This window comes from Tinamus guttatus, unplaced genomic scaffold (assembly GCF_059628265.1).
Source record: "Tinamus guttatus ecotype Peru unplaced genomic scaffold, ASM5962826v1 Tinamus_guttatus_pri_ptg000048l, whole genome shotgun sequence".
In the NCBI taxonomy this organism is placed as follows: Eukaryota; Metazoa; Chordata; class Aves; order Tinamiformes; family Tinamidae; genus Tinamus; species Tinamus guttatus.
The window spans coordinates 2970111-3112363 of NW_028288582.1; the positions used below are offsets into that span (position 1 = coordinate 2970111).

At 47.4% G+C, this 142253-nt stretch overlaps 1 protein-coding gene across 1 annotated transcript; it reads left to right on the top strand.

Annotated features, from left to right (window-relative positions):
- Positions 1–13642: 13642 nt before the first annotated feature.
- PRKCH (protein kinase C eta) lies at positions 13643–117061 on the top strand. Its single transcript, XM_088539532.1, has 14 exons — positions 13643–14090; positions 34685–34748; positions 53249–53399; positions 54143–54177; positions 55514–55602; positions 57191–57320; positions 58211–58338; positions 59737–59880; positions 60564–60737; positions 74184–74338; positions 98877–99015; positions 99926–100114; positions 114757–114900; positions 116341–117061. Exons 1-14 carry the CDS (start codon positions 13731–13733, stop codon positions 116485–116487), a joined length of 2049 nt encoding a protein of 682 aa, XP_088395658.1. The 5' UTR covers positions 13643–13730; the 3' UTR covers positions 116488–117061.
- The last annotated feature ends 25192 nt before the right edge of the window (positions 117062–142253 follow it).

The window sequence follows — 142253 nt, forward strand, 5'->3', positions numbered from 1 at the left end:
AAGTGGGTTTGTACAGGTTCTATGGAAAAAGGCATAAAAGAGAAAGATCCAGGTGAATGAGAGAAAGGCTGCGGCCTCTGCTGTATTAATAGAAAGGTGAAATACTTGAGAAACGGGCATTTTGAAGACGCCAAGAACAGGAGAACTTTCTCTTGAAGTCTCTCATGCTATATTAGAAACAGGACGATCCAAGTACGAGACAGCCGCAGGAAACCAGGTTTCACAAGATATGCAATTCCCAGATTCCCCTGTGTTTAGATCCCCAAGCCTAGAAATTACAGTCCAATTTGAATTCAGTAACATGAGAAAACAGCTATGAATTGGCATGCTTGCTCTACGTTGAAGAAACTTGTTTATTTTGTCTTGAAGAGCTGTTTTTACGAGTTCCACAAAGTGGAACTTTAAAGGGAATGCAGAGAAGAAATTGCTTGTCCTTAAATTTCTTAAAGAAGTCAAGAATCGCTCGAAATCAAATTAGATTCAATATTGCAATCACTCAAATTATTTTTTTTTCTTTTTCACGGTTAATAAATTTCAAAATAATATTCAGTGACATTTTTGCAAGGCAAATGTACCAGTTAGGCATGCAGCTTCTGCTGTCTTTCAATGGAAACTCCACAATCTACTGTCATATTTTTACCTTCAATGGAAACCCCACAATTCACTGTCGTATTTCTCCTTGGAAGATCTCCCCCACCGGTATGCAAGTATTCTTTTAGGCCAGACTAATTGCCTGTCAAAGAAAGGGCCAGCACATGAGCACAACTTGTGAGTAGCAGAAGGCTCAGCTGGGAGGTTTGTTCCACAGAAACGAATCCAGGATCAACCCTAGGAACATAAAGTTGAGAGAGGCAGATAGTGACTCTTTTTTTGCTTTATTTTTACTTATGTGTTCTTCTTAAAAGTCTTCAAGCTGGCTAGAATTTCATAGCAAGGCTCCCTGGAGTCTGTGCGAGCAAAACAGTTGGTTGGAGTCAGAAAATTTTGGAGAACCGGAATGATCCGCTGTTCTTCGTGACTGCTCCTCTTGGTCCCTACTTCATTTCTGTCTGGGAAGCTGTCACCACCTCCGCAAGGCGTCCCTTAAAGGTCACCCATGACACTTTTCAGATTCCGGAGAGCCCTCAGCTTTTCCCAGCCCATCCGGTTGCAGAAGGGTGGGGACAAGAGAGGCCCCCGGGAAGGGAAGCGGGATTTGGCCTCCTGCGTGAGCCGGTGCCGAGGCTGCTCCCGCTGTCCTGCTTGGCTCTTCCGGCCCCATTTGCCACGTTAGGAGGCAGCAGTGACTGTGTCCTGGGCAAAATCTCAGGCCTGCTTCCTCAGAAGCCCTCAGGATCAGGGTCTGCCTTGCTCTTCCTAATGTCACCCTTTCCTATTGCTCTAACCTTGTGTTTTGCCATGGTGGGGACAAGAGGTGGGGGACGCACAAAGAAACTCAGTGTTCACAGCAAGTTTCAAATGCACATATTGCTTTAAAGTTATTACATTTATCAACACCAAAAATACACAGACTCAGGTGCACTTTCCTGCTTTTCCCTCTTTTGCTTGCTCTCTGAGATCAAGCTGGAGTTTTTGCTCCCTCTGCCTCTTGCTGCTCTCAGCTCTGCCTCAGCCTGTCCCCGACTCCTGTTTTCCTGCACAAAGTGTCTTTCTCAGACCACACAGTCCCCTTGATCTCCTCAGTTTTAATTCACTGCAGCTGAAAACTGCTTTCTGCTCTGCTGTCCCTTGTCAGGAGGCCAGAGCAGCCTCCAAAGTCCCCTGCATGATGCTCAGCAGTTAGTTCTCATCCCCTCCCTGCCCCTTACATGTTTATCAGAATCGCATTCAATGAGCGATGGAGTAGCCGCCTTTTTGTCCAGATCGAGCAGGCTCTCAGCAGAGTTTAGTGACCTCATTTTTATTAGCCCTGTGCAGAGGCGTGGAAGTTTCTCTCTTTATCTCCTGTGGATTCTGGGACACTGTATAAACCCTAAGGAAGCCAAGAAAGAAGGAAAAATGAGCTTGTTCAGAACAGAGTTTGCAGCCGCTCACCGACATAGTCCCCTGCACCGAGCAGAATTCACAAGCCGTACATAGGGAGATCATCCAACTTGTCACATCAGTTAACATGAATTTTTATAGTCTTTCCCTAGGAACATATATTACTTTAACAAAATAAAGAGACTTTCTCCTTATCAAGCATTATTCTTTAACATTTACAGTTTGCCTGACATACAGGAGTAATATTCCATGGTTTGCTACAACTTATAAGTTTATGACCCTTCTGTGGCAGATCAGACTAAACATAATTCATTCACAGCTACTTAGTGTTCTGGGAAATAAACCCCTGAACTTAAATAACTATAGTGTGACCTCTGTAAAATATTATTTATAGGTTAAGAACTATTATTATGTATATATCAAGATGTGCCAAAGGTTATAAAACAAACACTAGTCAGCAAACTGCACTGTTTACTGGCCTAGTCACTCGTGGCTTGCTTTCTGGTTATAGTCCTACAAATATCTGAAAATGGAGAAAACTGTTACTTGGCTGCCTTGGTAATTAGGATGAAGTTGATGCTCTGGACCACTAAGGACTCAGTAACAAATAAGTCTCTGTAATAAACGGAATGCCAAGCTGTAGCTAAGCAATCCAGTGGAAATACCTGGGGTTTTCCATTAAAAAGTTGATAGCCACAAGGGTGCAGCCACTGTCAAAACCGGCAGGGAAATGACAGGCACTCATCTGCTCTTCATTTGGTAAATCAGTGCACGAGTTGCAGGGTGAGAGCTCCAGGCGTGCGCGGAAGGCTTCCAAAAGGGTATTTCAGGCCCTATTTCTGATACCTATCAACCCACAGGGGCTTGGGGGAGTGTGTGTGTATACGTTCATTGTAGCGCCTGTTCGTGTATAACCCACCTATAGCAGAACCCGTCTAGTGCACTGGGCTCCTAAAATATTTTACGGGCGGACCTGTGTAGGCACATACATCAGAAATGCTCATATGGGTCAAAACCACATCATATAATTTTATGTGAGAAATCTGTCTGGGCTTATTTCTCCTGTTCTCTTCCCAGCCTCCGGAAAAAAAAAAAAAAAGAAAGAAAAAAAAAAGAAAAAAAGAAAACAAAAAGGAAAAAAAAAGAAAAAAAAAGAAAAATGAAATGAAGCACTGATTCTATTTGGACAAGTTTTATAACAGGCAAGTTTAGTGTTGCAGGACTGATCTTTATATCCTTTTCTCAAACAGGAAAGTTCCCCAGTGATGTCCATGGGCATTTCAGTAATTTCGTCAGTGAAGACAGATGTAGGTGCCTACATAGGGACTTTCTTGCCTCTCAGATCCCATCCACTAAGACTCAGCTCCCAAGAATCCCTTTCATCCCCATGGTTCTTTAGACATCAGGGAAGGTTTCATACATACAAGGTAGATGCTAACTAGTTAGTGGTGGGAAGCAAACCATTTTTCAGCCCTCTGAGGAAAACTATTTCAGTTGTTAACTGAAGGTTTTTTTTTCCTCTTCAGTATAAAAATGCTGAGTAAGAGAGCTTTTGCCAGAATAGTAAATAATCCTGTGGCTAGGATATTCCCTAGAGATTCTTAAGGCCCAAGGTCAAGTCCCTTTGCAAACCCGGGATTTACACCTTGGTGTGCCACATCCCAGGAGAGCCTAATCCGCTGGCCCATCTCTGATGCTGACCAAAACTCCATCCTGGACCAAAACAACTTTCCTGGTGGGAGCTATGCTGAAACCAGCACCTTTCTGATCCCAGTTTTTTCCTTTTGGTGGAAAGTTTCAATTAATTTTGCTGGAAAATTCCCTGCTGCCCTAACAGTTACTGATGCCGCTATAGCCTTGCTTTGTGGCTGTGAAGAACCCCATACTGTCACGTACCTTAAAATTTCCTTCGTAATTTTATCCTATTGCATCAGTGATAACCCTGGAGCAATTCCAAATATTCATAAAAGCCTTCATTTTCACAGGTTTAAGGCTGTTGAGGTTTGGGGGATGTACAAAGTCATTGGTAAGATAATTTTTCCCCTTGAAATAGTCTATCCTGGAGAAATATTCTCCTACCATTGAGCTTCCATATTCCACCTTCACTGGTCTCTAGAGCTGTGTGTGGGCAAGGAGCTATTGGAAACATGGGCCAAGGAAGTGGAGCCTGGCAGAGGAACCAGGTGCCTGGGGTCCTACCCTTGGCTCTGTGGTCTTGGGCCACCACTTTGTCCCTCCTTGGCCTGCTTCCCTTCCCTCCTTCGGCCCTGGGGACTGACTGTGTGTTCATCCAGCTCCCAGCACGGGCAAGTCCTGTGCTTATTTGATTCCCCTCAGGCACTGCTATAATGCAAATAGTAACAAGAGATCTGAGCATTTTTGCTCTTACTCCTTTAGTAAAATTAAATATGTATTTTAAAAGTGAGCTCCTGAAGGCCTCCTGGCTTTTCTTTTTTCATTTACTCCCCAGGCTCGTTTGCAGCTTTGATTGCACACGAGGCCCTAACATTTACGTCCTCGGAGGAGGCCGCAGCCGGTAGTTGAAAGCGCAGCCGTGTCCTGCACGGTGCAGCCCGGCCTGCCCGGGGGGCTGCTCTAACCAAGCAGAGCCAAATTAAAGTGTGCCATAAAATTACAGCCTGCTTTTCTGTAAAGCTGGGTTTGTGCTTTCCTGGGCCTGGCTTTCAGCGGAGTCTCTGTGGGCTGCGGGTACCCTCTAGCGGGGTGCAGGCTCCAGTACCTGCATGACAGCTCTTCTTATCCTCTGCGCTTATCCTGACATCTCTCCACCACGTAACATGGAAAGGAGAACACCTGGTAATCCTGCTCAGCCTCTGAAAGCCAAAACCTGTGGCTACTCCTGCCTATGGAGGGTGTAAGACCCCCAAAAAGGGAGTCCCCCATCTCGCCAGGGAAAGTGGCTCTTCAGCATCCCAGTTTTTGCAGCCTCTCTGTTCACCAAGGCCTAACCCAACGCTGAGCTCAGTGCCCAGGCTCCTGGAAACCAGGCCACGCCATGGAGGGGAAGCAGCCCCGTGGATTTTTATCCAGTTATTTACATTCAGATATCAGTCATTTGCAGTCCAGACTGGCTCTTTCTCACTCCCGAATGTTTTATAGCAGTCTGCTGGAAGGTGGCTCGATTTATTTTAAGCAAAGCAAAGGGGTGGCAACGCAGCTGGTTTCTTGAAGGATTAAAAGAAAAAAAAAAAAGAGAGCTCAGACTCTTTAATGACAGCAAAACATTCATGCAAAAAAGATGCCTCCACTCGCACTGCTGGAAATGCCAGTGCCCTCCCTTACAGAGCATCATTTTTCCCTCGCCTGCCTCAGAGACTAGCTGTTACTTGGCTTGAAAAGAAAAGGGGTAGCTCCATCTAGAGGTTTTTGAGCACAGATGAAGACCTGAGGTTCATCGTTCCTCACCTCATATTTTCTCTTTTCTGCAGCATGGTTCCACCTTCCAGTTTCTAAATGCTTTATGGGTTTTGTATGTGCACAGTTTGGGGCTTCCTGGCAGAAATGAGACGGGCAAGGAGGTCCTGTGCATTATCTCTCCCTTCATCTTCACAGACAACATGGGACTTCTCAGCGTGGTTTGCAGGAAGCTGATGCTCGTAGATAAGGGGCTGATCTCGACAGAAGGGAAAGTGTCACTGTGGTCATCACTACAGAGTGTGGATGGGGGCATCCAGGTAACTTATTCCTATGTGTGCCACCAACATAAGCATTACTGAAAATAGGAATCAAATGTTTTTTATCTTGGGATGGCATCTTGGTATCACTGGGGTCTTATATTCAGATTTTAAAGATCCCACTAAAAGTGGGACCAGCAATGAGGAAAGAAGAAACAGATCAATGTCTCATGCAGAGCGCTCAAATGGTATGTAAGGGGAATGGAGAAAAAAATCTGTATTGTATGGAGTTTAAAGGCTAATGATGCACAATACCATCTAAGTATTTCTTTTCTTTATAGTCACTTAGTCCAGGTAGTTGTTCCCTTCTCCTTTTGACCATGGTTCTTTACCATTATAGACTCCACAATTCACTCACCTCAGTATCCTTTTAAGTCCATTCATTCTTACTGCTGCTTTTTCAACCTCCGTTTTTCTATAGGTATGAAAGAGATGACAGCTCTAGATGCCTGCTAGAGAAAGCACAGCTAAATTGAGAATATTGGTGAACTCTTGCAATTCAGGGGAACAGAGTTCAGTGCTTGTGAGCTGAAGAAATGAATGTGCAGTTCCTGGTGGAAAGGCTTTTTTTGATGGAAAAAAAGCAGTTTAGTCAGAAACATGGCAGGAAACTGAAAGATCAGCCTTAGTCTTGACCAAAAGAAGAAACTTGAGGACCTACTCATCCTTTCTCAGTGTTAAAGGAGTCAACTCAGTGGCTGTTATTAGCTAATACAGTAGTTTCCGCCATGTTGTTCTAGTAGTCACACAGCTTCAACATGTTTTTCTTTCCTCCTTATTCTACTTTCTGTTAAAAAATAAGTAGAATAAGGAATAATATTCATACTAAAAAGCATTTCTAGGGAATATTTTCTATGCTTGGTTCTTAAAGCAGTTCTTTGGTAATCACTGCAGTGCTTTTGTGCAACAAGTTCCCTGTGAGTTGCTGTTTCACCTGCTTCGATTTCAGACTCTCCCATGGGAACCAAGCAATTTGTGCTGCTTTCTCACAGAGATTATTTTGCATTCAATGTGAGACAGAGCCAAAGAACAGCAGCTCTTGCAGGTGGGAGCCCCACTGCTCACAAAGCAGCCCCCAGGTCTCCGTGACCAGCAGAGCCCCTCTCCCAGGGACATCATGAAGGTGCCTGCACAACATCCTGCAGCAGATCTCTCCTTTTGATCCAGAGGGACACAGCTGAAGGTTCTTTATCTTTCTTGTTCCTCTGCATACAGGTTTTTCTCTAGGAAAGTCCAGTAAAATGGCAAAGCTGCCTAAGTTTTGCTGTGTAACCTTCTTCCAGGGTATGTGGGCATCTTTTCATGCACCTGTGCCTGATCAGGGCCTGCATTGCAAACACAAGGGCAACAGTTCTTCACAGAGCCAGCACAGGTTTGAAAGCTCTGGAGATCACTAGAAAAATTTGCTTCTCTGATTGGGAACAGCAGAGATCATTTTCCTTGATCTCAAACAAAGCTATTACTATCCTAGTGATAGGCTCTGGCTTGACTCTCCCTCCTGAATCTTAAAGTAAGTTTCTATAGTACTTTATTGTGCTCTTCAGTTGCTGTGGCAGGATCTTTTCACTGTTGAACTGACACATAGATCCTTGGAGGGAGAAAATGCCTGATGATCTGGGGCCATTCCTAGCAAGTCTCCCTAGACGTCAGCTTCTTAAGGGCATAACGTGCACGTCCTTGGGCTTAAATACTTAAATTTCTCATCCAATGGGTTATGTTGCACAATGCGTTGACATGTAGGAAAGAGGATAGGAAAGAGGCTGTTATCAGAAGCTCTGATACAGAGGAAGTTTTATCAGAAGTGTCTCATTTACAGGCAGGAGACAGAAGCTGACTCACATCTTTCAGTCCCCTGTGTCACAGCCCTATACTTCCCCCTGCAAATACATGAGACACTGGCATGGAAATACAGAGTAGAATTCAATCTCTGCCCTAGGGATAATAGAAGCACTTTCTAATTGTCTATGAGGGGGTCCTAAATAGAGCAGTGTTTTGAGCCTTTTGTTCTTGGCAAAATCTCTCTCCTTTTTCCTCTTAATGCTGCGTAGGACCCCTTACACCACCACAAGATGGTTGCCATTGGGTGCAAAAACACCCAGATGGTTTTGGAAATAGCACCCACCTGACTTCAGTTGGCCAAATTTACACTCTAAGACTTTTCTGATTTACTAAGGCCTGTAATGGATAGATTGGATCATTTATACCATGTACATCCTCATGCCTTTGTAGGAGGAGAGAAGAATCTATGGCTCCAAGCATCATGAGTAACTGCAGTGTAGTAGAAAAAGCCCAAATGCACAAAAATCAGTATTTGTTTTGTTCTCATTAAATATACCCTTCCCCGCAGAGGGTAAAGCACAGTCACTTCACGTATCTCCAGCCCTTCAGTGCTCATAGCTGTCTTGCAACACCAGTCTGGTCTGACACTGATTGCCAGGAGCCTGGAAGATCCTGTTTCCAAACAGCATCAACAACACATTCCGAGTAAGTGTCTCCTCCCTCATTTGGGTATCATGGCACTGAAGGTTGAGGAAAGCTCCTCACACTGCTTCACAGATGCTACCTTCATGACAGACCGTTGCGGGTCCTTCGTGACGTTTTGATCCTGCTGTTGTTTTTCCATTGCTTGGAATGGAATTGGGGTGAAGAAGCCAGAGCCAGTGAGGTGGGTGCATCACAGGGCTTCACAGTGAGGAATCTCTTCCAAAGTTCAGCTCGGTGATATTGGGTAATACTCTTCATGTAGAAATGTTTGCAGGATTGTGGCTTTAAGCTTATTCTTAAACCAGAAGACCAGAGGAGACTTTCACAGTCATCTGGTCTAAATACCTGTATAAGGTAGAAGGAGATAACCCATATTTGATGCATCAGTACTAAACAGGAAGAAATAAGAGATATTTTTAAACTTCGAGTTCAATAGAATAGAGCGAACCAAAAATGAAGCAGAAGATTTTACAGTCTGTTCCCATTAATGTATCTTTTGCTTAAATCCTTCATTTTATATGCATTTGGATGGAAACAGCTGCCCATGAGAAGGATATGGAAAAATACAAAAAAACCAAAGCTGCTCCAAATCAGAGCCCTCCAGTTTAGGGGAGAGGTTTTTTGGGGCTAGCTGCGATGGCAGGAGGGGCTGGCATGTGAACCGACTGTCTACATGGATGTCCTGAGTACATCAGTCACGTCTGGGAACAAGCAAGGAGCTATATTATAAATAATGGGGAAAGACTGCTGGGAAAGAAATAAACCCCAATAAACCAAAACAATCAGTTTGTTCTCCAGTGTTTCCTGTACAAGTAATAAAATCTAATAACTGAGTTGCTGTTAACAGTTAATGACCAGTGCATTTGTTAATGGACCCAGACAAATGAGAGCAGTTTAATACAACAAACAGGCCATTAGTTGTATTAATGATTGGCTTGTAGGAGTTAGTGCTCTTATAAACTATATTCTGCAGTTTATAATACCAGCACTTTATAAAATGAGCTGGTGTTTTCCAAAAAAAATAGAAAATAATAAGGATCAGGTGAGCTCCAGTTTGTTCATGGAAAACAAGTAACCATCCTAACTAAGAAAAGCTGCTAAACCTCTCTTTCTAGTTTGTACTGGCATAAATCAGGAGCAAGAGCAGGCAAACAAGCAAGGAGGGACTCTTGGGTAGCTTAAATCAGTGGCAGCTTTGCTTTGACTTCAGTGGGTTTTGGATTGATCCCATAATTATTATCATTAGAGAGGAACTTGATTTTTTTTTTATATATTTTTTGTTTGCTTCCAGACCACAAACGATTCCACACACGGGATATTCGGTTTTTAGCAGCTGTCATTATTTAGAGGTTTAACAAGCACTCTTATAGAAAGAACTATAAAAGAGAAGTTGTATAAATAGTCCAAAATTAATAGAGGAACTAAATAGAGTTACTTCCTGCTTCACTGGTCTCTACAACTATTTTGCTTTTTTGCATTTTCAAATATATTTAACTGCAGTTCCATTTACAATAAATGTCAGTAGGATTTTTGCAGCAGTAGTTGTGAAAGCCAAAGTTTTTCCATTGCTTTACAGACTGCCCTCTGAATGTAACCAGTATTTGGTAGAAATTTAAAATGGAGCAATTCAGGCATTTGCCCTTAACTTGCCAAATGGGGACAATACTAAATTATGAGAGATGTATAGGTTACTAGTGAAGGGAATAATGGACACTTTGGTAGGAAAAAGAAGTGGAAGTTTTTACGTGGTGCATGGATTTTCATAGAGCTGTAATGTGAAGTGAGGCCAGGCCTAAATCATCAAGTTCCAGCAGGGCTTAGCTGAGTGTTCTGACTTAGTTTGCAGAGCCAAATTACAGGTTTTCTAGCTAGACTACAAAAAAAAACCCCACAAAGTTATCCTTAAGATGACTGTGGCTTGAAGGAGGAATGCAGGAGCAGAGCCATAGATTTCTTCTTTCTTGGGTCATTCATTCATCTACAGGCAATAGTGGCCACGCCAGTTTCCAGAGGTGTCATTCCTGTCTTTTCTCACTTAGATATGACAAAATCCAGAGGGATTTGAGAAGAGCCATAGTAAATCCTTCCTGGACTCGCCATATCCCAGCCGTGCTGTTCCCAGGAGTGACCACTAACGGAGGCTTCAGAGTGAGAAACAAGATGCTGAAGCAGGAAAGGGTAAGCAGTAGATGAAATGCAAAGTGGTCCTTCCTCTAGCGTATCCCCCCAGCTGGCAGGGGCTTCAGGGCCAGGGTCGATAGCCACTACTGAGTCTGGCCTCCAGAAATATCTAAACCCTTCGCGAGGGTGTTTATGGCTTCTGTTTTTTGGCAATGGACTGAGTATTGTAACTGTGTGAAAAGGTGTTTGCTTCTCTGTGCTTTAAAGCTCCTACCTCAAAACTCCTTCGGGTGCTGCTTAAGTCTTGTGTGGGCAAGAGTGAATAAACCTTCCTCATGCGTCTTGCTCATACGGTTCATGATTGAACAACTTGCCCTCGAATTTTCCCCTACAGTCATTTCTTCCCAGGCTGAGAAATCCTAACCCAGGCAGTCTCTCTCCCTTCACAATACCCTCAATGATCTTTGCCATCTTTTTCAGTACCTTTTCTGGTTCTACTCTGTACTTTTTGAGATGGAGGGAGCACCAGTGTTGCACGCAATAAAAAACGGCACGGGTGCAGCAACTATACATGGGCTGAGCGCTGGTTTGGGGTTTGCTCTTGGATGTGTTTCAGCCTCTATGAACCCCTGAGGATCCAAAATGAATCCACCCGCTGTTTTTCGGAGCTCCTGCTGTGGAAGAGGAGGGAGAAGCCAAGATCCCGCGGACTCCTGGCGCTGCGAGCTGTGCAAGGAGGTTCAACGCAGCCATCACCAGATGGTGCTGCTGCATGCAGCCTTGCAAGGTCATCGTGTGCAAGGCCACCTTGATTCGTGGAAAAAAATATAAAATTCAGAATTATGGCTGTTTTTCTGCTGTTTGGACGCCTGCAGAGTAGGCAGGGTGAGTGTTCACTGACTTCGTGTCACTGGTCAGTCCTCCCTGGGAACAGGACTCCAGGCTTTGGCTTAGAGCTGAGCAAGGGGTGAGTTTGGATCTGGTGCAAGATGAGCTGTTCCAGGCTGTTTCAAGAGGGTAAACAAAATTAATTAGATTCTTATCATATAATCCCACAGGATTGATTTTTCCCCCAATGGAAAACTGAATAGCCATGTGCACTGCTGCTCAACAGGAATATTTATCAGTATAGCTCACCTGTTTTGTTTCTTTATTTCTTCCCTGTAAGTTTTACAATACCTTTTTTCTTTTTTTTTTTTCCCGATCAAAAAAGGGCCAGGAGTCAAGTTATGACATGACAATCTAATGAGCCATGATATAGAAAAAGATGTTTTCCTCTGCTATTATATATTAAATGTCATTGCAGCAGGTGTTTTAGTAGAACAAGAACCCCTTGTGTGATTAAGCAGAGGAAACAGCACAGCCAGAACCTTGAATGGGCAGATTTTGGTCTTTTTTCCTTTTGTGCTAGTATGTTTGAGCCAGTCATGACTTCTAACAAGTTTCAGGAGAAGGTTTTTATCTTTTCTTCCTTAGAAAATTGAGGAAAAAGTCAAGAGAAAGATTTTGATGGCACTACAGCAGTATTTGTGATATTATATTTTCTGTTGTAATTCATATTTACCTACCAGTTGCCCAAGTCTCCAACCCCCAAGAGCTTTTACATCTAACTTGATATTCAGACTTCTGAGAGGGTTTATCTGTGCTGCTGGGGGAACCTACCAAGGTTTTTGTTTCCATACGGCAAATAGATCCAATGGAAGAAACTTAGAGGCAACTGAGATGTGCTGTGATAAGCCAAGAAATGTTCTTTTTACTATCGCTATTACTATTGCATTGAGCTCTTTGAGGGCCTCTATGCAAGGCAAAATCCATGCTTGATTCTTTGCAATTTGGAGACACTGTTCCAGCTTTTACAAGGCCTTCAGCCGCATCCCGTGGACATTTGTACAGTGTTTGGGGTGTCTTAAGGTCCTGTCTGCAGCAATTACAGAGAGTCCTGGGGAAGTGCTGCAAGGACTGCGAGTCCCCATCGTCACTGTGGAATCTCCCGTGACTCCTGTGGCTTCCTATGGACAGCTTGTGAGCAGCAAAGGTGGAGGTGATGAAAGTGCTGAACGATACTCAAGAGCAGATGCCGAGGGGCTTTTTTATTTTATATTGTTGTGACAGAAAGAAGTGAAACAAGAAATTAAAGTGATAGTGGATATACAACTGATAATAAAGATAAATGTTTGTTTCTGACCAACCCTCTGATGTGCGATGGACAACTCCAGGAGCATATCAAGATTAAAACGGGTATCTCTAGAGAAAACCACCCAGACTGAGCATGGTTAATGTGAAAATATCTTGCAGAAGGAACATCAAACCAGAAGACATAAAAATCTTTAACAGATGACAACGGATTGTCCTGAGTTTGCTTGGCCATTCCTTCTTCTAAAGCACCTGGAGCTGCTCACTCCTGGAGGCAAGACCAGGGAACAGGATCCATGGCTGGATTTTGTTCAGTTTGCCAATTTCTAAGATTAAATCTTTGTTCCTTCCCAGGATGGTCTGTCCTAAGCAATCTCAAAGCCAATTCTCATCTCCAGCTAATAGTTATAGATCAAGGAACTTAAAAGCCCTGCAAGGATACTTGCCATAAGTCTGGTTTAAGGGTCTGCAAGTTTTTCTGCCAGGGCTGTTGCTTCCATGTGAAGACCGATGACGTTACCCAACCTGTTCCACTGCCCGAGAGGCTTCCTGGCTTGGTGATCCAGTGAGAGCTGGAGCATCCTGAAGGAGAACAGGCTGTGGGGAAGAGGGTAAGGAGGAGAGGGAGGAGGAAACCAGAGGCACCGCAGCCACCCCCAAGGACCTCTTCCCTTCTCGCAGAGGTCGCAGTGCAGCCACCACCAGCACCAGCAAGGCAGGACTTCCCTCTTTCCCGGCCTCATCTGCAGGAAGCTGTGGAACGGGACTAGAAGTATTTAAACCCTGTCTTTATTAAGCGCAATCAAAACCAAACATCTCCCCCCGCAAAAAAAAAAAGCCAAACCCAGCCCACCACAAGCCGCGCACGCTGAGTGCTGCAACCCCTCCCCACAGACAGGGCTGCCGTAACAGACTTCCCGGTGGCTGATGTGACGCACCCGTGTCCCCTGCGCACGTTTTTGCACCAAACGGGCAGTTTCGGTGTCCGGGTGCTGTAGAACAGGAGACGCGAAGGAGCGAGGCGGCTGCGGCGGCGGCCGGGACCTCGCTCCGTGCTCCGAGGGGTCCCGGTCCCGCCGCTGCCGCCGGGCGGAGCGTCCCGCCGTCCCGCCCGTCCCGTCCCGTCCCGCCCCCGCGGGTTCGCGGCTCCTCCCCGCCCCACGGCCCAGGTGTCCCCGGCGGCGGCGGCGCCGCGCGGAGCGGAGCGGGTGGCGGCGCGGAGCGAGGCGGTTCCGGGGCCGCCATGGGCCGGGCGCGCCGAGCGGGCCCCTGAGCAGCGGCGGGTCCCGGCTCCGGTGCCGGCTGCCCGCGGCCATGTCCGGAGCCATGAAGTTCAGCGGGTACCTCAAGGTGCGCATCGGGGAGGCCGTGGGGCTGCAGCCCACCCGCTGGTCGCTGCGCCACTCGCTCTTCCGCAAGGGCTACCAGCTGCTCGACCCCTACGTGACGGTGAGCGTGGACCAGGTGCGCGTGGGGCAGACGAGCACCAAGCAGAAGACCAACAAGCCCACGTACAACGAGGAGTTCTCCGCCACGGTCACCGAGGGCCAGCAGCTGGAGCTCTCCGTCTTCCACGACACTCCCATCGGCTACGATGACTTTGTGGCCAACTGCACCTTGCACTTCCAGGACCTGCTGCGCTCCGCGGGCCCCGGCGACGGCTTCGAGGGCTGGGTGAGTCGCAGCGCGGGGCAGAAGCCGGCCCTGGGTTTCGGCGCGGATGAATGGGGCGCCCGCGGAGCAGGGGCTTGTCCTCGCACGCCTGGCGCATCCGCTCGCGCCCTGGCGCGTAGCAGCAGCCCCACAGCGAGGGGCTGAAGGAGCTGCCGTAGCTCGAGGGTCAAACGTATCCCTTAGCAGCACGCTGCACCTGCGGGTTCGTCCGCCAGCTCCTTGTCCTCTTTCCCAGAGCACGCAGCTTGCAAGCAAGCAGGGGGGTGGATTGCTGCGCCGCTCCACACATGCTTGCACAATTGTTTGATGTGCGCGCGCAGATCGGGGAGACTTTGAAATGGAATGACGGGACCGGTCTTGTATAGAGCGTGTAGGGCCGTGTTGCTTAAACACGGTTTCAGTTGCAGCTGGTGCTGGGTTATTCCCATGGGGGTGTCACTCGCACCTGGCCCAGAGAGCTTCCTTGGTGGCTTGGTCCTAATAGTAAGTGAAGGGAACAGTGTAGGCTCTAAAGTCGTGCCCTCGCTTCCAGTGCTATAATGCAGGAGGTAGGGAGTGTGGTGATTCAGTGATATTGTAGTTGGCCTGGGTTTGATTTATTAAAAAAAAAGAAAAATCAAGCTCTGGGTAGAGAGAACTTGGGTAGAGGGAAGAATACCTTGTTCTGGGCAGAGAAGGTGTGAAAGAGCTTCCAAGGATATGATAGGTGTTAACTTTTTATTAACTTTTCTGAGACCAGGAAGTTCAGTCCGTATGGTCAAATAACCACCTTGGTAAAATGAGATGTGGAGGAAAGAGCTGACACGATAGCAGATAGGTATCTAGATTGCCTTGCTGCAGAAAATGCTCATGCTTTCTGTTCCCAGCCGGTGTCCGTGACTAAGACGCGATGTTACATCTCTGGTGTGACTACAGGGAAATACCAATCACGGGAGCACTTAATGCTTCTAATCTACACTAATCCTAATGCTATCTTTTCTTCTCTTATGATGTACTTAGCTACCCTGTGGTTGAAGCACTCCAGCTGGGGTGGATTTGGTGGGGAGGGCAAGCAGGTGTCTGTGTGCTCTGCCTGTTCTCCTGTCGCCTTCCCTTCTATCTTGCTCCATCTCGCATAGCGTGTGCTCAGAATCATGTGGTGACAGGGGAACAGCATCTTGCCCTGATAATTTAATATTTCTTGATAAATTCAGTAGGGCTGTTGCTGGATTTTGTGCAATCTGACGAGTAAAAAATGCTGCTCTGTATTAGCCCAAGGCCTGTGGACTGCTGGCATGCTACAAGATGCCAGAAGGGGGTTTATTTGCAACATTTCTACCCCAAAAGCCCTCTTATGACCCCCAGACAAGCACACATATGCAGATATAAGCAAGGAATGGAGTGAGGGGGGAAAATGAATGAAGCCTCAAAGTTTAACTTGGTTTCTATGTGCCTGTGCAGGAGAATCCCTGGGAAAGCAGTTAGGCTTTTTTTTGTAAAGGTGCGTACTCCTTCAACACAAAATGATTGAGAAACTGGGTTTTCTTCCATTGATAAAGATGATTGTTTAGGACACTTGTCACCACAGCTTGTGGGAAATGTAGGAAGTGACGGTGGGAAGCAGGTTGGGGCAGTCAGCAGGCAGGCGCTGGTCCTTCTCGGATGACTTGCAGATACATCACTGCAATTATGTCCCAAACTTTAATGCATGTGAGTGACTGTACGAACATGAATCGTCTCATCACTAGTGCTTATACCTATGAGTAATTCCCCAGGGTGCTGGGACAGAGTCCTGTGCTCATAGTTTGTATTAAAATCCATATTCCAGAGGCTCTTCAAAAACAACTATTTTTTTCTTCTATCCCCCCCCTTATTCCTTCCTGAAGTCCTTCTAATGAACGCATTACCGCAGCCTGAATATTTTTTTAGTTTGCATATTAGTTGTTAAACACATTTGATTAACTTTCCACAGATCAAATTTATAAGAGCATATTATCTTCAAGATCCTGCTCTGTTTCCCATTATTTACGTTTAATGGTCAGGCTGCAGAGGGGCAGCTTTTATTAATACCCTCAATTAAATGCCACCTTGCTTCAGTGTGCTGCAGTGCAGTTGAAACTGGCAGCGATCTCTCCAGCACCGTGTTTTTCTGGTAAGTATTTTCCTGTAGATCAAGTGGGTGTGAAATTCTGCAAACCTGAAAGGTAGCATTTTACACAGGTGCACATGACCCTGCCAGGTGCAAAGCAGTAGAGAATTAAGTCGGCTCTTACCAAAAGCTGCTATGATTTCCATGATGATTGAAACTTTTCCTTTAAAGCGTTTATTTAATTTTGCACTAGCATCTTTTTTTACTCTTTGTAGTGTGTCTTCTTTATCTCTGGTGTAGTATGGGCAGCTGAGCTTTAATTGACAGGAAAAAATTTACAATATATCAGAAATGAGTATCTTAGTATTACTCCTATGAGATCTGTGTAGCAACTGAAGTATTTTTTTTTTAAGCTTGGGGCTGCACTATTTGTAAAAGATACAGAATTGCATTGTTACTAGGGAATGATTTATTTATCATTACAGAACTTGTTAGTGTATGGATAGAGATGTCATGATTTCTAGCACTTTAATGAGTAGTTAAAATACAAACCTATTTCGCCGTGATCTTGAAATAGCAATTCACCTTAGTATACTGAAGGAAATTAGATAACAGATGGACCATTAGATTAATGAACCAATCACAACATCCTGCTGATTTTTGTTAGCAATTACTCATAGGAGAACTGTTAGGTTTGTTTGCAGGAAGAGATTAAAACAAATAATTCTCATGCAATCTGGAGCTTGTACTCTTTCACCTGTATCCCGTCCTATGATTGCTCCTTCCTAAGGTAAAAAAGTCCTTTATGTGCAATTGCATATATTTATTGAATGTTAAACTGAAGGGTTAAACACAGCTTCATCCCTAGAGCATTGGCAGAGAACCAGGATGCTGCAGGTCCAATATGACAGGGGTACTTACTGGTGCAACTACCCCTTGCACATCATGGCAAAGCGTTCTCCAGGTGGACAGAACTGGTGCATGGAAAATGAAAAATACTTGTAGCTGTTGAGAGAGTGTCTTGTGATGCAGACTGTCACAGAGGATTTTGTCAAGGCTTGTTTGGAGAAAAAAAAAAAAGAAAAAAAAAAAGAAAAAAAAAAAAAGAAGTTTGAAGAGGATGAGGTAGCTGCTTGTCAAAATAGAAAATAGGGCTGAGCTCAAAAAATGAGGCTGGCTGGGTTGTTTTCCACCTGTGCCGGGCTGTGAGCTGTGGCTGTCTGCAAAGACAGACTGAATCTTTCAGGGCTGCAGCAAGTGGTTTCTCCTTCTATAGGTCTTATCAATCCAAGATGAGCAACAATAGTATTCCATATGTAGGATTTCTGTTTCCAGGTACTTGGCAATAATGTATATAGTGCAGATCTCTGACCTATATTAAGGTCATCTTAATTGCTAACTATACCTAAGCTAAGCAATGTCACTATGTCTTGTTCAGTTTAAGTTGTTTCTGTAATTACTACTACTGATACACGGTTGTTATGCATTTGGCTTGAGAGCTTTTTTTTTCTTTTTCTCTCTTCAAGAAAATCCGAGATTGGGAAGTTTTGGTCCAAGTACGAGAAGAGCTGATTTTCAGTGATTAAAGCAACTGGGATGCTTACAGGGACCTGGGAGTCCTGGCTCTGACGTGGATGCAGCGGGATATGGATGTGCTGCCCTTTGCTCCTCAGCCAGGCGCCTGCTCCTGCCTTGGCACTGTGTTCCTTGGCCCGATTTTCTATGAATATGTGTCTTAAAAGCCCTTGTTTGGATCCTGTCGCGGATCCTGGGAGCTGGGGAGGGAGTGCAGGGCATGGGCCTGCTTTTGCTGCCGGGTGCACAGGCCTCCCTCTGCTCACTGCTGCTCTCTGTGAACAGGTACTTCGTCCAGGGCATCAGGGCTTTCTGCTTTGAATGTTTTCTGAGTAATGATTTGGTTTCAAGCCATCTTGAGCTTTTAGGCAATGAAATACCTGCAGAAAACCTTGTCAAGGGGGTAATTTGAGCTCTTGAAATGCCATTAGGAAGTCTATTGGTTTACAGCGTAATTCAATATGAAAGCATATCCCTTACTGGACTAAATAAGACTCATTTGTTTGCAAAAACTGTTGAAGTGCCTTTGATGTTTTGGGCTTGATTGTAGCTATTGTGCTTTGCTAATGCAATCAAGAAATTGGGGACCTTTTGTGTAACCTTGGCGTAAGAGACAAGCAGAAGAGATGCTGGGTGCAATGAGCTGCTAAACACTCTGTAAATAATTCTGGATCAGGCATCACAAGTTTCTCTCTCCAAAATCTCAGCCTTTTCAGGGTTGCAGCTAATATAGGTGAAACTGTGTTCTAGACTTAATTTCTTCTGGGACCAGTGAGCAATCAGGCTGCTTATTGCACCTCCACCCTGCTAGTGGGGCCGTGAACCAGAGGGAGGCCTGGATGACTAACCGGGCTGAGTTGGCTGGTGCTGTTCACTCTGCAGCTCTCCTGAGCCAACCCTTTGGTTGTGCTGCACACAAGAGGCTATGGCTGGTCATGAGCAGAAAAACTTATATTTATATTAAAGATGGCAAATGTATGTCTAAAATAAAGCACATCCTGAAGCGTCCAGTTAATGTCGTTAAATGACTTAAGGTAAATCAGGCAAATGATTTAAGTCTCTGCCATGACACTGACTTTGTTTTTTTCCTTTCATAACATGAAATATTCTCATCCCCCAGTCAAATCAATCCCTAAAGAAGCTCTCCTGCTTTCTTACTAATGCCACATTTGCCCAGGGAAATGGGAAGCTGGTCTAGCCGTGCTAGTAGATGCTCTTCAGTGGTGTCTGCAGCGGGTGACGGAGGGTTGTGCAGAGAACCACGGTGGAGTGTCAAGTGGCCCTGCAGGTCACAGGCATCGCCATGAGCAGATGTAGGTTGTGTTTAGTTGCTTTAGCGCAGGCTTGCATGAGCAAGTGTTCTCTGACTTGTTTTCGGCCACCAGCTTGCTCATGGGACCTATGTTTGATTGCCTCTCCAGAAAATCTCGTGTTTTTTAATCCGCCAGCAATCCCTGCCCCAATGGAGGGGTGCCCCCCTCCAGACTGAGGTGTCACAGTGGGAGACACCTGCCTACGTGACGTATGCATGTCCCATCCTGGCTTGGGAAAGGCTGTGTCCTCACAGTGCCACCTTCCAGCCTGACCAAGCTGAGCCCAGAGGGCAGGCTGGGGGCCCTGGCACTAGGCTAAGCAGACATGGAGGATGTTCAGGACCCTCCCTGGGACCTCAGGTCCAGGATAAAACTCAGGCTTTTGTGCTAGAACTGGCTGCAAATCCCTTCTGTCCTCCCCTGTACAGTGCAGACCTGCCCTGGGAGTAGATATGGCTCAAGTGGAGTGTGGGGTGCCTAAGGATACCAAGTTACCCCTGAGCTCTGCCAATAGTGAAGAGCGTTGGCAGGGCAAGGAGGAGGGGGAAGGGAACCTGTAGATGACACTTCATGAAAACTTTTTATTGGCATATGCTTGCCAAGTTTCAAAAATGCCAAGTTTCATTAGATAGTTGATGGTGTTTGAGTTGGTGGACATTGGCTGCTCTCCGGACCCTTTTCAGGAGAGGTTCTGCTGCCATTGGGTGCAGAAACAGTCAGCCAGCTTTTGCTAATCATCTATGGGAGACATATTCTTCATTCTGTCTTTTTCCTCATTGCAATGCTGATATGGATCTATAGATCTGGATGCCTTTTTTTTTTCTCTCCACCATTTGTTTACTTTCAATGGAACCGTATATTGCAATAAGAAAGAAGTAGGGGAGAGAAATAAATCTACAGAGACGTACTTTTTTTTTTTTATAAAAGTACAATTTTGTATATGAATTTTACATGTCCACTTTGGCTTAATAAAAAAGACAAAATTGCAGTGTGAAATCACTTGGTGGATACACTAAGATCAAGAGTGCCCAAGAAAGGGGAATGCCTAAGAGCTGAGGATGTCTGTGCTGAGTTAGGCCAAAGATCAGCAGAGAGCCAGAACCTCCCTGGTGAGGATGTGAGAAATGGGATGAGCATCTCTGCTGTCCCACAGCACTGTTCTTATTAGTAAAAATAATACTGACATGTGGTCTGAGAACTTGCATCTCGGGGGTTAGAAGATTGCGTATGAGCTGATGGCTCCCTAATTTGAAAACTGAGGTGGTTTTTGTGTCTTTGCCTCGTGTTTGGCAGCAGCCATGCTCAAAGGTGGTGTTTGAACTGTCTGCTGGTCTGGTTTGGTCTGGAAAAGCAATTCTAATGTTCCTACAGCACCTCTGATTTCTAGCCCTCCGTTTGGCCTGTTTTGTGGTTTCTGTTTCTTCTTTGCCTGTTTGTTGTCTGCTTCTTGCCTCTTTGTCATTAGTCTGCATTTTAGCGTAATGCTGTGCCTTGTGTGTGTGTCTCATAAATTTAATTTTAGTCTGTGAAGCCAGCAAGATGTCACTCATAAATGAAGCTATTTGTAGGTGTCTTCACCTGCCTTTGTGTCTTAAAGCTCTTACAGTAGCAGCGGGGTCTTAGTTTGCCAAACTTATTACTACTTTTGGATAGCAAATATTTACCATCATTCATACTTTAGAGAAGCTTTAGTAGCTTCTCCCAGAGGCCAGTCAACACGATGCTGAGTGCTGTGTGTGTGCACAGGAGAGAGGAACAGGCACTGTTGGAAAGGTCAAGGGTAGGATTACGTCAGTTTGCTAAAACTGGCTGACTCTACTGTCTGAATAGGAACAGATTTTTCACTTTTACAGTGAAAAATCGCATGACATGTCTGTACTTTAAAGTGGTTTATCAGATAAAAGTAGTCATAGCTAGCTATCATCTTAGGTAGTATCAGAGTTGGCTTGTCTACGTGTGGGTTGACCTCTAAGGTGATCTTTTTCTCCATCTAGAATGTCAATATGCTTATTCTTTATTAAATGTAGTCCAGACTAGATTAAACTGATTGGGAGGAAAAAGGTTGCTATTCCAGATCAAGAACAACTGATTTAAAAAAAAAAAAACAACTTGTCCTGTATGAATTCCTACTTTGTTCTGAATTGGTTTTCCTTTATAAACGAGAGCATTCAGTGCTTACTTATCAGCTTCTTGTGAGGCTTGAGGACAAGAAATTGGGGAGAAGCTTTTCATATGATAGGGACTGATCCTATGCTTCCCCCATGTGTAATCCCTGTCACGCTCCTTATGAAGCTGCTCTCAGTATTTCACTTTTCTGATATCTATTTTTAATAATATTGAAATGAAACTCATCTTCCTCCTTTCTCACTACTTGCAAAAGGTCACTCTGTAAAAAGTTTGCCTGTGTCTTTTGACATTTCAGCAGGGTGGGAGCCCAGTGCTCTCTGGAAAGCCACTGCTTCCACTCGGCGATTTTTACATCAGTGGATTCCCAGTGTCATCAGCAGAGTTACGCTGCCAGATTTGCAGTGTAATTGGGAGAACTGGACACATTTTTTCCCTTCACTTCACATACAGTAAGGTTTCTTAATGATAGCTGAGTTATACATTATTTATTGAGCACAGAGAGTGCTCATGGAGCTCTGAGAAAGAGGAAGAAATTGGCTTCAGCACAATGAGTTTATTATCTAGGTCATTCAGACTTTAGCATGTAACATTAAATATATTTGGGGATTTATTCTGCAAGGCAGTTTGCTCCTGAGCACTGAGAAAAATGTAATGGTGTGGGGAGAATTTTCCTGTGTCCTCCAAATCCATGGTGGGATTTCTTGTCAAGGCTACTAGTTGGAACATGCTGTTTAGTACAAAACCTGTGATGGCTGTGAATGTGTCGGGTGATTTCCTATCTCCCAATAGGGCTTTTTGGGAGTATTATCTATTTGCAAGACAGAGACCCAAACTTAGCACTTCATTATCTCTATATTTAATAACAGTGAAAAATCCAGTGTAGAAACTCTCAGTGCTCCCGCAAGAGTTGCTTACAAGACTGGCTCTTGAGAGGGGATGATTTATTAGAGTCTCTTCCAGCAGTTCCTTTCGTAGAGTTTTGGCCTCCCATTCCTGGAAGGGATTTCTATGTGGCAGCCAATTTATCTCGGTGCGGATCTGTGTGTTAAGTTTTCCTTAACTTACTGAGATTCAGTTGTGGTGGTTTAGTAGGTGCTGTGCACGCAGCTGAGCTGTTCTTGGTTTAGAGCAGAAGACAACTAGGTAGAAACCCAAGTGTGCCGGAATAAGCAGTCTTCATTCTTGAAAATGAGTCCTTACAAAATGCTACCATTACTTAATGATAGTATCACATTTTGGCTGGATTTTCAAACAGTTAGCTCAAGTAACATTTTACTTATCTTGTCAATAAAAATAACAGAAATTTTCCCTCATGATCCTGATTCTCCAAAGGAATATATTTCATCTTCCTTGCCAAACCTTTCAGAGTGGTTTTTGGAGTTCGCCCGGAGGGGCGTCAAGTTCTGTGTGATCATGTCCAAGAGAGGAGTGAGTTTTAATACCATGTATAGTAAGCGCAGTCAGCTGGGCTCTGTGCTTTTGTTTTGAAAGACAAAAAGGGTCTGAGGCAGAAAATAGAAACAGGCCGTGGTGCTGCAGAGGCAGATAGGTCTCTCATGTGCTAGACCCGTATGGATTGAGGCTAAGATCTAGAGGTCTAGAGACCTTCTTCTTTTGCATTTTGGGTGAATGCTTTCTAAGATCATCCAGACTAAGATCAGGTGTTATTTAAACATGCTGGTACCCTTCTGTCAAGCAGCTCTGTGACATGGGAGCACTGTCAGTTTGGCCAGGACACGCTGAAGAGGCAGTCAGCTGGTTTGCACCCCGGGCAGCTCTGCAGAACCTCTCGCTCAAATCTTGGTTTCCCTCCCACGCTATTTCACAGCCCGGCATGCTAAGGAAAACCTCAGTCAATGGCAGTGTGAATTCACGCAGTGGGTTGTGAGCTGTGGTTTGAGACGTGCCAATGCAGGGTCCCTTCTGCTGCCTTTGCAGCGTGCAGCAACATCTGGAAGAAAAAGGACAGTTTGGGCAGGGATCTGGGGACAAGATGCTCCTTGGTCAAAACCTGATAACACTAAGATGGTTCTCGCCTTGATTTTGTGTCTCCTGAAGACCCTGGTTAATCATTTATCAGCCCTGTGCTCTTTCGGGCAGTTACCTACAACCACCACTGGACATGTACAAAACCCCCCTCTGCTGTGTCCTTGTGAGATGTCATTTCCCTTTGTCACAGAAAAAGGAGTGTTTGTAATGCAAGGATCTATTTTAATCCAGAAGCAATATTTTTGCAGACTTGCCTGCGCAGTGGGTAGGCTGTACACGTCGCTCTTAAGCAACGACACTTCTCACTTTAGTAACAGGCTCTGAAGTGCGTGTTCCTCTTTTGAACATGAAAATAAAGTGTGAAAGGACCACAGATACTGAGCTTTCCTGTTTTTATACAACCTTTGGTTCTCTTGTGTTTGACTCCCAAGAGACTGATATGAGAGGCTCTCCTTGACCTCAGAAAGCTCTCCAGCGTTTCCTCGGTGAAAATTTTGTGGTTCACTTCTAAGTTGGTTTAAGCTGTCTGCTCATAGTAAAAGTCCTGCTCACGTGGAGTTGTATTTGCAGAGAATTTTTATTTCTTAAGTTAATTCAGCTGTACAGAATAACTACCTATGCCTACTAATTTTATTGATCATCACCAAGTAAGAGCAGTACCTGTGTTTTTTGACTATTTTTTTGTAGTCAGTAAATGAGTGCTTGCAAAATTTTAAACAACTGTAGTATTAATTCTTACTCCATCTCTAAGACTATTAAGCAACTGTTTCCACAGGAACAGCACCTTTTATAATAGACAGTGTTGTGGCTTGCTTCAAAGCCACAACCAGAACATATGTAGGTGTCTGAAAGGAACCACATCTTTCCATCTCTCACTGTGCATTTTCCAGTGGGTCGTTACTTGCTCAGACTTTATATCTCAACATTCAAAGCCACCCTCATGCTTAATATTAGGATGTGTGGTCCCATGTCCCAGAAGTCTTTGAAGCCAAGAAAAGTCTTTAAATTCAAAAAAGCTGAAGCTTTGCACTGCAGCTGTGGTAAGGTTCCAACTCAGCTAGTTTAGGATTTCTTAGCTAAGGATCTGGCTTTAATTGTGTGATCATATTTATGGCTCTTTTAGTGTAGCCCTGCTGCTTGGAGAGAGGAGAGGAGCCGTTTGACTGGCTTTGGGGCTTTATACCACAGAGCTTGATAAACCTTAGAGATGGGAAGTTACTGGATGTTATTAAAATTAAAATAAATATGAAGGTAGGGGGTAGGTAAATATGAAGGCAGGGGATTTCTGCTCTCTGCTGGTGAAAGTCCTCTGGTTAAACTTGAGACAGAAATTGCTCTGCCTTTTTCTTGTATGAGTAAAATCACACTTGGGGAATTAAGGCTGTGTGTGTCCCTTGTCAGGGGCTGCCTCGGTGGTAAGAAGAGCATCAGCGGTGCCACGCAGGAGGCGAAGGACTTCTCTTCAGAGAGAAATCCATAATTTTATCCACTTTAGCTGGCGGACTGGAGTTAAAAGCACATGTATCTATAAAAATAAGTATTCCCAATGCTGGCCATGGCACTGACATAATGCCAGGCCTTCCACACGCAGAGAGGCCGGGTACATATAAAGTAGGGCGTATGACAGCAGTTGTCCTAAAAAAGATGGCCTGGTTACAGAGACTGCCTGTCCCGTTCTTGGCTCACCTGGGAACTCCGTGTGCTTGGACCTGTGGTGAGCCCTGACTAAAGCTCTGTGTTAGAGGAGAAGGTTTCTCTGCAACTTGGCAATACTGAGCTTTGACTAGAAACAGGATGAGCATCGAGTCATGTTCCTGACTGACGTCCAAGTGAAAGCACCCGAACCACCCTCAAAGAAAACTTAGAGCATTTCTCCCCACCCCTCTTTTATTTTTCTCTTTTCCTTCAAGAATCATGTTGTTCACGTTGGCCGAGTAACATTTTCTTGTCTTGCAACCACACTTTGGAGATGAAAAAAGAAATATCAGAAAGGGGAAATACGTGACAACGTGCTGTTGGGAGATGCCAGCAGGCCCCCCGTTAGCGTGCAGTCGCACGCCGAAACCAGAAGTGCCTCTTTGGACGGAGGCAGATGGCTGGGTCAGTTGAACAGAGCGTTTCCTGCAGTGACACAGCCCTTGTCACCCACCCTGTGGCCTGTGGAGGGCCGAGGGCTGTGCTCGACGGCCCCTTGCCACCCTCGCCGCGCTGCTGCAGTCACAGCTGTGACCGCATGGTCACAAGCGCACGCTGAGATCATCTCTCTCGTGAGCTAGCCGAGAAGAGCAGTAATCGCAGCCTTGATTAAAACTAAACCAGGGACTAAAAACTGCCTGATCCTGGGCAGTCATTTTGCAGTGTTTAGTTTCAGGGTCTCATAACTGATCCTTTCCGTATGAGGATGTAACACACACTTATTAAAAGAGTTTATCACTGTGAAGAATCTCATCTATATCCCCCCCTTTAAAAAAATGTGCAAAAATATTTTTTATTTTTTTAAAATAACCCCCCCCGTACTCCTCACAAATTAAAAAAAAAAAAAAAAAACAAAAAAAAACAGCATGTAAATAGGGATGAGCTAACTTGGCAAAGCAATTGCTGGTGGTGGCGTGTTCTCTCTGGGTGTTGTCAGCAGAGCCCTGGATCCCAACCTACATTCTTTTTGCTGAATAAAGTCTCCAGGATGACTCCCAGAGCTGAACCTTGTGGGATGGGAGCAGAGCTGTGAGCAGGAACATCTGGACACCAGGAGCGAACATCATACCTTCAGGAATGCTGGGGGAGTGCATGCCTTGGCACTCCTTTTTTTTTACCTTTAGAAACATCTAATTGGTCAAAAATTGCTACTGCTTTTGCATGTGCGTACTAGTGATGTTAAACCAACGCACGGGCTGTGGTATGGAATGAGAGTGGGGTTTGTGCGGGGGCTAAAATACTTTTAACCCTTTCTTTCCTCTTTCCCAGGGCCCCAAGTCAATGATCGCAGTGCCATTTGAAACCATATGTTTTGTCAGAAATACTGCTAATAACTTGATTTTGCACACAAATCAGTTCATTGTGATAGTGACACTTTTTTTTTTTTTTTTTTTCCCCTCCATAAGGTGCTTGGAGCAGGTCTTTGTAGTTGCTGGGGAAGGGATGATGGTTGTGGCCCTATGGGGAAGGGCAGCTTCTCCTATGCAAAATGAGCAGTTGACTCTCCCGGGCATTGGACCTCTGCAGTTCAAACGTATGTTGCTGTCATGGATCTTTAGCCTCTCTGTTGTGTTTCTGTGAGCTAGTGTGGACATGGTGAACTAGGCAAGGTCAGGGTTTTGGAGACCACAAGCACCATTTCTAGCCTTGCTACTTTTGGTTTGCGCTTGCTGCCTGCCTTCAAGGTGCAGGGGTGTGTGGTGGCTGGCCTGCATGATCTCCAGAGGTCTCATCCAACCACTGTTCTGTGATTAAACACCCAAATCTTCCTCAAGGATTTTCTTTTATAGTTCACCTCAATTGTGATAGAGCACAATAGATACCTGGACTTCTCTTGATAGACTGGCTTTTGCCATACCACCATGGCTCAAGTGCCTAACTGTTGTTATCAAAGTGTTATCAAAGCTTGACTCTCCAAAAGTGAGGTTTCTTTTCAGAAATCGTTGGCCTGGAGGAAGGTTTTGGCCTATGTTCTTTCTGCTTGGAGTACTGATAAATTTAAAGGGCTATATCAAGAAACTAATAAGCTTTAGTGGTTCATGGTCTCATCAGCTATGTCCTTGTTTGAAAAGAAGAAGCTACCAGACCGAAAAGCAGCAACGCACTAAAATGCTCTAGAAATAGTGACATAGCTCGTGGAGACTTGAATGGGAAGAATTTCACAGAAAGTTGAGCTTATGCAATGACTCTAATTATGTAAATAAGCAAGTCACTCTCATGACAACTGAAAATGGGTTCTCTGTGGAGCATAAAAGCTGTTCTTTAGGAGCCCATAATTTCCTTGGGCTACATTTGTAGCAGGTAGTGACTTTTCTGTTTTACATTCTATGCTTCAATAGATTTCACTAAAGCTGCACAATTTTTTTCCAGGCGTAGTGTATGGATAACAATCTGTAGGTGACCAACAAGAGTTCTTTGAACAGAGAAACTCAGACCTTAATGCAGGCTTTGCTGATTAATGTAAAATCTTGAATGATTCATAAGTCTGCTTAGATTTGTTAATAAGGTTAATTAAAACTGCAGGTGAGTGCTGTGCCTTGGAAGATTTCCCCTCAAGGCCAAGAGCCTTGTTATTGCTTCTCTGTCCATTCCTTTGGTTTATCTCTGTCCTTCAGCTGCCCGTTGTGCTCCTTTCCAAGCAGATCCCAAGTCTGGTATGTGCTGGTTGGCTTATCGGCCTGAGCATCACCAGCTATTTCCTTGTCAAGGGACATTCCATAAATGATAAGCTCGGGTATGTCAATGTTTTATTTTGAGAAAAGTGCAGTCACCTACATATGTCTGTGGCCTCTGGACAGTTTCTAAACAGGAAGTGCCACCAACTTGCTTGCATTTCTCCAGTTAGTAAATTATTTCTTTTTTAATGGAAACAGCAAAACTGACACAGCTTACTGGGTTTTCTGCCAAATTTTATTGAGATAATGCATGTCATGGAAGATATGCTGGTTGATCATCTCCAGAGCTTTGAGATACAGTATTTCCTTCCTTGTAGATTTAGGAGGAGAGTTAAATTGTGACCTGCCATCATCATTTGGTCATCAAAGTTTCTAGAATGTCATAGCTAAAATAATATTAATATAGTTCAGTAGCTATTGAAGAATTTTCTGATGGCAATTTTTTATTCCTTTATTCAGCAACTAAACAACTGACTGTTGAGGTTATTGGTCTGTTTTTGCTGTTTATTGAATGGAAATGGGTGGATATTGTTTGTATTATTATTATTTTTTCTTTCTTCTGGTCAAAGCTCCTAACTCCTCTCAAGAGCAGATACCCTGTCCTACTTTCAGCCTCTTGTACCTAGAGCTGCATGTATAGGTGTTTGCCATCAGATTTCCATACATTGTACATGCAAAGCTGACAGCCTGATAACAGTTACCAAATGTGTGCATGGGCGTATTTGTTGTAGTCAAGAGCAGGAACAGCTGAAAATGAAACCCTCCATTTTTCCAACCTTTAATTCCATGTTCCTGAATTGGTCTCGATATCTGCCTTTTAGGAAATGGAAGAGATTTGTTTTGTGTATCTTTTTTTTTTTTTTTCCCTCCTTAAACAGTAGCTCTATTTAGGCAAGGAGAGCTGGAAGCAAGATCTGATGGATACAGTGACATTTGGTGTGTCCATGTTTAAAACTGTGTGTGCGGAAAAGCTAGAGCTCTGCTTGTAGACCGTGTTGGTAAGGAATGGTCTGTGTGATTTTTGGTTCACATGGGGTTATGGTCGTAAAACCTGTGTGGGGGAGCAGGAAGAAGGGAGCCTGGTGGCACAAGGACGTTCTGGCAGGTTCTTCCCAGGAAAGTGGTTTTCTGCCTCTGTTCTCTGAACTCCCCTGTGTTTCAAGGACTGTGTTTGCTGGTGGCACAAAGCAACCCACATCCACCTCTGCTGTCTGCCTGAGATCTCCCCTCGCAACAATTAGAGTCATTGGAGCAAATGAGTCAAGGCAATGCAGAGCAGAATTGCTTCTGACCTGGTGGTTCCCAGGTATTGTGTTGATTCAAAACGTGTCTTTACCTGCTCGTCTCCATCCTATCCCTCAAATTTTCCAGAAAAAGGGGGAATCTTGGTCTTCGGGGTTTGCTGCTGGCTTTGTTTGGAAGCAGTGACCAGCTGAACGCCTCTTGCTGCCCTTTCGCACGCGCGGTGGCCTGCAGAGCTGCCCGCAGCGGGTCTTGCTGTTCGTAGCTCGGCGCCGCGGCCGCGTAGCACAGGAAGCCTCGTGCTTTAGCGGAGCCCGCGATGGCAAAGCTGCCTGCAGTGAGCTCAGCCTGAGCACCCGGCTGCAAAACCTGCCCACAGCGGGACGCAAGCCGCGTATGGGACCACCTGCCTCTCCTCGCCGCAGCCCCGTCCGAAAAAGCAACACCCTCTTGAACTAAGAGTGTGAGCAAGTCGAGGGTGGGATTTTTGGCACCTTCTGGACTATACAAAGTTTTCTCACGGTTCTGTATGTTCTGCTCATGCAGAAATGTGACTCTTGTTGCTAGTTTCTGGTCATCTTTGATGTATTTTCTTTCTGGTTCACCTACCTTCCTAGTTACTTCAATCCCTGCCCTTATTTCTCAGGTGTAGATGAAGCCCCTTGTCTATAACAGACTGTGATATATATGTTCACGTGACTCTCTTCTGTGTTGCAGTGAGGCTTGTTTTTGCTGATTGGATTTAAATTTCTGAAGGAATGGTTTCTTGCTTGCAAGAAGTACTTTGAGGGTAAAAACTCAGTTTCTGTATAAATACTCTTATGCTGTGAAGCTGATAATAGTCAATGGGATTTTCTCTCCCTTCTCCCATGCTAACTTGGGAAAAAGAGATTGGAGATCCTGTCAGCGTGGCTTTTGGGCTTTCTTTTGAAGATTTATGGAGAACAAAATTAGCGAACCTGTCCCTGAGCCAATTCTCTTGCATTAAAAACAAAATAAAACCCATTATAAGTGCACATTTTTTAATAAACTGAAGAACAGCCACCTGCAACTATTACAGATGCATCATTCATCATTTTAGAGGTTGTTTTTTTCAAAAGCAATCTGAGTTGGCTTATCTCCAATTGGAGCAGGCTTTGCTTCATACTTCAAAAATCTTCACTTTTTGAAGACTTGAAACTTTTTTTTTCCCCTTGTATTTGTAAATCCTCAAGCAGGTTTTCTCAGCAGGAGTTTTATGAGAGAGGATAAATCTTGCTGCAGCCCTTACTCTTCTTACCTGAGCAAATCCCCTGTTGAGAGGAGTAATCTCTTGAATGAAAGCAGACTAAAATTGATTAAAGACTCCAAGATCTGTTAAGAGTTGTTAGTTTTGCCTGATCATTCATGACTGGCACACAGCTTGTAATTATGCAGCCTGACTGAAAACAAAAGTAATATTTTAAACAGTTGTCCTGGAACAAAAATTAAAATGACAATATTACAGTAATAGCTGGAATAACTGGTTATAGGCGTTACAAGAGGCTAGTTTTGCACCTATTTGTGGCTTTAGCTTCACAGTGCTAAATGTGTGGCAATAATAGTCATGGAAAGGGGTTGGATTCCAGTGAAACTTGGAGGTGTTAGATGATTTGGGCCTCTAATCCTGCGAGGGACTAGAAGTTGCTACTCTGGCACTCACCAGCCTTTGCAGACAGACTCGACTCCTAACAGTTGCATGTTGTGCATTTGCACGAGAAGCAACTCCATCTGCTGATGCTCTGAAATGTCAAATGTCCTTTCTATTAAGAGAGCCTTAAGGATCCCCCCTCAGGTGCTTCACCTTGTAGGCAGGTGACTGTCAGGCTCTGAAACGATGGATTAATTAAGCCAGCCAGTGTGTATCTGGCCGAGAAAGCTGCTACTTGACCTGTCTGACAAAGGCATGCTCGGATGGAGGTGCTATGTTATTAAAACGCAGAAAGATCTGGCATTCCAAAGGCATGATCTGTTAGCTTAAGAAAATAAAAATTAAAAGGAATAACTAGAGGCATGTGAAAAAACAGCTTGAGACTAACCCAGACTCTTCCAGACTTTCAGCTCGATGACTGAACAGAGCCTTGGGAATTGCCTCTACAAATGACTGATTACATATGCAGTTCAGTTAATTAAATTTAAAAATTGTGTAGGAAGTCAAAAGGTATAGCTACTTGTTTAATTAAGCTAATTAAGTCCCCAGGTAGCTTTTATATTTGATTTATTCACTGCAAGTGTCTGGCTTGTTCTGTTTTCGAAGCCACGTCAGCATTGACCTTCCTTTAAAAAAAAAAAAAAAAAAAAAAAAAAAAAAAAAGGCTGTCCTGGGATGCTTCCCAGTGTGCCTTGTAGGGAAGCAAGGGCAGTAAAGCAATGGGAGAAAGGATGTGCTGAGCTCCAGGGTAAGCGTGGTTGGCTTTTGTATCCGATCCAAAGGTAATAAAAAAAAGATTCATATTGATCTCGGCGTACTTCCAGATCTGGCTTCCCATCTTGGATCATCTCTGGATGGAGAAAAGGTCTTATGTAGTGAATCCGGCCTCCACAGGAATGTGTGCTCGTGCCAGGTGCCCTGCTAAGGCCGAGGTTTTGTCCCGGAGCTGCGCACAGCGCTCCGGTTTGGATGGGGAGCCTGGCGGGCAGGCAGGGTGAGCGGTGCCGCCCTGCAGCGCCGCCTCTTCCCGCTTGCCGGAGTTTTCCATCGCGCCACGCCAGCCGCTCCAGAGGCCGCCTGGCTCTACCTGCTCTTCGGGTTTAGCGGATGCTTCAGTTGGGTGTTGATACGTTGCCGGCGAGATTACCCTCCTCCAGAGATTTGTTTTCCGAACCTCTTCCAGGGATGAATCATGCGTGACCAGTTTCTATTCTATGTGTGGAGGCATGTGATTATAGAACAACGTTTCGGTCTCCCTGCATCCTGTTCCCTGGTTCGCCTCTGAACTGGCTTCGTTTTGTGTTGTCAACACGGTTGTGGGGAAGAGGAGTTGTTAACACCTGTCTGGCTGTCAGGAATGATGTTAATACCATTCTTGGCTGGGAAAGGTGCGTCAGATGACGGGCTGGGGCCTCTCCTGTGGGGGAAAAACCACTCGCAGCTCCCTTTGAAGTCTCGTGGAGCTGAGTGATCTTAGCAAGTTGGGGCACGGGGCCTGGTGCGAGCGGCTGGAAGCGCTGAACAAAACCCTCCTCTGCTCTGTGCCGAGCCATGCGGTTCGCGGCCTCCTTAGCGCCGAGCGCAGCTCCTCAGTCCTGACCTGCTCCCTTCCTCTCGGGGTGCCTCACAAGTTCAACACGAGTTAAAGTACACACTTAGCTCTGGAACCAAATCCTGTGTTGTCCTTGTAGCTGTAGAGAGGTTGAGTGAGCTGAATGGACAACCCTACCCATGGCGTAGAGAAACGAGCTGCTTCCATCACCTCAGACCAGAAGAGAGCAGCGGTTAAAGGTCTCCCCGCACACGTGGGCATGTGTTCCCCTCCTTAGATAGAGCTCCATGGCTTAGAGCTACCCCTAGAACACCCAACAGGTCAATGTTTGTCCTCCCAGTTATTTCCTGGGGGAGCAGTTGGGGATGGGAGCAGCGACATGCGGAGGGTGACGACTTTACTGACCGTTTACCTCATCTGACTGCACACCATGAGTTTAGTTGGGTTTCCTTGTAGCATCTTGTGGTGTTGTCCATATCATGCTAATGGAAAAAAGTCTGACTTTGTACTGATGCAGCAAGATATCTGCATGGTATCTTGGTGCGTGATATCTGCGTGGTAGCTGATAGAACAAGATTTCTTCAACTGTGGTGTATTTCGGGTTCTAACACTAAACTTTGCAGGACATATTTTACAATTTCCAAAGGGAAAAATTATTGTACTAGATAGATCATGCCATTGGGAAAATCTATAGATACACATTTTTAAAATGTCACTTACTACTTTGTGACTATTACTGCCAAATACAAGCAGACGGTCACGTTCCCCTTTAGCTTTGTCCTTGCAGCCTTCGGGCTGTTGAGTTTCTCTGGGTCTCTGGTTCTCTGATCTGCATCACCTTCATCTTTCACCCAAACCAACTGCCTGTTCTGTTTTTAGCTTTTAATAATTTTGGGGAGGAAAACATTGGTTTTCTGCAAGGACAGAGGTTTTTGGCTTTCAGTAGCCAATACTAACATTAGGGGTAGTATTGCAGGGAGCTGCTGCTTGATGGGGTTATCTGTGGCTGGAGGGCCGTTCGGTTGGCAGCTGCCTCCTTTGGAAGTGCTCTGCTCTTATTAAACATGGGCTGCTCCTGTGCTGTGGAGTGTGGAAGCAGCAATAAAGGCAGGATGTGTGGCCGGGAACACAGGGAACTGCGCAGCAAGGACTGCAGTTTACTCCAGAGAGACTGTCAAGACAGTCTGGTTCAACCTCTTGTATAACACAGGCAGTAGAAGTCACTAAATGGCTCTTGGTGCATCGATGTCTTTGGGGTGCCCAAGGCGTCTTCTACTTTCACAACATGTGCCGTCCTCAGGCTTCAGTCCGTGTTTCAGAGCTTTTCAGCTGTAACATCTTGTTAGATCCCACTAGCATGTGCCATGAGGAGGTCTTGAGAATGGTGAGGTTCATTTTATTCTTGAGCTGTGGGATAATCTGAGCAAGGCCACCTAAGGGGTGGTTGGATTTGAGTGGTTATTGGGGAATATCTTCTGTGTTAAGGGAGACAGAAGGGTCTTCGCACACAACCTCCTTATTGTCAGAGCAGCAAGCAGCCCAAGCAAACAGGAAAATTAAAATGAAAATCAATGTTGACTCAAAGCTGAGTATTTAAGTTTTACTTCTGAATTCCTCATCCTCCCATTGACCAGCACTGGGAAAACGCCTTCCTACTCCACACTTTGTGCGTGAGGGGTATTAAATTCTGCACAAGTTCATGGTGCAACTTTGTACTGCTAAAGTAGAAAGCTTGTTTTAATTTCTTTCTAACCAAGGAAAGGTGACTGTATACAAGCAAAAACAGTTGGAAATTATCACATTTAATCATTCCTTTGGAGAGCTCTGTTTTCTCAATTTCTGTTTTGCAGAGTCTATCAGTACCCATATGGTGTGAAACTTCTCTTTGCTATTTTTATCCTTGCAGTTTAGTGGGATATTTTGTTTTTCTTTCTTTTTTTTCCTAATGAAGGTTCTGTGTGACAGCCTGATTTGAACCACAGGGATCCTTAGTTGTGATTTTGCTGAAAGCTGGTGAACAAACGACAAAAGCATAATTTAATGTAAAGAAAAATGAAAAAGTTGCTAACCAAAAAAATAAGAACCTTCTTTCAAGGGCAAGCTGACTGACACATGGATTGAACCTCTGATCCCTCAAACTGTGTTCTGAATCCCTATCTAAGTTAGATTAAATGATAGGTACTTCAGTAACAGCACTAAGGGCTTCCTATTTTCTGTGGTTTAAGGACAAAAGGTGATTTATGTAAGGAATGGGAGTGCCGGTGGTATTTCCAGAGCTTGAAACCAATTTAATGGGATGAGGTATAATAGGGAGGAAATACACATACAATTCATCAAACAGATATTTTTTTCAGATAATTCTGTGTGTTTAATGTTACTTCTCTTTCCCTTATCTGAAAACCTGGAACACTATTAACAGTTTCTCTTGTTTTAATCTTTATTTCCTCCTGCAAGGTTCAGATTGTTCAACATTCAGGGCTCCTTAAAGAATAAGGAACTGGATTCTTCCTTGCTCCCAGCAGTACTGAGCAATTTGAGCTGCAGATGCTCAATTTCTTTGAAAATTTTGTGTTGTGTATGCAAATATTTGTAGATTCATAGTAGTTATCACATATTACCTTTATGATACAAAATCTTAAGAATAATCTTTGCCTTAAACAGCCTTCTAACATTTCATTTTCTTTTTCAGGTGGATTTGGAGCCAGAAGGCAAAGTATTTGTTGTCATAACTCTGACAGGCAGCTTCACAGAAGGTAAGAGAAGCACTTTGGCTTGTTTCCATTAAGAGCTCTGCTTTGGTGGATGTTATTGTGGTCCGTTAGTGTCGTGCAGGAGAACAGGGCGCTTCGTGCAGGTCACGCAGGGAAGGGACTGCTGTTAACCTCTTATTCCATAGGTTGTGTGGTCTGCTATCACTCTGATCTCGCACCCAGGGAGTTGATTCCTGCCTGATCTGGTTTACTTGTCTGAAGTTGTCCTTGAAGTGGATTTTGTCACATATATTTTTTACCGGGGTGCCTCTTGAAGTGTAAGATAAGGAGCACGTAGAACATATTTAAAACATCCGGATGGTTTTATTCCATAACGATTCCCACCTACTTTGTATGCATTTCTCTTTCTAGAGTTCCCCTTTCCCTGGAAGCTTATGTGCGTTGTCTTAGATGTGTCTAACTGGAGAGCTGTTGTGCAAAACCTGGCACATTGGAGGAAGTGCGGGATGTGCTGGCTAGGGGGAAAGGGGACATTGGCCACGCAGGGGAGGGGATGCCTAGAGCAGAGGTGGCTCAAAGCAACATGCCAAGTAGCAGCAGCGATGGCCAAACGTCCGCTGGCCTTGGCTGGAGGAGATGGGAAACTAGTGACAACCCATCTCCAAAAAGAGCCTCCCAGCAAGTGCGTTGGTGCTGGGGAACAGGGGAGCGTGAGCGAAGGCTGCGGTGAGCGGGGCTGCGCCTGGCTGCGCAGGGCTCTGTTCTCGGCCTACGGCTGATGCAGGAAATCAAGTGACAGGGTTTAACAGGCAGAGAAACCCTACAGCTTCTCACCACAGCAGCGGCGCCGTCCATCACCCTCACCTGCAAAAGGACAGGGGAAAAGGGTAGGGGAAAACAGCAGCTTTTCAGTAGGACGCAGCAGTGGAGCAGGGCTGAGAGGATCAGAGTTTGGTCTCCCAGTGGCAAAATTCACTTCCCAAGCAAACTTGGGCAGGCTGCATCATCTCACTGTGCTTTTCAGTTCTCTTATCTGTAAAATAGACAAGAATACATGTTTTTTCTTGCTTGGACATACACTCTTAGGGCTGGGAGATGCTCTTTTTTATCCTTATCTGCAATGTTAAAGGATCAGTTCTGTTTTTTGCTCTAGAAAGGCATTTGTGAGACGTGTGCTTTGACTGGTGGTTGTAGGGAGATGTGAAAATGGCTTTTTCAAGTTAATTTGGGAGATGTTCCTCCCAAAGTGTGGGGAGCTGTGACTTTGCAGGTTTGGAGGCAATGGCTCTTAGGCAGGGTATGGGTAAAAAGGAAGAACCAACTTAAAGTTGGTTTTAATTGCCAGTGCAAGGGCAGATGATGGAAAGGAGGAGACGCTGAGATCAAGAGACTATAGGGCTTTTTTAATTAATTCTAGTTCCATCCATGTAAAAAATTGCCATACTCCTCTTTTGAGAGGAGATAACCATTTAAAGCAGTGTTGATCAGATTGACCTGATCATAAATCCAAAAATGCACTCTTGTAAATCCAAAAATTCACTCTTGTGCTGGTGGCTAAGCTGTTACAGACATCTTGCTCACAGTGTGTCAGAGGCAAGAGACAGCAAACCCAAATGTGTGTATTGCTACTGCTTTCAGAGGAAAATGGGAAATGCTGAAATGGTTTATTTTTCATTCCTCTTATTTATTGAGGATGGGAGGGCTTGCAGAACAGGCTGAGTCAAAGGTGGTTCCTGGGACTTTGTGGCTTAGTCCCATGTATAGATGTGTTTCCAAGAAAGGGTACAATGCAGAGCAAATCTAAAGGTTGAGACTGATTTTTTGCAATCAATAGGAAACAGAGGCATCAGTCAGAGAGAGAGGTTTCCTTTGCAAAATGCTGTTTTTTTTTTTTTTGTTTTTTGTTTTTTTTTTTCCTGGAAATGTGGAGCCTCAGAGTTGTGCCTAACACTGAATTTCTTGGAAAGAAGACGGGGAATAACTCACAATCTTCAAGCACAAAAAGTGGCCTCCCACTTATTTGCCTTAATCTAGAGGGCAGCCACAACCACATCCTCACTACCAGCTGTGACGAACTTGGCAGCAACGTAAAACTCTGTGTATGCATCCACAGGTGCATATGTAAAACCCAAATGTCTGGGCCAGTAGTTTGTATTAGATCTTAGCGATGTAGCACGTAGACCCATGTGGAGTTTCAAGCTATGTGGTTTTTCAGACTTTTGCTCATTTTCTTGTGACTCGTGGCCTGATAAGCGTGTAGCTCATTGTATTTCCTGCTCTGAAACCTATCTATCAGCAGTGACTTGGTGCTGCAGGAAAAGGTCACTTAAAAAGTAGGTAAAAAAAGCAGCAAAGTGGTGTCTGTAGAGCAGCCACTTGTGTGTTTTTTTTAGCAGCTCTTTGCATTGCTTTCAGCAGGCAGCAGATAGAAAGATAGTGTAAGGGAGTTAGTGTAGCTATAGGGAGCATCTTCCTTTGAGAAAGCCTCTTTTTTTGGTCTAACTGGGATGAATTATTTTATTGTCCTAGAAAGCTTGCCCAAAATCGCCATTCCCAGTGGAATTGGCCACTGGTCCTTTCTTTAGCTGTCAGAGTGGTTGCTTTTGTTTGGCCAAAAGCTTATTTGCCCAAAAATGCAACTTGGTTCTACTTTAGCAAGAGAGGGATTGGAGGAAGAGAGGTGCTTGTGTGACTGCACGTAGTGTATCTGAAAGAAGTATTCATATACTGCGGGGATGAGTGCAGTGTGACAGATAGAAACTTGGAAGCACATGGAAAAGAAAAATACTCCTTTGTAGATTCTTCCATGGCCATCTATCCCTACCTTCCAAACTGTGCTTTTTTTATTCTTTTTGTGGCACAGAGAGGAGTAGCAGTGCTGTGTTTGGAAGCCCATGTGGAGGATTTCCAGGTGTCCATCTGGGCCTTCCTCTGTTCTGGCAAGCCAAGGGCTGTACCTGCAGGGTGTTAGGCTGTGCAAAACCTCGGTGTTCCCTTGCTTATTTTAAAGCCCACGCTGTGCTGATGGTTGTCTTCCAGCACTGGTCTTCCTGCTTCCCTCACGGACCTTTCCTCCTCTGGTGGGCATTCCAATGATAATACTTAGCAAAAAAGGTAGGATAGTTGCTCCTTTAGCAACTTCAAGTAGACAAACCTGAATTTTAAACAATTAAAATTATTTTTCTCTCAAAGCTCTTACTTCTATGAAGGGAAACTTCAGTGACAATATCTCTTCTGCCTTTTAGTCTTAATCTGCTGCTTTGAGACATGGAAATATGCTGTTTTTTGCTGGCTAAAAATACATGCAATTTTTCAGGGAGATGGAGGATTAGCTAAATTGTCCTTGCTCATCTCTATTTTCTATACTGGAAACATTTATTTCTATGTGAAGCTATATCTGATTCTATTACTCCTCTCATTCAGCTGACCTTTCCTGGATAAACTTACTGGTGAAAAAATAAAACAAAAATCTCCTTATCTCAGACCGGGGTTGCTTTTTGCCCATTTGACCAAATTTCTGCAGCTTTCTATGACGGAATTTCTGTGAGCTCCTTGCCCGGGGTCCCCGCTGCTCCCAGCGCCCTGTCGCCATGGAAGGGAACGTGTTGTCCTCTTGTGATCCTTTCCTGTTGGCCTAACACCAGCTCTGCTTCACAGTCTGCTTTATACAGAAAGTGCTGAGCAACGTTTCTGTGCCAAACTTGAGGCATTGCATAGGAATTGTTTCTGTGTTTTTTTTTTTTTCTTTTTTTCTCCTCTCCTTCTGTGAGAGGACTTTATTTAATTAACCCTTCCTGGGAAGCTCTTCCTGGGCCCTCGGGACCATAGGGAATGGGTTTTACTGAACTGTGGGTGTTCCCACTGTCTGCTGTGTAGTCACCTACATGTGCCAGGATCTCTGAAATAACCCTTGAGACACAGTTTTAAGCTGTAAACACAGTTTTAAGCTGTGTTTTAAGTCACCTTTAAAGGAAAATGTTAGCTTGAATGATCTCCAACACAGTTAGAGCTGCTGAGGATATAAAGTCCCCTGATGTTCCCCTTCTCCCACCTTTGCTGTCTCTGTTTCTCAGTTAACTTCTGATTAGGACCTTCTTCCTCACCACTGCTGGAAAGAAATACCCTTGGTATTAACGAGCCGTTGTCCAGGGCACTTCCCTGGTGTGGATGCTGCTGAGGACGGTACCTCCGCACTTCCTGCAGGAGCGGCTGGGCTGTGTGGCTTCCCTAGGGTGTCCCCCAGGTCCCCTGGCTCTGGGTAAAGGTGACCTGGCACCTCTGGGCGCTGCTGTCCTTGGGGCTTGTTCCCAGCTGGTGACACTGTGATGCTGTCGGGGTGTCCCCAGCAGGTTTTGCGTGGTTGGTGTTGGTGGCATGAATTCAGACCTGCTCTGCTTTGCCTCTTCACTACCAAATACCAGTTTGAGCTGGAAACAGCCAACCATTAATTATTTCCTTCTTGGGGAAGAATCAAATGATTTAGAACAAAATATTTGCCACGAATCAGGGTTAATTGCTCATTATTTTTGCTCCTTGGCATCTGTGAGAAGCTAGTGGAGCGACCCGGGAGCAGGAAATTCTGCATGGGCTGCTGTGTTTTGCTGCAGTCAGGTCAGAGTGGGTGCAGAGGCCCCAGGTTTATACCTGCAGCAAGGCATGAACCTTCTCTCCCTTGCAACACTGGAGTCCCAAAACAAGCCCAGTCTCCTGGTTGCTTTGTCTGCAAAGTGTAGCACAGTGCCTGATGTTGCCACCTCAGTTGCTATTTGCTCTTCTTCATTTTGAGCAAAGCTAATGAACTGTAGCACAAAGTAATTATTGGAATAAGTTAATGAATGAAGTGAGCTCTGGAGAAAATATAAGTGCTTCTATTTCAGTGCTTCAAATTCTTGCAATTTGCACTTTTTTTTTTGACGTTGCCACTCAAAAATGATAATTTTGGCTTGAAGTTCAATTTTAAATTTACCCTTGTGCGGTAAGTAAGGGTTGTTTCTTTTCTTTCAGTGTCAGGAAAGACAAAGACAAATTTGAGCTCTGGGTAAGAAATAGAACAATGAAAATATTGAAAAGCCAAGTGACTTGGTAGAGCAGATTTAGCACCCATTGCTAAATATTTAATGCAGGTAGGCTTTGCAGCAACGAGGAAGCCAGAACCTGCCTCTAAAGCAGGAAATAGTTCTTGACTTTGCATTTGTCATGAGTGTATGGGATGGTTTCTTCTCAAGCACGTTCTCTTGTTTTTCTCAGAATATCTTTCTCCCATGTGAGGTGGATTTTGTCTTAACCAGCCTGTCTGCAGTTAGGCACATGTGTAGATGTGCAGCCTGAACACCTTGAGCTGTGCAGCTGTTGTGCTAGGAAGGTGGGTGCTTGCTCAGTGCTGCAGTGTAGCTGCTCAGTTTACTTTGTAAACTGTAGTAATGATGTTTTTTAGACTGCTTTTTAAAGTTAAAAGAGTATTAGGAACCAGCAATGAAGAATGCCCTGTTCTTAGTGACTAGTTAGTCAGTTCACTTGGCCAGTAACTCCCTTTTGGGTTATTGGGCCAAACGGGAGAATTTTGGGGCATGTCATAAGGCAACAGGGAACCTCCTGTCCTAAACAACATTAATGCAGAATAGGATGAAAAAGTTCTGCTGTCTTTGGTTCACAGGCTCAGAACATGTAGAGCTTATGGCTAGCCCAAAGTCTTTCATGTCATAGAGTAACAGGGAAAGCGGTTTTCCAGATCACCTGTATTAGGTAAAATGAGTTCCCAAGGCCCTTTTCAATGCCTCATTGCTTTACGCTGGTCACACACTTGCTTGCTTCAAGCAAGGGGCTTGCAGAGGTCCCCCGTGATGGCCCAGCTCTGCTCTCCATGATGGTAGTGGGTAGGAACGCCGTTGCATCCATGGGGAAGAGTCCAACCTGATCACCCTCTTGAGGAGTGAGCCCTTACAGAGCCACAGGTGCCTTGTGTCTCCACATGGGAGCCAGATGCTCTTGGCTGGATCCTCAGCTGTGTTGGAAGGTGTCAGCCAGGTTAAAAGGAAGGATGCAAGGTCTAAAGGCTGATCTTGATGTCCCAAGCAGCTATTGCTCTCCTGGGATCAGACCCTGCACCCTCACACTTCAAGGGAACTGCATCAGCTGAGTGAGTGGGAGCAAGAGTGGCTCCACCAGTGCCACTAAGTCTCTAAGAGCTAAGTACAGGGATGTGACAGCTGCTCAGCAATGCTGAAGATCCCAGGAGAGAATTTCATAGTCAGGGAGTCCACACAAAGCTGCTTAGAGGCCTTTTCAGGTGAAGGTGCCTTCGGGTTTTTTGGGAAACCTCCTTTTGGCTGAGAAATCCCATGGGGAAAGGGGAGAGCACTGGATCTTCCTGAGCATTGCCTTTCACTTGCACCTTTGAATCCTATGGTGGCATGAGCAGGGGTCACTGTGCTGGGTGTTGTACAGGGAATCCACTGTCTAATGAGAAACGAGGACAAGTGAACAAGCTTGGGCATAATGAAGAATCATTACTGTCTACAGGGGGAGCATAGTGTGATCACTTTATTTTTAATAAAGCCTTCAGAATTTGAGCACTGAATTTTAAAGATGTCATGGAGAACCCCAAGTACTCTTTGGGCTCTGATATCCCACATACTCCTCTATTTAGAATAAATAAAAAGGTAAGTTCTGAATTTTATGCTGGAAAAAAGCATCAGGGGAAAACAATTGTGCTAGTTCTAGAGTGGTGGAAGGTCTAGGGCTGGGCAAAATGAGGTGGTTACTTAGTGCTCTGGTGGGACTCTACAGCAGAGGCAGGAACTGAGCAGCTCCCCATCCCATCGTATCAACCTCGAGGCTGCCTTTATTTTCTGAAGATGATCTGGTTGAGCTCCACACTCAAGTAAATTCAGCAATTCATGATTTGTCAAGACCTGCCAATAGCTTAGGTATCCGGATGTGGTAAAAATGCAATATCAGTGTTAACTTTTCTTTCTCAGGAGACTGTTGTGTCTAGGCTCTCAAGCCTAGATATAAATATACAAGCTTGCAGTCTGCTCTAGGATTGGGGTGTTTCCAGCTGTAATGAGGAGCAGAGATATTTCTTTTCTTGATTTTTAACATGATTCCTGGAAGAAGTGACGGTGATCACCTAAATCTTTCTGCTTGGCCCTGGAAGACAGCCCAGAGGTTGATGTTTCTGCCACAGCGAAGCAGATGGACAAGTGTGGGCTGGAAGGAGAAGAGCCCAAAGCTGTTGCAGGTTAGGACCCAGCTGCAGATGATGGTAGCAGCCCTCTTGCCCTGTCCCCTCCTGGGCAGGAGCACTCCATGCTCTCCCCTGCGGTGGAGGACCCCATTTCACAGCCATGTCCTTCACTGCCCATTATGGCCAAGGGCACCCAAGTCACACCGCGGGCTGGGATGAAGGCTGGTGCCCCACTACGGCAGCACAGTTCATGAACTCTGTAACTATGTTACAGCTCTTGAGCTTTGGGTCGGACATTCATCTGTTTGATCAGTCAGGTACCTCAAGTTGCTTACCCATGGTCACCCTGGAAATCTGTAGCGGAACTTGGAAGGGGAGAAAAGAAAAAGAAAGAAAAAGCAACAACACCCAAAAAGAAAAACAGATTTTTTAAATGTCTTTTCCACTCCATTCATTTAGACTGCGTCTCATTTAATATCCAGGTCTGCGCTGGGTTCTGGAGCAGGTCACTAATCCAGGTGGTCACACACCAGGCAAGGGTCTTCCTGGTGCTGGGGGACCTGCCAGCCCGCGCTCACACATCCCAAAGTCTGTCTCAACAGGCTGCTGTTCAGGGCCAGCGTTGGCTGCTGTGTGAGCATCGCCACCACTGCGCCTGTTGGCATCAGGTGATGTCCAAGGTAACAACATCCTGTTGTGCCACATGGTTACCTTGGCTGCTGTTTGTTTGTTTTCTGGAGTGCTTTAGCAGAGATGATTCAGTATCTTCCAGAATGAGATGCTGGACCAAAATCTGGCTTTGACAGAAAAGTTCCCAGTGGTGTTTTTCCGTGTGACTTCATACTTAAAGTCATACTTGAGGAGAGAAAAGATCCTGCAGAGTTTCAATATGCCTTCTGCTTTCTTTGGGAAAATCCACCTGTTTGCAAGCCTCTAGGAGAAAAAAAATATCGCTTGTGATCAGCCTGGCCTTGTTGGCCACGGACACCACCCGCCACTTGCCATGAGGTTGTTCTGGCAGTGCAGGCGCTGTGGGTAGTCACAGGAACCAGGGCTGAGACAGCAATTTCAATTCAGGGCAAATCTATCAGAGAGAGAGATACTCTTGGGATTCCCTTGGGCTGGCCCTCATGTCCCACTTCAGTTCTGCACCAAGTAGTTGGACTGGGGAACTGACCTGAAACATTGCAAACTTGGAGGTGTCTGGGGGTTGTTTTTAGCCAGATCCATCCTCTGGCTCAGCTCAAGGTGTTAGTGTGTGATACTAAGGCCAGGAGGAGGAGGAGCCCACAGGTGGTGCAGAGGAAGGCTCTGAGAAGCCCGCACACCTATGTAAGCAGCCCCTAGTTTCCTGCTCTCCTTCTCCATCTGCTGGGAGATAGAGCAAGGGCACTGAATGAGGTGCCACAGGTCACCACAAGAAATACAGCTGAGACTCAGAGTTTTCTTTTCAGTAGCAGATTTATTTGATTAGAAAGCTCGGGAAATAGTCTTAAAAATCTTTTCATTTGAAGGATGTCACTAAGGCTACAAAATCAAGCTCTTAGAAGGCAGCAAATGCTGATTTTTTTTGTGTTCAGAATGTGTCCCTCTTTTATGGTCAATGTAAAGACTGTGTTCATGCTTACAGAGCAGCCAAAGCCAAGGCAGAAAGGTGTTTCATCTCCAGCTTCACCCCTCGGAGCACTGCAGGGATAAGCAAGGACCTCGCTCTGCTCCTGTGTTCCTGTATCTCACGTGTGAACATGAGGCTAGGGGAAGACAAGTGCAACTTGCACGTCAGGGCTATGGCAGAGCTCTGTGTTGCTCCTTGTGTCCCGTGTCGTAGTGAATGCAGAGGTGCACTAGGTGTTTGGGCTCTGTGATACACAGCTGAGAATCCTGCACGTAGTCTGGACATCCTGCAAAAGGCACAACAGACTGGCTTCTTTTCCTTCCAGATTGTTTTCACTGCTCTTGTTTTGCCAACACAGCTCTTTGTGAGGTGTGCTTGATTTGGGAACAGATCCATCCGGAAAACAACTCTGTGGAGGGCAATGCTGGACCAAAGGCAAGGTGCTGTACGGGGCAGGACTGCTTAAATCAGGGTAATTTGTTGTATTGAACCACAGCCTGACTTTCATCCTCTGTCCTTTCAGCCTAAAGAAATTCCCCGCAATGTTCCCTCTCCAAAGAGACACTGGGAGAGCAAGGAGATGAAAGGAGGTGCAGGTCGAGGTGTCTATCACATGCTCTTGGAGAAAGTCACTTTCTGCTTATTCATGCACCTCTGAGTGCTCATTAGGCAGGAGGAGTGAGATGGGAGAGCCCTGGAGGAAGCAGAATAAGTGCTTATTGCTGCTCTTCTAACGCCTAGAGCAAAGACCACGAGTTTGCTTGTGCAAGGGAGGCAGCAGAATTGGTTGTTGGTCTTGGTGGCTGTCACAGAGCTGGTGAAATCAGCTGGGGACCTTCCTCTCTACATAGAACAGCATCTGAGCCAGGGCCAGCAACACCCTCTGCATGTGGCTCCTAGCATCTCTAAAACTGTATTTTTTATGGATTTGGGACATGTGCTTTTGAAAGCTGATTAAATATATCTCAGGAATCCAGAAACATCTATTTCAATGTGTAAACTGCATTGGGGAGGAGATGGGGAAGGGGCGGATCGCCTGGAGTTACATCAGCTGGATGGGAAGCTGCCTGGGACAGCTGTGTTCCCCAAACACAGCGCTGCTCCTGGCATGCAGCTCGTGGGGAAATCCCTTTGGGAAATGAGAATAATCTGTCGGCACAGCGTAATCTGTCGGCGCGTGGCGCGAGGCCGAGCAGGCATGGGCTGTGCCATTTGTGGAAGACGTCAAGGACTGGCTTTGAAATGAAGCCAGGTGCTACCGCTAGCCTTGGCGCTTGGTTATTTCCCCGTCGCGTAACCAAGGTGGGGACTGTGTCCTCGTGGGAAAAGGTGATGCCCTTTGGCAAATCTCTTCATCCGTAGTAAGAAGTCTGGAATACGAGAGGATTCCTCCTCCTGACAAATGTTCTGCTCAGCCCAGGGCGTGTGGGAACCTGCGTGGGAGAGCGACATGGAAAACAACCTGCTTTGTAAGGCTGTCGCAATGGGAGCACTTACTAGCAAGCTGCCCCGTGGAAATCTCAGAGTAGCAGGAAAGGGCTGTAATTAAAGCCGAGCATGTGGCTGGACCGCTTTGGGTTGGGTCTGCTCGGTGACCAGTTGACCAGGAGAATCCAGCTGTTGCAGGGAGGTTGTTGGTGATTCATCCTTCCAAGCGAACCCCGTGTGCTGGGGAAGACTTAGGGAAGGTTGAGGTGTTGGTGACAGCCATAGAAGAGGAGTCACAGGCTCTGGCAGCAGAAAAAAGGGAGGTTGTTTAAGCAACTTGTCTGAATTAATTAACGCTCCCAAGTAATTCCTTCCTCTCTGGATTCCAGTTGTGCTTCTGGCTGGGATTTACTTTCCCACTGAAAATGGTGTCCTGATGAGCAAGGTGAGAGACTATGGTGATGAGCGACGTGGTTGCAACCAATGCAAAACTTTGGGTCCTTCCTGGTAGAAGCTGCACATTTCATTGCGCTTTCTATGGTACCTCATTTTTCTTCTTTAGTTCGTTTTGTCTCGTGTCACACAAAGACTATTTTGCTGCTGCTGCCTCTGAGTCACATGCAGGCCTGTATCTGTGCTGAAAAGTTGCAATTGTCAAACACCAAGGTGTGGATTTTGAGCGGATTTATTAGAGCATAAAACCTTGTGTGGACTTTTCTGTTTTTATACCAAAGTGGCAGACTCCAATTCCTAAATGGACCACATAACCAAAAAAAAAAAAAAAAAAAAAAAAAAAAAAAGACATCCCCAAAGCATCCACTTAAAAACATCTTTAAATTGCTGATAGCTTTAAATTGCTTCTGGTTAAAAATAGATGTAACTTGGCAGTTTCCTATGTAGGCAGGGCTTGCTAACCGTGCTGCAACACCTACTGCAGAGCTACCTGCCCGAGCCGGGATTTGCCGATTGCGGCAACGCGCGAGCCCGGAGGTGCCGGGAGCAGGGGCAGGTTCGGGATCTCGCTGCTGCTTGGCCAACAGGCCGGTTAGCCCTTTCTCAAAGATTTCACATGGGTCCTGGTGACTTTGCCCTATAAGGGCTGTCATTCCCTGAGTACTTTTTATACCCTATACCTAGCACAGCATAGTTGGAAGTCTTCTAAACCTATGGTGCAAAGGGCTTCTGGCATGTGAATTAACTGGGAAAGAGATCAAAGTTGCTTTGTTAGTTTTATTTTCCTGTTTTTAATGAATAATACATTTAAATGGTTTCCTTCCCTAATAAATCACATCTCAACATTTTTTTTCTCTTCAGTTTAATAGGTGGGAAGGTCTAGCAGGAGGTTTTACAGTGGAAATTCACTTGCTGAAGCACAAGGAAATAATAATGATTATAACTGTGGAGGCAAGGAGGGAGAGGAATCAGTTTAAGTCTTTAATGACTAACGCAATAAGAAGTATGAGGCGCTAATATTACTATTTTGTATGTTGTAAAGAAGAGGACTGTCCATGTTTCATTTATGATAAATCAGAGACTATAGGCAGATGCGCCCTTCTCTGCATCTGCGGAGGGGTTGGTGTCCATGTTGCTGAGTATCACGTTCACCCACAGCCAGAGGGAAGCTCTTATCTGTGATCTTGCCCAATTGGGCTTGTTTTCCCTAACTTCCCTAGCTAACTTTCCCTAACCCTGTTTCACTAACAGGTACTGTGTGTCTCCTGCTGGGCATGGGCTCAGGTGTGAGCTGGCCCTTCAGCTGCAGCGCCTGCTGGGGTCTTCAACACTCAGGTTTCTGCTGTTGTCCCTGAAGTCTCTCCTCTAACCTAAAAGCAAATCCTTCTCTCCTGGCACCTCTGTGGAAGTTAGGGCAGTTCCTGCCAGCCGTTACCATCCCAGCCTTGCTCTGGCAAACAGAAAGCATCACGAGGTTGTCATCCCCAAGCTAACCCAAGAACTTGCGGAGACGGAATGACAAATTGGAGCAAAAATAGTTTCCTGCTGTTGAGAAAGAAGCTTAGGGTGAAACTTGGAGCTGTTCTTTTACTTCTGACAGCTTATGATGTTGTAACAGCAAAGAGAAGGGAGAGAGAGAGGGGAAATCAGGGAAGTGGCTGGCGTCCCGCAAACACGTCCTCCCTGGCAGCCAGCAATTTCTGTGCAACCTCACAAGCCTCGAAAGCATAACTTGCTGGCATGCAACAATTTGTGATTTAGGACTTGGTCTTTTATGGCAGAGGGTTGTGCATGTTCCCCGAAATCTTTTATTACCCTCAGTATTCAGTTTGCTGTGTTCACTGGTACAGAAGCAAATGAGAATGCCGTTCTGTTTGTGTTTTTCAGCCTTGCAGAACCTGCTGCAGTGCCTTGCGTCGTAACTATAAAAATAAGTGAAATTGTAAAAGAAAAAAAAATGCAGGAGTTTGTAACAGCATTTTGAACTACTCTGTGCACATTTGAAAACTGATGTGATGATTATGATTAAAACTCTCTGCAAAGAAGTGCTGTGGTTTTCATAACTGGTCTGTAGTCTCAGTGTGGCAGCAGAATACACCCTTGCTGGTTGTTTTAAAAGGTTTCTCAAGCCTCCTTGCTTCTCTCTTGTGTTCTCACAGTACTTATGCAAATGGCTGAAAGGCAGCTCTTCCTCTGTAGCTTCCAGCCTTGGCACCAGCTTCCACCATCCTCTTTCCTCCTACGTCTTTGTGGGTGGCTCCTCAGCAACCACATGATGCTCACGGCAGAGGTGTCCTGTTGTCCCTGCTGCATTCAAATCCAACAGATAGTGAACAACTGCCCAAAGAAGTTGTTGGCCCTGTTTTCCTACTAGTGAGGTGAACGGTGAGCTTGGAAGTGAAGCAGAGAGTGCATTGGAGCTGATGAGTCTGACAACTGTGGGGCTGACAGCTACTGAGCTTGAGATGTGTGCTCAGCACTGCTATATCTGCCTTGCCTATCACCTCAGATCCTTGGAGGCATTTATTTTGGCTTTGGAGGCATTGCACGAGTCTAGAAATAAACTTGTGATGGGCTTTGATAACAATAGCTGAACACTGTCAAACTCGCTAATAGTGTTGACTGAACGTCCCTGATCCTGTATCTCATGGGAAATATCCAGGACAAGAAACAAAAACCTTGCCTGGAGCGCAGAATTCTATGATTTGATGCTCTGCTTGGGGCAAGGATGATGATTATGTGTTTTGTAGGCTCCCAAGACTGCTGATAGTGCAGCTTCCCACATGGGAGTGGGAAAGCGCTTGTTTTTTGGAGTCTAAATACCGTTTTTCCTGTCTGTTCTCTTAGACGGTATTGACCTGTAGGCCCCTTCAAAGATGAACCACCCATAAAAAAGGGGTTTCCATAGAAGATGACAACATAGTCCTACCAGTACTAGATAGTTCTTTCCTTGCTCTTCATAGAAAAATTCTGCAAGTTTCAGAGAGGAGAAGAGCAGCTGGTTCAAACATAAGCCTCAACTTTTTGTTTGATGTGCCACATGTTTGCTTTGCAATAAGCCTCTGGCTGAGATTTGAACCAATCTGGTTGCATGTGCACACAGCCAGAAATAGCAAAAGGCTGGAAACCTCCAGGGATGTAAAGGGGAAGGGAAACCCCATGTAGATAACAAGCTCTCTGTGGCTCTAGCTGTTTTCCAGTTGGCCGACTCATGCTTCCAAATAACTTCTGAGGTGAACCGAAGAGAAACCTTTGCAGTAGTTAAGAAACCTTTTCCCTCTACAGCCCTAATGCTAAGAGAGCAGGACTGTCATCAATGGAAATGCCACATGAGGCCATAGCCTTTAAATCACCTTCCTGCTACAGAGTCAGGCTATTGGCTTCTACTTAAACACTGTGATGTGTTTGTATTGCTTTGATTAGTTAGACTTCCTGTGTTTTTTTGACCGTCCATAGGATTGTGATGATAAAACTCCTGATTAAAAGATGTCAAGTCTTTGTAAGGCATTTTTTTTTTTTGTCATCAGAGAGACGTGTTTTCCAGCCTGGAAAACAAACATCTTGCTTTAGCCTGTGTTTCTTTTCAGTAAACGTTAAGGAGGCTCAACAGGCTGCTGGTAGGTAATTCTGAGAGAACTCCTACACGCCTGTTTACTGGAAGATGTGTGCACATATGCAAACAGGCATATGCACATGTTTGTGTGTGTATATATATGTATATATATACATACACATAGTGCATAGGCACATTATTCACTCAATCTGCATTTAATATATGTGTATATATATATACACACACTCTTTTTTTAAAATCACCGACTACTATCCGTTGTTGGAATATGGGCTAGGTGGGTCCTTTGGCCGTATCTGAAGGAAGAGGTTGTTCTGATGCCCTCTCCTCCTTGGCCACAGTGTGCAGGAGAAGCAGGGAAGGCTGCTGCGGTGCTCGTGTTGCTGGTGTCCCTCTGCCCCCTCGCTCTTTCAAAGGAAAATTCTGTTGATGCGTACTGGAGTATAACACTAGAAAATGGGACGTATCAGAACGTACCCAAATGACCTTTGCAGTGCCAGCATTACAGCAGCAGGTGACAGAGCAGGGGGTGAGGTTGGTTCCTGATGGATGAGACTGACAGGCTTTAACTACTTGGGACTCCCTCCTCACTCCGAGGCAAACGGTTGTACCATGCAACACTATGTCCTGCAGCTTTCCCTTTTTATCCTCACCGTTGTAGGAGCTTAAATAAATGCTTGGCATGAGAAACAAATGCACTCCACAAAGATTTAGAAATAAAATCATTTATCTGCTTAGCAGAAAGAGTGTTGGATTTGGCCTTCCTATAGCAGGAAGGCAGCATTGGGTGGAAGGAGCACCGTGGGGTGGCGCTTTTGACAGTAGGAATAGATGATTTTTGTTACTCGTGTGTGTGCAGAAATGCATAAAAATGCACCCAGCTGCAGAACTTGGGCTCGTCCAAGTTTATTCATCTTTCAAGGTGCGCAGGGAAGGGAGGCAGCCATGGGGCTGGTGTGGACGTGTGTCCTTGCGTGACTTGCTGCTTTATTTAATTCCCCTTTCCCCCAGTGTGTGTAATTTCCAGGAGCGTAAACACGTGCTAGGCATGAGGGGAGAGGAGGAAAGGGGAAGGCTTCTCTGTGTTTAATTTTGTAGTTACTTTTATGCATAGTCAGACCCAGTAAACACCCTGTAGTTACAGAGGTCCAAATATAACCGTGTGGGTGGACAACTCCCTTCGCTGAGTAATTCCTTGCCTCTTTTTGCAGCAGTGTTTGGGCATTTGAACCATTCATGTTGGTGGTTGCTTTGCCAGGGGTTACAGAGGCCTTTAAAAGTCTGAAAGTCCTAAAGTGGTCTAGAGATGTTTTGGTTTGTAGAATGAAGTCCTTGCAGAGGAGAAAATATATAAATTTAGTAGGAAAGTGTCCAGAACATGAGGTTGTTCTGCCCACATACTGACCTTGAAGCTTGTGCCACTGAGAGCGCTGGACTTGAGGGGCTGCTCTGGTGGCCCACACGGTCAGAGAGCAGAGTTGAGGGCTGCCCCGCTCATTTCCGCAGCCCCTGGTGAGTGGTTTGGGAGCTGAGATGGGTTTGGGGAGTGGTTTGGTGCACGTGGAGGGAACTGCCATCCTGACGAAGACAGGTTGTAGGGGAGAAGCGGCGTTTGTTCAGAGAGGTGGTGTGTCCACACTTCAAGCTCCCTTGGGCCACCTCGAGGGTTGAATGCGCGTCACCACACGAGGTTGGTAAATGGAAGCTACCCCAAAGAGCGCAGTAACATTGGCCCTGCTGAAGTCCATCTCCTGGACTTGCCGGAGAACCCCACATTATGCTGTGCCGGAGCTGCCGTTGGAAACCAACCACAGCTGGGAGGAGCAGCTGTAGGTGTTGGCTGTGGAGGTGACCCAGCAAGCTGATTTCCTCTGAAAAACTGTTTTTTTCACTGAAAAAGCGAGAGCCTTTCTCCATTTGGCCTTCCTGGAGCATCTCGGAAGCACAGGCTCACTGAAACAGGCAAAGCCCATGGACAAAGTCCCCTGCGTCCCCCTGCGTGGGAGCCCTGCGGTCCCGGGGCTGCTCTGCTCTTGGCTGTGTGTGGGCTGCCCACCACGTGGGAGAGCACCGGGGGGTCATTTATTCCACACTGATCCCTGAAGGAAACCGTAACAAAAACAGGAACTACACAGGCTAAATTGAGAACATATTCACTTTAAACTCTGGTTGATGTGAGTGCATGAACTTAAAGGGCATCAGCTGTTGGGCTCCTAATGGCGCAGCTGATACAAAGGCAGCTGCTGACCCGTGTGCGACTCTGGGTGATTTAGTGGCCTCTCACCACCCGTTGCAACCCCCTTCCCTTCCTGCTCCTTGCACTCCTGCTGTACGTGCTGGTCCCGAGGAAGGAGGCTTTGGAAGTTTGGGATTTTGGCCCCAATCCAGAAAAACACTTCAGCATGTGCTTAAACCTGGATCAGGGAGATATTCACTTGAATTTGAGTGGGCAAGTTTCAGAATAACACAAGGAAGTCATGAGTCTCTGGTTGCACCCGGCAGAGATGGGGTGCTGCACTTGAAGGACCAATGCTCTGCATCAGCCTGCTGATGCCTGTGGTCCCTTAGGTCCTGTTGACTTCAGTGAGAAATCAAATGTATTTACGGATTCCCTACAGGAGCAGGCTTTACTAAGCAAGTCTCTTGGAGCTCAGCTTTCTTTCAGGACCAGCCATATCACATCTTTTTAATTTTAATGGGCAAATCCTAGGTTATACTGCGTTTACATTTTAAAAATGACTGCATGTTGTCCTAAAGTCACTGTTAACGCCATCAGGTTTCATGCTTGTGCTTGCGGAAAGGCCACGTGCACAAACAGCTGGAAGGATACGGCAGAAAGCGAGCGCGAGCCTTTCCTCCTAAACCCGTGTGGCAAGAGCACGGGGCAGAAGGTCTCATGTGGCTCGTGTCCCTTTGAAGTGGCTGGGTTGAGTACTGACGGGATGGCTTCCCTTATCTCCTCCCTTATCCCCGCTCCTTCAGAAAGGAGCAGGAAACATGCCTGTGATGTGGGACTCTTGCATTTCAAGCCTCGATTGGGTTGACAACGTTTTTTTTTTCCTCCCTTTCTAAAGCATTTAATCAACACTGCTAGTTGAAAGCAGGGAAACGCTCTACCCCGCTTTGATGGGTAGATGAAGCAGCTGTGTTTGGGCGCTGCGCCTGTGCAAGGGCACGGGGTGATCAGCTGCTCAGGAAGGTTACAGGCCGCCCGTCTTTTCCGGTGTGGTTATATCCACATGGAATGCTTCGGCAACACCGGGCTTGCTCCTGGCACCGGTCTGCACCCAAAACGCGGTACTGTGAATACAAACAGTGGTGGGTGCTTCCCTGTGGCAGTCGCCATTTTGTGCTCCCTCCTCATCCATATGTGAGGCCCGACGGTGCCCTTGGGAAGGCAATGGAGCTGAAAAGTGCACGTGTTGTGTCCTTCCTCTGAGGCAAGTGTGCCCCAGATGAGGCTTTGATCTGCCACACGTGGCCAACCCCACCTGAGCCGTGCAGGGGACCTGGGAACAGCTGGTGGTGATTTTTAGGTCGGACGCATGTGAATGGCGCTCTTGATCTAGAGCTCCGTGCGCTGCTTTAAGGTTGACTTGTTTTGGGCAAGCTATGCTTTGCTAGGAAGTTGTTGTTATGACTAACTGAAGCCCAGTTTAAAAAAAATATATATTTTTTGTTTTTGAGAAAATGTGGCTTCCGAACGCTGGAAGTTTCTAGAACCTCATTATAAAAGATGAAATATCTACTCTTGGGAAAATGAGCCCTTTGAAGAAAGCTGAGTATGGCACATACCAAACAGTGCTTTAGAAATCAGTCTGTATCCAGCACAGGAAGCAAAACTGCTCTAGGTGGCCATAGTGAAGTGCGGTGTGCGGGTGCCGAAGGAGGGGAAGCAGCATTTCCAGGGCGCGCGTTCGGCTTGGCCCCGTGAGCGGGATGACGGGCCGGGCCTCGGCCCCACGCGGGAGGCACCTCCCCCGGAGCTGAGGTGGGAAAACTCCTTGGGCTTGGGCTTCTGGTCTGTTCACCTTGAAGTCATGGGTTAGCGACATGTCCTGGCGTGGGAGAGGAGTGAGAGGAAGGTGGGAAGCGGCAGTTGTTTCTGGATAAGGAAAATCTATTTTCTGCATTTTAGACCTTGGTTGCTCCAGTTCTAAACCAGGGATGTAATCATGGCCTTGGAGAAAGCAATTTTACCACAGCAAAACCAGGGATAATGGTAATTATACCTCACAGGTATGTATAACAGTAACGTTTTGTTGCTTTCTCCTTTTCCCCCCGTGCAGGGACCCTGCAGCGGGATCGCATCTTCAAGAACCTCACGCGGAAGCGCCAGAGGGCCATGCGGAGACGCGTGCACCAGGTGAACGGGCACAAGTTCATGGCTACCTATCTGCGCCAGCCGACCTACTGCTCGCACTGCAGGGAGTTCATCTGGTAAGAGAGGCTCCACGGCAGCCCTGCTGTCCCTTGGCACCGGTGGGACCCTCACGCTGCCGCCCATCCTGAATCACCCTGCCCCATTGAAATGCCTCCCCCCGCCAAGACAGGATTAGCGGGGTATATTTGCAGGCTGCTGTGTGCTGAACTGATGCCAAAGCTTGAGTGAAGTAACTCAGATGCTGGAAGCAAAGTGGGAGAGCATGGGGATAGTGCAACAATCCTTGCTTTTAAGCACAGATGTTATTTGAGGAATCTGAAGAAAGACTCCAAACGTTCACATGAGTGGGACTGTGAGATGACAATGACAAAATGAGCTTCTTAAAAGATGCAAGAAAATGCCTGAGAACAGAAAAGCCATCAGGGGTGTAAGATGTGGGGACATGTATGCAGGGGAGTAGGCAGAGCATGGAGAAAACCTACATATGCCTCAAAAGAGGATCGAGTGGGGGAGGTAATAACAGGGCATGGGTAATTGGGATCAGTCTCTTAGTGGTGTGTGTTGTAAGAGAATGAAGTAGTTTAGGAACCAGGATGATGGGGAATATGGGGAATAACATGTATGTTGACAGCCTGCCCTGTGAGCTACAGCCTTTGCTGTGCTCTTTTTTCTGGGCAGTTTTTCCCCAGGGATCTGGTCAGTTGGGATCTTCTCACCTTGTGCTTCTTATTTTAGAAATGATCTGAAGATCATAAAGGCTGACTTTGTGATGTTAAATTATGTATTTTGTTTTGAACAGGGGCGTATTTGGGAAGCAGGGATATCAGTGCCAAGGTAAGGTGCTCCACTCCTGCTCAAATGTGCGTATAGGATGCACTGTTCTTGCAGGGCATCTCCATGCTGCTTGGATGTCCTGGGGTTACAAGCTTCTCCTTAGTTTCCATTCATCTTCCTCCCACAGCCAACCAAAATTGAGCTCTGTAGCAGCTGGCAGGCTGGTGGCTTGCATGCATGCAGGAGCAATCATCTACGTCATGACAACACCTAGGTCTGGTTGCAATGTTCCACCCACAGTTTTGCTTCTGTGTAGATCCAGTGGGTTGTTGAGTATGAACAACTCCCAGCAAGGCTTGAGCGATCACCACGACACTGCCCAGCTGGGACACTCTGTAGGCTACTTGAGCGGCCCTTCTTTCTCTTTCTATGTAGTTAAGCAAAGTCAAATTAAGGATGTGACTTCGAAAGACAGCTCAGCCTTTTAATACAGCCTGTTTCTTGTGCAATATAGTAGGGCACTAGTGCCTTCATATGCAAGGAGGCCTCAAAGGAGCAATTCAGATATATTGTAAAACATCTCTGGGGGAAAGTAAATGTTTTTGGTAGACCCTTATGAGCAGAAGCTTGAGTCTGCAAGGAACAGAATAACATAGGAATCCACAACACATCCGCAAGTTTTCAATCCAAAAATCTCCTTGCACAGGAAGTAGTGGTGGCCCTTGGTGATGTCTGTCCACTGGGAAGGAGAGTGGGGGAATCCAAGCTCGTTCCAGCCAAGGCAGCCGTAGAGCTGGAGACAGCACAGCTTTGCTATAGGGCTGATTAGTCTCCTGATGGAGACCAGCCGATCAGCCTCGACACGGTGCTGTTCTGCTGCCGTTATCCAACCTCCCAGATCCGAGCTTTGCGCTGAGCCGTAACGATAGACCAGCCTGGGCCAGGCTTGCTTGGGTGTCCCCAGCAAGACGTGAGACTCCACTGAGAGGAGTCGATGGCTTTTTATGTCCCAGACTTGTGTCCTCTAGTACTGCTTGTGTATAACGTGTGAAATACTCTCTGCTGCATAATTTCAAAAGCAATTTTCAGTTAACTTATGAAGTAAACATGCTGTTTTTGTGTGCATCCCCCATATTTTATATAGATAGCTATTTTCTAGGCAATATAAATGATCTGGTGCAGAATTTCAGTTGCAACGAGTGGAGATATGTCTTTAGATTTGTTAGGAGATTGGAAATCCAGCATTTGCTGTTGTGAAAGGATCAGGGTAGCTTTAGCATTTCCTATCTTTACTGTGCCCTGATGATGTAGCTGAGCCTTAAAGAACCCATCTGATGGTTTGATGTGTTTTGAGTCTTTCAACAGCTCTTTTCAGCATGCCTCTCTTATTTCCTAGTATGCACCTGTGTTGTACACAAGCGCTGCCATCATCTAATTGTTACAGCTTGCACATGCCAAAACAATACTAACAAGACAGACCTCAAGGTAAAGTCACATTAGTTATTTTAAATCATCCTAATTCATGAATCTTTAGGGTGGTATGGGTTCGCAGGGACTGTCTCATAATAAATTTACTCTTCTTTGTGTTAATCATCATTCATAGATTTAAAAGTGAGGGATAGGAACATGTGTCATACAGACCATGCAGTATCAATCTGGCTGCTCCTCTGTTAATTACACTCATTGGTTGGAATAGCCACATAGTTTATAAAGGCACAGTGTCTTCATCTGAAATAATCGAAAATAGCAAATCCACTGTTTTCTGTAGTAATTTGCTTTCATGGTTAACTGTGTCATTTTCAGACAAAAAAACATGGCACCTGATCATTAATTTGATTTTTTTTTCTGGTTTTAAAATCCAACTACTGGACCTTGTTATGCCCTTTTTTTTTTATTCTTGTGGGTTAAAGTGCCATTTTAGTCCTCTTTCACACCTTGACTCTATGAAATTACTTTGTATCAAAGAAACCTGTGGATAACTGGCGTTTCCAAAGGTTTTCTTTCCTGTTAGTTTTGGCTGTATTTGACACAAGTAACATCCTCATCAGAACCTAAAATCTGTGCTGTGCATTGCATGTCTCATTATCTCTTTTCAATAGCAGAAATAACTGAGCAAAATTCAAGCAAAGAATTCAGCTATGAGTAACTCTCTGTTGTATCCCATGCAAAAATCTTTCCAGTACATACGAGCAATTGCATTTGCTCATGCATTTGTTTTGCATTTTCCATGCAAAACTCTAGTTCTAGATCTCTTAAGGTATTATGAAGGGATTATAAAATGTCTAAGCTACTTAAAAGAAAAAAAAAAAAGAATAATAAAAAAGCATGAAGTTTCTCACTTTAAACTCATTGTTTAGCACCTCTGTCCTTTCTTTCAGCTATGGATTTGCCTGTCAGTTTTCTAGAATATGCATGTTGAGGCACAAAATAGAAAGCATTGAAGAGGTTAACTAGAACGGGTGCTTCAGCTGACGTAACATTTTCTAAAGTGTATTTGGGATCTGAATGATTCACAGTTGGAAAAGAACAAGGTTAAAAAGGGGATGAGAGCAAGTGATAAAGCTAAATGTGGACCTGAGATGAAAGGCTGTTTAATAACAAGGAGTGTGAAAAAAGGAATGAGAAATTTAGGAGGAGCTGGGAGAAAAGTATATATGTTAAATGCAATAAAATCAGAAATTTGTCATAAAAGCAATCTGGTTGCACATGGTATGTAAATAGTAATTTGAAAACTAGTTAGTTACAAAATTCTGTACGTAGCAGAATTTATATTTGGCACTTAAATGAGATAGGTCCATGATAAGGTAATCCATGCTGCATAAGTCAAAGTTTGTTTTCTAGAACCTGGAATTAGCTAAGTAGCCCTTTTTAAAAATCTGCTTGGTCAGGTTTTCCAGCCTGTCCAGCAAGTGAACCAGAGCAGACTTGCAGGAGGTGAGATTTGTCAGTGAACGGTCACCAGAAGGGAATAGCAGGGGATATTCCTTGCTTTGCAGTTAGATGTGTGTAAATGAATGGGAATTTCTGCATGCATTTCCTTGTGTAAATCGGTGCGTTTCTTCAGGTGCCTCAGGTGACTGAGCAGAGGTTTGGAATCAACATTCCTCACAAGTTCAGCGTGCACAACTACAAAGTCCCCACGTTCTGCGACCACTGCGGCTCCTTGCTCTGGGGGATCATGCGGCAGGGCCTGCAGTGCAAAAGTGAGCAGTTTCTTACTATAGCCTTTCAACAAAAGACATATATTTTTAGACTTTTGATGCACTGTGTGGGTTTGAGCCCTGTAACCACTAAGAGAAGGCCAAGTGATGAATATTCATCTTGCAAGAGTTGCAAAAAATGTTGATCTATTCTTTATCTCAGGCTTCAGAAGGGACTTTTGCTGCTATTTCCATCACAATTTTGCTTTGCTTGGTATTGCTGAAAATACACCTGGGTGTTGGGATTGTCTGCATTAATTTTTCTCTTAAGCTGAGGGCTTTTCCTCAGCTAATGAGATAAGGCAACAAAAAGTCATCCAAGGGGGTAAAATAAAAGGCATTGCTCTGGGGTGACTAACCTGCCTGCCATGCTGTTAATGATGACCAAGCATGTCGTGGTGCTCTGCTTTTGTCTCCGTGATGCAGATGGGAAATCACGTGGGTATCAAACTGTCTCCACTTGCTTTTGTCTCCCACAAGAGGGTGCGTGTGTGTCTGAGAGCAGCAGATCTTCTTTTCCCACCGAATCATGCGGGTCTAAAATTAGTAGCCGTGCATGCGAGGGGAGCGTGTTGCTAATTCTGCCGCATTATAAAGCCAAATGGTACCTGCAGGCCTAGCTGCAATGGTACTTGTGTACCTGGCAATGTGACTTGTGTGTGGGAATAGTCTCGAGTGACTCAGGCCACCTGTGGAGTTGGGATAAACCCACCTGATTTCCAGCAGTTTATTCTCATATAGGTGTCCCAGTCTTGTCTCTACTGAGGGCAATTATCCCTTTAGTTCAAAGACACAGGGTGGAGTCAGAGGGGTGAGAGTCAATAAATCCCTCCAAGTTGTTCAAAGTGTTCAACTGCTTTAATTTTCCACCCCTTGCCAACCACCCCCTCCAGTCTGCAAAATGAACGTCCACATCCGATGTCAAGCCAACGTTGCACCCAACTGCGGGGTGAACGCGGCAGAGCTTGCGAAAACCTTGGCGTGCATGGGCCTGCAGCCGGGGAGCATTTCCCCAAATTCGGTGAGTCATCTTTCCCCTTTAACCTTTTTTATTCTCGTCCTGTCTTTTGAAGCTTCTCCAGGGGAGTCCATTGACATGAGTGCAGTCAGGGTGGGAGGTGCTGGGCAGGAGGCTGCAGCAGCTGGCCCTGGCTGTCTGTGACTCCTGGCGAATCCCTCTCTTGGAGAACAAATATCTGGTATCCAGTTTGACGCTGGTGGAAGCCTCCGTCTCTACAGATTAACCTGTTTTCTGCCTATGTGTCGTAGTGGTGCAGCTCCGCTGACCCCTATCTGCTTGGCATAAATAAAAGGGGAATCAGACACCAAAATATTTAATGGTCAATATAGCTCAAGCCTCCATTCTTCCCTCAAAACAAATGCTCTTTCTGCATACATGGGCCAGGGCTCACAAATCTGTGCTTAGTCTTTAACAGCCTCTTAATATTTGTGAGCTTACGACTTTACTTACCTGATCAGAACGTGCCGTGAGCTTAAACTGGCCTTGAGTTTTGTCAGGTTTCTGGGTGTTTTTGGTTCTCCCCACCTGACTGTAAAAAGTCTTCCTGTGCAGGCGGGAATTTTGCTTTACACCAAAATGGTCACAAGGTGGAGCTCAAGAAATCTCTGTGGCTGTTCAGAGTAATAAACTGAACAAAAGTACTAGGCACACTCGTATGCTGACAGCTGGGCACAGAAAGGCCTGGAGATTGACTTAATCTTACTATTAATCTGTATAATCTTACTACTGCAAAAACAGGTACTCCAGAAATGCCTGTGTCTAATACTAGCAGAATTCCTGAAAACGCAGAGACATCTCATTGCAGGTGTGGGAATTAACAGCCCTCCTTCGCATTTGCAGTGGTGAAGGAAGTCCAGCTGTAGGAAGAGAAAAATGCCGTGTAGCTTGGATCCCACTGAGCTCTGTGGAGCTTGACCAAGAGTCTTAAAATCACATATAAACAGAATAAAGAGGATCAGATGATCCAGCCTGTTTGGAGTCTAGATCTCACCAGCACTTCTCACATTGCAGAAATGCTGTATTCCTCCTTGTTCTGAAATCACATGGAAAACTTGCTGATTTTCTTATTTATTGCCTTAATTTTCCAAGGAAGAAATGTGGGAAAGGGCAGTTTTGCTTCTTGGTCTGCTGGGCAGTGGGTGCACTTAACATGCTCGGGACAGGAGCTAGTGTTGGTATCTCAGCATGGTTCTGCATAGTGACGTGGTTTGCTGGTCACACACAGCAGCTACGGGGTCCTGGTTGTACCTGTGGTTTTTCTGTTCCTGTGGCCATACAGGACATCTTAACAGTGCCTAAATGCCCCAGCTGGTGGGCTGGCTCCTTGTGGCCACCTCTGCAAATCTGGGCATGGTGCAGTTTCAGTGCAGGCTGGTAGTTCTTTATTTTCCTCTGCAGAAACTGGTTTCAAGATCATCTTTGAGACATCAGGGCAAAGGCAGCCTAAAGGATGGCAACAACGTCAGTGAAAGTTCAGCGAGCAAACTTGGCATCAAAGACATGACCTTCCTCCGCGTGTTGGGAAAGGGCAGCTTTGGAAAGGTGAGCATTACATGCCCCTCTTAAGGGGAATACTCCATTAATTTAGAAGATACTAAGGTATGTGATGTTATTCCATAATGTGGTACACGAGCTATCCTGAGTGAGGGGATATCTTAGTATAGAGAGGCTTGTTAGTGAGAGGAGGGAAGGGAGGAGACAGAAAACTGACAGCAAAGCAAACTGGATATCACAAAAGTGCAGTAATCCAGAGAAGAGCTGCATGTCAGGGCCCATAGCATAACTTGCAAGTGTATGTGTTATCACCCGTTTGGGCAGCATTTCTTGGAAAATTTAGAAATGTTTCCTTTAAAGGAAACAAGACAGTGATTTCTCATTCAGGGAGGTGTGCGTGGGGGCTCATTTCTCTGCTTTGCTTCAAAGTTAGTGAGATGGTGCATTTACAATGGATAAGTGAAGAGAGAAGTAGAAAGAGTTGCGGGGCAGAATTTGTGCCAGCAGTGGATGAACTTTGCCCAGCTAGTCCTGCCGTGTGTGTGGGCACTGCTGGCTGCAGAAGCAGTGTGTGTGGCATGGACCACGCTCTGCTTCCCGTGCTGGAGGGCTGAGTCACTCTCAGACCTGCCCCTGAGGTCACTCTCTAGTGTGAGAAGGTGCAGGAAGCTCTGCTGCCTGTAGAGGCAGGAGGCTCAGCCCCTGCCATTTGTCACCCTCCTTTTGCGTAGGTGATGCTTGCCAAGATGAAAGAGAGCGGGCAGCTCTACGCGGTGAAGGTGCTCAAGAAGGACGTCATTCTTCAAGATGACGACGTCGAATGCACCATGACGGAGAAGCGCATCCTGTCCTTAGCGAGGAACCACCCGTTCCTTACCAAGCTCTACTGCTGCTTCCAGACTCCTGTAAGTACAGCAGGGTTGACTGGACACTGCACAGCCTGATGTGTTCAACACAGAGGCACTCGCCCGTGTACTTGTCCCCCTTCACAGAGACACCTCCGTAGACCTGGGAGACAGCTCTGCTCATGGGTGGGCAAACCCTCTGCTCGCATCTGCTGATGCACGGACATTTGTCAAACAAAATTCTGGCTTGTTCTAAGCTTCCAGACAAAATGGTAGTAAAAGGAAGACTTTCTTTTTTGTGTGGTCTTCCTTAGAAGCAGTCAGTGTTTCTGAAGGCATAGGTACAAATGCCTACAAACCTGCAGTGTCTTCCAGTTAAGGTGGTCCTGGGCCTCAGTGTCCTGCTGGATGAACTGCATTCATGTGTTATCTGCAAACTCCATGTGTTTAAGATGAGAAGCAGCCTCCTGTCCCTACCCAGTCTTTGGGTGCTGCTCGGGACACTAGGGATATGAATTAACATCTACCTGGGGATACTGAAAATGATTTTTCAGATATAAATGGACCCTGATTCAGACTGCTGAGGTACAAGAAATATATAATAATTCAAAAATATATATGCTGATATGTAAGAAATGCAGGTGGCATTATTATGTGAATAAGTGACATTGCTGCCACTTGTACAGTCAGGAACACATATCACACCCCCAGAGCCCAGCCTGGAGCCTGTCCTTGTGCGTGCACGTGGGTGTTGCTGGTGGGGATGGTGGAGGGTGGCTCTGATGGAGGCCACGGTAGTATCTGAGTGCGGTAAGTTTGGGTGTCCTTGAGCTGTTCTTAAGACCAAAGCACCTTCTGCAGTGTAGTGCTCCAATATTGTCCACGCTCCTGTTGCTTTTTATCCATTGCTGAATGCTAATAGAGCTTGCATATAGAGGAGGCTGGAGAAACTTGTCCTTTAATTGTGGCTTCTATCCTCCTTCATGAACCACAAGCCCTCAAAGAGCGGCAGCCAAATGCATCCTGCCACCCACTTGTTTCACTTCTCACTGGGGTGATGCAACATGAGCCACAGAGTTCAAGAATGATGCTCATCTAGGGCAGACTCACGTCACAGACATCAGTTTTTTGGGTTTTGTTTTTTGCTTTCTGCCTTTTTTTCTTTTTTGGTGTACAGCTTCTGTGGTTCGTAGAGCAGCAGTGCTGTAGGTCAGAAACAAAACTTAAATTTCGCTGTTGTCACTTGGAAAATCCCTTTGGTTTCGTAACATCAAGACACAAGGCTGAAATTTTAATAGACTTATTGAAGATTTAATGTAAAATTTCCGGACTGTCCAGTACTGTATGGTGTTTGAGCTTAAACCTAGGACAGCAACATTTTCTGCCTATTAATGCTCTGTTCATTACTATTGTTTTATTTATCAAACTGCAATGTAGATGTGAAAATAGCAAATGTGCTCCTGGGCTGTATAGAGTATTTTCAGGGTAGTTAGAGAAGACTTAAGGTCACTGTACCAGTGCTTTTGTGTTCAAAAATAAATGCAGTTTCCTAAGGGTGCAGAGAAGATTTTCTGGGCTGATGAGGTAATTGAGTCTTTTGCAAAAGAAAAAAAAAAAAAAAAGAACAGGAAGAACTTAGCCTGTTTAGACTGGCAAATCGAAAGCAAAAAAAGGATCTAATTGATGTCAAACACTGAGGAGGGAACACAGCTGTCAAGATGCTAGGTAAGATTAAATGAGTCTAGACTGGCTATGGATACAGTTCGACTGGAAATGAAAAGGAGGTTGTTAAGCAGTAAAACAGTCCAGGACAGGAATTTCTAGAACAGGTTCTCGTCAGAGGAGGCAAAAACCCCAGCCCGTGCGTGGCCAGTCTCCGGAGGGGAGCTGTGCTTGCAGTGACCAGACCCTGCTCAGGTACAGCCTTTTCCAGGTTCCTCTTATTCTCTGCATCTCACGTTGCTTCATTAGCTGGACTGTCAGCAGCTGAAAACATCTTCTGGCCAATAATAAAACCGAAAATGAGAGGCATTTGCAAAAGGAGGAATCAGTTTGAGACTAATGTGGTTCCTGGTGTCTTTTGTCCACCTTCTGCGTTCAGTGACACCACCTCAATCCAGAATAACCAGATTTCAGTTGCTTATAAAAGCATAATTAAATCCTTCTGCTATAAGAGAAGAATGATTGCAACAGTTGGATATTTGCTGGACAGAGCCCTCCTAGGAGGGTTTAATTGGTAGTACTGATAGAGTTAACCTAGGCTTTATGTTCTTTTTTTACATGACATTGGGTTGTCCCCTTTGTTAACACTGCTTTGGGAGAAAACAACAGATATGTATATATGGTACTTTATATATACACGTATATATTAGTTCTTTGTTAATAAAGGAGTAACTACTACTCAGAATGTCATCCTGCGGCCATATTTAAAATAGGAAAGCACTTTCTTCTTTGGGGTTGCGGGGAGGTTTATACAAAACAGTATCTAGTTTCACTTTCAATTGCATGGTCCTGACATCACCCACATCTCACAGCGCAAGCTCTGGAAATGTGACATGAGCAGCCCCATTATGAGTATGAGCGAGCAGCCCAGTCTCGTTGTGACTGAGGTTAACTACGTCCTGGGCTGTTTTAGAAGGTCAGGGGCTGTCAGTGAGTCATGAGCCCCTGTGCTCCACACTGCCAGAGTGTGGTTGTCCAGTGCTCCCCTCTGTTTCAGAAGGAGACTGGGGGGTACTGAAAAAGGGGAAACTTTGGAAGTGTCTGAAATACTGCAGTGCTCAGAAGTGCTTAGACTCAGTAAAGGGGAGACTTTGGAAGTGTCTGAAATACACTCAGAAGGCAGGAGATCAAAGGTGTTTTGAGGAGTTGGATGGGTCGAGGTCTGATTGAATCCGAACTCCTATATAATATTCTACTCTAACCAACAAACTGCTCTGACTTAGACTGCTCAGGGCTGACTTAGACATGGCTGTGCTGCATGCTGCTGTGTTGCTGCGAGCTGGTACGAGTGCCAGGAGCAGCAATGTGTTGCTCGAGTTGATCCACGTTGCTGCTGCTTTTGCTTAGGGCCAGCGGAGGTTCTTCCACACCCGCATCAGGTGCCGATCGTTCTCAGAAAGGTCCCTGCTCTCTCGTGCTGCTTCCGTGCAGCACCCCTGTTCTATGTGGGCCTAACTGAGTCTCAGCCCATCCTGGGCCGGGGCTGCCCGAGTTCAACACAGCCTTTTCGCTGCCTCACGGAGAGATATTGCAGCCACTAGGTGGTAGGAGCTACAAATGTTGTTCTCTTGCCTGGTAGGTCGCAGTCTTTACAGCCTAAGAGGAGCTATCAGCAGCCTGGCAAGCGGGCAGAGGCTGGAGATCGCCCTGGGCTGAGCAGCACCCAGCACTGATGGGAGGGGAGCAGCTTCTGAGACCTGCACCTCCACATACCTGTCCTGCAAGGGAAGGAGCGTGCACTTCCTTTGCAGGGCTGAATTGAAGTCAAGTTGTAGCTCTGCCTTGCCCACCACAAGCTGACACATATTTCAGCTTTTGTTTTTTCTAAAGCATATCTTGTTTGGGGTACTTTCAGCCTTGCCTAAGCCATTTACCTCTGCTTTTTCTAGGGCTTGAGACTCATCCTCTAGTGTCAGAGGGGATTATGCTTGTGCTGCAGTAATCTGTGAGTTGCTGACAGGTGCTGGGGCTGACCTGCGAATAATCCTGGATTCTGCGTTTGGGGTCACAGGCACCAAAAAATGCTTGTTTCTGTTTACCTGGCATTGGTGTCACCCAACACCTCCACAATACAGTCCTGGAGCGGCTGTAAGTGGCTGCATGTGCAAATAGCCAAGTCAGTACCTTAATCCTGGGGAATGTAGATTGTGGAATGTTTTAATTAAAATGAGTTTAAATAAGTAGATCCCTTGTTCCTTGGGGTTTAGGAGCCATCCTTCCTGCACAGGTGGTTTGCCTTTGAAATCCTTTTGTCCTGACTCCCATGCATGAGAATGAGAGAGGCTGAGGGAGATCAGCTTCCCATGCAAATAGTGTGGAATGGCAATGCTGAGAGGTTTCTGCATTTTATGTTTATTGCCCTTTTCCTCCTCGCCACCACAGGGTGCTTTCAGGGGACTGTCCCCCAGGCAGTGCTGTTTCCAGCACTGTCCCTGTTAGCCTGATCATTATATGGATTCGCTTCCCATGCTGACAACTGCCGAGGCGCAGAGCCCGTGTGTGTCATTCCAAAAATAGTGAGACATGAAAACTTGGCAGAGGGACATGATTTTCTGTAACCAGCGTCCTTCAGAGATAATAGCTCACAGGGTTGCTGCTGGAGCGAGGGGGCCCAGGGATTCCAGGGCAGCTAATCACCAAACTGGTACCATTTTATGAGCCCAGGCTGCTCTGTCAGGGATGCAGGTTTCTGCCCCTTTAAAAGCTGCAGGCTAATGCCACCTCCCTGACGCAGAAGGGAAAGGTCACTCTGTCACCTCTGCTGGCTTCCAGGGCACTCGCAACAGGTCTGTGGTCAATGTGGTCATCGGGTCAGAGAGCTCCCAGGTGCTTAGGGAGATCTCCTGATCTCGCTGACCCTGTTTGAGCAGGGTGGATTGGACTCGATGATCTTTAAAGGTGCCTTCCAGCCTCATCCGTGCTGTGGCTCTGAGCTGGCTCTGCATTTCACCTCGCAGAAGTGCTTGAGCCACCTGGAGCACAGTTTTGCAAACGTGAGCCCCCAAATGACCAACAGAAGTGGTAGGACTGAGCAATAGCAGCTGGCTGATAGCTCTGCTGTCCCCAAGAGGGGTCTAGCCGTGCTCCTGTGTCACGGGCAGCCCTTGGTCACACTCCCTGGTGGATCTCCAGGATCATCCTGCTTGTCCACCAGCTGCCCCCGTTATGAAACAGGCAGAGGGTGCAAGGCAGCTCGGGGCAGAGCCCTGCACGGCGGCGATAGGGAAGTGCAGAAAGGGAGTGCAGCCTTCCCGGGGGTCTGGTTGGATGAGCAAATATCCTGACACAGTCCAGGGAGCATCCTGGGGGGAGATAAGGAAGTTGTGAGGCCTCTTTGATGTTCAGCAGGGAGCTAAGAGGGAGCCCTTTGGGAGCAGCGAGGATAACTTTGATCGCATCTAACCCCCCAGCCTTCCCGCTCTGGTTTATCAACACATTGGGTAGGTACCACTAGGTACATTCACATACCCAACAGCCATATGCAGTTCTGGGATGCTTTTCTGAAGGCTTGCTGCATATTTTTCCCCTTTCTTAAGCATTGAGTCTGTTGCTAGCCCCAGGCCGCTGTGCTGGGAGGCTAGAGTGTACTTTGGTTGTATTGCTGTCAACCAAAATCAAACGAAAATGGTGATGGGAACATCCTGTTCGTTGGCCTGTCCTCTTCCAAGAGGTTTGGTAGGACTTTGTGTTTCTTGCGGTAATAAATTCACAAGAAAGGGAGGCACTGCTGTAAAGTCCTTTGAAGTCAGGCTGAGATCCTGAGATGACACTGGGAAGCTGCATTTGGAGAGATGTCCAACAGGGAGATTTTGAGGAGTCTCCACCTTCCTGCCCCTGCCATATTGCCTTTGGTGTGGGTGCGTCCAGGCACGCTGTCTCATTGGAAACCTACAAAAATTTTTTTATTTCGATGATGTCCTGGCCCAAATTGTCAATAACCTGATGTGTGAGGCTACACTGTTCTCCTCTAAAGTAGAGTTATAAAGGCTCAGCTCTCTCTTGAAAATGCCCAGTAGCATTTTGTGGTGCTCTCTTTCTGGTAGGAGGATGCAGAGTCTTGCCCAAGTGTGGAGGCAAAAGGGTGTGGGGCTTTTGTGGTGTTGGGTTTTTCTTTCTCCCTGGCCATGGGTGGAGTGTCTTCAGATGATGAAACAAGATCAGGCTGACATTTCTGATTTCATCTGTGAACTTTGCTGGGTGTCCACACTTGTACTGAGTGCTGCAAGATATGAAATGATTTGAGCTGAAGTGAAAATACAAACTAAGTGTTAGCCACAGTCATCATCTTAGCGCTGTTGTAGCTGCTTAACAAAACTTTCCTGTCCTAGTTGCTCAGAGTCCTTTGGATGCCGAATTGTTACAAAGCTGAGAAAATCCATCTCCACCTGCAATGGCTTCTGAGAAATAACTGTTAGTCAGATAAATGTGTCAGGCTCAGTACAGTGTTAACTGAAGGAGGTTGTTGCATACAGTTAGTCACAGTAAATGAAAGTAGTATTTTTGTTTGGCCTTAAAATCTAGGAAGTTGTGGCATAGAAAGGATTGAAAGTGAGCCAGCTTGCAAACAGCCCAAGTGACTGGGCACCCGTTCACATTGGAAGAGAACTTATCAAAACTCAGAGGAGAGCTAAGCAGATATGGCTCAAACCAACCGTGTTGGTTGCTTAAGTGTTTAAGGTTGGATCCACAAAATGCAACTGGCAAAGTCGCTGTGGAGTATTTGGGGGCTGTATTTTTTCTAAGGACCTTTGGCTTAGCTTTTAGAAGTCTCTACCTTTCCCCAGTACAATTGAAGGCTGTTTTTGAAAAGCAGTGCAAAGCTGTCTCAAGCTGATCACTTTGAACTGGCAACAGCAATACCAGAGCTGGAAAAAGAGCCCCCAGCATGATCTTTATACAGCTGCTCTCATCTGAGATACCATGATAGTGGCAGCCAGCTGAGGGGTACACACATCCTGCAGATCTTTGATTAGCGAGTGATGAGTAGCTGGTACAGTCAAGCAGAGATCCTTATTGATGAATTTATTCCCTTCTAGGTCTGGCTAGATATGATCTTTCAAGTGTGCAGTGCAGTATAGATTAGGGGTTGACCTGCTGGAAAGCAGCTCCGCAGAGAGGGATTTGGGAGCCCTGGTTGACACCAAGTTAACCATGAGGCAGCAATGTGCCCTCGTGGCCAAGAAGGCCGATGGGCTCCTGGCTGCACCAGGAGGAGCGTCGCCAGCAGGCAAGGGGGGGATCCTGCCCCTCTGCTCAGCTCTGGGGAGGCACCTGGAGCACTGGGGGCAGTTCTGGGCTCCCCAGGACAAGAGGGACGTGGAGCTTCTGGAGAGGGTCCAGTGGAGAACCACGAAGATGATGAAGGGACCGGAGCATCTATTGTATAAGGAAAGACCAAGCGAGCCGGGCCTGTTTAGCCTAGAGAAAAGAAGGCTGAGAGGAGACCTGATCAACATGTACAAGTACTTGAGGGGAGAATATAAAGAAGAAGGGATCAAACTCTTCTCTGTGGTGGCCAGTGACAGGACAAGGGGTAATGGCTACAAGTTGAAATCCAGGCAGTTCCATCTCCATATGAGGAAGAGCTTCTTTCCTGTGAGGGTGACAGAGCCCTGGCACAGGCTGCCCAGAGAGGCTGCGGAGGCTCCTTCTCTGGAGATCTTCCAACCTGCCTGGATGCCACCCTGTGCCCTGTGCTCTGGGTGTCCCTGCTGGAGCAGGGGCTGGACTGGATGATCCCTAGAGGTCCCTTCCAACCCCAACCACTCTGAGATTCTGTGAAGTGAGATGGAGGATTTTTGGAATTTCCTATGCCACGTATGAAGGCCTGGTGTGTGCGGATTTTATTTTAATCCCTCATTTTGTCCTAAATCTTTATCTTACTTTGATTTAGTGATGAAGCTGATGCTTTTTTTTTGGAGCTGGGATTAGACAGAGAGTTTTTGTATGTGATTTAATAGGTTAACTGAATGCCTGAGATTTTTCTAATGGAGTATTTTGTTTCCAGTGAAAAAGATAAAAATGAACACAAGTTATTTTAAAAAAAAATCATTCCTTGGCATGTGAATTGAGTAAAAGTTTCTGGTTGTAAGTTGAGCTGATTGTATAATCCTACTGTGAATTAAAACATCTTGAGGGGAGGGAATGAAGAAGAAGGCAGCACATATGTTCACCCGTGCATCTCAAAGGGTGTGTTGTTCCAGAGAACTGATTGAATCTGCCTCTGCCTTACAAAAGCACTTCAGACCAGGAGGTTAAAATTTCAGCAGGGTGGTTAAAAAAAAAAAAAGAAAAAAAAATGTGTAGAAACTTAGAGGGTGTAGGTAGGCTCTTGGGTTTTGTGTTTTTATTTTGGAGCGGGGACCCGCGGCGCCCGTAGCTTGCACTGCGCTGTGGCCGCTCCGCTCTCTCGGCATTAGCTCAGGGCTAAGGCCATGCTGCGCGCACATGTGTGCCTGTGGAGCCGTCACCCCAAGGGACCCCAGGCTGCTTATTTATGCCAGTTGGAAAGGCCAGTTGCTCTCTCGAGGCCACATTTACATGTCTCGCTGCCGTGGCAAAAGGAAGTCTGCGCTAGGCCGCTCTCAGCGGCATGAAATAGCAGAGAATAGATGTAAGCGAGAGCTGTCCCGGCCCTGGAGTGGCTCTTTCATTGATGAAGGAGCTAAAAAGGAGTCCTGGCCCCTGTTTCAGGTTTATTCACTGATTATAGGCCAATTGAGTCTCAAGGAAACGCAGCGTGCTGCTTACTCCATTCCTGCATGTGCTGAATTTGCATCTCCCTGGCTGAAAAAGGGACAACAGCAAAAGAAAGGAGCCTTCTCCGCAGCCATTCACCGTGGCGCGGCACATGGCGATCTCGGCCGTGTCGAGCACCAGCAGGCAGTGAGCGCTGCTCTGACGCCGTGCCCAAACCTGGGGCTGTGCTCGCTGCTGCGTGCAGGGGTGGTTCCAGCAGCTCCCGCTCGGTGAACACCGGCTGCTGACACCTGTAATCCCATCCTGCTGGGAGAGCTTGTCAAGGAGAGCCCGCTGGAGCGGCCTCTGCTCCTCTAAACCTCTTAGCTGGGAGCTCGCAGGGATGCAGGACCAGCCACAGGGCGGGCTAGGGAGGAGACGCATTTCAGGGCACAGCAAATAGCCTTAGCACAGTTACCGGCTGTGTTACCCCTAGGAAAATGGTTATTGTGAAACAAATCTGGTTAGTGTTCCTTCCCTGGGTCCTGTGCCTTGTCCCGTATGGACACTTGGCTGTTAGTGACAGGCACCTTCAGGAGTCCTGAGAGCAGGGTTTATTGCCCGCTTCCAGACAGACCTCAGGCTTGGTCCATGCGACCGCCGCGGCAGAGGAGGAACGCCGGGCACGCTGAGGATGCCTGCCAGCTCTTGGGATTATCTAGCGATCATTTGTCTGCAGCTTCTTTAGCCTCTCTACTCTTCTTGGAAGCAAGAACCTTTTGCTGTGAAGCAGTGACACAGCTGTCTCTGCACGGAGATGATTTTGAAAGCCTGCTTTCCACTCTTGCAAAGCATGAACTGCCAAAACAGTGAAAAATGACTGTTTTCTTGGGGAAACCCTTTGGCTTCAGTGAACTCAGATGAGGCCTAAAGCTGTTTTTCTAATGCATTGTGTTCACACATTGCTCCCATGAAGATGAAATGCAAACTTAGCAAAATTACAGAGCCTTTTTTTTTTTTAAACTGGACCAGCTCTAAACCACATTTCACTAGGTCTCCATTCCTTCCAGATGATGCCTTGTATGTCAAATGTCAGCTAAAGATGTGGTTTGTGTAAAAATTACTCCCAGGTTGGATAGCTCAGCCCCTTGTCCTGCAGAAGCATCATTAGTATGGGCAGAAGCAGCAGCTTGGGAGAGCTCTGCTGTGCAGAGCCTGTTCTGGTGGGCTGGAGGCTGGAGAGGTCCTTTTGGTGGCCATCATCTATGGCTCTTAACTGGAAGCGGTGGAAATTAGCTGTTGTACTGGCCCTTCTTTTGCTGTGTGGAAGGAAAAGACGTTCTGGATTATCTTCCCCTGTGCCAATGAGAAGGGAAGGTGTGAGGGGTGCAAGTGGAGTCTTCTAGTGGAGTTGAGCAAAGAGCTCCTCTCTCGCTGAAGTTGGAGCTTGGTGGGTGTTTACATTGGCAAGGGTTAGTAACCACTATTGGGCTTGTCCCACCCAATGGTTTTGGAATTGGGGACTTCCATCAAATGCTACTGATACCTCATCAAGACAACACACGAACAAATAAACCAAGCAAGGGCATTTAATTGCTGTCAAGTGCTGTCCCTAGGACATCGCGTGTGCTTCCAACAGCTCCATCGCTGCTAATCATGGGTCATACCAAACTGAAGTGTAAAAACTCTCTTGCCCTGAAATTGGTAGGGTTCATCTCTAGATGTACACGGGCCTTGGAATGAGCCTCTCTGACCCCATGGACTTTTTGTTTCCTTCAAGTGTTTCTTTAATTTACAGTAACAGTTGCCCTGGAGCTCTCATCACCTCAATCCCAGTCCAGAAATGGTGCAATGTGATTTCCTCATGTAGCCGCTGTGCTGTGAAGTCTTTATCGTCACTATTTCCTGTTGACTCAAATTCTCTTTCTTACTTTTGCCAGCGTCAAACAGAGATAATAGATTAGGGAAAACTTTTGCGCATTGCAAAATACAAAACAAGTGTGAGGATTTCAGCATTAAGCCCTACCTGAAGCACTTCAACTTTCAGCTCCTAATTCCTGTTTGGAGTGGCCAAGACAGGGGACACACAATTCTCTTAAATTACCACTCGAGGGGTTTCCCAAGGGACCAGCTATCAGCTGCCACCTTAAATCAGAGCTAGCCTGGGTCTCCTCTTGCTTGTACTCAGAGCACCTGGGCCTGGGGAAACTGGTGGAGTCAGGTCAAACATACAAGTAGCTGAACTCTCTGCTATTTTGAGATTTCCCTTTCCTGCCCTCTTTTTATGTTATTTTTTTCTTTTATTTTGTACTGCCTTTTTTTATTATTATTATTTTTCATAAAATATCACTGTTTGAAAAGCCTATCTTAGCAGTTCTTAGAAGAGGGGTTGATCTTTGCAGTCTGGCAAGCTGGTGACCTGGCGTAGGAATGAAAATGTAAAATGTTGCTTTTGTTCTTAGTTCCTGGTCCCCAGTGGACAGTCATTGGCACTGATCTGCCTAATATTTGCTTCCAGGTGCGTAGGAGGCCCCATTTGAGGCCACAAATGTTCTGTTTTGAAGAACTCGTGATATTCATCCTGTTCTTTTCCTCAGTAACCTCCCTGGTTTTCTGTGTTTTAGTAAATTAGATAGACAATTAACTGAACCAAAAGAAAAAAGAAAAGGAGGAGGAGAGAGAATTAATTTGGCAAGGCAAAAGTTCTTTTAAGCCTATCTGGGAGAGCTTCAGCAATTAAATAATCCCTATTTGTGTTTGACCTGTGAGTGAGCCCATGGGTGGAGGCGAGTCCTTAGCTGTTGCGTTTGTGACCGCAGCGTGTACACACGCAGCGATACTCGTGCAGGTTTGCAGCTAGTCTGAAGCAAGAGCTGTGTTTGTTGCAAAAAGCTGTTAATTCAGGTGGATGTAATTCAGCGGGGATGCGCATTTCAGCATGGGCTGTTTGGGTACTCGCCTACACATTTGAGAAAGAAGAGGAATTACTCTCCTTTAGACATAGCATACTAGTCCATCCAGAAGTCTGAGAAGGGCCATGGAGTCTTGCCAGCACTGGAGGAACAGGACCTGTATGTTTTACGAGAGGAAGGATTAATTTTGTTTCCCCGAAGCTCCCCTTTAAGGAAAGAGTGGAAAATATATGTTCTTAACTGTATGCATGTTTATACAAGCATATACAGTACTTGCATAAATACACACGCTGCCTTGTCAAGTTGCTGGTAAATTAACTGACTTCCTGCACAAGGCCTGGCAGGAGGGATTTCTTTAAGTTGAGGCTTGAGCAGGCCAAGCTGGGCTAGATAAGCACGTGGCACGAGGTGAGCTCCTCGGAAGGAGGCGGCAGGGAAGAAGGAAGCACCGGGAAAGCCGGCCGGACCGGCAGGGCAGGGGCTGCAGCGAGGGCGGCTGCAGAGCGGGCGGGCGCAGTGCGGCCCCGTGCGCTGCTCCCATCGCGGAATCCGCTCCTCCAGCTGGCCTGTGTGTCCGTAAACTGCCCTGAAACGGGGCAGGGTGGAACAAAGAAGTATTGTTCTTGTGTGTGGATTGGGAATAGCCTCAGCACAAAGCCTTGGTGCTAACCCCGCAGCAGGATTTTTAGTTTGCTGGGAATGCGCCTGCCTTAGCTGTGCCTCTTCTGGAAGGGGCCCAAGAGATGAGGGTTACCGGAGCCCTGAGTGGGCTAAGAGCAGCGTTGTCCTCCTCTGTCATGACCCGTTTGCTTTGCTGCTGTAGCCAGAGAAGAATGTGAGGATTCCTGGTTGCTTTTCTTCTGCTCCATGCATCTCGAGATGTTAACAGCAGCCGTCATTTCGAGCTGGCCGGCTGCCAGAGCGTGGAGACCAGCTCTGATTATCTGCTTAAATTTAGAGAAGGTTAAAACTTCAGTGTGCAGATGATTAATATCAGCTCTGGGAAGGGGACTGAAGGTGGAGGGGGGAGAGAAGGGCAAATAGTAGCACTAAAAGGCTGGCTGCTCTCAAGTGAATTGTCTGCCTGTTTTCCAGTCTGCTTGTTCCTAGTATTATTCAGTAAAAGCAAAACATTAAGTACTGCATGTACTGAAGCATTATACTAAAGGGGAAGTTCAGATTCAGTTGAAAGCAATCTTAGGGGCTAGTTTTATGTCAAAATATCACGTATCCTCCCTTATAAGTAAGATATCCTCCTTTATCAGTAAGAAAGTCCCCTTTTTGCACAAGTTCAACTTGCGCTGGGATATCCAGACTGTAGAATGTGCAGTTTATGCCAGTGTATCCCCACCTGTAGACTTTTGCATTAACCAGAGCGAAGGAGGAAAAAAAAAACCCGGGTATCAGCAGCTGTGGTTAATGAACTGAGCTTTGCTGCTCAGCTGCTGGTCTGTCCAGCAGAAACTTGGGTATACTGTCCTCATCAATGTCTTTATCACACAAAGGTCTTTAGATCACTCAGAACTGGGCGGAAAGCTGAGATCCAGAAGTCTGAAAGGCAGTTGCCATGCAAGGGTATGGCTGGAGATCCCATTCTGCAAAACAAGGTGGATTTTCTGGAGAACAGAGATTAGGGATAGCCTGAGCTCGTGTCCGAAGGACGTGCTGAGCCCAGGTTTCTGTGTGCGGGTTTGCACTGCTTTGGCTGCAGTATGGTACCTGTGCCCACTCGTGAGCTCCTCTAGCACAGGGGGAGGTTTGAGACACCTTAGGAATTTCCTCCTTGAGAAAAGGCAGTGTTTAGTGGAGAGTAAACCCCTTCCTACAGCTTTCTCTTGTGACTGCTCAGAGGTGCTCACGGAGAGATGTTATCCCCTGTGGCAGTCAGGCCAAGGGCAGTCCAGGAAATCCTCCGGGAGCTGGACACTGCTAAGCCCATCCCTGCTGGGATTCTCCCCCTGCATGTGAGCAGCATTTCATAGGAACTGGGCAAAATTCTGGGAGGCAAGAGACCACGAGGAGCAACTGACAGATCTCCCTGCCTCTGCTCCTAGAAAAATCAGGCTTTTTCCCCATTATCTGGTGGGTGCTTCGTCTGTTTTTATTTGGGAAGTAACTGTGTTAGAAGTTATGAGAAGTAATGTATGCTAGAGGATTAACGCTGTTCGTATCTGTTGTGTTTGCGTGTGTGAAGGATCGCCTGTTCTTTGTCATGGAGTTCGTAAATGGCGGGGACTTGATGTTCCATATTCAGAAGTCGCGTCGCTTCGATGAAGATCGGGCCCGCTTCTATGCTGCAGAAATTATTTCAGCCCTTATGTTCCTCCATGAAAGAGGCATCATTTATCGGTGAGCTCTGAATTCATTCATTCTCTTTGTCTGAACCTCATGGCTGAGGCGGTAGCTTGAGTTTTCCGCTGGGGGAAATAACTGTCACTTGCTGCCCACCAGGAACATGTTGTCAGATGGGATAACAGCGCCAACACTTTCCCACTTCAAATTGTCAAAGGTGCATCCAGCTGCCAGGAGGGAGTCAACCAGTGCCTGCACTGTTGGCTGCAGGGAGGGTTTTCTGTGATGCATGTGCAAACAGGGAGAAAAACAGGGTTTTGCTTCCAAGGCACGCGGGCTAGATGATGTGCTGATGTCAATTCACGGAACTCTGCTGATTTAGCTGCTTGACATCAGTCCCAAAGCCACCCTTTAGACCGCTCATCAGCGGAGGGCTGCCTGGCTGCTGGTGCTCCCTGCTGAGAGACAGAAGCCTCCCCAGTGCTATGTTGGGCCTGCCCTGCTGCAGAGCCCACGTCAGAGCGATGACAAAGTGGGAGGCATTAAGGGACACCTTGCTAGACCGCCCGAGAGGTAAGTACAAGGGGCTGCTGCCTGGCTGCTCTACATCTTGTTATTTAAAGGCCAATCTGTGCTGGTTGCACCCTGCCCTTTTGGTCCCCTGTATTAGCTACAGGGCTGTGTTCAAACGCTCTTGGTTTCATGTACCTGTCCAGTGCCACACAGCTGCTGAATGTGTTTTCCTTCCTGCCGTGATCCTACAGCAAGAGCTTTTTCTTCCTGTCCACAGCTGCATTTGGCACCTTGGGGTTTGCAGCAGAATCCGAGCGTTATCGCTTCCGTGCGGCAGCCTCTGCTCCCAGGCTGGAGAGTCATGGCTGCTCCCAGGGAGCTGTTTTTCCCATACTTAGCACTGCTGTTTTGTCCTTCTTCAGTACCCAGGGGGACAGTTTGGTCCTCTGTGTTCCCTTCTGTGCGTCCAAGGGCTCTGCTGGCTGTGCAGGCATCACGGCGTGGGGCAACCAGGCAGCCGCTCTGCTCTGCACTGGCCTCTCTGACCAAGGGGACGATTCCCCACCTCCCTGGGCACAAACCACGGGCCAGACCAAGGCCTCTTCTGGGGCAGAGCGGAACAACTTGAGCACAGAAGCTTCAGGCAACCTGCTTAAACAGAAAGGGCTCTCTTGGACGCACTTTGCAGAATGCTGAGGGCATCTCCTTGCCCAGGGCTTTAGAAAGGAGGACCACTCAGTGTTACTTAGTTGGGTTATGCGTAATTTAGGCCTTGTTCAGTCCTACTTGTAGCATGCTAGCACTGCAATAAATAATATCAACTCTCTCCCTTTACTGCTTTTAACATTTGTACACCTGGAACCCGTGATGGGGTCCAGCATGGGAGTCAGTCTCTGTTAATGCCATTTCATACCATGGGTTTGACCGAATTATGTTTGAATTTGGGCTTTACTTAGCTGAGCCCGGATGGTGCTGCTCTGTGCTTGGTAGTGTATCTTGCCTCATCAGATAAAGCCAGGATCAAAATCTGGATTTAAAACCCAAAGAGTTAAACTGGCCAAAGGGCCGGGCCCTGTGCTGGGGCACTTTCCACATGGTGAGACTATATGGTGATGATCCATGTGGTGATGAGCCAAGTAAAAGCAACATCCTTCTTTTTCTAGCTGGAGCTCCAATAAAAACAGATTGCCAGGTGCAGAGAGAGAGAACATTGCACTATTTAAGTATGAAATCATAAGATATATGTGGCACAGTGAAAAACAGAAGGAATGTCATTATAATGATATTCTCTGGGTCCCGAAAGTAAGAAAATTACCAGTGATCCACACTGTATGTGCTGAGCTTCTAAAGCATCCTGCCTGTCTGCACAGAATAGCAAATCTGCTTACTCTGCAGCTGGATTTCGGTCTAATTCTTCCCCTGTGAATAATGCCAGCCTCTGAAGAGAGGCCCTGCTGGATAACGACACTAATGACGGCGCCCTGAAAGTAGGGACATCCAGTAGTTATCGTCAATCATCAGCAGCGAGGTTGTGTCCGCGCACGATGTTATGCTGCTGTGCTTGCAGCCCGTCCCGCATCCTGCTGCATGTCACCGGGTAATGAATCTCTCTGCATTTTTGCCCCTGTTCAAGTACTGCTGCAATCCATGATAGAAAGTGGAAGAGTAACTGAAAAGCTCCTTGGACAACCCAAGGAGCTCGTTGAACTGTGCAGTCAGGTAGCTCCAGCTGTACAAAGTGGGCTTGGATTCGCTTAGAGTAGTTGGGGTGATTCCGTTTTGGAAGAGGCGAAGTTGCAGGTTGGGGTGGGATTGTTTCTGTCGGGTTGCAAACACCAGGCCTTGCAACAGTGTGTGAGACAACAGAATTCGTAGAGGAGTTTTATCCCTTTATTCCTTTTACTGCCACACATACCTAGTTTGCAAGAGCTTTGGGCAGCATTCTGCATTAGCCACTGTGAATCCACGAGCATGGTGCTCCTCGGGCAGGTGGGGTATTTTACTCAGCTGTGACTTTTTAAAATGAAAACCAGGCTCCCTGCTGGACTGGTGCTCTTAAATGATGCTTTTCATGATACAGCCGAATTTTCCACTGGTTGCTTCTCCTTTGGATGCTGCCATTGGATGAAAGTCTGCTTTTCCTTACTAAGCCCTGGCCAGAATGGAAGCCCTGCAGATGTGTGTGAGCATATTGGGAGTTTCCAAAGATGCATTTTCCATTTCACTGTGTTTTTCTTTATTTATTTACTTATTCACTTATTTTTATTTGCAACACTGTAAAGGAGGGTTGGCTTTATGGCCCCATTAAAGAAACATCTCTGACCTGCCCTCAGCTGAGCTTTAGCTGTGAACTCAGTGCCACTTATTTATAGTTGCTTCCTATAAAAACATGTTGACGAGTATAGTGCACTTCCATATCCTGTCATACAGGGGGCAAAACTAGAATGAATGCAGCTGTGAAGACAAGCTTTTCAACACGTCAAATTGCAGTATATTTTACACCCCTGGTCACAGAGGGTAGCACAAGGATCTGTTTGGGATCAGCTTGTGTTGGATGTCGCCAGAAAAAGGTGAGGTGATACTCAAAGCTATTGTAGGTGAAACCTTTGCTCCCAGGGCGGTGTTCTTGCATCGCTGCTTTCTTTAAGCTTACATGTAAAGGCAAACAGGGTGCTGGGTCCCACTGCAGGCAGGTAGGTTTGTGTGCAGCTTTTATGTGAATTCTGCGTTAATGGGAAGGGCAGTTTTGTTCAAGGCAGTTCATCCCAGGTTTCACTTCCCAGTTCAGCAGTTCCCAGGTAGGGAAGCGTGTTTTGCCTGCTGGAAACAAGCCAAAACAGAAGCAGCGTGCGCATCTGGACTGGGCTGAGGGCTGCCCTGGCAGCAATCCCTCTTCTCGCCTTCTAAAGACAAAGACAGCACAAATAATGATAAGGGTTTATCTTAAAAGCAGTTTTCTTCATGTAGTGTCACTGTACGAATGGCTGATCTGCCTCGCTGTCCCCAGCTCAGGCTCAAACCTTTGGGGTGGTTGGGGTGTAGCTTTGCTGGTGGCTCAATTCTCTTTCCCGAGTTACTTATGTGGTGTCCCTGAATAAAAGCATCAGATCTATGTACAGAGGGCAAATGCAAACATATTCCTGAATGTGGACGTTTTTTGAAGGTTGGGATGGGCGAAGTTGTGGCAGGAATCCATGTGAGGAAGAACTTCTTTCCTGTGAGCGTGCCAGAGCACTGGAACAGGCTGCCCAGAGAGGCTGTGGAGGCTCCTTCTCTGGAGATCTTCCAAACTCCCCTGGATGCCACTCTGTGCCCCATGCTGGAGCAGGGGCTTGGACTAGATGATCTCTAGAGGTCCCTTCCAACCCCAACCGTTCTGGGATTCTGGGAGTCTGCCATAGAGGACATTTCACTTTCAGAAAGAGAACAGCCTTTTCAGGTGCAACACAGAGCACTCAACCCAACCTGGCGGCACAGTCTTGATTTTCATAACAACCCTCCCTTCTTCCCTTCAAGAATGCACATCAGTGGGGCACGAGGCAGGGCTCCTTTCCAGAACACGTCCCTGCTGCCCATGGAGGTGGCACAGCAGGCAGTCCGTGCGACACAACTGAGCTGGCCTTAGCTCAGCTGTGTCTGGGGCTGAGTGTCACCTCTGCAGCCCGTGCAGGACTGTGCAGCAGAGCCCTGGGGCACAGCTCGGCACTGTGCAGCGGCAGCTACAGCATGAAGAGCTGATTAAGAGCTAAAGAAGCTAAAGGGTTGGGATGGAAATGCTAGGGAGAGAAGGACTAGTCACTAGATGAATTAGAAACCTTGTTTTATTCCGAGGGCTCGTGCTCGCTGGCTTATTCCACTGCCATTGTGTACAGATGCACCTTCTCCTGTGAATTCTGGAAAGACTGTTGTTCCAGAGCCTGGGCTCTGGAATCGTTGCCTTGGTTCAGGAGACCCCTCAGGGCTGCAGCAAAGTGTCCCATGGCTCTGGGCTTCTACAGAGCATGACTTTTTTTTTTTTTTTTTTGGCAACAGGATAACTCCCTGCCAGTTCAAACAGCAAGCCTGTGACATGTGGAGAAAGGTTTACATAAGCCTGTTAAGGAGATCAGTTTTGCCAGAAAGATTCGTATTAAGAGAGTCAATAATAAAGCTCCCTTCAGCTAAATCGATTAAAAATTACGTGCTGGAAACAGAAGCTGAATGCATTTCGGAATTACGTAGAGTCAGTGTTAACGGAGCAACTCTTACTAGTGTGGTATTCACTTTGTCCAAAGGTCAAGACATGGATTCTCCTTGCACATTGTGACTTTTTTGGGGTTTATTTTGGAGATTTTTTTGGTCTTTTTTTTTTTTTTTAAATTCTCATCTGCTGTTGCCCTTTTCCATGTCTGGAGCCAGACGTTGTTTCCCTGAAGCCGAGCGCTCTTTCCGCAGGGAGGGAGGCCGGCAGTCGGCTGGAGCTGCTGCTGCTGCCCACCAAGGCTGTTTTGGCTGCTCTGTGGGGATCCCCCTTGCTGTGCTGAGGTGCTGCCCATAGCTTTGTTCTTCTTAGCAAATAAAGAGAAAGCTTTTGTTTATTGAGCTGTTTTTAAGCTGAATAACTCTCCTGGAAACCTTGCCTTGTGGCTATAGATGGCAGGGTCTCTTCAGGAGAGATCCCAGAATTTGTGCTTTCCTGAGTTGGGCCAGGGGGGCCAGAGCGGATATATGTGAGCAGGGCAAAAGAAAGGGCAAGCTGCATCATGAGAGCAGCCGAAAGAATGAAATATAAGCTGCTTTTACAGTGAACAAGTCAAGCAGGTCAGCTAAAAACTGTGAATCGCAAACTGCTTAGTGCAGGAAATATATATTTTTTTCCAATCGCAATCTCTGGGAATCCTTCATTCAGCTTTAGCAAATAGACAGGAGCATCTCTCAGGTGCAGAGAGCAGCAGTGTCACGGGTCAGCTCCTGTGGCAGTCAACAGCTCCCATAGTTTCATTTGTGCGTGTAGGTGATTTATCTTCTGCCGTGGTTTTCCCCAAAATGTGCTCGTTGGAATGGCTGCAAGCTGGGCTCTTTCTCAGTCTCTGGCACAGACTCTTTAACATGTTGGTTCCCTGAACATGATCAAAATGGAAAGTGCAGAGAGAAGAGCCTCTCACGTTTCCATGTCATGTTGAATCAGTCACTGTGCGGGACAGTTTAGTCCAGATTTACATTTTATGCTTACGGAGACCAGTCCTGTTTTGAGACCCGCGTATCAGCTCTCTGTGCCCCATTGACTCTGCTGTATATAGTCTGTGAACTTTAATGCAACTTTCCACATGACTAAGGACTGCTGAATAGCCCGCAGGAGTTATTGGCTCTGCCAGTGTCTATTCCTCCCGCGTTGTTATTTAAAGGGATTGATTTGAAACCTGCAAGCCTTGCACATAACGAGCTTGTATAAATCACGGAGCGCCAAGGGGCCTCGAGAGCTCGTCTAGTCACCCGTCTGCTGCGGGGCTGGATAACCAGTACCAAACACCCGGCCCTAGTGCTTTCCCTCCTGTTCTTCTTCTGTGTAGCTGTTAGGCTTGAGTGTAGTAAAATAACTTGTGCTCTTATGGCCATGGATGCTCATTCAGTGAGCGCTGGAGACGCGGGGAATTCACCCGCCGCCGCGCTGGAAATAGGCGGTATCGCTCCTACATGGAGGGCATGGAGCATCCTGATTGCATCTGGTTTTGTGTCCTGGCCTTCTTTATAGCAAGTGCTACAGCCTTATGAAGGCGTTTTGCAATTCAAAAGCACGCAGATGCATGTTAAGAAATAGCTACAGGTAAGGAGTGCAGCCAGATCCTTCAAGAAAGGAGCCCAGAATTAGGCAGAGTCCTTAAAACCTCAGATTACTTAAAAAATATATATATATTTTTGCAAGCACCAGCTTGCCTCCCTTTTCTTTCAGTGGAAAGCAGTTAAGGCCTGGAGGAGAAAAAATAAAAATATTTTAATTTTAAGGAATCATGTAAAACTTTTTTTTAAAACTGCCCTTAAATATTATTGAACTTCTTTATCCAAATCTGCTAATCTGCCTCTTAATGTGATCCCTAACTATCAAGGGCATGCAAGATCTATAATTTAAGCACCCAATTTTGAAAACTTTTGCTCTCACATGCCCAGAATTGCCCAGCGTTAGCATTAGGAGGACTGGTATTTATAGCTGGGGAAAAAGTCTCTGTCAACTGTAATTATAAAAAAAAAAAAAAAAAGTTTTATACAGGTCTCTCTCTGTTCAAAAAAAAAAAAAAGATTATGCCAGCAAAATGTTATTGCTTCTGCTTTGTCTGACTTGCTCAAATAGAAGATTTCTTGCAACATGACATTTGCAGCGGGTGAAGCTACTATATATGTCTGGGTTGCAATGAGAGAATGGGTATTGCTGACATAGTTTGCCTGCAGCAACTGGCATAGCTGTATAGGGAGGATTTGACACAGTCCTGTAGAGGTAGCAAGATACAGCTACTCATGTTTCTTTGGTCTGTAATCAAGTTTCCAGATTTTGTTGTTTATGTTGTTATGTTTTAGATATTGTTTCTATAGAAAGAAAGGGATTTTGTAAAGTCTCCTTAACAGCTTTTGTGTATCAGTGATGTGATTAAAATGACTTCTCTATTTCAAAATCATGAGCTGCTGCCATGATAGCATAAAAAATAGAAGTAATGATGTGATAGAATATTTCATAGTTGTGTGCTTTATACTCTGAATTTCTGTGGAAGAGCATTTGCAAACTTTCAGCTTTGCCGTGGCACAAACCTGCAAACCAGTCTCCAAATGCAAAATGATCCTCCAAGCTGGAAACTGCAGGTGCCGAGCAGCGCCGACACCTTTGCTGCTTGCAGCCAGGAGCCAAAGCTCGAGCCGTGCTCGCACCTTGCAAGGCCGTGGCGAGTGGCATTGGTGTCCCTTGCAGTCATCGAGCCACAGTGTGAGCCCGAGCTGGTGGCCCCGCGGTGCCACGGGGCAAGGGTGGCAGGCAGGGCCGTAGCCATGGGCTGGTGCTGGCAGGGTTGTCCTTGCTCCTGATGGGTGGCAATTGCGAAGCCTTTTGCGTCCCCACGGAGCCAGGAGAAAGCGCTAACTCGTCACCTGAGTGTGAGTCACAGCAGCTCGGCTGCTAATGGGATCCAGCTCCTCCCCTTTGATGAGGCCGTGCCTAAAGGCACAATTTAGTCTCAATATTGTATTGCCTGATGATGATTCCACTAAAGCTAGTGGCAAAATTCCAGCTGCCAGCAATGGAAACGGGAGCAAACCTTAGGGCCTGAGCTACTCGCAGAGTGCAGTAGCTACGGAGATGCTCCGAGTTCTGAGCCAATTTTGCCTGAATCAGTTAATGATTCAGAAGCAGGATTTATTATTAATGTCTAGAGCTGTACGAATAGTAGAAAAGTGCTTGTGAATGAGCAAAGCTGCTTCCAACTAGGAGAGGTTATTCTGTAGCTAACTCGCAGATCCAGGCAATGTGCCGTGGCAAAGTCCATCCACTGAGAACGTGAATACTTGCATCTGAACGGCTAAAGAGGCGAGGGAGCATGTGGTACTGCCAGGATGCTGGAGCCGGGCCACCGTGGGGCAGGCAGCAGAGCGGGGCCAAAGTGGGTCACGGCTTCTTTGTTAATTGTGGAGGAAAAGGAAGGGGACTGGAGAGGGTGGCAAGCTGGGAAAAGCCGTGTGGGCAGCACCATGTAGCGCCGGGAATTATGTGCAAGTTCATGGGGTAGAAGGAGCAGTAGGAAGTGACCCCTCCAAACTCTCCTTGGTTTTCCAAATAAGCCTGTTGTAGCGAGGCCGGGCGCATCCCCACGTGCTCCCAACGTGTTGGGAGCGGAGCAGCTCTGCGGCACTTCGTGCGGTGGGAGTGCCACAAGGATCCCGTGTCCTTGCCGAGTGGTGCCTAGAGGCTGCGGCAGATGCTCTGTGTTTCAGTACTCGGCATTTCAATAGCTCTTGACTGGAACTTGAGGAATGCTTGTAACTTATCTGTGTCTTGGGGACTTCGACACAATTTTCTTGATTTAGCCCTTGGCATTGACTGTACTTCCTCTTAAATATTTCACTTGCTTTAAATCCACCTTTTCTAGTTGAAGCTCCCCAGTTCAGTGTTGCTCATGTCACCGGTTGGAATCCTGGCACCCAAAGAGCAGTGCAGGAGTTTCTGCATTCAGCCTTTCCAGCGCACAGCAAGGAGCAAGAAGCCTGGGCCTCCTGCTTCCCTGCCCTGTCCTGATAGCAGTGGGGAAGCCGGGGAGCTGTGGTGCCTTTAGCCAGCCGGCCGCGCTCCCAAAGAGGCTGTCCACCCATGGCGAAGATCCAAGCGCGGTGCTGCCCGTCCAGGTGGCCACCGCAGTGGCCCTGGAACATGGAGTGGGAGCCAGTCCTGCCGGTTCTGTGCTCGCTGGGGCCAGGGCTGGTCCCCATGGGAGGGCTGAAGCTCTCCGTGTCCTTTGTGCGGTCCGGGACGCAGCAAGCCCGCGAATCCGGCTCTGGCTGTTCCCTCTTGAGGTGACGCAGTTTGTGCACGGGGAGGAGGAAGCAACCTGTGTGCCGTATTCATTGTGGATTAAGTGGGACAAGGGCTGAAAACCATTATTTGTTTGAGGGACTAATTGATTGTGCAGACAGGGCCAGCAGTGGGTGACTTCGCAGAGTGGGGCAAAGCTCTCCACGCTCTCTGGTCCGCTCAAGCTGTGATTCAAGCCACCTGGAGCATATTTTCCTTTCTGCTTTTGGACAGGGCCACACTAGCCTGTGTTTCTTGACAGAAGCTGTGATGTTCTGGGAAGGAGTCAGAGCAAAGTGAAAATGGCTCTTGAACCTCTAAAGCCGCAAAGTGTCTGCAGTTCACCTGGGCCCGAGTGTGGTTCATGAGTGGAAAGTCTCTGTGTTGTGTCCCCCCTACACCCTTTTGATCTAGAGAAATTACTCAGCTTGCTGATCATTCAACCTGGTGACTAACGTGACAGTGATAGCCCCAGGGAAAAAAGAGGTATTTTGTCCGATAAAATTGATGGAAAACTCTCTTGGAGCCTCCCCTACTTATCCGCCTCAGCATCTCTCTCCACAGCTACCTTCAAAGTCCTTCCGGACTGACAGCATTCCCCAAGCCAACGGCAGTCAGATGGAGGCTTCTGCCAGAGCCTTTTGGTGCTGAGTCCCAGCATCAGCCAGGGATATCTCTTGAGTGACCATCCGATCTCTGCTGGCCGGGAAACAAGAAAGCCAATTCCAGTTACTACTGTGAAGCAGTAAGCCAGCCCTGGACCGAGGATGCCATAAGAGAGGGAATGTCAGCTTTGGGGGGCCTAGCTGTTGCCTGTTCATCTGAGTAAAAATTACATGGGTTATCTCTGAGTTATGACGTGTCTAAGATGGGCTAATTGAGGTCACTATCTGCTTGATTGAGTGTTGTCTCTGCTTTTATCTTCACCCTTCTTATAATGAGGCTCATGCTGAAGTCTCTACTGTGAATTACTGCTGAAGTTCCCATTGGGACTGTTTGGTCTTCTGCACCTGCACATGTTCACCTTGTGACGTGCATCTGGTTCAAAGATGGCTGTCCCTTGATAGAGTTGGTTTCCTTAGGCCCCTGGTCCCCAGTTATCTGAAGCCCACACTGAACACGTGAGGATTGAGGTAGCCACTGGTATAACGTGCTGCTTGTAAGCTCTGCTGGTAAAGTCGTAGCTCACTTATAGGCTTTTTTAGATCTGTGCTCACAGGACCTTTCACAGCATTGGCCCTAGTAAGTGACTGTGTCCCAGCCCTGCCACGGAAGGAAGAATTTCAGCACTGACGATGTGTTGTGGCCTCAGGACAGAGCCGCTTGTTCTGGACACCAAGAGTAGTCCCAGAAGTTTCAGTGTGGCTTCTGGAGGCCAAAAAAAACCAACAACAACAGAAAAAGAAATGTTATTTTGTCCACTCTGGGTGTTTCTCCTCTCTCCTAGGCTGTTGGCCCTTTAGGACATTTGCACTTTTCCTCTGCTGCCAAGATGCGACAGCAGCTCTTCTGGAGAGCTTCCTGAGTGCAGCCAGCAGGCAAAGTGCTCGAGCTGCTGAGGCTTGGCCGTTCTGCTCAGGCAGATTGGGGAAAAAAAAAAAGGCAAACCAAAACAAAAACCCGTGATGTTTCTGTTTGCTCTCGACCACCTTTGTCCTCAGGGCGGTCCGGCGAGGGGCAGAGGGGACACGCTGGTGGCTGTGACAGCGGCCTGGGCAGAGGCGCACGCTGGGCCGAGGTGGCCACGCAAATGATGCCCTCTGTAGAGGGATGGTTCCTCCGTCCTCCCCCCACCAGCCTCCTGCCACTGAAGTCATTAATGCTCCTTAAGCCAGGATGGAAACAAACCCAAACAGCAGCAGCCTACAAATTACTCTGTCGTTCCAGACAGGGTTGTTAGGGTTTTTTTTTCCCTCCTATGAAGTAATTGGTCTCCTTCAGTCCCTGTTTTAACCAGACTGAAAACAATAGCAGCTCCTCTCCTGGCAGGGCCGTCACAGGCCGTCCCGACTGTGGGAAAGGTGAGAGGTTTTTCCTTGCTCGTGCGGGAGGAATCTCTACAGCAATCCCTGGGCCTGGTGTCTCAGCACAGCCCCGGCTCACTGTGCTCCTGCCTTGCCTGGCCCAGGATCTGCCTCAGCCCCCTTCCTCTGCAGGACCTCCATGTGTGCTGAGTTTTCCCCCCTCAGCCCATGGCAGGGTTAACCCCCCTGTGGTTAGCGGCAGCCCTTGCCTGCGCGTACAACCCACCTCCTCGCTGGCAGCCGATGCGGGTTGTGGGTGCTGGAAAATCATGAAGTCATCTGTGGTTTCTCCCGATGACAGGCCCCTCGAAGGCTGGCTTGGATTTAGATGTTTTCCGGCCTTTCTCAACGCAGTGGTACTTGGTCCTCAGGGGAGCTTGTCTAGGGTGATGGGGCAGTGTGGGGACCTCCTCGGCGTCCACAAGTGCAGGGAGTTTGGCAAAAAGCAGGACATGCGGGAAGGGGGCAAGCCAAAATCCCATGGCAGTGCCCTAGACAAGGCAGCATGTGGCCTGACCCAGTGTAACCCATGAGGACTCAAAGTACCTCTAACTGACGGTGAAATGGGTGATACAAAACACTGAACGCAAGGGTGAAGGCTGCAGCTAGACGATGGACCTCGCTGCGCTTGGCTGTAGTGTGTTGGGGAAGGGTCTGGAGAGGGGCAGTGCTGGGTCGGCTCCATCGTGTCACCTTCACATGGGCACATGGCCTCCTTGCTGCCCCGAGAAGCGCAGGTGGGTGGCAGCTTGGAAGGGCAGGTTGAGGTAGGAAGCCACGTGGCAGCACTGCTGGAGGAGAGGCCAAGGCAAGGAGGCTCCGAGAGGGCCTGGCTGTTCTTACAAAGGACAGTGCTACTAGTACCTTAGTAGCTTGGCCTGTGCTAAATCTGAGCATTTTCACAATCCTCATTCTGTTTTGTTTCTGCACATGAGGCAGAAGCCACAGGGTTGCTAGCTGGGTGCCAGAAAAAGCTCCAGCTACACAGGGCAACTGAGGACAACGAGCAGCTCTCCTTGGTTGGTTGTTGGTTTTAATAGCAAGTCACAGCATGTTTGAGTGATGTGTCACTGGTGTGTCACAACCCCCGTGTCTGTTTTATGAAGGTGCAGCGTGGGCACCAGGGCACTTAGGCTCAGGAGCACCCTGGCCTTGAGATAGAAAGCCCAGATGGAAAAGTAGTTGGTCATATAACCTTGCCTCTGGCTGGTGTGCAGCTGGGCAGGCAGCAGAGCAGTTCCTGCCTGCGTGGTAAAGCTTGGGCTAGTTGTGGGGCAGAGCCTGCCCCACACGGACGTCACATTGAGCGTCTGCTGCACCCACTCTGTGCCTGGGCAGAGCCGCTTCTGGAGCTCCCTTTGGTTATTGCGGGGAAATGAAAGGCTGTTGATAAGGGTTTTCTTGTTGTTGGGTGTTTTCATTTTTGAGTCATTCCAAGCATGATGAAGCCTGTGATGCCAGGAATGAGAGCAAGCAATCACTGTGGGGACAGAAAACCAAATCCCCAAGAGCTCAACCAAGAACTTTGGTTGAGTTCTAGGTAGGAGAGGTGGCTGTAAAGACACGGGCGCGCGCAGTGGAAATGTAGGGGTTCAAAACAGGCAGTACACAAGTAAGCAAGTACACTTGGTTTGCATTCACATCACTGCGGTAGTGACCCCAAGGAAGCAGTCACTGCAGGGAAGATGTGGAGTGGGAAGAGAAGCAGCCCTGTGTTTGAGTTGGTTCCAAGTAGGAGATAACCTTAGCGTGAAGGTGGCTGCTGCCGCATGGGGTGATCGCTCTCCTGTTAGTGTGGCACAAAGTGCTGCTGATAGTTTGATGTACTGTCCTCTACTACCATGTTCTCTACTCCCCAGCGCTGCAGCAAAACTCATGCAAAATTGTGAGGGGTTTTTTACATCATTTTTTAAGTAAAGTGCTATGAGGCCTGCATGAGGAAGGAAATGCGGGACAAATAAACCGCACTTGCATGGTGTCCCCGAAGTGCAGAGAGGTCATCTGTTGTTCTCTATCTGCATAGCCTGTCTAGAATGGTACCAGGAGTTCATTAGCTTTAATATATGTTTTGCAGGTGACTTTTTTAGCACGTAAAAATTAAGATAATTCATTTCTTGTTCCTATTTCAGGGCAGTAAAGAGTCCTCCTGCTTCCCCTGAGTTTCTGTGGTCTTCCATTAGTTCTCATTCAATTATTTATTGACAGGAAAAGTATCTGAAAACAGCAGTCCAGCTGGAGAGTAGCAGTATTTGACTGTGCAGATGAATTTAGAGTATTTGATTGAACCCACTGGAACCGTCAACAACATTAATAATTACTTTCCTACCATAAAACAAAAATAGGACCTTATAGGAGACGTGCTAAACTTTGATGAGGACATGAGCTAAAAACTATTGCACTTTAGATGTCACCAGGGCACTTGTACCTGTAACAAGCACAGGCAAGATGTTCTTTGAAATACATCTTGCCTTTAGGTTGGGCTAACTTCTGTATTGTAATAGAAAATGTATATTGTTGTGCAATATTGTCTTGTGCAAACATGGGATGCTTAGATGCAGAATTTTTAATTCTGAGTTTTGTTCTGGTGTGATGTGGTCATACCACTGAGCACAGATTTCTGTCTCTTTTGCCTTTTGCCTGTTGTTTCTTGTCTCTCTAGGTTAAAAGCAAGTTTCAGTGTTGATTTGTGGTGTCTTCTGCCTGCAGAAAGAAATTCATAACCAAAAAAAAAAAAGGTGAAACTTATACAATTAAGACCTAAGAGGAACCTGACACTTACAAACTCAGGTCCTTCCCAGGAAAAATAGTCACATCTGAGAGTCTGTGCTGTTGGCCTGAAAAAGCAGTGAGCTGAGACCAGTTGTTGCAAGTACTTCCCAGGTAGCCAGGAGTTCTGGTCCTACCAAGAAGAGTGACCTTGTAGAGGAAGAGTATGAACAGACTTGGAATCAGCCGACTGAAAGGCATGTTACTCATGGGCAATATCCTCATAATTCCCATTTTAACTGGATCCTGCTTTTTGCTGTTAGTCATTATTCCCATTCCTACCTTGCAAATGCCCCTTGCACATCTCCTACTCAAACTTCCTGTTTTTCCCTTGTAGTTGATGCTGCCTGTGCAGGGGGGTGGAAAAGGCTCCTGATTCTTGAAGTGACATGTGGCAAGGATGTGGCCGTAGCTCCCGTGCAGGGCTGGCCCGTTTAATGGGGAAGGACTGCAATATTTGGGCTGGAAAGTCATTTTTCCCTGCCAGGAGGTATATTCTCAGATATAGCACAGAAGTGCTGGATTTCCTTCCCTGTGTTCCCACATCTCAGGGGCCAAAATGCTGAACTGCAAACTGGGGAGATGCCAGGGCTGCAGTGACTCTTATGCAGAGACTTGACAGATTTGTGTGCCAAAAGCTCAATGCATGAGTAAAGACAGACCTTCCTAATTCAGCTCTCATTTCTATCCTTCTCCTAAATAGGGTCTACTGAGACAGGGCTTATTTTTCATTTTCTGTTAAATTTGTTTAATCTGTTACAAGAACAAGTCATTGGGCAGCCTTCTCTGCTTGGTAAGTCATTGACTCCTGAGTCACTTGGTTTGCTTGTCATTGGGCAACCAGCTAAGGCACCTAAGGTAGGAACCTACTGCCAGAGCGGCATGTGGGGTGGCACACGAGCTGTCATCATCCCTTTTGGTCTGTCACAGAGCTCGCTGTGCCGCTCGCTCCTGTGCATGGGCAGCTTGGGAGGAGTCCCCAAAAATGGGAGTGGAAATTTGAGAACTCAGCACCGGGCCTGGAATTCCAGTCGGCTCTGCCCTGCTGATCCAGAGCTTGGATACGTGGGCTTTGCGCTGCACTGGAGTGAATCACCTGTAAAGAGTGAATGGCAACAGTAATCCACATGAAATGAGACACTAAATCTGGGGATAAGGAGCCATTTACCAGGCTCTCCCAAATACCTCTTCCATCTCATTTCACAGATGCTATTTAAGTGATTTGTTGCAGTGAGAGGCTGAAAGATGTGAGCAGACAGACAAGCAGGTTTGCCCACAGGTTCCCCTAGGGTCTTAGAGAAAAAGAGAGAGTCAATGTTGTCTGTGATGGTTTCAGTTTTTCTAGCAAATAGATCTCGAGAGAGCAGCCCTGAGAAATGTAATTCAAAATGTGCTCCTGTGGGGGCTCAACAGGACTCCCCTCCTGAGCAATGCTGGGACAACATGTGTTTTGTGACCACGATGTGTCACTCGCAGTGCTGCGACTGCACGTTCCTCCCGTGCACAAAAATCCTGTGTCGAGGGTGCAAGTTTCAAGAGCATCAGTGCTGGGCACATGCTGCCGCTTCGAAAGTTATCAGTAACTTTGTCATTGGCAATCAACACGCCAGAGCAAACTGCTTTTGAAAATCCCCTCTAAAAATACAGGGCGGCACTTTTGCCTTTAGCACTGCTCATTCCATTATAGAAAGGAGATTAGAGCCTACAGCCTTAGCTTTACAAATCTGGATGTGTAATTCAGAGCCTTAAGAAGGTTAGATATTTTTCCTCCCTCACAAGGGATTTGTCCAAAGCATCTTTGGATTTTTGTCTATCCAAAACCAGCCAAAAATGACAGATTTTTTTTTTTTGCCAATGACTTTCAGGAATTTGAGATCCAGCTCAGAGTAAAGCGAAGCTTATCCATAGTGTCTGAAGAGGGAGAGGTTGGACAAGCCGTGCCGGTTCAGCCGAGGAGCGTCGTCCTCCTCAGCAAACCCTGCCGGCTTTACAAATGCGGGTACAGGTTTGTTTGCTGCCAGAGGCGCTCTCTACACATGATCATGATGAATGCTGCCACTTTATATATATATATATATGTTTATATATATATATATATATTTCCTGGAGTGAAACACTACTCCACAGAGTCAGGGAGGGGGCTGGATTTCACAGAGCAGTGGGAAGGCAGGAGCGTCGCGGCCGTTTGGGCCGGTGTCCGATTCCCCTTGGGGCAGGTGTAGTGGCACGCGGTGGTGAAACGGGGACACGTCACGCCGGTGCCCGGGAACGAGGAGCCTTTCCAGCAGCCCGGCCCTGCTCCGATGCTGCCAGGACAGCTGCGAGCCGGGCCGGCCCTTTGAGCTGCTCAAAGGTGGGCTCCCGGCAGTTGGCAGTCATTAATCGTGCTGGATAACTCGGCCGCTCCATCGGGAAGCGCTGAGACCGTGTTGTGCCGTTGGCACAAGCCCTGTTTCATTTTCCTTGCTGTATCAGGCTTCAAATCAACGTTGGTCTATTTTAGTCAAGGTGACATAACAGGCTTATGCTTTTTAATCTCTCTTGGCACCATCCATCACAAGTCCACATCTTATTCTTGTCCGTGTGCTTGGGTCTGAGGCCTGTCGTTCGCTGCCTCCGAAGACCTCAGGCCGGGGGAACTCGCAGAAAGAAGCGTTGTGTTGCGCATTCCCTTTTTTTTCCCCTTTCCCTCTTTTTTTGGCACGGATAACACAGCCGCTCTGTCGGGAGCAACTCGGCAAATGATGTTTTCTGGGCCAGCGAATTCCAGCGTCGCTGCCAGCGGGATGGCGGAGTCTCTCGGCGGGCCGGGCGCATCCGGAGAGGGTGCGCGCCAAGGGCCGGGCACGGAGCCGTGCTCTGCCCGCCGCTCCTCTCCGCGCTGCATGGCAGGACGTTTGCCGGGATTCTGGGAAATACCTCAAGTGCAACTGCTGTCTTTCCTGACCAGAATCCCACATGAAAGTGAGGCAAATGAGCTGCAGACACACGTATAGATAAATAGATATCTGTATGTATACACACGCGCACACGCAGACGTATATAGGGTATTTTAAAAAATATATAAGTAACATGCACGTGCGGGGGTATAAATACCCAGGAATTGTGCCATCTCTGGGATTACTCCAACGTAATCGCGGGAGCGTCTGTGTTTGAGCAGCCATGTCGCCGGCTGCCCCCTTTCCCGGGAGCGCCGGGCGGCCCTCGTAAAGCTCCTTTTGGAAACGGTCACACGGCAACGCGGAGGCTCTCGGAGCTTCACCTGGCCCTGGAGGGACTCAGCAAGGTGCCCGGGTTGTCCCGCTGGACCCCTGCGTCTTGTGCTCGGGCCTGCTAGCGCGATGGAAGCTCGGGGGTGATGGGGTGTGATGATACAGTGTGGCCTGCCAGGGGGATTTTAGTTTTATTTTACTTTTAATCTGTGCTCACCCACTCCAAGCTAACCGGGCAGGTGAATCACGCCCGCTCATCTCAATAGCAATGAAATCACGCGCCTAATTGCACTGCCTTCCACAGCCACCTTTTCCGCAGCGCCCAGAGGGAGGGGAGACGCCAGCGCTTCCAAATGATCCACGAGGGCTCCGGGGCCGGATCCTGCTCGCTCGTTTGCCCAAGGAGGTTTCATCTCGGAGCTGCATGGTCCTCGGGGCTGCCGGGGAGGGGGCCTGAGCAGCTTCCACGAGAGGCAGAAGGGAGCCAAGCAGCAAGGCAGCCCCCTGGCAGCCAAATTGCAACTGGTGCTGCCCAAACCTGGGCAGGGAGCCTGCAGAAACCTGCCCTTGTGCTGCAAGGGCTGGTTAACTTTAAGATTAAACACATAATAACAGAGCGCTCGTGGATGCGAGCACTTTCCGGGCGGGTTTAGTCCGGAGGCCAGCAGCAGAGCAAGGGTGCGTTGTACGGCGGGAGCCTGCTGGGGAGTGCAGGGGACCTGCTGCAGAGCACAAGTGCAGGTGGGTGTGAGCAGCTCCCTGCGTCTTGCACAAATTCAGTGCATTGCCCTCCAGAAGGCTCCTCTGGCTTGTGCTCTACCTCAGCTTGCAGGAAGCTTCAGGCATTTTGCATTTAAATCCGACCCCAGAGAGGGTTGTTGTGTCGCCGCGCAGCAGCGCGGTGCCCGCAGAGAGCTGGAGCCGGCTTTGGAGGCTGGGTGGCCATAGCCCATCGTGCTTTTATCCTAACGCACCGCAGCAGACAATTCCCAAAAGTTTGTGCTCTGCCCTTGTGGGGGATCTCGCAGGAGCAGGGCAAAGGCACAGGGCTCCGTTACAGTCTCGTCCTCCTCCTCTGCGGTACTGCTCTGTGCGATCGATAGGACATGCTGTGGGGCAGGAAAAGAGGGGAGATTGCACCTGTGCAGTAGCATTTCACTCCCTCATACCAGGTCTTTCTCCTTTTGTGTGGTATTTGAGAAATGCAGAAGTTCAGCTTGGAACCTTTGTGCCAATGCTTGTGGTCCCTCTCCCCCCAAGTGTGGCCATCCTGTGAAAATAACTTTAAGTTGCTAAGATACTGGAGAGTGGCACCGTGTTACGTTTCATTCCTGATTTCTCTGATTCCTCCTGGAGAGGTTTTCCCTTCACTTCTGTCCTGTTGCACTGCGCAGCAAGAACACGACCTGCCATGCTTAGCCTGTCTGGCCTGCAAATGATGTGCGAAAAGAGTTTGCTGCTGCACCTCAGAAGTTTGCAGAAAACTAGATGAAATGCTTCCGCTGCCCAGGAGATCATTTTTTCCAAGAAACCTGGGAGTTAGCTGAGTTTTTGTTTTGCAATCCCTAAGCTGTATTCTCATGCAGCTCTTTCTTGCTCCATCAGCAAGTGCAGAGGTGACAGCTCAGAGAGCCCCAGTTTCACAGTTAAACGAGGAAGAGGATAGGAAGGACTGCAATGAAATCCCTCGGGGCTTAGGGGTTATGTTCTGAAATTGGGGCTCTGTAAAATAGCTCTTATTATCTCAGCGTGTGTCAGCTCCAAGTGTTGCTGCGTGTAAGTGGCTGCTCTGGCTAAACGTTGTATAACAGCGTTGGACACGAGCTTCACTTCTTCCTTTGGGCCTATGCCCAAGACAGGGTGCTACATATAAGCGTGACGGGATTGTTCTGGCTATGGCGATTTTCCTCTTTAAAGTACCACAACAGTTGAAGCAGCAGAAGCCTCGGAGGCTCAGAAGGAGCAATAGCTCTTCCTTTTACTCAGCAGCAAACCTCAGGCTCTCAAGCTGTTTTTCTGAAGTTCAGTGCAGCTTGATCTTTTTCTGATCTCTGCTTCGTGGCTTCCTTTTTCAAAGGCCAGCAACATGTTTTTTCCCTTTGTGATTGCAGTATTTCTCCCTACCCCAAAGATGTGGTGGCAGCTAATGGATTTTTCTGTCTTAGCTCTGATAGAATATAATGCAGGTATCCTCTGGGGTATTTATTAGTGTCTGCTGAAATTCAGCTTTGCTACTGCTTGGAACATTTGCTTAACTTCCTTGATACTGTGAGAATGTGAATTTCTGGTTACAAAAACCTCCTTAGCTGTAAAAATGAATATGTCCAGTTATGAAATGTCCAGTTATTACGAGGAAGAATGAGAGAGACATGACGCATTTTCTGTGAAGGATTTTTGAAGAGATAGTGAATTCTGCTCAGTCTAGGATGCATGGGATAGCAAATAGCCTGAATTCCAAAATTGGTATAAAATCTCAGGGACAAACAACTTGGATGGTCCCCAGTCCAAAGGCAACAGCAATAGAATTATGAAAATATTTTTTTTCTTGTTGTTGTTAAGTTTGGCAGATGAACCCCCAAAATTCAATGTGGAAAGAAAAATAGAACATCGTTTCCATGTCTGTGGGCCTAAATTAGTTGTCACCGTTCTTTCTAAAGCAACAATGGTTTTTGTTTTGTTTTGCAACTCAGTCTCAAATTGCTGGTTTCAAGTAAAATGGAAAAGGTTGGTTTGGATGCTGTTAATTAATGCAGAGGAAAATGGGAAGCAGTGTTATCTTCACATGAGGATTTGGGGCTTTTCACAAAACTGAGACCTCTTTCACCTCCCCTCCTTATTAATCTGAAGTGTTGGTTTAAAGCCTTGTTCACTTTGGTTAGAGCAGGGCCTCTAATTTGCAGTTTCCCCCTCCTAGATAAGTATCTTAACTCCCGGGCTGTTCTGCAGAGCGTGTGACTTTCTTTCTGTTCTAAGTTATTTCATTTTGCAAAAAATAATTATAATTTCAATGGAGCTGCCCTTGGAAAACTGTATTGCTCTGGCTATCAGGCCCATAAAGTGGATTTTTCTCCACCTTGGTGGTGATTTCAGTATTTTTACAAAATCATATGACTTCAGCAGACCGGGTGGAGAAAAATCAAAATTAGTCTATGCTTGAAGAATGAACGTGTTCCTGCAGGGAAGGAGGGGCTACAGGGATTTCAAGGGAGAGCACTGTACCTCAAATTTGCTTCTGCGCGTGGTTTCTAATGGCTTTGCACAGTGAAGATTGAAAAAGCGAAAATGTTCCCACTCAGAAATGCCCAATCTAATCATCTGGCCCATTCCAAGTTTTAGCATTTGCCTGGAACATTTCACTAGTTTCACTTAAACTTGCGAGTAGCTTCCACTGCCCTGTGCCTGCGTTCCCGAAGGCTGCCCGTTTTTGGCCAAAAGATGGGAACCCCAGACTTCTGCAAGCTTTAAAGTGGCCCTTTGGATCTCCATGAGAAGGAGAAACTGAGGCAGTTCAGGCTGGAAACCAGCCCTGCCACCCCCGCTGCTGCCTGCAAGGTCCTTCCGACGTGCGCACCCAGCGGGGTGACTTGCTGAATAAAGCCCAGGGTGGGAAGAGCAGGAGCGGAAAAAGAAATCTCATCTTTTCCTACAAAATCTCTGCGTCACGAGTGACGTGATCTGACCAGCGTGAGTGACAGGTACTCTATAACACCTTTTTGTTGGCCAAACTTTCCATGGTGTGAGGAACTCATATTGGACAGATGTTCCAGAAATGCCTGGATCATCTGCAATTTTAATTTTGCTTTTCTTTTTGCAGTCGTTAAACTCAAGCAGCAGATGTATAAGGAAACTCCTCTTCCAGGGAGCAAGGCTTAAACAGCTCATTTAGTTGTTTTTATCCGGGTCTGTTTTTATCCAAATTGAAACGATGCCGCTAAACCGGTGTGCGGCGGCGGGGTGTGCACACAAAGGCCGCCTTTCTGGGGTGGGATGAGGTCTGTCTGCCGGGGAAAGGCTTGAGGCAGGACTTGAGCGGGGCCTTAGAAACGCAGCCCTCAGAAAACCTCTCTCCCGTTATTGCTTCATTGAGCTGCTAAAAATATGGAGTGGAAAATGCAAGTATTAAGGAAATGAGGTAGATCTGGGCTTTGAGAGCTGGAGGGCTTCCAGTTTCATCGGCTTCTCGGAATCCTCGCTGCTGAAACGAAGAGCTCCTTGTAAATCCTAGAAACCTGTCAGTGTTTTTCTCTCACGTGGCTTCGCTGGTGCGTGTGGATCGACGTGTGGTGAGGCCTGCGACGTGAAGCAGCAGGCACAGAGCTTGAGGCTGCCGGAATGGCTCAAGAGCAACGCGTGTGAGACCAGAGCAAAATTCCCCAGAAAACTGGCTGGCTGGTGGGTCTCATGTTCCTCCAGTGGGGACGTGGGGCCTTTGTTGGGGTGCTTGCTGCTTGTGAAGCAAGAAGGATGGAGAGGTCCTCTTCTGAAGTGATACCCGTGTAGCCAGAGCCTCTGAGCCCGTGAGAGCCGATTACTGCCAGGCTATGGGTTATGTGAAAACAGAAAATGCAAGTTTTAGATTTCATGCATCTGGAAAAGTGTCCAGAGAAGCCCATCTCCTGCCTGCTGGAGGAGACACCGGGGTCGTCCTGATGGGTTTAACATGTGATGCAGCAAAGCCCAAGGGCTGGAAGTTTGCCCCGTGTGCTTAAAACTTAAAATTTCAGCAGAGAGCTGAAATTTAATGGCAGCTCCATGGACAGAGGCCCTCTGGGATGATAGAGCATGGGGTATTAGGCAGCTAGGAGGGATTGCCGGGCTCTCCACAGCATGTCCGGGGGGCAGAAGGTGGGAAGGGGAGAATGTCTGGTAATTTGTTGTGCAGAGCAGACCTGGCCTCCAGCCCTCAGGCTCTGTGAGGGATTCGCCTGCTCGGTCCACGTACGTGACTGTGTTTCTGCAATATAGCTGCAATATAGCGAGGCTGTAATTGGAGGGATATTCCCAAAGCGTAACAGGACACGGTGGATATTTCTGAGAGCAGTGGGGAAGGGGGATCTCCAAGCAGACTCACCAGAATTCCCCTCCCAGTCGTGTGCGCGGATGCACCCCCAAAAGTCAGGCCTGCCTAGCCCCGAAAAGGTGTTTTTGCTGCATTTAAGTCTGAGCCAAGAATAAACTATGCGTTTCAACCACCTCATTGCAGATTCCTGGAAACAAGGCCTGCCTTTATGCTCAGAGGGCTTCCCTGCTCTGCCAGGAACCGCAGGGAAGAGTAACCAGAGCGTGGTTACTCCGCCGTGGAGCACTCGCTGTCATGAGCAAGCGCGTGCAGTAGCGCTCGCTGTGCTCGCCTAACCCGGCCTGAGACGAGCTCTGCCCATGCAGCCTAGTGGCCGTTTTTAATGTTAGGAAGGAAAGAAGAAAAAGGTGTGTGGAAAAACGGAGCATCCCGCCCAGCGCAAGCAGCGCGGCGTCACGCAGGCGTCGGCCTTGTCCTAGGCCCCTGGGTGCCACGTAGCCAAGGGGCCAGCCGGGAAGGGTGACGGCCTCACAGAGGGGTTTTGAGAGGGCTGTGTTGCTGTGCCATGTTGTAAGCTGAAGGAGGAAGAGGATATTTGCTCCTGTGATTGTGGTACCCAACTCAGGAAGTTGGTGTTCAGTCTTGGCTCCGTTGAACGTGGGCAAATTTCTCAACCTTCGCCTTTTTAACCTTCACTTTCCCATCCATTAAAAGGAGGCTAATAATACTCTTTTTCTTATCTCTTTAAGACAGGATGTGGTCCTGGTTGTCTAGTACAGTTTGTCATTGATCTTTGCACTGTAATATCAAAGTTGAGGGTGAGCTTTCAGAGGCTCCACTAAGGCTTCCTGTGGTGGTGTGGGCTGTAGAAATGCTAATTCAGAACAGAGGAATCAGCCACCTGATTTTCACTTCAAGATCATAGAAAGAGGATGAGCAGGTCTTTAAGAATCTAGGTGAATTCAGACTTCAGCTCTCCCACAAGTTTCTAGGTAAATGGGGAGATGCCACCCTTACTACCACCCTCCTCCCTGCTCCCCCTTCCCAGGGAAGGAGGTGTCCAACGAGAGAGCAAAACGCATCCAGTTGCAGCATGTGTTTCATAAAGGACATGAAACCTTCAGAGGTATCTAGTTGTTTGATTCCTACCTGGGCATCCAGATGCCTTTGAAAGGCCCCAAGTGACTATGTCTTGGGCTATAAGCCTGTCCTGCGTGTCAGTAAAATGGAGATCATAGCACTGCTCTAGCCCAGGATACAAACCGGGGTTAGCCATATCTAGGATAGGGATTTCCAGGTCACAGCTCCTATAAAATAAAAGGAGGTGGCAAAAGCAGCACATGCAGCAAGCAACACAGCCTATGTTCCAGAATGTTTCTCCACCAAGATATCTTTGGAGCTTCCACCGGTGCAGATTTTTCCTGCAAATCTATACAAAAAAGAAAAGGTGACTGATTTACAGAGAACAGAGCTGTCGTCGTAGTCGCTTTCCTCGGTCGCTCAATGTGCCTAGAACTTGTTTGACAGCTGAGAAGCAGAGGTGCTAAGAGCTGGGATGTATTTTTAGGAAGGCATTGCCTAAGTCTGCAGATGACCTGGTGCCATCTGGTCATGTTCCTGACAGCACTTGTAACCACGGGCTATTCCGTGAGGCCATCCCAAGGTCAGGCAAGCTGATAAGCTTCGTTAGGGCTCTGTCATTTTGGCAGCTCCACTTCTGACCGTGAGTTTCCAGGCTGTTACGATGTTGTGTTGGAAAATGTACAGTATGGTAGCTGGCTGCAGGCCTGGAGGGTGGGCATTGCACAGGGAGGCCCCCGCTGCCAGTGAGTGCGACACGGGGAGTTGGCCTCTTGTTTCACTGCAGTCCTGCTGGGATTGGTACCGCTGGGATTTTAGGGCTTGCCTTATAGCAGAAGCATCGCGTGCTGGCCTGTACCTACGGCGTGATACCAGCAGGGAGGTTCTTTTGTCCTCCGACTGGATAAAACTCCCGGTGGGGGTTATCACTCAGGTTGCTCTGCTACCAGCAGCGCTGGGATTTACAATCCCACGCCGCTGAAGGCAGGACCTGCTCACCCTCAGGAAGGTGCCTCGCCTGTCCCCTCGTCTTTGCCGCTGTCCTCTGAGCACGGCGCTCTGCTGAATCAGAGCACGTCACGCGCGGCGCCTTCTGCTGCCTCATGCCATCGTTACGCGACTTGGCAGCTCGGGCAGCCTCTCCTCCAGTGAGTCCCAGAGCTAAATTAGCAGAAGCGCTGCCAGTCAGGCTTGTGGTGTGTTTGGAAAGCCGTGTGGGCGAGCTCGCAGAGCACCTGCCCATATTAAATGCAGTTCAGCAGAATAATGCTTGTCCCTCCCTTTTTTAAGAGATGAAGCACAAGAAAACTCCTCCTGAATGGCTTGTGTTTATTTTTTTATGATGATGAGGCTTATCCAGTTTACCTGTTAACCTTCAGAGGCCCAAGACTCTGCCTCCATTTGCATTTGGGCTGATCCAAGCATGTAGTAATGTTGTGAATAATTTTCTTTGCAGGGACTTGAAGCTGGATAACGTGCTGCTGGACTACGAGGGTCACTGCAAGCTGGCAGACTTCGGGATGTGCAAAGAGGGCATTCACGATGGCATTACCACAGCAACCTTTTGTGGCACGCCAGATTATATTGCTCCGGAGGTATAGGAGACCTTTCTTTAGCCAAAAAAGAGCAGTTACGTTTTTTAATAACACAAGTTAGCCTTAATAAATGTGCTTTAGCTGTGCTTTATTGGAGTGCCAGGTCCAAGGTTTCTTCCCAGATGCAGACTTGTGCAAGCAAAGCCTCAGTGAATCTGCAGGCTGCTGTAGGCAGTGAGTTGAGCAAGTGTCTCTCTCAAAGGAAGCCAAGGTGAAAGATTGAAGTGCTGGGCTGCAGCTGCTAAAAACCTGGTTACAGAGAGAGAGGCACATACAGGTCTTGGCCAGTTTGATCTGAAAATAGATCAACTTCTCCCTCCTTTCCCATTTCATTTATTTCTTTACCTCTTCCTTTTTCTCTGTCGTTTATCAACCTCATTGGAAAATTTATAAACACTTCTTTAAAGAACAGTTGTCCTCTAGACACTGCCAGATGTTCTGATAGGGTTTTAGGTCCATCTTCACTCTAGTGAATTTTTGTCTGTGGTTGCTGTTTGTGCCACACTCATGCTTCTTTCCCTCTTCAGCTGAAAGCGTTACTCTTGGAGCTGCAAGAATTTCCTTCCACGGGCAAGGAAAAGGGGGCGACAGCCTGCACACCCGTCTGCTTTACAGCTTCAGACACTTAACCAGTTTAGCTGAAATCCCCCTTCTCCCCCTGGCATCTTTTTAAGGGGTTGCCTCCCAGCTGACCCTGTTAGCAGTGGAGCTAGTTCAGCCCTTGTTTGATGAACCTGAGGTACCCATGCATGGACCGTGGGGTTTCCAGCTGGGGATCACGCATGTGCTCTGGCCTGTCCAGTCAGGTTATCAGAGAGAACTTATGCACCAATGTTTCCAGATCCATTTTCTTCCCCCACTCAGTTTAAGAAGTTTCAGGGGTGATGGTTCTTTCTTCTTCCTCCTCTAGATTCTGCAGGAAATGCTTTATGGCCCAGATGTTGACTGGTGGGCCATGGGCGTGCTGCTGTACGAGATGTTGTGTGGCCATGCCCCCTTCGAGGCCGAGAACGAGGACGACCTTTTTGAGGCCATCCTGAATGATGAAGTTGTCTACCCAACGTGGCTGCAGCAGGACGCGGTGGCAATTCTCAAAGCAGTGAGTTTCCCTGGCTGTTTGCATCCCCTGTGCTCTCTGTCCTGACTTTCACCAGCCTGAATCTAGCAAAACAAAATTGCCCTGGGTGGGAACTCAGATGCTGTGGTTGCCTTGACCCTGTCCCTCTTATTACCTTAGGATGAAGTAAGCTTTAAAAAAAAATAATAATAATTCAGCTGCACTTAAGTGTGTCTGCATAGTTAAGTCCAGCCGTCAGTATGTGAGTATGTGTTTGTGTCTGGCTATTCCTGTGTTGACTTCATGATTTACAACATATGGTCATCTTCAGAACAGAACCAGCAGGTAATACACTGTATTTATCAGTAGTTACTATATGATTTCCATGTGACTAGCGTGGTGAAGAAGTGAAGTCCTGATAATCCTTTGTACTGACTGTTGGTAACATCAGCCTTCCCACAGGTATTGCTCTACAGACAGACACACAGCAAATGGGACCGACAGCAAACAGTTTGAGGAGAACTGAGGCTCATTGCAAGGGTTCTGAGGAAGGCTATATTTGGTCCTCGCTCTGCCACATATTTCTGCATTTCCCAGGAGCTCTAAATCTGTGCGCCTTGACCTGTGAAGTGGGAACCAAGCTCTTTCTAATATTTCAGCCTGTGTGTGCACAAATGGTGCCCAGTGCACTGTAGCTCCCTGGCTTTACTGTAGTGAATCAAAAGTGATTGAACAATGAGTGTTTTAACCTACAAATCGGGAGACCAAAGCTGGCTGTTCGGCTACTGGCTTCTTCTTGCCCATGGTCAAGTCAATATCTCTAAGCACTTTTCATAAGAAGAGGGATCAGGACATTTTCTTTCCTTGTAAAACCACCATGAGCAAAGAGCATTTAAGACTGGATGATGCTAAATGCTGTGATAATCGAGGGCCATAACACTTAGATAAGAAATACTTGGATGAGATAGTAATTCACAGCAACTTCTTAAGCAATGACTCAGAGAAATAGGGTAACGAATGACATGGAAAAGAAAGAAGAGAGGATTTTGTTTTGTTTTTAATGAGAACTCTAATCACCCAGCAAGAATATGGAAGTTTTCTGCTGAAGAGTTTCTTCTGGATATGAAGTGATCTATCTGCCCCTCTTTTTCTAAAGGGGCAAAGGATTGCATTTTCAGATCAGAGATTCTGCTCAGGAGCTGCTGCTTGTCATGCTGAAGGTCCTCTTGGGTTTTGGAAATAACCAGCAACACTTTAGAATAAAAAAAAAAAAAAATGAAGTTCAAACTTCATTGCAGCAGTGTGACGTGTAGCTGACGAAACGCAAGTGAAAACAAAATGATGTATCTGAAATTTACTTGTGTAGCTCAAGAGAAAGAGAAGCACTACACTGTTAGGAAATGTACATTAAGGAGAAAAGGCTGACATTTAGAGTGTTTACCGGGAGCCTTCTAACTAACTGATGGGAAGGGAAGCTCTGTTTGAAACTTTGCTGTACTTCCAGTTCTCTAACATTTCTATTTCCTGGGCAGCTGCTACATGGGGGGTGGCTTTTGCATCATGTTTTACAACTCTTGAATTTATTTTGAATGGTAGCAAAGATGATCACTGCTGAGCTGTGTATTTGCAAAACTACTCTGTGGTTTTGCTCAGTAATGTTAGGTATTTTACATATTGGTTTACTTTTTTTTTTTTCCTTCCCCTTTTGTGACTATTTTGTGAAGAAAGACAGTAGGCTTCCTAGTTGCCAGATAAGTAGATTTGTTGTTGCCGTTTATCACAGCCTTCTGATGTTGATGTTCCTTTTCTTAGATGCATGGATAACTGAGATGTGTGACATGGATAACTATCTCAGCAGCTTCTAATCACTACTGTGTTTATCTCCAACACAAACTTTCTGAAGTGTAGTTCTTAACCCACATGATTTCTTGCTGTGTCAGTGAAGCAACAATAGTGCCCTAGAAAACGAGGCCACTCAACCGCTGCAGTGCCAAAAATGTTGTTTTTGTCATGTAATCATCAGGTTATATGGCATGGTAAACCTATGGAAACTCGGAGAATTAAGTCTGGGGTCTTTGCATTGCAAGCTAAGGCTTTAATAACTCACTGTTCTGGCCTCTGACCTTGAACAAGACAAGCGAGAATTCACTTACTAGTTGAGCAGTAGAAAGCTCTGGAACTGAAATCAAGTTCTCCTGCCTGGAAGCTGCAAGTAAGTATTAGAGATTCTTCAGAAATGGATGTATTGAGTTTAGAAAGCACTTGATCAGTCTGCCATGGTGAACACAGTAAACAACCACAATAGGCTTTAGGACCCATTTCATGGCTGTTCTTGGTTTGTTTTGCTTTCATTTACCATAATTGTGCTTCACTAGTTTCCCCTCATCAGTAATCACCTGATTTCTGAGGGCTGCATCCTGTTCATCTTCGCAATTTCCGGATAATAACCAAGATAGGTCTTTAAGACTTCAGTTAGGTCAGCGGGTGTTCCTGGAATGTTTCTGAGCAGTGGTACTGACGGAAGCAGAAATAACCTAGATGCCCTGGGAGATTGTTTAGAAATTAAGACAGAAATATTTGTGCTGTAAGGAAAAAAAAAGTTTTTACCCATTTCCTGTCTTCATGTTTTGTGTCCTTGATGTCTTCTCTCAAGAGCTAGAGGTAGGGCAGACATGAACTGGTGTAAATGGCAGTAGTTTGCTGGAGCTGGTATTCCCAGTGACGGGAAATAGGAAATCCCACCTCTGTACCCTGCATTGCATGAGTACATCGTGCGTTGGGGAATGATAGTCCAGGTCAGGCAGAGACTGTGCTTGAACTGGGGTCTCCGGCTACTCCTGTGAACAAATCTAACCGAGCATGAATTTGCCTGTGGGATTTGGTCTCCTGCATCTTGGGTTATTGGCTCGAATCCCTTTCAGTAAGCCCTGTCTCCTCCTTTAGAAATCCAATTCTTTCTCTTCTGCCTGTAGCTGAAAAGAGTAAAAAAATTGTTCTGAGCAGAATCAACATTTTGCATTGAATGAAAATAAAAAGTACAGAAGAAGAGAGTTACTGCTGAATGGATTCGCACACTTCAGGTCAATCTGTTTTTTGACAGAGCACCCATACTTTAAAACAAACAACAAAGAAGTGTTTCTCTGTAGCCCTGTGCTAATACAGGCACAAGGGGTTTATGCCAGAGGAGCTTTGCCCCAGTGCTGCTGTGTCCCTGCTTGTAAAGGAAATTATTGCAACTGCTGTTTGCTATCAGCTGACACCGTCATCAGCAGCATCTGCTGATGAGGAGACTTTGCAAGAGAAACATTGTGAGCCAGGGAGGCTGCACCGTGTCTTTTGCAGCGAGAGTGGAGCTGGGGTTTCCCTTATTGTGGTGGGTTGGTGTTTTGAAGTTGTAAATTGTCACTAGCAACAAGTGCTCGAGCAAGGAGGGGAGTTTTCCAGCCCCTGGAGGCCTGGGATTCAGTTGAGTCAACAGCAGTAGGAGGTACGATCCCCTCCTGTCCCAAAACAGGTGGTGTCTTGGCCGTGTGTTTCACTCGTCCATGTCTCAATGTCTCTCTTGCATGCAGTCTAGTCACACTCTCTTGCTGAAAGTGGTAGTAAAAATCAGGGCTAACGTTAATGGTATAATGGGATATAAAGTAGCAGGGAAAAATGCAGGGTTTTTCCTTTCCAAGACGTGTTTTGGACAGAGAAGGACTAAGACTGTTTAGTCAAGCCATGGATTGATGATCTGAAGTAGCAATGATTGGCCCAAAGGCTTGGAAACTCACGTGAGAAATGGCAAAATAGATATTTTCAACTTCTGGAGCTCTGAAACAGCCCAGGCCTAGCTGAAGTACTCCTTAAAAATGAGAGAATGGCTGCTCTTCCATGCATTTTGGAGCAAGTGCTATGAGACTGGGCAAAACTGGTTATTGAAAAATAAATACTGGGCAACCGAAGGGGAAGGTGCAGAGGAAATTGGCTGTGGTTGTAGTAGCCTCTGCTTCCAAACAGCGCAGGTGGAACAGCATGGGGTCGTCTAAATGCCCCTGGGGTAGCGTGGAGAGTGAGGTGGCAGAAGGGAGGAGGTGGAGGGTGACAGCAAAATGACTTTTGTATCTCAGGGGAAATGGTGATGTCAGCGCGCAGTGCAGAGGATGCAGGAGAAAAGCTTGAAGTTACTCTGGTTTTCTAGAGAACAACAGGCTGGAAGTGACGCTGACTCACAAGGCGAATGCTCTGGGTTAGTGAACTCTCTGCTTCAGCCACTTCCCCTGTCAGGCTCACCTGGTTCCCTCCGAGCCCAGCACGGGGCTATTAAAGTCCTACTCCCTGGTGCTCCTTTATGCTTTGCTCTTTCAGACCTGCCTAACCCCCTGCTTTGTGTTTCCAGGTTCATAACAAAGGGCTGGAGAGTGTCTGCAAATTAGTGCTGCAAACATCAGCCAGCTGAAGAGCGAAGCCTCAAGGGCTGTTAGAAGCAGGGTCTGGCTCCCATGGCCCTTGTTTTATGGGCTCAGCCCTGGGGTGGGAACACAAGCCCAGGGAGTTGGGATTTTCTTCCTGGCTTGTGCCCCTAGTTGGGAGGGAGCTCAGGAGCAGCAGGAGGAAACGGGTTATATACGTCAGGTCTTGAAGTTCACCCCCCTTGGACACATGGCAGCCCAGAAGGCTGATCTAGAAGTCAAAAAAGCCCTTATCCAGAAGAAACAGCCCCTCTCTGCAAGCCTGAAAGACTGCAGCCAAGAAATGGGGGCTTTTCCACTAATCTCTTAGTTCTGTGGTTAGAGCAGTTGGTGATGCTCAACACCAAGCCCTGGCAGCGTAACCTATTCCTGCTTGCTGTGAGGCAGCACCCAGGAATTTTTCTGGAGAGCAAAGAATGCTCAGGAATGTTGCAATGCAGAGGGCAGTGGCTTAATTTCCACTCAGAGAGAGGTGCTGAGGAACTTATCCAGCAGCTTAGCCAGTGTTCATCTTGTTAATTAAAAAAAGCCTTTCTGAACTTTCTGCAGAAGTTTGTCCTTCCTTTCCAGCCCAGAGAGCGGCTGTGAAGCTGCCTTAGTGAGTTCTAGAAAATGCTTTGTGGTCCTTGGGCTATTTGTGGAAAGTGCATCCTCTTCGAACAGCTGTGTCAGAAGTTAATGAAAGGAGCATTTAACGAAATTCATGTGTAGAAATATGTTAGTGACAGGAGGAAAAATGTGTCTGTATGCTAGAGTTTTCTTCCCTAAATTTGCAGGTAGTACTGGGTGAGGAAGAACAAAATCCAAAAGGTTCTCTTTTCCAACCCTCCTTTCCCTGGAAATGGGAAATTCTGAGTTCCTCAGCATTAAATCTACAAATTCCAAAGGAGTACTAGTTGAGGGTGGATATTTCCAGTCATTCCAAAGGAATTTTGAAGAACTCTTGTTATCCTGTGGGCTCAGGTCACAGTGCAGCTCAGTCTGGTCAGATATGGCTTAATATCTTGACCAGAAAGCACCTGGAGACTCAAGCTCTGCTGCATGAGCATCCTGTAGCAGACTGGCAAGAAAGAGGTTTGGAGATACTGAAAATGAATTCCTGCAAGGCCCAGCTGCGGGACAGAAAGCAAAGTGAACATGGACTGCCCTGCAGGAGCAATAAACCACTCGAGGAGAGGATCCTGCTAGGTGTCTGCAGCCTCCCTGCACGCCGTAGCAGGCAGCGCGTGACTCCAGATACCTCGACCGTGCTCTGCTCGGCACATCCCGGCGCAACACGTTTATCCTTCCTCTTGCTCTTCCCCCTCACCTTCTCCCCAAATCCCAGGCAGTCAGTTTGGCCACTGTGTGAGCTGGACGAATCTCCCGTGTTTGTGCTCTCCAGTTGACTCCTAAATCCCTGGGAGAGGTGAAAAAAGGCAGCAGATGCCCTTGGGGTGCAGTTGCCTACACTGCTTGTACGTCGCTCCACACGACGTGTGTGCCTCTCCTTCGCCCTGGTATCCTACAGAGCTGGGACCACTTCCTACATACCCGTTACAAACAGATTATCTGCCTTTTTCTGTTTCACATGCAGCGCTGGGAGAGCCCAAGTGAACTTGGTTTTGAATGAACCAGATGCCAGGAGTATTTTTTAGAAAAAGATTAAAAAGAAAGGGAACAACACAGTGGTGGACCTACTGAAATCAAAGAGGGAATCTACATGAGCTCAAAGCTATAGTTCATCCTCAGAGCTGTAGAGCCTTCCTAACAAAAGCAGATATTAAAAATGCCTTCAAATATACCAGTAAAATATTCTCTTTGGCATCTCTTCAGAGCTGGCATCCTCCATAAATCCTCTTTCACAGTTTAAGTTTTAGCTGTCCGAGTCAGGCAGATATGTGAATCTCTCTGAGAATCTCTCTCCTAGATCTGTGTAAACATCTTCTCTTTGTTTTATTTATCAGAAATGCTTTCATCTTGCATTTCCTGGTTGGTTCTGGAGCGTGTGCAGCAAAAGCAGGACTCTGGAGCCTGTCATTTCATGACTGAGACACGGTTCTGCAGTTTAAGTGTTGTTGCCTCTCAGCCGTTCTTGCCATACCCCCTGTTCCGCTGTGGTTGAGCTACAAGGCTGTGCTCCACCGCACATGGCCTTATCGCTCTCATCTGAGCCTGTGTATCCCGTTGGGTAACGCGTTGTCTCCTACTCCTTCCCTTACAGTTCTCGAAAAGCAGACACCTTTGCCCGGTTATTTTAATCTTTTCTATCAATTGGTCACAGCCCCTTCTGATGTGTTTCTCCTCCCCACAGAAAGAGCTAGGTGCTTCACAGTAATTCACTGTGAAAGAAAACCAATGCCTTCATTGTGCCAGCTGGCTTTCTTTCGCTTTTTGTTCCTGCTTTTAGGTGCTTAGGAGGAAGCAATTCCTGTGGCTGAGCCTCTAGCTTAAGACTTTGTGGCCTGGGCTCGCTTCTCAGTTCTGCCACAGATGAACATTGTGATTATAGACTCCTAAAGGCATCTTGGTGAAGTTCATTAAACTCGGATCTTGGGGGGAAGCCCAGAATTCCCTTGAGAAGCTGGGTTTGATCTAGAAATGGGAAGAACCATTCTCCTTTTGCAGCAGGGAAGGTCTCTTGGTGTGCAGTCTGCAGGGTAGTGCTGTGGTGCCTCCAATTGGGAGGTCTCAGCACCTCTGCAGGAGTCATAAATCTCTGATTGCTCAAACTCTTTAGAGCTTTAGGTCCTTCTCAGCCACTTGTCCTTCCATTTTGGGCCCTTCTGACCTGTTATATCTTTTTCCAAACTTCAAAGTTAAAAGAATTGAACTACCACCAAGGTCATGGAAAAACTCCTTTGAAGTTCTGTGATTTGTTTTCCCCCCATCGGCCTTTACAGGATTGTCCGGGGCACTTGAGTTCCCTTTGGACTTGACCTATGCAAATAGGCCACCCAGGGTGGTGTGATGGACTCCCCACTCCTCTTGACAAATATATCAGAAAAGGATTAATTGTTTTCCCATGAAACCCTAGGGAGAATCTTGCACTAGTTAAAAAGAGATTAGGACCATGCCCCTATTTTCTGTTAATGCATGTGATGCTTATTCTGTCTCCATGTTTTAGCTAGTCTGATTGATATATTGATGCAGTGAGTGACCTGCCTATCCCCATCTTGTAACTGCAGTCCCACTGGGGCATTTTAAAAGCAACAGCCTGATTTTGAAAGTGTCTGAGGGGCCCTTGCAGCTGGTGACCCATGTGGGACCAGGGGTGGGCTGTTCAGTGCTGAGAACACACACATCTCGAGGCACATCTTGACCAAAATCTGTATCAGATAATCCAGTGATCTCAGGGTTTTTTTTTATTATTATTATTTGTTTGTTATTATTTGTTGGAAGAATAGTTAGAAGTATCTAAAATCACTAGCTGCCTTAAGGGAACAAAGTGTTTGAAAATTTTGTTTGAAGTGTTTGAAAATTTTGGCCTTTCGTTCTGCTTTACTGAGATAAATAAGGTGGGGGAAAGCAGAGAAACAGGCAGGTGCCACTACAGCAAGTGAGTTTGTAGCTAGTCAAACCATACTTAATTTCCATAGTTTGGGCCAAGTTCTCTGCTGGTGGAAGTCAGCAAAGTGCCATCAGTTTACACCAGGGAATTTGGAGCCAGATGTTTCTATCCCTCCTGTGAATTCCACTGTCTGACTTGCTTTATCTGCTGGTCGCTCTTGCTCAGCAGCCTTTGCACTACAGCCAACCCCTCTGGTTCACGCGGGCTTCGACGGGGCAGCACCAAGCAGCCACCTCTGCGCTGGCAAGAGAGAGATCAAATTCATCTGCTTGGTGTCTACTACAGCGCTGGCAAGAGAGAGATCAAATTCATCTGCTTAATATCTACTACAGTGACGTTTTGTCCTGCTTGCCCCTGGCTCGCACGTTACGCGTGTGATTCCGGTCATGCTTGGTGCTATAGCCAAGCTTTGAGGGGCAGGGTTGAAAAACGGATTCTTTTACCTCCCTTGCCATTCCCCTCCACTTTTTTTTTTTTTTTTTTTTTTTTTTTTAAATCTGGAAGTTGAAATAGCGGAGGTTTCGCACACACATACACACTTTTAAAAAGCTTTCAGGACGCTCTTGTTCTCCTGAGCTTGGCCCTTCTCGTGGCCGTGGGCGATGGCGCGGGAGCTCGCTCTTGGAGCAGGCAGAGGTGCACTGAGGTGACAGCTCCGCCAGTCCAGGCAACGTGCTCGTGGGTCTGAACCTTGCCTTGCCTTTTCCTGAGAGCTAGACACCCTTGCAAGCACCACCCTGGGCAGAGTCTTCTCCAGGGCGATGGGCTCCTTCCCAAGACAGCAGAAGACAAGACAGGCCAAAAGGAGCAGATTATTTTTTTTAGAAAAGGAAAAAAAAAAGCTTCTATGCTGTGCAAATGCCTCCAGTCATTAAAAATAATACAATTGTGAACAAATGGAGCCATAGAGGCATCTTTCTCCCCCTTTTTGAGGGCAGATGGAGGGTAATGCAACATTGTTCTGCTGGTTTGTTGGCCTTACATAATAGATGCCCGAGCTGTTTCCAGCAACTCTAGTGTTCAGTCAAGAGATTCATGGAGGGAAGCCTTAATTAGAATAATTGCTCTATTTATATAACGATTCCCTTTTGTCTGAGATCAAACAGATCTTTGAGAAATCTTATTTCCTTCAGAGTTAATTCCTGCCCTGTTAGTCTAGCTCGTGAATCTTAATGAACGCGAGTGTGTTGGGTATCTCCCCATCTCCCCCCTCTCCCTCATTACACAAGGGACACTGTGGGGCTGTTGAGTCTTCTGTGCTGCTGCCTTCCCCTTTGGTGCATCTCTCATGTTGCTAGCAACAGGCAGGAAATGTTAATTCCGTACACAGGAAATCTTGCTTTCCTTGGAAGATTTGGGGTTGGCAGTTGTATTTGCGTAATCCTGAAGAGCGGTCCTTGGAGGAAGAGCGAAGCTGTGAGGAAGAAGAGGTGGGACTGAAGATCTGCTGTCGCCAGGTTGCCCCTGTGCCTCAGGCAAAGCAAGGTGATGAACTCCTCTGTAGGATGGGGACATCCAGCCCTCTCTGTCTATGGGCTTGTGTTTGAAGGATGAGCACTCGGGGTTACATCCTACAGGCTGGATGCACCCTGCCCGATGCAACAGGGTCTTGCTGGGAGCTGAGCCATCTAATACACTCTTTAATGCAAGAAATGCAAGAAAAAAACCCAATTCCTTCCTCTTTAAGATGGCTGAAAATATGAGGGAGCTGACTGAGCAGAAAGTTTTATTTCCCCTCCTTTCTGAAGTGATTTTTTTTTTTTATTGGAAAGGTCTGGTTTGTTTGTTTCCCTTGAACACAATGTAATTTTAGGTAATCACTTCACAGTGACATTACTCATGAGTGATGAGGCAATACAGTGAGATAACATGTAAACCTAGCAGGGAGGGCAATGTTGACCAAAGGGTGAACTCATAAATTCAAGGAAGTAATATAACTGGATATAACTGTTTTGTGCTAACATCTCCTCAGACTTCCAAGCCATCAGGCTTGCTTGGACACTGTGCCCCCCAGAAGGCCCTCGTGGGCTCCCCGGGCAGGCTGGAGAGCTGGAGCCCTTCCCTGCGCCGTGACCGTGGGTCCCGGGAGGACGTGCCCGGGTCCCCTTCGCCACTGCGACGTCTCCTCAGCCCCGGTACCTGCTGCCGCCCGGGCTCCGCACGGTGACGCAGGTTTTTTCCAGCCGTTGGCCCTGTTACTTCTGCATTTTTTCCTTGTAACTTCACTGGGCCTCTGCAGACTGCTCTCCAGCTCCTCATTTCTTGCCCTGGCTTGCTGCGTTTTCTTGCAGTCGATGTTTTCCAGTGATCTCATGCAGTCATGTTTCTGGCTAATCCCGCTGCTGCTTTTGGCTGGGCTGCTGCTGCGAAGGTCAGTTGAGGGCAGCAGGAGCCTCGCTTGACTTTACAGTGCAGCAAACCTGGGTAGCCTGTGGGGGCCCTGCCTGCGTGTGCTCCCCCCACGGGGGAGGCTCTTCCCACTGGGAGGGACAGAATTCCCTGCGCTTGGATGTGATTGTGGAGGAAGAGGGCTTGATGGCCTGGCCTGCTTTAAGATAGATAACCCGGCCCTTGGTTTTGCAGGGAGGCATTTGGATGACTGGAGTGTTTCCTTTTGCTCAGGATCACCTCTACTTTGCTTCGTTGTTTTTTTGGGGTTATTTTCTGTGCGTGTCTTCACTGTGTTCTGCGTGCCAAGGTGTGAGATTCATGGCTGCACTTTGGATTTTCATGCAAACTTAGAGATACTGCATAAACATTAAGAGATGACATTTTTGCCATGAAGACTTTTAGAACTCTTTTTTTTTCCTGAACATCATCTTTCCTCACCTGCAAAACTCCTGGCAAGCTGTGCTTGGAATGACGCTTACGTTGTCCAACCTGCGTCTAGATGCAAAGCCAGAGTCTAACGCCAGCCTTAACTCTGGATGACAGTAGATGACACCACCTTCAGATGACCCCCTGTTATAATGAAGAAATGAGAGGGAGAGAGAAGGGGTTCATGGACTTTTAAGTCTTTAACAGGTCACAATAGTCTTTATTTTTATTATTTTTTTTAATATTGCACAGCACAAACTTTATAATTGTGTTCATTTCTTTGTCAAGACAATAATTTTGGGTATATTCAAACAAGACGGTGTCAGCATACTCATCTGAATAAGAACTGACTTCAAAAATTCTGCCTTTTATTTTTACTTACCTCATACAGTAAGTATTTAATACAATTAGAAACAGTAAGTATCTAATTTCTCAGAATATCAATACAATCTCAGCTGGAGTCGTGGTTCACACACTTGGATTTCTACCCAATTGCCAAATAAAGACTGCAGTCGTTTCCCAGAGGAGGCACCCTGACCATCAGCAGGCTGTGGCAGACCTTTCCAGAATTCACCAGGATGTATTTTGGGTGAAGGAAGAGCAGCAATGAGTAATCTCACAATTTCTGTCACAGCCTGTGGATACGGGCACGTATTTCCCATGCTCTGACATTTAAAGCCAACGTTTTCACTGCCAGTTCCCATGCACTGGTGCAATCAGGAGGTCTTGGTGCCGTGTACATTTATCAGGGATGGGCTCTGACAATAAGAGACCATCCTTTGAAATTATATCCCACTCTTTGCTGAAGCAGAATGCTATGAATTAGACTCCCATGAAAGGGAAGCCTCCTCCCACTGCTTTGGTACTCTTTTTTAGAATGTGTGATTTATATTCATATTTAAGACTTTGTTAGCCTACTCCAGGGGTTTGCCATTTTGAAAAACAACCTATTAGGGGTTTAGAGAAAACTGGTCAAAGAAGTGGTTTGTGTTGCAGGTGGGTCACTCCAGCCCTTGGTACCTTTGTCTTTCAGTGCCCCGTTTTTATAGATGAAGGCAGGCGGGCAGCAGCCTGCAGGAGACCTTGGGGACGGTGCTCCTTGATCAGGCACCCCATCACTCAGCTCCCTTCTGAGGTCAGGAGTAATTCAGAGGATTTTTGTGACAGCCCATCATCACTCTCAGCAATAACATTTGCTGCTTCTGCAGCCAGCTTGGAGTATGAATTTGAAGCATCGCTCTTCTCCTGGCACCTTTGGGCATCAAATGTGAGCTAGATACTGCCTGGGGTTACCCAGTGCCTGGTGGCAACTGAGGTTTCTCAAAGAGCAAGTCCAATGCACAAATGAGAGCCAACTGATAGAACTGGAGCAGTCATTTTGTTCTGACTGGCTGTTGAGAGCCCGAAACAGCCCACCTTGAGGGACGGCCTTGGCTAATCCTCTCTGTCCTGACAAAACACAGGCAGGAATGCATTTAGGTTGGCTCTGTCAGCTGCTTTGGGTGCCTTCGCTTGGTGCAACTTTGGCATCATGTTAAACAAAACAAGCAAAGAGGAATGTGAACATGCTCTTATTTCCCAGGGCTCTGGACTGGTCTAGGGAATGAGCAGTCTGATTTGGATTTTTAGTCTTATATGGCTTGAGCATGAACAGGTGCCTGAACAGGGTATGTTACCAACCATTTCCAGAGGTTGGTTTTTTCCCTGCATTTAGCAGAGGTTTCCTGGTGTAAAGGAGGTCAGGAGACAGGAGCTTGTTCCCAGTTCTTTCTCTCTTCTTCTTGTCTTGTGTTCTTAGACTGTTTTGGTGTCTACCACTCCCAGCACCAAGGAGCTCTGATCTTGTTCAACCTTTCTAAGTGTTCCAGCAATGCAAAGGAGAATTGAGGTGAGGTTCAGATACCCATCTGTAGGGCCAAAGTAGCCAGGCAGGCTGCTGCCCTCATTTCTAGAGAAAGACTGTGTTACCAGAACATTTCTGGCCTGTTTTACAAACCAAAGAGGTTCATATAAGACTTGTAAAGGCTTGTTTGATCTCTGAGTGGTATTTGGCTTGGCCCATTTCTGGTTTGGAAACCGAGTGGTTGTCTGGGGATCAGAATCTCAGAGAAATCTCTGGGCAGAGTCTCTTGGGAAAGAAGCTCTGTTTGGGTTCTGCAGGTTGAAGAGTGTCAGGAGACACAGGAAAGTGTCTTAGTCCTTTGGGCCAGCTCTGGAGATTCTGCGTGACTGATGGGTCAGAGAGAGCACGTGAAGATCTCGGCCAGAGATCCCATGTTGGCTTTTCTCCTGTCTTGGTGGCTGCTCTTGTGGATCTGGATTCACTCTGCAGCACTTTCTATGGGAATCCAGTGGCAGTGCAAATCCTGAGAGAGGCCAGGGGAGAGCTGGGTTTTTGGGCCAGTGTCAGCAGAGTCTGCGGTCCTGTGAGGCCTGCTTGCTGCAGTTGCCTCCTCTGCTTTGCCTCTGAAGCCCCCTCTGTACAACAGAAGTGGTGAGAACTTCCTAAAATAAACCTAGCGACCTTCCCTTTTCTTCTCCCCATCATCTTAGGAATGACTAGGCCTTTTATCCCCTTCTCCTAAGGAAAAGTCTAACTGCTGAAAAAGCTCCTGCAGTCAGAATCAAGTTGGTTTCTCCCTGCACCTCCCCTCATTTTAGTGTCCATATTGCTGAGACGGAGCAGCCTTGGCCGTGCCCGAAACACTGACCGATTGTCTGGTTTGGCTGGCTCGGCTCTTTGCTCAACACAATCTCTTTCATCTCCGAAGAAATCGTCTGGACACCTCCTCCAGAGCGGAGCTTGCTTTCTGCTGCTGTTTCATTCAGCAAATAAAAGCTGCTATTTTCCCAGTTTCAACATCACCTGATTTCTCTAATGAATTAGGAATACTGGAGGGGAGGGAGAAGTTTGAAGTTTTTTTCTTGGTGTTTAAAAGGCTATAATCCTAAATTAATAAAGTTTAGAGTTTTTTTTTCTGGGTGTTTGAAGAGCTATAATCCTAAATTAACAAAGTGTGGAGTTTTTTTTTCTTGGTGTTTGAAGGGCTATAATTAACAAACAGCCAAGTTCTGCTGCCTGGGGAGAGGATCCCCCTCCTCCTGCACCGAGCCCTGTGCCCCTTAGAAATGCCTGCAGCGCCCGTTGAATCGCTCTTGCCAGGCCCCAGGGGCGCCCGCCGAGGCCCTCCTGCACCGAGGTGATGATCTGTGGCTTTTCTGCTCTCTCTCTAGCAACCCCAGGGCCTTTGGCTGAAGCAGGAGCTTTCCTTTCTCTAGCAGCGGAGCAGAAGCGTTACCAGAACAAATGCTCTCGCAGAGTTTCTCCAAACAGAGGAGAGTCACCTGGAGGGACTCCTGCTCCAGGAGCCAGTGCCTTGTTCCTTCGCTGCTCGCTGCGGTGGCAGGAGGCAGGCACAGGATTCTGGCTTCCCTTCCACAGGCTGAGGTTTAGGAAAAACACAGCGCGAGACTCGCTCGGCTCCAGAGCCTGGCTGGCTGGCGAGCAGCGTTTGAGAGGGAACTAATATTCCTGAGAAATTAAGGCATAAACAAATAGCCCTCCCAAAGCACCGCGCAACATTTATAATGTTGCAAACGATGCACTTCGACTTTCCTCTGTTATTGTGTTAACTGAGCATCTGACAAAATAAAAGGCACCAGGGAGAAATCCGGCCAGGCTTCCTCCTCTAGAGAATGAGTCAAGTTCCTTGCATGCGGTTCCAGCACAGCGAAATTGAGAAGTCTGGCCAGCAAGTGGGTTCAACAGGAAAGCTGAGGACAAGCTTTTGTGCGCCGGCTAATGGGTCCTCCTCCCCTGCCCTGCCGGATGGGAGGAAACCCAAGCCCTTTTTGTCTTGCAGTTCATGACGAAGAACCCCAACATGCGGCTGGGCAGCGTGGCGCTGGGCGGCGAGGGCGCGATCCTGCGGCACCCCTACTTCAAAGAGCTCGACTGGGACCTGCTCAACCAGCGGCAGATGGAGCCTCCGTTCAGGCCCCGCATCGTACGTGGCAAGGAGGGGGGCCCCGCTGCTTCTGCTGGGTTCCCTCAGCACGGTTATTCCCAGGAGGCGGGAAGGGACGTGGAGGAAGGGCAGCCTTGGCTCTAAAGCTGTGGCCTGGCACCCAGGCGGTGAGGTCTGTGGTCCTGGCGAGGCTGCGGGCTGCCCGTGTGATGTGGTGCAGGTGGCTCTCTCCCTCCATGCTGGGTTTTCAAAGGCAGCTCCATACCCAATGGTGCAGGTTTGCAAAAGGAGCTGCAGGCAATGAGGCACCTGACTACCCTTTGCCTTGAATATTAAGCATGGTAAGCAATATTTATTCTGCTCACTCCACCCATCTAGTCAGCAACTGGCTCTTTTTGGTTCGTCTGTATGTGCACAGCTCCCAGGACTATGTTTCCTGCTCAGGCCACTGCAGCCAAGTGGTCCAAATAGCAGCCAGTGCTGCAGAGGACACAGCACTGCCCCGTTCCCAGGGGCACTCTGCATCGGAGGACGCTCTGTGCTGTGACCATGTCCTGCTCCCCATGGAGAGGCTTTCCTAGCTCATCTCTGTGGTCTTCCTGCCTCTGAAATTCTCGGTGGGAAAGGCCCGAGTGGCGTTGCCTCATGCTGTGGCTGCTCTGCAAGCTCTCAGTGGTGGTGGGCGACCCAGTCCTGCCTCCTGGAGCTCAGTGGGTGCAGGATTAGCTCAGTGCAGGATTAGGCACCCAGCGCAGCTCCCACAGCTCACACTCAGGCTCTTGAGTTTTTTCCTTGATGCGAATCAAAGGGACCTCCCTCATTTCCCCATGAACTCGGCAGGAGCTGGGAGCATTAGACTTTGGTGTCAGTGAAGCATCTCCTCCTGCATGCTGGAAAAACACACGCTTGGTCCCAATGTGCCGCACGCCCGGGTTGTGTGTGTGCACCGTAAACAGTCCCACTCATACCGCGCAGCGAGGAATCCAGCACCCGCAGGCAAAGTTTGTCTTCCCAGGAATTCGCTATTGGCAAGTTTAATGGGAGCATGTCCCCAAGGAAGCCGGCTGAGATGCTCTGCAGCAAGGCAGGACGGTGTGGAGACGCTCACCGGGGACACTGCTGGTAACGACCTCGAATGGTCGGGTCTGGGCTGGCCTTTGAGCAGCAGAACTGACTCATGGGCCCTGGGCTGCCACGTCCAGGCAGATCACGCTTCAGAGGTGGTGTCCATTAAATTGGAGAGGAATTTGTCTGCAGAAAGCCTGTGGAGGCTTTAAAAGGCTTTATCCTGTGAGAGGCTCGGTGGGGGCGTACAGATTCTCCCAGGCCAGCCCAAGGGAAACTTGGCAGTAAGTTCAACCCAGGTTTTGAAGGTAACTCTTCATTGCAATAAAGATCCAGGATAAAGTTGCAGAGTGAGTACCAAGTGGCTGATGCAGGCTTTTGATATCTCTTTCCTTTGTCTTTTCTGCTTGACAGAAATCCAAAGATGACGTGAGCAACTTTGATCCAGATTTTATAAAAGAGGAGCCCATTCTGACTCCCATTGAAGAAGGAATCCTTCCGATGATAAACCAGGATGAATTTAGAAACTTTTCATTCACAGGCCCCGAATTGCCGCAATAGCCATGACTCTGAGGACGTGCTGCTGGCAGGACTGGGGGGAAATGAAATGAAAACCAGGTTTACCAGGAATTTCATTCTCAAGGAGTAACAGTGCACTGACTTTACATTATGCAGGAGCACCACTGTCAACGTTAACCTTAATGTGAAATTGAAACCTTCCTGTGTTTGTAGGATTTGCACAGCTCTTGGATCAAATATTGACAGGGCTGGAACAAACACGATTTTGTAAATAGCTGATGCAGACAGAGAGATGAATGTTGAGCTAGTTGGCTCAGCCTGAATGTCGTTGCTTGCAGCTTGCAGTGGATTCAAGGAGTCAGCGTGAGCATGAAACAAGTGTCTTGCAGCTCTGAGCCAAACAGATTTGTTGTAATACTGATCGTTTGCAAGACTGTTTTGTGGAATCCCAGCACTGCCCAGCGTTTTGGAGCCATGATCCAGCATCCCATGGCCTCACTGAACCAGATGTTCCTTGCGACTTTACCTGTTCCTCAAGTATTTATTTCTTTCCAGAGGTCGAATGGCTCTTTGTCACTGGTTTGGGTTTCCATGTGAACTATTTCATTGTGCTGACTAGCAGAAGGAAAAAAAAAAACAACAAATGCCATGTGTCCCGCACAGATTTTTCCAGATCGAAGGGAAGTCGCATACCTGTTGTGTTTTGCTGTTCGTGCGATATGAAACGTTTTAGTGTTTGCATTCTGTGAAATGCCTTTTTACATCATGCATCTTCAATGCTCCTTTCTTTGCCTCCCAGCTGTTTTCAACTATAATATAACTTGTAAAACCTTATTGTTTATTTAGGCCCATTCTATTTAATTATGCTATACAAAGCCCCTTTTGTGGGTTTAGTGCCTCATTAAAATTTTGATCCAAAGTAGTATTGCTTAAATTATTTGTAGCATTGTTGTGATAGGAACCACAGAGCTGGCAAGCAGCTTGAAAACAGAATTGCCAACCAATAACAACACACGAGGACAACTTTCTCCCATGAGAAGAATAAACCTTATCTAAGAAACCGAGTCACTTAGTTTGGTTTGGCTTTAAGAGCCTATTACTCACATGGCACTTCTTATCAGTTGTAGCCTCAAGCATCTGTCCCAGGCAGCCTGAGACAGTTTTTAATGCAGTTTATAGAAACCAGACACTAAGTCATGTGCTTTCCTAGGCCTTCAGGAAATAAAAGGCTTTCTCTGGAGCTCGTGCCATGCCCTTGCGTGCGTGACCCTGTGTGTCAGGGTTAGAACACCTTTCTTGGGCAGGTATCAGTTTCCAAGGAAAGGAGGAGGGTTTCAGACCTCTTGCCCAGCCAGTCGTGTTTTTGTAGCGCTGGTCACCGGCTTTAGCTTGACAGAAGGGTGAGATGCAGCCAAGTGAGGGGTCCTTCCTGCATCCCCTGTTTCCTGTAAGCAGTTTCTCCAGTCGCCTCCCTTCCTTGGATTTCCCCTGGCTGCCTCCCTTCCAGCAAGCCTCTCCCCGCTTCGCTGCTCTGCAGGTCATCCCACCTCCTCCAGAGTGAGACAAGAGAGGAGGAAGGGCAGGATGCATCAGTGGGGGCCAGAAGGGACATCCAGAAAAGTGACCTCCGAAGCAGGAGTGCAGACAAGCTTGAACTGCTTCCTCGGGTCACTGTGGCGCTCTGTCCCCACGGATGCCACGTGTGATGTCCCCCGCTTGCTGCAGCCACGACCCAGGGCAGCTCCTCACGCGGTCGCTGCGCGTTATGGACCACAGCAGTGCTCTCCTGAGGAGGGCCAAGCGTGACAAGCCTGGCCTGAGAGCCGGAGCAGTGACATCTCTGTAGGCAACGGGCTATCGCTTCTGCTGGCAGCTTCTGGCCTCTCCCACTGCAGAGATCGGTAAGTGATGCCCCTTTTTGCCAACTTGTTGGTATCATCCGAGGGTTTCACTAGTTGTGTTGTTCCTCAGGACTCTGGAGACCTTTGGGATGGTTTGTGCTGGAGAAGCTAGTGCCACTGTGCTGCCTTTAGCATTAGAACACATGATCCCATCTCAGTGGCCCCAGGATCTCAACACCATTGCTTACACCACTGACAGCGTGAAGAATGTGGCATGTTTGCTTTTCGAAAACTTGACTGATGTAGCAGGTCATTCCCCTACCAATCCATACCTGAATGAGAATATCCTGCTTATACCCAATATCCAATCCATATCCTGCTTAGGGAATGGAAACAGGTGCTTCTTTAGGTGCTCCATTTGGATTTTTACGAATTGTGAATCAGAAAACTTGCAGATCACTGGAAGATACAAAGTGATGCCTAAGCCCATGCTAGAGAGCAGAAAGAACTCCTGCCCTGGTCAGCCAAAGTCTGCTTTGTCTCCCTGAGTTGTCAGGGATGAAATATCAAAGGGAGATTCCTCATTTTTCATTGATTCCAAGTGGTGCCAAGGTCACTCTCTCTGGCCATTGCCATCATTGGAAGGCAGGTGTCTGCAGCTCTGCTCTTGGACTAGAAGCCTAATATTCTGCTAGGAAATAATCTACTTGATTGTTGCAACTTCACCTGGATCTTGCTTCATAATTTATAGTAGCTCTTCCCCTCCGCCGCCTGCCTGGAACTCACACGTCTGCGTAATGATTTCAGCAGCTCGAGTCAGCAGATCTTGAGTCAGCCACGTTTGGCCACGTTCCCTGAACTTGCCCATACTTTTTGTAAGGAACTGCCATTTCGACTATGTTGGCAGCATGGATGAAGATCAGCTCCTTAGAAAGCATCGAGCTTTGTCGTTTTGATAAAACTGAATTAGTGTTTGCACTGCTATTGAGTATGTAAAGAAATGCTGATTTTTAAAGCAAAGCAAGGTTCCAAAAAAAAAAAAAAAAAGCTTTTCCTTGAGCTAGTCTGCCAGCTCTTTTGGCGTCATCACTTGCCTGGGATGGATGTAAGATGGTTTTGTCTATTAATTTGGACCTGGTATTTAGAATATATTAAGCTGGCAGCCACTGGTTTGTAAGGTTTACAGCATAAAATGCTTGTATTTGCTCCAGTGTCAAAACTAGCAATAGAGCAAATTGTAATTAGTTCCCTTTGCACTGCTTTTGGTGCTTACATGAAAAGGGAAGGTTCCTTTGATGTCTTGAAAGTTGTGTTCTGTACAATCCTTTCATTTTCAAAGAGGTTCATGAAATTTAGCTATAAAATTCAATGGCCTACGTCTCATTCAAGACCTTTGAAAGTTGAGGGCAAGAAGCAGATGGTCTAGAATGAATAGATTAAAATCATCCCGCATCTACTTTGGCTGTGCTGCCAAAGACACCATTTTTAATGCTGCTGCTTGATAGGCAAGGAAAAAAAAACATCTGACAAGACTCCAAGTGCCTAAGGGTTATTAAGGTAAAAAAATGCAATTCTAACTGCTGGATAAAGATGATTTGAATGGATTCTCAGCAACTGGCACAGGTTCCATGCTCCTTGCAAAGTCTTAGATGCTTTGCAGGAGCGTTTTCCCTTTAATCTGCCTGCTCCTCCCGCAGCAGTTACTGTTTCTCCACTTGGATGTGAGAGAAGCTCCTGTGGCTGGGGATGAGCCAGAAGAAATGAAGGGGAAAATGTGCCTGGGATCATCTGCTCCGTGCCCTAGCCAGGAAGGCAGGAGCCGTCCCCACTGCCTGCTCCCCACTGCTGTTCAGCTGCTCAAGCCATGACCAAGGTTTCTGCTCCTCCCAGGGAGACTGTTTCACACTTGTACAGCTCTTGTTACTAAGCAAATTTCCTGATATTTGGGAATTGCATGAATAAGATAAAAATCTGTCTTATCATGCCGTTAGGATTCTCATTGGAAGCTGCAAGTCAGGGGTTGTATTACTAAATATACCCAGGGCTGCCAAACCCCAGCATTCAAAAATGATGAGTCAAGTCTTCCAAAAACCCCAGCTCAGTCAGAAAAGAAGTTTTACAAAATAATAAATGTCAGAGATTTTCTTTTTTAACATCTGGATTCTGAATTTTCTAGGTTCTGACTTGCACTTCTCCACGTCAGTAGGAGTTCAAATGTTGTGTAATTACATTTTTTTTAGATGAAAGCTGAGATCCATGAATTGATGTGAAGCCAGGCCTTGGAGAAAAATGGCAAATACCAAGGCGAGTGATAGCATAGCTTTTATGTATCTTTTTATGTCTCTTCCTATGCTTTATTTGTAGCCACTGCAGTGTGCTCCCTTGCTTTCCAAAATGTAGATGGGTTTCCTGTCAAAAGCCCATATGCCAGGGCAAGGAGCATATCCGAGATTCAGAGGTCAAGAAAGAGAAGAGGAAGGATGGGAAGGAATTGCACACTGCAGATTTGCTGGACTTAGGGCTTGCTCAGCAGCATTTCTAAACTTGTGCATCAGTCCTTGCACAAGTGTGTCACCTTTTGCCTTCTGTGGCCTATGCTCCCATTCTCTTCTTGCTCCACTGCCTGTCCTGCCTTCCCACTGCGTCCACGATGCACAACGTGGCCTTGCGTGTGGCCACTGCTGGCTGGAAACATCCTGCTGATGGAGTCGAGCCTCCAAGAGGAGGAGGATGCCAAAAAACATGGAAAACAAGAGGCAATGTTGGTGTTTGGCTGCCTGGGCATCTTCTGGCCATGGAAAGGACTCTAGGATAGCTAGTGTCTAGGTTCAGTGATGTCCATCTGTGACCAGAAGCTGTGGGAGCAAGGCAAACTTTTGCTCTTCTCCTGTCTTGTATTAAACACTAGGAAGAGGGGGGACAGGAGAAAGTCCCCTGAGAAACGGGGTAGTAACACTAGCTTGTGACCCAGAGCAAGGGTCACAAGGGTATTTTTCAGAAGTGCCTAAGGCCGCTTGTAGGCAACTAGTGGAGACATGTAAGAAAGTTTCCCTTGAGGAACTTCCATCTTCACTCTTCCCCTTGAGGAAATTCATCTTCCATCAGACGGGAGCTGCCATTGCTGCAGGGAGGGAGTCTGGGAACACAGGTTGTAGGGATGGTGGCAGCTCAAAGCTCTTGTGGCAAAAGACTACTGGGAAAAAATGCCAAGGAACAAAACTGAACCCTTTCATCCAAAGAAGAAGAGAGGGTGCAAGCCTGGGTCAGACAGAGCGGTCCCTGTGTGGGCTCCCACAGGTCCCACGTTAGAGGGTGAAGGTTTTAGGCCTGAAATAGTTCTAACTTGCATGTGGTGTCAGGTCAGCTCTCCCGCTCCAATTAAATTATTAAAGTGGAGATGAGAGATTTTTGCAGCGAGTTGAGGTTTGCTCAGAAAAGGTGACTCAGCCTCTCCAGCGCTCCCTTCCCCCGCTCCTTAAAAAAGAGCGTTTTATTCTTCATCTGTTTTTTATTTTTCGAATGTCTCGCACGGACTGGGGTCACAGTCGCAGTTTGTCTTCACCAGTGTGAAGCAGAAATGTGTTTCTTCTTAAGCACAACGTGCTTCCCCTTTGCATTGCTCGGTTCTAGAAACAGACCTTCAAAACCACTGCAACGGTAGCAACACCACCCCGCTAGCGACCACGTAGGCCAAGTCGGAAGAAAAATGCAAGGGCTGCCAATAAAGCCATTCCTGGACACTAGCCAAGCTGGGCTCTGGTTGAACTGGAATTGGGAGACAATTTTATATATCTTAATTTATTTCGAGACTTCAGCACAGAACAGCTGCAGGCCTTCTAGTTATCACTCGTCCCCTAGTCATAGCTGATTGACTGCCCCAAGACACCTTTTGCTCAAAACTCCTGCTTTCTTTCCCCAAATGCAGGGAAGGAGGGAAGAGGGTCTTAAGAAGCTTTATGAGAGTTTGGTGCTAACTACAGACTTCTTCCGAGCTGAGGCTTAATATTCCCAGGTCTTGTCCACGCCAGGAGCTGGGTCACCGGGTTTGCGGACGCCACCAAGACGGCGCTGGGACTGACATCTCCTTGGAGTGAACAGAGCATCACTGATAGCTCAAACCTCCTGACCTGAGGCAGGGAGGCTGGGAGTCAGGGATGAGCAGGTATTCAGTCTGGAGCTGAGTCACTGCTGCTTTTAAGCTCTGTGAACGCTGTCAAGCTTGAGCTTAAATATTGCTCTGATAGACGGATCTGGACATGCTGCTCTCCTTGAGGCAACCTTTCCTTTTGCAGCTTCTCGGGCCTTTTCTCACTTGTCACTAATCCTTTTTCCAGGGGGAAGACAGGGTGTTTGCTTTATTCAGCTTGCTGCTTCTGTTGCTTCCCAGGGCACTGGAAAAAAAAAAAAAAAGTGTTTCCAACTGCTCAAGGAAACTGGACGAGCGAGACGTTTGTCACAGGATAATGTTCCCTCCTAAATGTTAACCTCGGAAACTTAAAAGTAAGTTTTTACTGGAGGAAATAAATGCAAGTGTGATCTTTAAACCTGCTCACCCAGGCTTGGGCTTTAGCAGACCAGTCCTTCCATCTTCAGCCGTCACCACAGAGTTTCACTGGGGCTCTGTGCAGACCCATGAAAATTACCTTGCAGAGCCTGGGTCTAAATTACACGCTGGCAATTGAAGGTTGTCTTTGCCTTTAATGAGCAAGAATTTCCCCTGCCAGCTCAGGGTGCCTTCTCTAATCTGCTGCCCCGGCCCCTTTAATTTTCCTTGCGCTGCAATAACTTGCCATGGCCCTGAGTCTCCTCTCTACTGGAGGCATTTCCCTTGCTCAGACACAGAGCGGGGTTCTGCTAGTGCCTATCTGGTGAGGATGTTGTAACCAGAAATGGGGTTGTGCGTCAGCTCTTTTGGTGGAGCACGATAATTTAACTGCGATGGAAAATCCCCAAACGGCAGTGGCTGCCAGGGGCACTGGAAGGCAACAGGGCAAAGGGCTAAAGGGTCTCATTTCCCCAGGGTGAATCTGCAAAGTCCGGAGCAGCCAGCTTGACTGTAAAGGTATTTTGTGCCTTTGTTTTGCCCTCTCTATTGGGTTAAACACAGAGGAAGTGAAGCACCTGCAGCAATACTAACAACAGAGGGATTTTTAACCTCCTCTGTTCCAATGAAAGCATCTTGGGCAAAAAGTCACCTACCTCCTGTTCTCTCCCGTTTAACCCAGGCCCAAGCAGAGGGCACATGGCAGGAGCGTACGGATCCTCTCTCCTCCCTGCAGGAAGGGACATGAACCTGGGCAGGAGGAGCCCGGTGATGTTGGCCAAATTCTGGTGATCACTTCGTGTAGGTGTTTCTCGGTTTCATGTGCAACATCTGTGTAACCCAGGCACTCCTTGGTACTAAGAGGCTTAGGAGACCCCCAGTAACAGCTGCTCTGCCTAGAGTTCAGCGTGCACGGCTGCTCCATAGGGTCCTGCTCCTAGGCAGACGCTAGGGATGAGAAATGAGCACCTAGGGCTACCCAGACCCGCAGTGAAAGCCTCAACGCGTTAAGCTGATTAGCGCTGGGCTGGCAGAGCTGCGCCCTAAGACGCACACGAGAGCACTTGAGGACTCGGCCCCGCTCCTCCACCTGCCCGTGTCCTCAGGCCGAGGGCACAGCAAGGAGCGGAGCCCAGGGGAGGACACCGGCAGGGCAGGTCCCACCGGAGGCTGCCGAATGTGCAGGACCTTCGGCTGGGCAGTGGTGACCGTAGGAAAATGCACCCGGTGCGACTGGTTGTTGGAAGCAGGAAATTTCAGTAAGGCAATATCCAGATGAGCGTCTTGTTTGAGAATCGGCAATTGAAGCCTGCGATGTTGTTTGTGCCAAGACCCTTCACTGCTCCCTGTACCGGCCTTGCCCGCCGGGCACTGCTGGCTCTGGTCACTGATGGGGCTGTGGTCACAGGCAGCAAGAGGCTGGCTCTGCTTTAGGGGCATCAGGCAGAGCTCACACAGGCAACACCTCCTTTCCAAAGCTTGGTATCCGAATACAAGGCAGGCTCTGCAGCTCGTTTCCATTACTCTCACCAGGTGATTTGGCCATTTCCAAAGGTGAGTTACAAGATCAGGCTGTAGCAAAACTGAGCATGCAAGTCATTTTTCTTTTAATTGCTGTTGTAGGGCAGTAGAAATGAAAAAAAAAGGAAAACATATATCTAAGGGTATACACCCTCATCCCCTGCTTAGATACGTATACAAGATGAAAAGCTAATCTATCACATTTAGAATCAGTCAATTAGAGGGTTAGGACTGTAGATGCATTTAGCTTCAGCATTAGGGAGATATTTAAACCACATGCCATACTTAGTTATTACCATACTAAGTGATAGTAGATGCAGGTCATCCTATATATGGGCCGTAGTAATCAGCTTGCAGTATTACTCATTAAACCTTTTCACCTTTGGGCTCACTTCCATGCCACCAAGCATCAAGTGAGACATTAAGGTCATAGAGACATGCTTTCCAAAACCCAACACCCACGGTTTATTAGGAAGCCAAGAGCACACTAACTGCTTCAGCTGTCTAGTTCAGACTCTTGTTTAAAGAGAGTTGTAAGCAAACAGCTCTTATCAGAGATTTCTCTTCTCTGGTCTCCAGCAGAATAAACTGGTGCTGGTGCCAGGTGCCAGCCAGGCGCTGCCAGCTCTTTGCTAAGACTGTCCTGCTGCCTGGCCCTATTTGAAGTCCAGGGACTATCCAGGGGAATAAACCACACCAAACCAAGCCAGGCTGAAGGCATCTCTGTTCTCGCAATCCTGGCTTTTGTTTTCAGAGGAGCCGGTTGCCCCATGGAAGCCAATGAAAGCTGCAAGTGCTTTAGCTACTCTGCAAAGCCGCTTACGCGATTAGGCAGAGGGTCCGAAATAGAAAAGCCCACAAAGGAAGGCCTAAAAATTGGTGTGGGGGGTGATGCAGCAATGCCTGGCGATGGCTTCTGTGCCTCAGCTGCTGTGATGTGCACCCACAAAACGCACTAAAAAGCAGCCAGTCCCGTTTCCCCAGGGATGAGCCCATGCTGAGCCTGTCACCTATGGCTTAAAAACCCAAAGTGATGGAGTAAGAACTCCCCAAGGTCTTTTTAGGAGTATCAAGGGGAGAGAAGGGAAATGATTTGGGGCAATGATTGGTTGGGCAGTGATCTGGGGGTTTGCCTGGGTGGTTAGTAGTGGTCAGCAGTGGTGGGGAATAACTATTTTTGTATGGACAGGTTTGCCCTTATTCTTGAGAAACTTCTGTGTTGTTCTGATGGCAGATCCACAAACAGCTCCCCTCCAAATTCCCAAGATCCGTTGAAAAGAAGATGGAGTTCTTTAAAAGTCTTCCAGCCCAGGAAAACATGAGCACGGCCATGGAGATGGAGGTGGAGCATCTCCAAGTGCTCTCCAGCCTTAGGTGATCTACCTTTACGACCAGGTTCTTCTGTGCAATAACATGGAGAAATTACAGGCAGCATCAGGGCCTCCCTTTGCTGAAAAACAAGCACCCTGCCCTTAAAATCCAACCTATCACTCCCTTCATTAGATGTGATTTGCTTCAAATGTAGTTTCTGGTCTTAGAGGAAGACTTATTAGGCAAAATCCTCTGTTATGTGCCCATAATAGACTTTTTTTCAGGCACCTAAACATCTAGGAGCCTCATCCCACCTAGGAAAAGTCTTTGCAAACAGGTAGGACTTCCAGTGGCGGCCTCCAAGGACCGCACGCTCCCCATGTCCCACCACTTACTGGGAACAGGAAAAATCTCTGCTTTGGAAACAGGAAACGAAGGGGAGCGCCAGGTTTTTCACAGGGCACCAGGGGAAGCGTTTCCCGTCTCTGCTCTGCCAGGTGAGGCCCCGTGGTGAAATTCCGCTCCTGGAAGCTGCCGGATTTGGGGCTCATGGAAATGCCCCGGGGCAGCGCAGGGCGGGTGACACAACGGGCCGCGTTGGGCGCTGAGGAGCCCGAGCGGGGCCGGGGCTGGGCAGGGAGGTGGCCGCGGTGGCCGGAGCCGGCACGGAGCTGTTTGGGGTTGGATATCACGAGGCGGGAGCTCTTTGCCCAGCTCGTGGGCTCCGGGATGGTTGCCAGAGCTATTGGCTTTCTTGGCAGATCCCCAATGTTTGTCTGCCTGTTTTCCCACGGAGAAGTGGGTGGAAGGAGTGGAAGTGATTGCAGTGCTGACCTGGTGCGTTTGAGCACGCCAAGGGCATGTGCCTTCCTGTAGCTTTGTTCCCCAGGCACCTTCCAACGGGGCTTCCTAAACTGACCTCCTAAAGCCCCACAGCACGAAATCCAGACACGGGACTGAGCCTGCAACACGTGCCCAGGGCAGGGAGCCCGTGGCGGACACGTCGTGTCCTGGTCAGGGAGCCTCCCGGCCTAGAACATTTGTGACATTGCAGTGGCCATCGTCACCCCAAGGATATGGGACCTGCGCTGCTGGGGAAGCCTCAGCAGTTGGGCAATGGTGGGGCCACGCACTTTTATGCAAAAACTGCTCGCAGCTGCATTTTGGTAAAGGAATGCCAGATTGCCCACGTGAGCTTTTTCCCCCGTGGGGAGATGATGACCGCAGGCCATAGGGAGCCTCTCCTTCTCCCATGAAGCTGGTCAGTAGTTTGTTTAGCTGCATCTCGTTGCTCACAGCTTGGTCATCGCTGGACAGGTCTTTGCAGATCTATGTTCAGCCGTGCCCTGCGCAGGAGCTGCTTCTGGTCTCACTTACTGCGTTTTCATCCATCTGTGATTCTCCAGGGCATTTTGCCTCTCCATTTGGGGAGGAACAGTGTGTTGTGCCAAGGAGAAAGTTAAAAAAAAATACATCAGGTTTCTCAAAGCTGGGTTTTATCGCTCGCTGTTTGTGGCCATGGGGGCTTCATTTGCTGGCAAAGCAGCTCGGGCAGTGCTGGAGCGGGCAGGGAAGCTCTGCAGCACCGAGAAGGGGTAGGAAGGACACGGGGCCGGGGAAGGGGCGAGCGGATCCGGAGCGCCCGGGGCTGCATCAGGAGCACAGAGGCGAGGGCAGCTCCTTCCGTAAGCTCCAGGTTGCCTTGGTAAATCCGTCATGGTTTCTTTGCTTGAAATATGAAATATGAATTCATATTCATTCCCTGTGAAATATGCTGATTTTCCATCGCTGCAGGAGCACCTTCCTCCGGTCCTGCCCCTGCGTTACAGCCCCGTAAGCGCAGAGGGGGACGGTGCTGGCGCCGGGGCTCTGCTCCGGGCACGGGTGGGAATCCCGGCTCGCGCCAATCCCTCTCCCAGGAAAGCGGAGAGGCTGCTTTGCAAAACGGGTGTTGTGAAACCAAGCCGGTCCGGGCGGGTGGAGCCAGCAGGAAGTGCGGGATGAGAGTGCAGATTTTCAGAAGCAAAATAGGGCTTGTGTTTTGGGAGGTGCTGGGCTTGTTTTCTGTTTTGTTTGTTTATTTCCCTGCTTGCTCGCCTGCTCCTTTTCTTCCTTCCCTCCTCCAAGAGGGGAGGTTTGCATTTGGAAGCACCGGGCGCCTCAGCTGCGCTCGGGGCTCCGGGCTCCACGGCAGAGCTCCGGGCGCGCGGGCCGGAGCCCTGGAGCCGGTTGCTCCGCTCCTGCCGCGGAGATCGCGGCCGAGTTACCCCGTGTTCGCTCAGGCCACCCCTACCCGCGCTCTCCGCTCCCACCCGCATCAGTGTCGGGTGCCCCAAGCTGCAGCGTGGGGTCCCCTCCTGCTCCTCCACTCATTGCGCTGCTGCTCAGGGCAGGATTTTTCCATGGCCCTTCCCAAAGGGCCGACCCAGCGGGAGCGCAACCGGATCGCGGCTGCCTCCCGGAGCCGGGTGAAACCTCCTGACTCTCTCAAGAGGTTCAGGCAGGGTGAAAGCACCAACGAGGAGCCGGAGTGTCCCAGGCTCTGCGGAGGGGCTGCTCCCCCAACCAGCAAAGTAGCAAACTCATAAAAAAAAGTTCTTGAATGAGGACAGATGAACCCAAACAGGAGATCAAGGCCACTCTCCCGTCTCAGGGGTTTTCTTTTTTTTCATTTTCTTTAATATTGATTTTTTTTTTCCTTTTCCCATCCAAAGGCAGAAATGCACATGTCATCCTGGTTTTCCACTTGGTGAATGCGGATTTTCTTCCTGCCACCTCCACCTTCCCATCTCCTGGAGTGACACTGCAGCAGGGACAGGCTGTAACACGGACACGGCACCCGCGTGCGTGTTGGTGTTGGGTATGGAGGGATTCTCCGTTAATCTCCAAGTTTGCTTTGATCTGGAAAGTAAGAACTTGCTGGCACGAGCTGCTTTGCAAATTTTGCTTTTTATTCCTTGGCATTAGTTTTTCCTTCTTCCCAGTAACAAGATGATCTAACCTTGTTGCTTTTGCTCACAAAATGGTCATTTACTGTGGAGCAGCAGCGCAGCCATGGATCATCCCTGCAGCATCCTTCACCCCGAAGGGCCATGAGGGTCACACACAGCGTGAGCCATGGGGATATTTTGCTCTGTCTGGCTCGATTTCCCTCTGCTCTGCATATTTTAGGACACGCAGAATCGCAGAGAAATGGTTTTCCTCCTGCGAGGAGATTCAAGTCATTGCAGGAATAGATTTATCCCAAAGAGCAGCAGCTCCAATCTCCAACAGATCCACTGGAAAATAGTTTGGAGCGGAGCGAATTCCTCTTTGGCCTATACAGCTGCAGAGTTGTATAACACTTGGCCGCTGCGCTCCGCAGGAACCGGCGTAAACGCTTCCTGCAGACTTGACGCCCGCCCAGCTCGGCCTCCAAAGGCGTTCGAGCCGAGCCAGAAGTTTCCCAATCAAATTCTGCCTAAAACTCCCTGGTTGCTCTGGCTGCTGCTGCGCGGGACACTGACGTGAGCGCATTGATCTGGGCTTTAAAGAGCTGCTTTATATATTCCGCTAATATTACAATAACCACAATTCAGCCCAAACTGTCCTCATCTGCTTTCTTTCTTTCTTTCTTTTTTCTTTTTTAATGCAGCATTAAGAGCACAGTAGCTGTTGCCATTAGGGACAGCCAGATATAACAGTGATGCAGCATAAAACCTACAGAAAGGCAGCCAGCGTTGTCTGCCTGGGGTACAGAGAGCTGGGGGCAGTGCTGATTTTATTTTATTTTTTAATTTTAACCTCCAGATTGTCTTTTAAATGGAACATTTTTAAAGGCTATTTCAGGGGATTCTTAAACATTTATGAGGAAAAGAAAAAGGAAATTTCGACTGAACTGTTTGCTGACTGAGAAGATGTAAAAAAATATGAAGTAGCATTTAAAATATTGCATGATTTCCATAAGCATCCTGACAAGCTGAAAACTTGTGAAGGTGACGAGATACAGACCCAAAACCCTGCAGAAGAGAGATGTGTGCACCAAGAAACCCCCCGGGACCGTTCAGCTGCGTGTGACTGAGGTGTCCCACTGAGCCGAGCCAACAACCCTTGGACGTGGGAGCATCAAAGACACATTGGCTTTAACTTGGGAAAACTGCAAGGTTAAAACTGGGAGTATTTTCACCTTGAGTAGACTTTAGTAACACCTGACAACCCATGTTGAACTGGGACATTTCCCCCAGATTCCCTGTGCTAATGAGAGAGCTACCTGCAAGTACGGCAGGTGAGGAGCCAGGGTGCGTTTTCACTCTCAGCTTTCCGAGGGGAGCATCACTGAGAGCTAGACCGTAATTTTGCAGCTGGCCTTGAGGACAAGGTGTAGGTAACAACCTCCCATCTCACCTGCCGTGGGCATCAAGGACTCATGGAGAAAGGGAGGACTTGGTTCCAAGTGCTGCGGGGGCCCTGTCCGTACACACGTCGAGGTGGGAGCGTGCAGGGCCGGCTGGGATGGTCCAGCTTCCGTGCCTGATTTCCTCCTGCAGGAACGCGTCCCCTCCAGGCTGGCTTGCAGGGGGATGCGGGTGCTTTCCCTGGGGTGATCCCGGCATGCCGGGCTCCGCAGGGAGCACCACTCTCTTACTGCAATGGTTGTGGCTCCTTCCTGTGGATCTGCCATGTGTGTCTGGGACCGGCTCTTTTCCACCAGGGAGGCAGGTTGGGAAGGTCTCTGCCCAGATCTCCAGGGCTGTCTCTGGAGAAGCGGAGCTGGAGCTGGCCCATGGGGTGGCATGTGCCAGCCCCGTCCACGTAGCCTCTGGGCAAGACTCTGGGGTGAAATCCAGGATCTTCCTGGATCAGATCTCAGTATCTTACACAGATCTGTAGAACACCGCGCTGGAGCGGTACCGCAGGCGGGTTGCAGGCTTCTTGCTGAGCTTTGTGGCAGTTTCCACATGAGTCTCTTTCTGACTGCAGGGAGGCTTCACCCCACCAGGACATTTGGGGGAGAGGGAGTGCAAGACATGGAGTTTTTCTCTCTCTTTTTTGGCGGGGGGAGGGTTGATTTCAGTCCCTTCAGCTTTCTTGCAAAGCAGCAAAACACAGAAATGGAAGTGTGAGGAGAGGCAAAGAAAACCTTATATAGATGAAATGCATGACATGGTTCCAGATCTGACATGTGCATCTCGGTGTTGCAGGAAACTCCATGGGAGGGGTCTCAGCATGTCCCTGATGGTGCTGCCCTTTGGTCCTGGCTAAACCTCCCTTCTTTCTTCCTGCTTGCTGAGGTGGGACTGGCTCCAATGCAGGACAAGGCAGCCCACGTGTCCTGGGATATTACACTGTGGACTCATTACTCTCATTAGCACCTCTGAAAAGCTGAGGAGCTGATGGAGATCTCTCCTAGGACAGCTTTTTCCAAGCAACAAGACCATACGCAGGGCACAGCTGTGATTTAGTGTAGACACCACTTAATTTGGGATTGACTTTTCCCCGCTCTGTGCAAGGCTGTGCAAAACTTCCATACCAAGAGACAGCACGAAGGCTCAGGCTAAGACTCCTAAGGTCACTTGAATCCGGATTACAGCAAGGGTGTCAGTAGGTCTTTCCTCGGCACCAGAATTTACCAGCCCAGTGGCAATGTGAAATACCTTAAAGCAACGAGAGGGGAAAGAAATCTTCACTTGGAAAGCTTCTGGAGCAATCCCATGGGCTCCAGGCTTCTTGCCTGGGACAGAGGAGCAGGAGTGGGATAGGTGGGAAGTGCACTGTGAAAAGAGGCAAAAAATGAAACTAGTCTTGGAGTTATTTGTGAAATGAAACTGATCTTGGAGTTATTTGTGCCCTTTCTGATTCAGTTCTCCCGTTGAGCATCTTCCTTAAGACATTTGGTACAGGAAAGTCCAAAGCTTCTCTAGATGCCTTTTATTCTCACAGTTTGCTCTGCATTTATTCTGGCCGTTTATTTCATCGGAGATGGCTGGTTGCAGTGTGATGGTGTTGCAACACTGCAGTTCTTGTTTGCGGTTCCTGTGTACGTTGGCATTGGATTCAATTTAGGCTACTGACAGGGTCTCATTGTGCTAGAAAATACACAGATGTGGCAAAAGAGAGTTCCCTCATGAGAAGTCATCATCTAAAGAGAAACGACCTGCAAAAGTAGGAAGAAAATAAAAGATTGAGTTAGCTCCATTTGCAGCCTGTTGCAAAACGATGTTAGAATCACAAATCATTATGGTTGGAAAAAACCTTTAACATCACCGAGTCCAACCATAAACCCTTCAACCTCATCCTGCTAAACCACGTCCCTGAGCCTGTTCCCCTCATGGAGCTACTTTTCAGTCATGCCAACGCATCCCAGCAACTGGGGATGCCCAGGATGGGCCAACACAGGATCCTGGGGGCCCTCGGGCACGTCCCCTCCAGGGATTTCACCACCCCCTGTGATGGGATTGGAGGCGGTGAGCCCCATTCCCAGCTGTCCTGCCCTGTTCCTTTGCAAATCCCACTCTGAGCAATGATTAGCTCTGGCTTGGAAACCTCCCTGTGTCTTTCCCTTGTGCCACCTGAGCATCCTCAAGTGGAGGGCTGCAAAAATCCGTGCCCTTTGGGGTGCACAATAAATGGCCGCAGAGACAGAGTTGAGAGACAGGGCACTTGCAGAACAGCTTAGATTTCCCCTTCACCACCCCAACGAACACAAAACACAGCTCAAAAATAGATCTTATGGCTCCAGCAGCGCTGCCATAACTGTTCAAGGTGGCTTAGGGCCTGTCCCGGGTGCTCGATGCAGAAAGTCACTGGGGAAGGAGGTTGCGTGGGGCTCTTGCGGGCTGGCTCGGTGCTTGCAGGGACCTGATGGAGCTGAGCACGATTGGCCTCCCCGAAACCGCAGAGCGGAGCCAACGCGCGGCGAGGAAGGAGACAAAGATGAGCTTTGAGGGCCGAAATGAAATCCAAACCTATTACTCAACACTCAAACTAAACCTGTCTGCAACCAAACAGACGCCGTTGTCTACCTCTTTACCTGCTCTAAAAGTGATGAAACCTCAAGAGAGCCTGGATCTGGCCTTCTTGGTTATTCTTTTGTTTGCACATGCCTTATTTCCATTTAATTCCATTAGCTGCTGCCCAGGGTAACTCAGAGAAGAACAAACTACACGATCTGCCTCTTTTTAGACAACAAGATCTGAAATTATAACTGCTCTAGCTCTGTGCGCCACACTGTGAATCCCGGCATGCTGCTTCCCCGTCTCCTCCTAAAATTTTATGGGATGCTGACAGCTTTCTGCTTGTTTTATGATTTCAAGGCAGTTGCTTGACACATCAATACGAGAATTAATTAATCTTGGCTACAGGGTAGGCAGCAGTCTAGGCAGCCCAAGAGCAAACAAGGTCAGGATTTCAGCAAGAGCCCGTGTACAGAGCGAGCTGGGCTCCAGCACAGCAGCCTCAGCTCTGTGCTATCTTTTTATTTTTTTGAATTTGGATCGCTGCTCTCTTGCCTTGTTTGCAAGTTCTGTCCTGTTGGCGAGGCCAATGTAAAGCCAAAACCAGAAGACTACGGCAGACTGAATTTGTTCCATACATGGAGAGACGATTAGCGCTGGGGGCGGCATTTGGCTCATAAACATGCAGTCACTAGAAACCCATTATTGCCTTAAAAATATTCCTTTGCTGATGTCCCAGCATTCATTTGGTGGTGTTAAGAGGTCAGAAGGAAAGTTAGGGTTTTTTTTGTTTCCCCTAATCTCCATAAACTCTAAATTCATGGAAAGCAATTTGAACTAACAGTTTAGATTAAGGCAACAGCCTGAAGTGGTGGAGACACTCTGATCCTTCAAGGATCAGGCCTGAAATGCAGGGGATGGGGATTGCCCTTGGCCGCTGGCACGGGAAGCGGCTCCTCCAGGTGCCCCACGTGCATTGGGGAGCTCAGCTCTGCAGCGGGACCTCAGATCCCAGAGAAAGTGTTGCAGATAAACACAGGGGAAAAGAAAAGACCTGTAGCAGATGGACTCCAGGTTGACCCAGTTCCCCAACAAATCGTTGGTCTGCTGGTGAATACTCTTCATCAAACAGTGCTACCTGTGGTCCTCAGCAGGGCTGGAACACTATTTTGTCTTTTTCCCCTGCCTTTCTTGCCTTTTTTCCAGCTTTCTCTGGATCTTCCAAGTTGGGGTGAGGAGGCATCTTGGGAAACGTGGCCAGCAGATCCAGACCAGGGCAAGACCGCAGACGGCTTCCAGCGGCCGCGAAGGGGAAAGCAGAGAAGAGCTGGGGACAACCCGTGTCCTTTCCCCTTGCTGGCTGAACGCTGTGGGCACCAGCTGCAAGGTGGGATGGGACCTGCTGACGTTGGGTGGTTATTTTTTGGCCAGCTTCTTTCCTGGATGCTTCTGTTGGCAGGTTTGATAGGAGGGCTTGCAGCACAAGCCTCAGCAGGGACAAACCTCCAGCCTCCTCTTTAACAGGAGAACTGACAGATAGGACCCTGTCAGCACAATATTTTCTGCATGAGGTTCTGGGTAAGGAAAGAGGCTTTGGCTGAAGCTCAGGCCAGCAGTGAAAGGGAGATGCCTGGAGGCACAAAAGCCCTTCAGCTTCCTGCAGAGGTACCACAACGTTGGCCAGGGATAGACACCTTTCCCTGCCCCGGGTGGGAGCAGAAGCCATCGTGGATGGAAGTGGTTGCAACACCAGGGTTGTCTTTCAGTCCCCAGTGCTGGTCAGGACCAAAGGGGAGTCCATCTAAAGAGAAAACCACCCTGGACTTTCATGCCAAGTCCAAGGGCTGAAGGATGTGTGTGAATTTATTTGTCACAACTCATACAAATTGATAGTTTGACTGCTGTTACTTCCATGGGAGGCGGTTCCTTTTCCAGGGAATCAAAGAATCCTATTAGCAACAGCAGCAACATATTAAATTTCCATACGCCCACTGATGCACCATTCCAACACTATTCCTAGCCACTTGGTTACCACTTTTGGTTTTTTTTCAAGTTTTAGATTTTCCTAAGAAATTTGTTCTTCTGAGAACAGTTCTGAGAAACTTTGTTTCCATGACTGGTTCCTTCAGAAATGTTATTCCTGGCCTGGGATAATCCTTATACAACGATTGACCAAGATTAAGTTTCTTTTGCTGGAAAATTCAGATGCTACATATTTTAAATATCAAAAAAAAAAAAAGCAAACAAGTGATAACAAGTAATTTCCTAAGAACTTACACAACCTAGCATTGGTAGTCTTACATGGGAAAATGCTTCACTCTGGTATGCATGTGTATTTTTAAGGAAACTAATAGCAAATGGGGTGAAAGGAAAAACACACTGGTTAATTATAAAAACCCATCTATCAACCTGCTCCTAACCATTCTTTGGAGTGGTAGGCAAACATGCAAAACACTGAACCACTCAGTATTTTTACCCTGCTTTGAAGTGCAAGTTTCAAAGAAATTTTAACTCACATGGCTTCAGCATTTCCATAACTGAGCAGGGCTGGTGTCTCTGGATGGCAGCCGCCGTTTTACTCTCCAAAAAGAGGTCCAAAACAATGAGGATGACCTAGCTGGAGATAATCTGCCCTTAGCTAAGTGAACGGCCAGGCAAAGGAAGCTGCCCAAGCCTCACCAGGCAAATCCCTTCTCAATCCCTCTTCTCCGGGAGATGTTCCCATCATGCAGCCTCCAGGGACCAGAGGGACACCTTGGTAGCACAGTCATCTTCTTAGTTTCCAGCTGGAGAAGCCAGAAGGAGAACTGAGGTCCTCAAAGGAGCTTTTCCTGTTGCTCCTAATGATGCTTTTTCCAGGGCAGCCCCTGGCACGTGGATCCCACGCTCCCCTTTTCCCGGGGCTGTGGCAGATTCCATCTCACGCCGCCCCGGAGCGGTGCTCGATGGAGAGGCCGGGTGCCGACCCCGGGGCGGCTCCGCCACCGGCAGCTGCAGGTGTTGGCAGGCGCGGGCGGCATCCTAAAAATATCCCTCCCGCTTTATTCTTGTTTCAAAGGCCGTTAAGCATTTCCATGAGATCCTTTTTCATCTTCTGCATGGAGAAGTGCCTAACCCTCCCACTCATCCCTTGCGATCCCCTGGATCCAGGCTGCTTCCAAACGGCGCTCCGTGGGCTGCAGATCCAGGTGTTTATTTAGCGCCACACGACAGCTCCATGTAAGGGGGCAGTAAACCTGGATTCCTTCCCGTTTCACGTGTCCTTGCCACGCTGGAATTCCAGCAGTCTCAAAGGGCAGGCACACGGCTCTTTAATGAAGCACATCTGGGCCTGCTTCTTAAGCAGCCCGAACCTCCGTGCCACTAGGAAGTATCTGTCTTCCCGCTTATAAACCCAAATTTAACACCTTGCAGAGGCAAAGGAGGCCACCCCCGGCCCGCGACAGCGCGGAGCTTCCTCGCAGCCCTGCAGGTTTAGTCATCCTAATGTGTTTGCTCAGGCACCAACATTAGTGTCAAAAGCACTTAATGCACAGGACGCTTCCCAGGAGCGCGCTGCTCCCTGCCAGCACCGTCGCGCTCCTGCTCGGACAGTATAAACAGTTGGAGAACATAAACAGTCTTGCTTTGAGACAGTTATTTGAAACGGAGCTGCAAAATGCAGCACCTGCCTGGCATGGGGAGCATCATTTTGTGGCTGTTCATGAGGAATTGTGTTTCACCTTCGGGCTAATTGGGGTGGGTAGTTAAGGGTCAGGCTCTGCTGCTGATGCCTTTAGCAGCCTCGCTGTGGCCAGGGGGGCTGGTGGCTGCTGCATCACCCCTGCAACAAGCATCTCACCACCTTGGGAAGCGTTTGTGTGAGCTGAGAGGTGGGTTTTGGGGTGGAGGATTTAGCAAAGAGCCTTCCCGTGTGACCAGATCTATCCAAAGGCAGCTACAAGTCTCTGTCTTTGGACTCTCCTTAAGCAAATGAGCAGACCTGGATCAACAACTGCCTTAAGAAGTCCTTTTTGCTCTATGATTTGTTTCCTGCTTTGATTTTTTTTTCTGTGTCTTTGATGTGAAGGAAACAGTTATGAGGAATTTGGGTTTAACTGCAAAGGTGCAAACTAACAGGAGATTATATTTAAATCTGCCGCCCGGGTTTGAGAGGCAATCCTTAACAACAGTTTCTATTCTGTAATCTCTCCCTTTCCCTTTGAAGTGGGAAATGAGCTTTCTGGGGTTTCCTGGGCACCGCATCTTGCTGTGGATGGGTAAATCTGCTCCATGCGGATGCAGGAGCCTCTCCGGAGGTGCCGATGGCTCTGGCTTTCTTCCCACCCCCTGCACTTTGCCCCGTGCGGGTGCACTGGGGCACGGTGCAGGGAGTCACCTCATACGGTACCATCAAAGCGGCACCGTTTATCGCAGGGGATTTTTGGGGTGGGTTTGCCCGAGGCTGGGGTGCTGGAGCTGGAAAGCCCATTAATTAGAGCTGACAATATTGAGCTGCAGCCTCTCGGGAGAGCTGGGGGAGCCTCTGTTAAAGAGGCAGCTCCTCGAAGGGCCTCGGGTGACTCTCCGCACACTACGGCAGTGAGTCCGAGCGCGGGGGTAGCCGGCACATCCCATCCCAGGGCTCCCATCCTGCCCCAAGGAGGGTTTAACACAACCGATCCCTAACGTGGGGCCCGTGGGAGCCCCTGGACGGGATGTGCTGGGATCACAGATCACTCCGGAGGGAGATGCTCCTGTGCCGGTTTAAGTAACTGATTTAGTGATGCTTTAATTGAGCTGCTGCTGAGAGCAAGAAGGAGCTAAGGGGTCCTCCTGCCTCTGCCAGGCTGCAAAAAGGGCTTGTGCGAGACCCTCTGGCTGAGAAAAATGAAATGAACTCCCAGTGCCAACACACAGGCAGGAACGTGGCGGGATGGAGTGGGAAAGCCCGTGCAGATTGTTTCAGATGCTGGGTAGCCTTTCTCAGAGATGCAATTCCCATCCTCCTTCCACTGGGGATATCCAGCATGGAGAAGCACTTTCCTTGAGAGCCGCTCGTGCTTCCCCTGCCCCTTCCCGGTGGGATGATGCGGGACCAGCAAATCCCATCCGGAGCATCCGCTCCTTCTCCGCTGCCCCACGCTAGCCCCGGGGTTAACAAGAAACCTGCTTTTCCATCGGCGCCGTCACAGCCTGCGGCCTTCAGCACAGGGGTGAAGGAGGCTCGGGACAGCTTCCACCAGTGACGGTTCCCCGTGAGATGGCATTTTCCTAGCTCCAGATTCGGAGCTGAATCCCGTGCGGGACAAGCAGCCCATGGTGCACGGAGCCTGCTCTTCTGTGGGGTTAAAAACGTGCGATTTTTAACGGGCGGCTGTTTCTGCGGCTGAGTCACCCCTTGCAGACAGAGTGTCACATTCATGTTTGCCCAGAAACACCTTCCCTCGCAGCTGCCAGCCTGGCCCTTCAGACAGCAAAGCTATAAAAAACATATACACATATACAAATATATATATATTTCAGTGGCACTTTGTACAGCCTGAACGGCTGCCAGAAGCCCCTTGGGAGCTGCCTCTACTCAAGGCAGGGACACAAACAGGAATCTGAATTATGTCCTCGATTTCCTCTTAAAATCTAGAACCGGCTTCTTAAGGAATGGGAGCTGTTGGTGGCCGCGGGCTGCTCCGTGAGCGCCGCTGTGTCACAGCTGAGCGGTGCTGGCCTTAAACCTGCAGTTACCCCAGTGCAGAGACACCGATTTCCCCGGGCTGGGGACAGCAGGGCCTTTGCCTCCCGGTTGTGTCACCAAACACAGCGAGGGAAAGGCACGAGGCACCTGAGCAAAGGCGGCTGCTCGGCTTCGCTGCGGCGGTGCCACAACGTTGGCCTCTTAATTTCCTACTGATTAAACCGTAGGAAAACAAAATCTGCTTCGCCCAGAGCCATTTGGCTTCCGCTCAAAAGCTTTCTCATCAAAATGAAATATCATTTGCTGTGAAACCGTTAGCAGGAGGATACATGTAGCTATAAAAGCAGCTATTTTGAAGAGCCAAATGGGAACCCTGGTTTCCAGCAGTGTTAAATACTGGAGAGGGGGAAACATCTGCAAGAGCTCTGGGGAGCAATGCTTAAAAAGACCAAGTTTCCTCAAGATGGGCGGTTTGCTGTTTTTCTCCCTGTTGACAGTGTCTGTGCGTGGACCAGGCAGGGACAGGAGTCCTTGGGCTGCTGGCACATCCCGTGGCTTTCCCGAGGCCTGTCCTGGCCTGGTGGCAGCAGCACGGTGGGGACGCCCCAATTTTGCTCTGAAATCTGAAATCTTGCCCCAAGATCCCACCAGCCGAAGGCCGCAGCGGCCTGGGCTAAAGGACTGGTGTTTTCCAGGTGGTTGGTGTGTATTCCCGGTGCAGTTGGTGACATGTCACCGGGACCCGCGGTGCCACAAATTGTGTTGTCACCTCTCAGACACCCATTTACCTTCAGCAGCAGGGTCCGGTGTGGGGAAATGAAGTGGTAGCGAAAGCAGCAGCCGGGGTCTTATATCACGGTGAGTAAATAGCAGCTTGTTTTAGTCCTTGGAAGTAGCCACAAGAGGGAGATGTGATTGGATGTACCAAATCCGTGCCTTTAATAAGCAGAAATAGCAAGGAATTGATTCTTAATTCCAAGGTCATTAGATGCACGGGGAGAAATCTTGCCAGAGCCTGCGGTTTCGGAGTGACTGAGAATCTTTAAAATTGCCTGCATTTGACCATCACAGAGTAAGAAAGGTCTAAAAAAAAATAATTCAGAGTGTGTGTGAGGGGAAATGTTAACTTCCCCTAAACCCCAACAAAATGAGCAGTGGAATTTTCCTCCCACAATGATTTAAAATAAGTTTTTGATCAGTGACCCAAAAAGGCAATGATTCGAACGGCACAGCCTTAATTATCCTACCCTTAAGGGCAATCTGATGGAGCAATGTTGAAGCCTTTTGTAGTGTCTTGCAGAGATGACTTGGATCTGCTTATCACGGCCTGTCCTTTCGGTTTGAACACGGTACTTTTCCCCAGAGTTGCCATCTTTCCCCTTTCCCTGCCTGAGAGTTGCTTCCAGTCAAAAATGAACCTTTTCTTTTCCTCCTTGCCTCCTATTTTCCCCTGCTACTTCCTCCAAAAGGAGCAAAATCAGACTCTAAAATCAAGAGCTTTGAAGGCTTGAATTGTGGGGAAGGAGCTTGCCAGGCCACTGGTGATAACAACTGTTCCCATTTAACCCTACCCCCTTACTCCTAATGGGGATAAATCCTGGATAGTCACTTGTAAGCACAGGGAAAACCAGCATTTATTCACCTCTTAGTGCAGCTCTGATTATATAAGTGCAAACAGGGCATCTGAGCAGCTCTGGCCGGTCAGTTGCTCCTTGAGGCTTTCGGGCCTATTTGCACTCACGCACACAGACTTCCACCCATCCAAAAACCGTCTTGGGCACAGGGGAGCGATCCCTTCGCCTCCCCTCCGGAGCAGCCTTGGGTTTGGCAGCACCCTGAATAACTCCTTGGTGAACTGAGCGCCAGGGTTAATCTGCTGGGATCGACTCACACGCTCGTGCAAGAGCAGAAAATACCCAGTCAAGTAAATTACATCATGCAGGCATGAGCTCTCTCTTCCAAACGCGAGCACGCTTTTAAGCCTGAGCAAATATCTGTGCAGCTGAACATTTACATATATTTACAAGCTGCAGCAGAAGCCCATCTCTTTGTGAAAGGAAATGAGATCTTTGAAGTTTTATCTAATAAAAAAAAAGCCCCGACTAGATTAATCGCTGGCCTAGATCCTGAATCAATTAAAATGACATTATAATTTTTCTCTCATTAGTAGTACCTGGTGGGTAGAGCCCCCGATGTGGAAGCGGAGGAGCTCACAGGGTTACGTAGCATTATATAGAACAAAAATGGCAATTTCCTGGCTAAAATGGGGGCTGACTTTGAAGTACGGCCTACTGTCAGATCACCGCCATCACTTGATGCCCTCACCACTTTTAAAGACATTAAAGGAGGAAAAAAAAACAGGAGTTTAGGGCCTGTGACCACATGTGGATTCAGACACTTCTGCTGACTTTGTTTTTTTACTGTCCTGTTCAGAAACATTTACTGAAGGTTTGTTGCCAAATGTGAGAAGAGGAAAGGGCCGATGGTGCTGCCCTTGGCTGTGAGCAGCTGCAGATTCCTCATCTTTCTCAAGCCTTTTGGCTCAAATCCTTCCTTTCTCTTCTTCCCCCTAAAGCATCTGATCATCTCCTTCAGTTTTAAGAAAACCTAGATATTCCATTTAATTTTATTTTATTTTGGAATAGCTTTTTCTTCCTACATTTCCCTCCCACCCCTTTTCATCCTCTTTTTCCGTCTGGTTCCTTGTACTCCCGAGTCACTTCAGCTCCTATCGAATAAGAACAGCCACATTAGTAGCAAGCAAGGGCAAAATCTGTGCAATTGCATTTGAGCCTTTGGGACTTTTATCTGCCAGAGTGTGAGTGTTAACATGAGGACTATTAAACTAATGGGAATTTAAAAATTATTTTTTGGCTTTTAAAATGTAGGTGCATCGGCAGCTGGAGGCTGGGCAGACACTTCATGATTATAAACAAGGCTTAATGATGCTCAGGAGTTGAATCAAGGCAGTTCTCATTGATTGCCATTCCCTTACCTCTTTTCTCTCCATCTCTTTCTTTTGCTCCTCCTTGCTGCCTGCTGCACCTGGTGTCACAGATACTCTCACACATCCAACCTGATGGCAGCGCTGCAGGAGACCACGTGGATTTCTATGACTAGTCGGTGTGTACATATAACCCCATGTTTGTGGGGTGCTGGTGGAAATATAATATGTTATTTATATCACACAGAATTCTGTTCTGAATGAGGAAAGTCCTTAATAAGCATTGTTATTATTATTATTATTATTATTATTGCTATTGTGGCAGTCTTGTCACTGACATAAGAGCCCCTAGGTAAGTGTAGCTTAAATGCATATTTTAAATCCTCAGTCAATTTCTCTCCATGCTGCAAATGAGCTGATAAATGATTGCAGCCTGTGCAGATTATAATATGAATTGACATACAAAAAAAATTGTTCAAACTCCATCTGTTTAGGTTACATAACTTGCGATCTGAAGCAATTTTAGAAGCAGGATTTACTGCATAAATAGTACAATTTCCAGTAAGGAGATTAAGGCTTCTTTGCTGGGAAAGGCTGAAATTACCAGAAAAGCCATCATCTGAATGCACACAAATAAATCGTACTCCAAAGTACACAAGATGACAAAATTTATGACATTGACTCTCTTCATACCCAGATGCTTCCTCAACACCTGCTGAAGAGTACAATACTTTGCAACTCATTCATCCTTTAAACATTTAGGAAATACAGTTGGCTGTGTTTTCTATATAGGTTAAGTTAAAAATCAGCGCTGATATTTGTATTTTGCAATTCTGTGTTTTAAATCCCTGTGTCTTTTTTTTAATTATCCAGAGGCTTTACGTAAGGGCCAGACCTTGCACCGGAGAGCAGAAAATACATTTCCATGGTACGAACAAGCGGGAGCCGCTGCCACGTGGCGCGTCGGGAGCAGATCTCAGCAGTGGATCACCCCGTGTGTGCCCGGAGAGAAGTTTTCTCCTGGCAGCTGCAAGCAGCGCCGCGT

Coding starts and splice junctions, on each gene's coding strand:
- PRKCH (XM_088539532.1), top strand. CDS start 13,731: ATGTCCGGAGCCATGAAGTTCAGCGGGTACCTCAAGGTGCGCATCGGG. Junction 14,091..34,684: donor GCGACGGCTTCGAGGGCTGG/GTGAGTCGCAGC, acceptor TTTCTTTTTCAG/GTGGATTTGGAGCCAGAAGG. Junction 53,400..54,142: donor CACTGCAGGGAGTTCATCTG/GTAAGAGAGGCT, acceptor TGTTTTGAACAG/GGGCGTATTTGGGAAGCAGG.